The 103,134-nt window shown below is 44.9% G+C and overlaps 1 protein-coding gene across 1 annotated transcript; it reads right to left on the reverse strand.

The window, feature by feature from the left end:
• Nucleotides 1-4,783: 4,783 nt before the first annotated feature.
• On the reverse strand, nt 4,784-85,573 carry LOC110510793 (uncharacterized). Its single transcript, XM_090195103.1, has 63 exons — nt 84,905-85,573; nt 73,201-73,368; nt 72,650-72,863; nt 71,346-71,508; nt 69,010-69,132; nt 66,198-66,314; nt 64,713-64,841; nt 64,533-64,580; nt 64,396-64,437; nt 60,006-60,068; nt 59,557-59,631; nt 56,028-56,111; nt 53,535-53,591; nt 53,287-53,340; nt 52,939-52,992; nt 52,284-52,337; nt 50,222-50,275; nt 49,963-50,016; nt 49,814-49,858; nt 49,653-49,706; nt 47,214-47,258; nt 47,051-47,104; nt 44,439-44,483; nt 37,524-37,577; nt 36,952-36,996; nt 36,738-36,791; nt 36,069-36,113; nt 33,918-34,079; nt 33,275-33,328; nt 32,297-32,350; nt 28,782-28,826; nt 28,306-28,359; nt 26,022-26,066; nt 25,718-25,771; nt 25,458-25,511; nt 25,249-25,302; nt 25,058-25,165; nt 24,806-24,895; nt 24,562-24,615; nt 23,800-23,907; nt 23,469-23,576; nt 23,333-23,386; nt 22,054-22,107; nt 21,640-21,747; nt 20,958-21,011; nt 20,384-20,437; nt 20,169-20,222; nt 19,593-19,646; nt 18,558-18,665; nt 18,337-18,390; nt 18,148-18,201; nt 17,883-17,936; nt 17,617-17,778; nt 17,229-17,282; nt 15,300-15,353; nt 14,551-14,658; nt 14,254-14,307; nt 10,459-10,548; nt 9,899-10,217; nt 9,538-9,650; nt 9,345-9,413; nt 8,805-9,038; nt 4,784-6,907 (listed from the first exon to the last, which is right to left on the reverse strand). The coding sequence occupies exons 1-63, from the start codon at nt 85,008-85,010 to the stop codon at nt 6,761-6,763; spliced, it is 5,250 nt and encodes a 1,749-aa protein (XP_090051229.1). The 5' UTR covers nt 85,011-85,573; the 3' UTR covers nt 4,784-6,760.
• Between the last annotated feature and the right edge of the window lie 17,561 nt (nt 85,574-103,134).

A 103,134-nucleotide genomic window follows, 5' to 3' on the forward strand; every position in this document is an offset into this window, starting at 1 on the left:
GTTTAATCTATTACTAGCTAGTTTACTATATTACTATCTAGTTTACTATATTACTATCTAGTTTACTATATTACCATCTAGTTTACTATATTACTAGCTAGTTTACTATATTACTAGCTAGTTTAATCTATTACTATCTAGTTTAATCTATTACTATCTAGTTTAATCTATTACTAGCTAGTTTACTATATTACTAGCTAGTTTACTATATTACTATCTAGTTTAATCTATTACTATCTAGTTTAATCTATTACTAGCTAGTTTAATCTATTACTAGCTAGTTTACTATATTACTATCTAGTTTAATCTATTACTATCTAGTTTAATCTATTACTAGCTAGTTTAATCTGTTACTAGCTAGTTTAATCTATTACTAGCTAGTTTAATCTATTACTAGCTAGTTTACTCAAATCCCTTCTAGTATATTTTAGCACTATATAGTTTACTTCATTACAAGCTAGTTTACTTTATTACTAGCTAGTTTACACTATAAATGTATGCTCCACTACCATGGTCTTCTGAGCAGTAAGAGTTAAAGATATCGGAAGTAACCAAAAAACTGATCATGACCCAAGTGCAAGAATGCTTGTGTGTGTGGCTCAAAACTAATTCCTGGGATTGTTGATGAGTGCATTCAATGTGTAGCCAGTGTAATGACTACAGTGTGCTGGTTTCCTATGGGCTTGACCCACCAATGTGCTCATGTTAAAACCCCCGCTGAGAGTGAGCGAGTATCTAGAGGGAGAGAAAGGGAAGATAAGGGGACATTGTGAGGGATAGAAGCAGACGGAAGAAAGGAAGTGACAGAGAAGGGAGAAATGAGTGAAGAGAGGAAGAGTGGAGGAGGAGGAGGAGGCGGAGGAGGAGGAGGAGGCGGAGGAGGAGGAGGAGGTGGAGGAGGAGGAGGAGGAGGAGGAGGAGGAAGAGGAGAGAATGCATAAAGGGCAGAAGGCGAGGTCTTGTCATTGTATGAATGATTTATGATTTGACTCTACTGAGCTCAATGAATACAGAGTGCTTTACACACACACACACACACACACACACACACAATCACATTTTACTGCACGCAATGATCTTGCAGACACAATACAACGTGCAAGCCAACAAACAAACACACACGTCAGAACACAGACACACACGTCAGAACACAGACACACACGTCAGAACACAGACACACACGTCAGAACACAGACACACACGTCAGAACACAGACACACACGTCAGAACACAGACACACACGTCAGAACACAGACACACACGTCAGAACACAGACACACACGTCAGAACACAGACACACACGTCAGAACACAGACACACACGTCAGAACACAGACACACACGTCAGAACACAGACACACAGCACGTTTAATGATGCGTGTCCATTCTCTATCTGCAGTGTAAATTGTTTTGAGGGATTCACAAACCACTATCCTCTCTTCCTCCCCTCCCCTCTCCTCTTTTTATCCACCTCTCCTCTTCCTCCTCTCCTCTTCTCTCCTCCTATCCTTCTCCTCCTCCTATCCTCTCTTCCTCCCCTCCCCTCTCCTCTTTTTATCCACCTCTCCTCTTCCTCCTCTCCTCTCCTCTCCTCTCCCTTATCTTCTCCTCCTATCCTCTCTTCCTCCCCTCCTCTTCTCTCCTCCTCTCCTCTTCTCTCCTCCTATCCTTCTCCTCCTCCTATCCTCTCTTCCTCCCCTCCCCTCTCCTCTTTTTATCCACCTCTCCTCTTCCTCCTCTCCTCTCCTCTCCTCTCCCTTATCTTCTCCTCCTATCCTCTTCTCCTCTCTCCTCTTCTCTCCTCCTCTCCTCTTCTCTCCTCCTATCCTTCTCCTCCTCCTATCCTCTCTTCCTCCCCTCCCCTCTCCTCTTTTTATCCACCTCTCCTCTTCCTCCTCTCCTCTCCTCTCCTCTCCCTTATCTTCTCCTCCTATCCTCTTCTCCTCTCTCCTCTTCTCTCCTCCTCTCCTCTTCTCTCCTCCTATCCTTCTCCTCCTCCTATCCTCTCTTCCTCCCCTCCCCTCTCCTCTTTTTATCCACCTCTCCTCTTCCTCCTCTCCTCTCCTCTCCTCTCCCTTATCTTCTCCTCCTATCCTCTTCTCCTCTCTCCTCTTCTCTCCTCCTCTCCTCTTCTCTCCTCCTATCCTTCTCCTCCTCCTATCCTCTCTTCCTCCCCTCCCCTCTCCTCTTTTTATCCACCTCTCCTCTTCCTCCTCTCCTCTCCTCTCCTCTCCCTTATCTTCTCCTCCTATCCTCTTCTCCTCTCTCCTCTTCTCTCCTCCTCTCCTCTTCTCTCCTCCTATCCTTCTCCTCCTCCTATCCTCTCATGAGAGACTAGGAGGTTAAATGATCAACAATTGATTAAAGATGATGAGAGAGGGAGGAATGAGAATGGTGAGAGAGAGGGAGAGAGAGAGAGAGAGAGGGGGAGGAAGGGAAATAGTGAGAGACGGAGGGAGGGGAGTGGTGAGAGAGAGAGAGAGAGAGAGAGATAGGGGGGATAAAAAAGAAAAGAGAAAAGAAAAGATAACAGAATGAGTGGGGGCAGAGAGAAGTCAAGGACAAAACTGACTTAATATCACAGAGCACAGACTCATGGGAAATGAGGTCCACTCGCTTTTGTAGGAGGGGCGTGAGGTGTTTGTGTGTGTGCCATGTGAGTGTATGAGAGAGAAACAGAGAGAGACAGACAGAAAGAGAGAGAGAGAGACAGACAGAAACAGATAGAGGAAGAGAGAGAGAGAGATACTTTATATTATTTGTAACTATTTGTGAGTGTAATGTTTACTGTTCATTTTTTCATATGTTTCCCATGCCAATAAAGCCCTTACATTGAATTGAATTGACAGAGGGAGAGAGATCACGTTTACTGTTAATGTTTACTGTTAATTTTTGTTGTTTATTTCACTTTTGTATATTATCTACCTCACTTGCTTTGGCAATGTTAACACGTTTCCCATGCCAATTAAGCCCCTTGAATTGAATTGAATTGAATTGAATTGAGACAGACAGACAGACAGACAGACAGACAGACAGACAGACAGACAGACAGACAGACAGACAGACAGACAGACAGACAGACAGACAGACAGACAGACAGAGAGAGAGAGATACAGAGAGAGATACAGAGAGAGATAGAGATAAACAGATAAGAGAAGAGAGAGAGAGATAGACAGAGAGAGACAGAGAGAGAGAGAGACAGACAGAGAGATACAGAGAGAGAGATAAACAGATAAGGGAAGAGAGAGAGATAGACAGAGAGAGACAACGGGAGAGAGAGAGATAGACAGAGAGAGACAAAGGGAGAGAGAGAGAGAGACAAAGGGAGAGAGAGAGAGAGAGAGACAAAGGGAGAGATAGACAGAGAGAGATAAAGGGAGAGATAGACAGAGAGACAAAGGGAGAGAGAGATAGACAGAGACAAAGGGAGAGAGAGAGATAGACAGAGAGAGACAAAGGGAGAGAGAGAGATAGACAGACAGAGACAAAGGGAGAGAGAGATAGACAGAGAGACAAAGGGAGAGAGAGAGAGAGAGACAAAGGGAGAGAGAGAGATAGACAGAGAGATAAAGGGAGAGATAGACAGAGAGAGAGATAGACAGAGAGAGAGAGAAAGATAGACAGAGACAAAGGGAGAGAGAGAGAGAGAGACAAAGGGAGAGAGAGAGAGAGAGAGACAAAGGGAGAGAGAGAGATAGACAGAGACAAAGGGAGAGAGAGAGATAGACAGAGAGAAATAAAGGGAGAGATAGACAGAGAGAGAGAGATAGACAGAGAGAGAGAGAGATAGACAGAGACAAAGGGAGAGAGAGAGAGATAGACAGAGAGGGAGAGATGGAGAGAGAATGCATTATGCAGTAAGCAGACAGTGTAATCATCATTGTGTCTGCTTGATTGATATTCATATCAAAATTATTAATCACTGTTATATGGTTATATGTGTGTGTGTGTGTGTGTGTGTGTGTGTGTGTGTGTGTGTGTGTGTGTGTGTGTGTGTGTGTGTGTGTGTGTGATCCTGCTCTACAATATTAATGTCAACACATTTAGACTGCTGCTTCAGTAAGTCAGGGGAACAGTTGTCACCACATTTAGACTGCTGCTTCAGTAAGTCAGGGGAACAGTTGTCACCACATTTAGACTGCTGCTTCAGTAAGTCAGGGGAACAGTTGTCACCACATTTAGACTGCTGCTTCAGTAAGTCAGGGGAACAGTTGTCACCACATTGAGACTGCTGCTTCAGTAAGTCAGGGGAACAGTTGTCACCACATTGAGACTGCTGCTTCAGTAAGTCAGGGGAACAGTTGTCACCACATTTAGACTGCTGCTTCAGTAAGTCAGGGGAACAGTTGTCACCACATTTAGACTGCTGCTTCAGTAAGTCAGGGGAACAGTTGTCACCACATTTAGACTGCTGCTTCAGTAAGTCAGGGGAACAGTTGTCACCACATTGAGACTGCTGCTTCAGTAAGTCAGGGGAACAGTTGTCACCACATTGAGACTGCTGCTTCAGTAAGTCAGGGGAACAGTTGTCAACACATTGAGACTGCTGCTTCAGTAAGTCAGGGGAACAGTTGTCAACACATTGAGACTGCTGCTTCAGTAAGTCAGGGGAACAGTTGTCAACACATTGAGACTGCTGCTTCAGTAAGTCAGGGGAACAGTTGTCAACACATTTAGACTGCTGCTTCAGTAAGTCAGGGGAACAGTTGTCACCACATTGAGACTGCTGCTTCAGTAAGTCAGGTGAACAGTTGTCACCACATTTAGACTGCTGCTTCAGTAAGTCAGGGGAACAGTTGTGTACTTTTATTAAAACAGGTTATTCATTATTTAATTTTCCCACAAGTGTGAATAAAATGGCATTGTGACATCATAATCCTCTAATGTCCTGACAAGAATGTTGTTCATCATCATCATCATCATTATGTTACAAATACAAAAACAAAATGGCTGCCTTCCCTTTCCCTTTGACAAGGAAGACATACATGACATTAAACATACTCAAGTAAAAGACTGTAGCACCATGGTTGAGTATCACACAAATATACATTAGAACACAACACAAAACTGTTCATATAAAAACACACACACATCAACAACACAGAATGGGGACAACATGAGGTTGGAATACAGCATCTAATTAACGTTAGTTACACGTTGTGGAAACGTTTCCCAGATGTAGAGGTGCTTCTTTGGTATCAGGATGAATGAGTGAATATAGGAAGGAGTGAATGCAGGAATGATGGATGAATGAATGAGTGAGCAACTGTGTGAATGGACAATGTATAGATGAATGAATGAATGCATGAAGGTATGGATGAATGGATGCATGAGTGTCTGTAAGTATGAATGGATGAATGAATGAGTGTTTGTAAGTATGAATGGATGAATGTCTGTAAGTATGAATGAATGAGTGTCTAAGTATGAATGGATGTGTGTCTAAGTACGAATGGATGAATCGATCAATGGATTAATTAATTAATGAGTGTCTGTAAGAATGAATGGATGAAAGGTTGAATGAATGGATGAGTGTCTGTAAGTATTAACAGAGGAATCAATGAATGGATGAATTCATGAATGAGTGTGTGTAGTATGAATGGATGAGTGAATGAGTGTGTGCTGGAATGAATGGCTGAATGAGTGTCTGTTAGAATGAATGGATGAATGGTTGAATGAATGGATGAGTGTCTGTTAGAATGAATGGATGAATGGTTGAATGAATGGATGAGTGTCTGTAATTATGAAAAGATGAATGGGTGAATGAATGGATGAGTGTCTGTAAGTGTGAATAGATGAATCAATGAATGGATGAATTCATGAATGAGTGTCTGTAAGTATGAATGGATGTGTGAATGAGTGTCTGTAAGTATGAATGGATGTGTGAATGAGTGTCTCTAAGTATGAATGGATGAGTGTCTGTTAGTATGAATGGATGAGTGAATGAGTGTCTGCTGGTATGAATGGATGAATGAGTGTCTAAGTATGAATGAATGACAAATGGATGAGTGTCTGTTACTATGAAAAGATGAGTCCTGGTGTAAAGCTATAAACACATCAGTCTCTGATGGCATCAGTAAGTCTCTTGGTTTTCCCTGTGTAAATGTCCACCATTACCAGGCTGTTAGTATGAATGGATGAATGGATGAATGTCTAAGTACGAATGGATGAATCGATGAATTAATGAATGAATGTCTGTATGAATGGATGAGTGAATGAGTGTCTGTTAGTAGGAAAGTATGAATTGATGAGTGTCTGTTAGTAGGAATGGATGAATGGATGAATGGATGAGTGTCTGTAAGTATGAATGAATAGATGAGTGTCTGTTAGTATGAATGGATGAATGGGTGACACTAACAGTGACACTAACAGTCTGTTAGTATGAATGAATGGATGGATGAGTGTCTGTTAGTATGAATGGATGAGTGTCTGTTAGTAGGAATGGATGAATGGGTGAGTGTTTGTAAGTATGAATGAATGAATGGATGAGTGTCTGTTAGTATGAATGAATGAATGGATGAGTGTCTGTTAGTAGGAATGGATGAATGGGTGAGTGTCTGTTAGTAGGAATGAATGAATGGATGAGTGTCTGTTAGTAGGAATGGATGAGTGCTGGGGTAAAGCTATATAAATATCTCTCTGGCGGCATCAGTCAGTCTCCTGGTTTCCCTGTGTAAATGTCCGTGGATCTCAACCCTGTTACCGGGCATGTTAGCCCTGTTACCGGCCGTCTCATCCCGGTTACCGGCTGTGGAGGGCTGCCGTTAACCGTTGAAGCAGACGGGACCCAGTTGGAAGCCAAACTTCTGGTTGTTGTTTCCGAAGTCGGAGACTGAGACGTCGATGAGGGGGAGAGAGTCTGACTGAGGGGCATCAAACTCTAACACCGTCCTCTCCTGACCTGAAGCAGACTACAGGGAGAGATGGAGGAACACACCAACAGATATTACACTTCTACTACAGTGTGTGTGTAGTGTGTAGTGTGAAATGTGTAGTGTGTAGTGTGTAGTGTGTAGTGTGTGTGTCCGTTCCTGACCTGAAGCAGACTACAGGGAGAGATGGAGGAACACATGTCATCAACAGATATTACACTTCTACTACTGTGTGTAGTGTGTAGTGTGTAGTGTGTAGTGTGTGTGTCCGTTCCTGACCTGAACCAGACTACAGGGAGAGATGGAGGAACACATGCCATCAACATGTTAGGCAGTGTGTAGTGTGTAGTGTGTGGTGTGTGGTGTGTGGTGTGTGGTGTGTAATGTGTGGTGTGTGGTGTGTGGTGTGTGGTGTGTATTGTGTAGTGTGTGGTGTGTAGTGTGTGGTGTGTAGTGTGTAGTGTGTAGTGTGTGGTGTGTAGTGTGTAGTGTGTAGTGTGTGGTGTGTGGTGTGTAGTGTGTAGTGTGTAGTGTGTGGTGTGTAGTGTGTATGGTGTGTGGTGTGTGGTGTGTGGTGTGTGGTGTGTGGTGTGTATTGTGTAGTGTGTGGTGTGTGGTGTGTAGTGTGTAGTGTGTAGTGTGTGGTGTGTAGTGGCGGCTCAAAGAGTTGTAAAATAATTGTTGCATTTTTTAAATTTTATTTAATAATTTCATATTTTCAATACTATTACAATGATATTCTTTGATTATATTCTTATTTTCAATGATATTCTGATTTAAAACATTTGGTCTTTGGTGATAGTGTGATAGTGGTGGCTTTAGGACAGGTTGTATCAACAGTGTTTTGGTGATAGTGGTGGCGTTAGGACAGGTTGTATCAACAGTGTTTTAGTGATAGTGTGATAGTGGTGGCATTAGGACAGGTTGTATCAACAGTGTTTTGGTGATAGTGGTGGCGTTAGGACAGGTTGTATCAACAGTGTTTTGGTGATAGTGGTGGCATTAGGACAGGTTGTATCAACAGTGTTTTGGTGATAGTGGTGGCTTTAGGACAGGTTGTATCAACAGTGTTTTGGTGATAGTGGTGGCATTAGGACAGGTTGTATCAACAGTGTTTTGGTGATAGTGGTGGCATTAGGACAGGTTGTATCAACAGTGTTTTAGTGATAGTGTGATAGTGGTGGCATTAGGACAGGTTGTATCAACAGTGTTTTGGTGATAGTGGTGGCATTAGGACAGGTTGTATCAACAGTGTTTTGGTGATAGTGGTGGCATTAGGACAGGTTGTAGCAACAGTGTTTTGGTGATAGTGGTGGCGTTAGGACAGGTTGTGTTAACAGTGTTTTAGTGATAGTGTGATAGTGGTGGCATTAGGACAGGTTGTATCAACAGTGTTTTGGTGATAGTGGTGGCTTTAGGACAGGTTGTGTCAACAGGGTTTGGTGATAGTGATGGCTTTAGGACAGGTTGTATCAACAGTATTTTGGTGATAGTGGTGGCTTTAGGACAGGTTGTGTCAACAGTGTTTTGGTGATAGTGTGATAGTGGTGGCTTTAGGACAGGTTGTATCAACAGTGTTTTAGTGATAGTGTGATAGTGGTGGCATTAGGACAGGTTGTATCAACAGTGTTTTGGTGATAGTGGTGGCATTAGGACAGGTTGTATCAACAGTGTTTTGGTGATAGTGGTGGCATTAGGACAGGTTGTATCAACAGTGTTTTAGTGATAGTGTGATAGTGGTGGCATTAGGACAGGTTGTGTCAACAGTGTTTTGGTGATAGTGGTGGCATTAGGACAGGTTGTGTCAACAGTGTTTTGGTGATAGTGACGTCAACAGTGTGTCTGTTACCTGGCAGCCGTCGTGCAGTGCTGCGATGTAGTGTGTCTGTTACCTGGCAGCAGTGTGTCTGTTACCTGGCAGCAGTGTGTCTGTTACCTGGCAGCCGTCGTGCAGCGCTGTGATGTAGTGTGTGTTCTGGTGCGTGAGCTCCTCTCCACTGCTCCCTCTGAAGCGCAGCGCGTGCTGGTGGCTGAAGGTGGCGGTATGGAGCCAGGCGGCTGAGTTCTGACAGTGGTAGGTGAACGTCTGTCTGGATGAAGCACTCAACAGCTTAAGAAACACCAACTGGACTACATGGACCGGACTGCCATCTGAACCAGAATAGGAGAACTGGAGAGGGAGGGAGGGAGGGAGGGGAGGGAGGGAGGGAGGGAGGGAGGGGGAGGGGGGAGGGAGGGAGGGAGGGAGAGAGGGGGGGGGGGGGGGGGAGGGAGGGAGGGAGGGGGGAGAGAGGGAGGGAGGGAGGGAGGGAGGGGGGGGAGAGGGAGGGAGGGAGGGAGGGAGGGAGGGAGGGAGGGAGGGAGGGAGGGAGGAGGGAGAGGGGGGGGAGGGAGGGAGGGGCATTGAGTATGATAAAGGGATATATCATAGAGAGAGCAGGATCACAAGAAACACACACACACACACACTGCGTACCTGCTTTCCTTTCCTGAACTGGCTGTACCAGGTACCAGGTTTCTCTCCTTTCCAGGAACTCAGCTTCACCTGTAGAAGACACGTCAGTCATTACTGTACATCCAACACTTCTCACTATACTGAACCCAGCTCTACCTGTAGTGATTTGTCCCTCGCTCATATGGAGGAGAGGAGAGTGATCGTGTGGACTCACCGACTGGAACTTCATGTCAGGGTACAGACATGTCTCTCCATCGGCCGTGAAGTTACAGAACACCTTGAAGGAGTCTCTATGGCAACCCTGGTTAGGGTCTATCCAGTACTCACCTATGGGGGGGGGGGGTAGATTTTGGGTGGAGAGAGGTGGGAAAGAGAGAGGGCGTGTAAGCTCTGTTGATAATTTGATTATATAGGTTGTACATTGATGATGTAGTGACAGACAGAGGTAGATATACTGAGAGGTAGGTACCATCAGTGAACTCTGGTGATAGACAGAGAGATAGATGTATAGATTGATATCGAGATCGATAGATCGATAGATCGATAGATCGATAGATAGATAGATATATATGTACCATCAGTGTACTTTGGGAACAACAGCTGTAGCTCCTTGCAGGTTCGGGCTGGATACTGGTAGGTCCCCAGGGGGGTCCTCAGACCCTCTACCTCCGTCCTCATGGAAGAGAGAGAAGCAAACACCTCCTCCATCTCTTTCTCCTCCTCCTGCCCTGCCTGGTCTGCCTGCATCCTCTCCTCCTCTCCCTCCTCCCTTCCCTCAACCCCCTCTTGCTCGTCCTCGTCTTCCAGGGCGGCCCCGTCAAAGGAAGAGTGCTGCCTCCTCCTCCTTCCTCTCTCCTGCACCGGGAGAGACTGAAGACCCACCGCAGGGAGACCCTGAGAGGAGGAGAGGCATTTCTAAATGAGGGTTCTAAGGTTCTATGTGAAGGTTTCATGTGATCTTCTGAGGTTCTGATGGAGGTTCTATGTGAAGGTTCTAGGTGATGTTCTAAGGTTCTATGTGAAGGTTATTTGTGGAGGTTCTATGCAGTGGTTCTTGGTGTGGCTCTATGGTTTTATGTGGAGGTTCTAGGTGAAGTTTATAAGGTTCTAAGCAGATGTATTTGGTGGAACTCACAGGAGGTCCAGGAGGGCCAGCAGGACCTGTATCTCCGATAGCACCAATGGGACCCTGATTCCCTTTAGAACCCTTCTGTCCTACTCTACCCTGAGAGAGAGAGAGAGAGAGAGAGGGAGAGAGAGAGAGAGAGAGAGAGAGAGAGAGGGAGAGGGAGAGGGAGAGAGAGAGAGAATAGCATGACAGAGAGAGAGAGAGAGAGAGAAGAGAGAGAGAGAGAGAGAGAGAGAGAGAGAGAGAGAGAGAGAGAGAGAGAGGAGAGAGAGAGAGAGAGAGAGAGAGAGAGAGAAGAGAGAGAGAGAGAGAGAGAGAGAGAGAGAGAGAGAGAGAGAGAGAGAGAGAGAGAGAGATAGAAGAGAGGGAGAAAGCAAATTATTTGACAATGGTTACTGATCAAAACCTTAGAAAAACCTTGACAAAGTACAGGCTCAGTGAGCACAGCCTTGCCATTGAGAAGGGTAGACACAGGAAAACCTGGCTCCCTGTAGAGGAAAGGCTGTGCAACCACTTCACAACAGCAGAACCTGAGACAGAGCTGCATTTCCTGACAAAATGTCAAAAATATAAAACAATTAAAGTGTCATTTCCCCAAATTTGAAAACCTTATTAGTAGGCTAGCCATCCTGTTGGGGGAGGACGCAGAGAGCTGTGGGTTGGCAGCGCACTACATTGCTGCCTGCCATAAGATGAGGGACAGAGTCTGACAGACCAATCAACCTGCACATGTCCTCTACTTTATGCTTATTGTTATCGTTCAATGTAGGGTTATTTTGACCCTTGGTTATTTTTGTTACTGTTGTCCTGTTGACAATTTTGTTCTTATTATTTTCATTGTAAATATCCAAAGTCAGCTTAGGTAATAGTTATATTGTTACGTCATGCCAATAAAGCAAATTGAATTGAATTGAGAGAAAGAGAGAGAGAGAGAGAGAAAGAGAGAGAGAGAGAGAGATGGAGAGACAGACAGAGACAGAGAGAGAGAGAGAGAGAGAGAGAGAGAGATAGAAAGAAAGAGAGAGAGAGAGAGAGGAAGAGAGAGAGACAGAGAAAGAGACAGAGAGAGAGAAAGAGAGAGAGAGAGAGAGACAGAGAGAGAGAGAGAGAAAGAGACAGAGAGAGAGACAGAGAGAGAGAGAGAGAGTAATAATAATAGTAATAATAATAGTAAGTAATTGTAATTGTAATAGTAATAGTATAGTAATAATAATAGTAATAATATAGTAAGTAATAGTAATAGTATAGTAATAATAATAGTAAGTAATAGTAATAGTAATAGTAGTAATAGTAATAGTAATAATAATAGTAAGTAATAGTAATAGTAATAGTAGTAATAGTAATAGTAATAATAATAGTAAGTAATAGTAATAGTATAGTAATAATAATAGTAATAATAATAGTAAGTAATAGTAATAATAATAGTAATAATAATAGTAGATAATAGTAATAATAATAGTAGATAATAGTAATAATAATAGTAATAATAATAGTAATAATAATAGTAGATAATAGTAATAATAATAGTAATAATAATAGTAATAATAATAGTAATAATAATAATAATAGTAGATAATAGTAATAATAATAGTAATAATAATAGTAATAATAATAGTAAGTAATAGTAATAATAATAGTAAGTAATAGTAATAATAATAGTAATAATAATAGTACTAGTATAGTAATAATAATAGTAATAATAATAGTAATAATAATAGTAATAATAATAGTAATAATAATAGTAAGTAATTGTAATAGTAATAGTATAGTAATAATAATAGTAATAATAATAGTAGATAATAGTAATAATAATAGTAATAATAATAGTAAGTAATTGTAATAGTAATAGTATAGTAATAATAATAGTAATAATAATAGTAAGTAATAGTAATAATAATAGTAATAGTATAGTAATAATAATAGTAAGTAATAGTAATAATAATAGTAATAGTATAGTAATAATAATAGTAATAGTATAGTAATAATAATAGTAATAGTATAGTAATAATAATAGTAATAATACTAGTAAGTAATAGTAATAATAATAGTAATAGTATAGTAATAATAATAGTAAGTAATAGTAATAATAATAGTAATAGTATAGTAATAATAATAGTAATAGTATAGTAATAATAATAGTAATAGTATAGTAATAATAATAGTAATAGTATAGTAATAATAATAGTAAGTAATAGTAATAATAATAGTAATAGTATAGTAATAATAATAGTAATAGTATAGTAATAATAATAGTAATAGTATAGTAATAATAATAGTAATAGTATAGTAATAATAATAGTAATAGTATAGTAATAATAATAGTAATAGTATAGTAATAATAATAGTAATAGTATAGTAATAATAATAGTAATAGTATAGTAATAATAATAGTAATAGTATAGTAATAATAATAGTAATAGTATAGTAATAATAATAGTAATAGTATAGTAATAATAATAGTAATAGTATAGTAATAATAATAGTAATAGTATAGTAATAATAATAGTAATAGTATAGTAATAATAATAGTAATAGTATAGTAATAATAATAGTAATAGTATAGTAATAATAATAGTAATAGTATAGTAATAATAATAGTAATAGTATAGTAATAGTAATAATAATAATAATAATAGTAATAATAATAGTAAGTAATAGTAATAATAATAGTAAGTAATAGTAATAATAATAGTAAGTAATAGTAATAATAATAGTAATAATAATAGTAATAATAATAGTAAGTAATAGTAATAATAATAGTAATAATAATAGTAAGTAATTGTAATAATATATAGTAAGTAATAGTAATAGTAATAGTAATAATAATAGTAATAATAATAGTAAGTAATTGTAATAGTAAGTAATAGTAATAGTAAGTAATAGTAATAGTAATAATAATAGTAGATAATAGTAATAGTAATAGTAATAATAATAGTAAGTAATAGTAATAATAATAGTAAGTAATAGTAATAATAATAATAATAGTAAGTAATAGTAATAATAATAGTAAGTAATAGTAATAGTAATAGTAATAATAATAGTAATAATAATAGTAAGTAATTGTAATAGTAAGTAATAGTAATAGTAATAATAGTAATAGTAATAATAGTAAGTGATAGTAATAATAATAGTAAGTAATAGTAATAATAATAGTAATAATAATAGTAGATAATAGTAATAATAATAGTAAGTAATAGTAATAGTAATAGTAATAATAATAGTAGATAATAGTAATAGTAATAGTAATAATAATAGTAAGTAATAGTAATAATAATAGTAAGTAATAGTAATAATAATAGTAAGTAATAGTAATAATAATAATAATAGTAAGTAATAGTAATAATAATAATAATAGTAAGTAATAGTAATAATAATAGTAAGTAATAGTAATAGTAATAGTAATAATAATAGTAGATAATAGTAATAGTAATAGTAATAATAATAGTAAGTAATAGTAATAATAATAGTAAGTAATAGTAATAATAATAATAATAGTAAGTAATAGTAATAATAATAATAATAGTAAGTAATAGTAATAATAATAGTAAGTAATAGTAATAGTAATAATAATAGTAAGTAATAGTAATAGTAATAGTAATAATAATAGTAATAATAATAGTAAGTAATTGTAATAGTAAGTAATAGTAATAGTAATAATAGTAATAGTAATAATAGTAAGTGATAGTAATAATAATAGTAGATAATAGTAATAATAATAGTAAGTAATAGTAATAGTAATAGTAATAGTAATAATAATAGTAAGTAATTGTAATAGTGATAGAAATAGATAGTGATACTCACAGAGAGACCAGGTAGACCTGGAGGACCATTAGGACCTGCTAGACCAACCAGACCCTGAAACAACAAACACACCGCCAATGCAACAACAGGTAATGTAATGCAGGTGGTTTGCAACCACCATAAGTAACTTTGCGAGACACGGTCCAGGATTTAGTTGAAAGGGCAAACACAGTATGTGTCAGACCAAGAGCCTTGGATTGACGTGTGTGTGTGTGTGTGTGTGTGTGTGTGTGTGTGTGTGTGTGTGTGTGTGTGTGTGTGTGTGCGTGCGTGCGTGCGTGCGTGTGTGTGTGTCACCTCGTCTCCTTTAGGCCCCAGTAGACCCTGGTTCCCTGGAAATCCTCTGTCTCCCTTCTCTCCAAACTCTCCTGGAGGGCCTATCAGCCCAATCAGACCTCCATGACCCTACACACATAACACACACTTAGATAGCACTGAGGGGGGAGGGTTATGTGTGATGACCCTACACACATAACACACACTTAGATAGCACTGAGGGGGGAGGGTTATGTGTGATGACCCTACACACATAACACACACTTAGATAGCACTGGGGGGGAGGGTTATGTGTGATGACCCTACACACATAACACACACTTAGATAGCACTGGGGGGGAGGTTATGTGTGATGACCCTACACACATAACACACACTTAGATAGCACTGGGGGGGAGGGTTATGTGTGATGACCCTACACACATAACACACACTTAGATAGCACTGGGGGGGAGGGTTATGTGTGATGACCCTACACACATAACACACACTTAGATAGCACTGGGGGGGAGGGTTATGTGTGATGACCCTACACACATAACACACACTTAGATAGCACTGGGGGGGGGGGAGGTTATGTGTGATGACCCTACACACACATGACTTGGAAAATATATTTTTGTTGATATTCTGTCTATCACTGTTCAAATAAACCTACCATTAAAATTATAGACTGATCATTTATTTTTGTCAGTGAGCAAATGTACAAAATCAGCAGGGGATCGAATACTGGGGGGGAGGGGGGTCTGTGTGTTTGTGTGTGTTGTCACCTTGTCTCCCTTCCTGCCTTCATCTCCCTTCAACCCCGGTAGTCCTGGAGGACCCTGTGGGAAAGAGGACAGAGGGCAAAGGTGACAGAGGTCAAGCTAGAGGTCAGAGTAGAGTTCCAAGGTCACATAGGGTTCCGTCCAAAATGGTACCCTATTCCCTATATACTGCACTACTTTAGACCAGGGCACATAGGTCTTCCTATTCCCTATATAGTGCACTACTTTAGACCAGGGCACATAGGTCTTCCTATTCCCTATATAGTGCACTACTTTAGACCAGGGCACATAGGTCTTCCTATTCCCTATATAGTGCACTACTTTAGACCAGGGCACATAGGTCTTCCTGTTCCCTATATAGTGCACTACTTTAGACCAGGGCACATAGGTCTTCCTGTTCCCTATATAGTGCACTACTTTAGACCAGGGCACATAGGTCTTCCTGTTCCCTATATAGTGCACTACTTTAGACCAGGGCACATAGGTCTTCCTATTCCCTATATAGTGCATTACTTTAGATCAGGGTACATAGATCTAGGGCAATTTGGGACAGAGCCTTAGTAAACTAGCCTTAGTAAACTAGCCTTAGTAAACCAGCCATGTAAATTATCCTTAGTAAACTAGCCACAGTAAATCAGCCTTAGTAAACTAGCCTTAGTAAACTAGCCATAGTAAACTAGCCTTAGTAAACTAGCCTTAGTAAACTAGCCATAGTAAACGAGCCTTAGTAAACTAGCCTTAGTAAACCAGCCTTAGTAAACCAGCCTTAGTAAACCAGCCTTAGTAAACCAGCCTTAGTAAACCAGCCTTAGTAAACTAGCCTTAGTAAACCAGCCTTAGTAAACCAGCCTTAGTAAACTAGCCTTAGTAAACCAGCCTTAGTAAACTAGCCATAGTAAACTAGCCTTAGTAAACCAGCCTTAGTAAACCAGCCTTAGTAAACTAGCCTTAGTAAACCAGCCTTAGTAAACCAGCCTTAGTAAACCAGCCTTAGTAAACTAGCCTTAGTAAACCAGCCTTAGTAAACTAGCCTTAGTAAACTAGTCTTAGTAAACTAGCCTTAGTAAACTAGCCTTAGTAAACCAGCCTTAGTAAACCAGCCTTAGTAAACTAGCCTTAGTAAACTAGCCTTAGTAAACTAGCCTTAGTAAACCAGCCTTAGTAAACCAGCCTTAGTAAACTAGCCTTAGTAAACTAGCCTTAGTAAACCAGCCTTAGTAAACCAGCCTTAGTAAACTAGCCTTAGTAAACTAGCCTTAGTAAACTAGCCTTAGTAAACCAGCCTTAGTAAACTAGCCTTAGTAAACCAGCCTTAGTAAACTAGCCTTAGTAAACTAGCCTTAGTAAACCAGCCTTAGTAAACCAGCCTTAGTAAACCAGCCTTAGTAAACCAGCCTCAGTAAACTAGCCTTAGTAAACCAGCCTTAGTAAACCAGCCTTAGTAAACTAGCCTTAGTAAACCAGCCTTAGTAAACTTAGTAAACAATAACTTGTGTTTGTAGAGACCGATACAGGATGTATGGGTCTATAGTAGTGACTGAGATAGGGCTGTAGACTGATACAGGATGTATGGGTCTATAGTAGTGCCTGAGATAGGACTGCAGACTGATACAGGATGTATGGGTCTATAGTAGTGACTGAGATAGGGCTGTAGACTGATATAGGATGTATGGGTCTATAGTAGTGACTGAGATAGGGCTGTAGACTGATACAGGATGTATGGGTCTATAGTAGTGACTGAGATAGGGCTGTAGACTGATATAGGATGAATGGGTCTATAGTAGTGACTGAGATAGGGCTGTAGACTGATACAGGATGTATGGGTCTATAGTAGTGACTGAGATAAGGCTGTAGACTCTGGAGAAAGGGACAACGGATGGAGTGGGATGGAAGGATGGAGAGATGGATGGATAAAGGTGTAGACTGTTTTACCATGGGTCCTGGTGGTCCTGTTACGCCTGGTGGTCCATTTAAACCTTGTTCCCCCTGAGAGAGAGAGAGAGAGAGAGAGAGAGAGAGAGAGAGAGGAAGAAGAGAGAGAGAGAGGAGAGAAAGCAGGGGGAGGGAGAGAGAGAGAGAGAGAGAGAGAGAGAGACAGACAGACAGACAGACAGACAGACAGACAGACAGACAGACAGACAGACAGACAGACAGACAGACAGACAGACAGACAGACAGACATTGTTTTATTTTAACTGTATTGTCATCGATGAAGTTGGTCAGTTTTACATTCTCAGTATAAGTACATCTGGCACATGAGGTTGTGTGGTCATGAGTTGACAGGTCAGGGGTCAGGGTGTGTGTGTGTGTGTGTGCTCACCGCTGGGCCAGGGATCCCTCTGAGACCACTAGGACCTGGTTTACCAGAATGTCCCTGGGCTCCCACCGGTCCTGTCTTCCCCAGGAGACCCTCCAACCCTGGAGAGCCCTTCCCTCCTTTCATCCCTGCTTTCCCCTGCTTCCCTTCTTTACCCAGGTGACCCTAACGGGGAAATAGAGGAATATTTAAGATATTGACAATTACATATAAACTAACTAACACACAGTGACACTCTCTCTCTCTCTCTCTCTCTCTCTCTCTCTCACCCTGCGTCCCGGTGGTCCTGAGGGCCCGGGTTCCCCTGATGCTCCTGGTGGACCCTACAGAAAACAACGATGAAACCCCTCAAAACACCTGAAACGTCTGAACAACGAGACAGACAGATGCAGGGGACTCCAACAAACTCCAACTCTCTGGGAGTGGTTGGTCACAGATGGAACTGATTTAATGGATCTGTGTGGGTTGGAACGCTGTCTGAACCTGCACATATACACTTATACAGATGATATACCAGACATATGAAACACTCACTGATTTCCCTGGATCTCCACCATCTCCCTTGGATCCAGGACCTCCATCCTCCCCCTGTAGACAGAGAGAGCAGACAGAGAGAGAGAGAGAGAGAGAGAGAGAGAGAGAGAGAGAGACTTAACTTGCCCCTGTAATAGAGATGGTATGTTCAGTACCGGGGAACAGTGGGGAGAAGAATGGAACACTCACGTTGGGTCCTGCCTCCCCTGGCTGTCCTGAGTCTCCTGGGAAACCAATCGGACCCTGAGGGGAGAGAGGGGGGGGGGGAGCGAGAGAGAGAGAGAGAGAGAGAGAGAGAGAGAGAGGGGGGGGGGGGGGAGCGAGAGAGAGAGAGAAAAGGACAGAAAGGATTATTATGAAAGGGTGAGTGTGTATTATGTGAGAATGTACAGTGTTCATATGTAACTCACAGAGGTTCCCTTGGACCCATCCTCTCCTGGGGGGCCTCTGGCTCCTGGGGGCCCTGCTGCTCCAGAGAGACCTGAGTCCCCCTTCTCCCCCTGGTCACCTATATCCCCCTGGGGTGGAGAAAGGGGGGGCAGAGAGGGGGGGCAGAGAGGGGGGGATAGAGAGACGGGTGGGGGACAGAGAGAGGGGTGGGGGACAGAGAGAGGGGTGGGACACAGAGAGAGGGGTGGGGGACAGAGAGAGAGGTGGGGGACAGAGAGAGGGGTGGGGGACAGAGAGAGGGGTGGGACACAGAGAGAGGGGTGGGGGACAGAGAGAGGGGTGGGACACAGAGAGAGGGGTGGGGGACAGAGAGATGGGTGGGGGACAGAGAGAGGGGTGGGGGACAGAGAGAGGGGTGGGACACAGAGAGAGGGGTGGGACACAGAGAGAGGGGTGGGACACAGAGAGAGGGGTGGGGGACAGAGAGAGGGGTGGGGGACAGAGAGAGGGGGGGGACACAGAGAGAGGGGTGGGGGACAGAGAGAGGGGTGGGGGACAGAGAGAGGGGTGGGGGACAGAGAGAGGGGTGGGGGACAGAGAGAGGGGTGGGGGACAGAGAGAGGGGTGGGGGACAGAGAGAGGGGTGGGGGACAGAGAGAGGGGTGGGGGACAGAGAGAGGGGGGGAACAGAGAGAGGGGTGGGGGACAGAGAGAGGGGTGGGACACAGAGAGAGGGGTGGGGGATGGAGACAGGGGTGGGGGACAGATAGAGGGGTGGGGGACAGAGAGAGGGGTGGGACACAGAGAGAGGGGTGGGACACAGAGAGAGGGGTGGGGGACAGAGAGAGGGGTGGGGGACAGAGATAGGGGTGGGGGACAGAGTGATTTCACACCTCACAAGCTACAGACAACAGACAACATGGAAAGCTGCAATACGCAGCCAGGGATTATGTCTACAAATCTGACTGACCTTTAGCCACGTCTTCATGACTTTTGTGAAAGTGTGATATGTGGTGCAGTTATGTGTGTCTGATGGCAGTGTATTCCAGACTTACGTTGCCTCCTGATACACCAACGGGTCCTGGGTCTCCCGATTCTCCATCCTCCCCCTGAGAGAGAGAGAGAGAGATAACGAAAGAGAGAGAGAGAGAGATAATGAAAGAGAGAGAGAGAGAGAGATAACGAAAGAGAGAGAGAGAGAGAGATAACGAAAGAGAGAGAGAGAGATAACGAAAGAGAGAGAGAGATAACGAAAGAGAGAGTGAGAGGGAGAGAGATAGAGAAAGAGAGAGAGAGAGAGAGAGAGAGGAAGAGAGAGTGAGAGGGAGAGCGAGAGGGAGAGAGATAGAAAGAAAGAGGGAGAGAGAGGAAGAGAGAGTGAGAGGGAGAGCGAGAGGGAGAGAGATAGAAAGAAAGAGAGAGAGAGAGCGACAGAAAGAAAGAGAGAGAGAGAGAGAGAGAGAGGAAGAGAGAGTGAGAGGGAGAGCGAGAGGGAGAGAGATAGAAAGAAAGAAAGAGAGAGAGAGAGAGAGAGAGGGAGAGAGAGATGACATGAGCCCCTCTCTTCCACAGACACATAATATCCCAATGAACACGTGTCCAGAACATCACTGTAGTGTCTCTCTGCTCACCTTCTCTCCATTTACCCCTGGCTGTCCAGCCCCACCTGGTCTGCCCAGAGCACCCTGCACAACACACAGAGGACAGGCGTGTGTGTGTTTTGTGTGTGTGTGTGTGTGTGTGTGTTTGTGTAAACTCAAGTGTGTGTGTGTGCATGTGTGAACTCGCTGGTGCGCGCGCGCGTGTGTGTGTGTGTGTGTGTGTGTGTGTGTGTGTGTGTACTCACCTGTCCCCCACTAGGCCCTTGTGGCCCTCTGGGACCAAACTGACCTGGACGACCCTGATAGGAAAAGACAGTCAGTATAGTAATCAATCAACAGACCATCAAGTCAGTATAGTAATCAATCAACAGACCATCAAGTCAGTATAGTGATCAATCAATAGACCATCAAGTCAGTATAGTGATCAATCAATAGACCATCAAGTCAGTATAGTGATCAATCAATAGACCATCAAGTCATTATAGTAATCAATCAATAGACCATCAAGTCAGTATAGTAATCAATCAACAGACCATCAAGTCAGTATAGTGATCAATCAATAGACCATCAAGTCAGTATAGTGATCAATCAATAGACCATCAAGTCATTATAGTAATCAATCAATAGACCATCAAGTCAGTATAGTGATCAATCATTAGATCATTAATAGATCTAGCTTCATTATGTGAATTAATGATGTCACAATCACCAATCAATCTCCAACTCACCTATCTAGTTCCAAACCATTCTATATAGTTTCTGTATCTGAGTCAGTAGGCTGACAGGAAACAGTGCCATAAAGACAGGATGTGACCTCACCATCAAGCCGATGTGTCCGCTCTCGCCCTTCTCCCCTGGTAGACCAGGCATCCCCTAGGGAACACACAACCTCACGTTTAGAATTGTATATAAACAGTTGATTGACACACGAAAGCTGTCAGGATGGCAATTACTGCAGTCAATTACCATGACGACAGTAATACCACCCAAGACAATATCACCTGAGAATATTGAGAATATTGGAAGCCTGACACTTGAGGCCACTCACCTGTATGTGTGTGCGTGTGTGTGTGTGTGTCTCACCTGTGTGTGTGTGTGTGTGTGTCTCACCTGTATGTGTGTACGTGTGTGTGTGTGTCTCACCTCTATGTGTGTGCGTGCGTGTGTGTGTGTCTCACCTGTATGTGTGTGTGTGTGTGTGTGTGTCTCACCTGTATGTGTGTGTGTGTGTGTCTCACCTGTATGTGTGTGCGTGCGTGTGTGTCTCACCTGTATGTGTGTGCGTGCGTGTGTGTGTGTGTGTCTCACCTGTGTTTGTGTGTGTGTGTGTGTGTGTGTCTCACCTGTGTGTGTGTGTGTGTGTGTGTCTCACCTGTGTGTGTGTGTGTGTGTGTGTGTGTGTGTGTGTGCGTGTGTGTGTGTCTCACCTGTGTGTGTGTGTGTGTGTGTGTGTGTGTGTGTGTCTCACCTGTGTGTGTGTGTGTGTGTGTGTGTGTCTCACCTGTAGTCCGATGGGTCCTTTGGAGCCCTTGAAACCCCGGAGACCCTCGTCTCCCTTGGCCCCGTACATTCCCTGCTGGCCCCTGGGACCTGACTCCCCATCCACACCCTGGGAGAGAGGAGGGGGTAGGAGGGGCAGAGGGGGGAGGAGGGGCAGAGGGGGGAGCGAGAGAGAGGGTGTAGGGAGGAGGGGATGGAGAGGAGGGGAGGAAGGAGAGAGAAGAGGAGGGAAAGGGGAGGAGGGGGAGAGAGAGAGAGAAAGAGAGAGAGAGAGAGAGAGAGAGAGAGAGAGAGAGAGAGAGAGAGAGAGGGAAAATGGGGGGGGGGGGGGTAGGGAGGAGAGGATTACATTCAATCTTAAAAATGAATCCTTTAGACTAGAGAAACATTACAGGTGGATGTAGAACAGACTCACAGGAACTCCTGACTGCCCCATCGGCCCCTGGCCACCGGTTGGTCCTGAGGGGCCCTATAGAGACACAGACAATGTTACTTAGTTACTGGGGAGATGACAGGCAATAACAAGGTTCACGAGACTAAATGGTTAAATATTTGGTATTAGTGTAGTATTAGCTTAGTATTGGTGCAGTATTAGTGCAGAATTAGTGTAGTCTCCGGGCAGTCTTGTGGCAGTATTAGTGTAGTCTTGTGGCAGTATTAGTGTAGTCTTGTGGCAGTATTAGTGTAGTCTTGTGGCAGTATTAGTGCAGAATTAGTGTAGTCTCCGGGCAGTCTTGTGGCAGTATTAGTGTAGTCTTGTGGCAGTATTAGTGTAGTCTTGTGGCAGTATTAGTGTAGTCTTGTGGCAGTATTGGTTTAGTCTTGTGGCAGTATTAGTGTAGTCTTGTGGCAGTATTAGTGTAGTCTTGTGGCAGTATTGGTGTAGTCTCCGGGTAGTCTTGTGGCAGTATTAGTGTAGTCTCCGGGTAGTCATGTGGCAGTATTAGTGTAGTCTCCAGGTAGTCATGTGGCAGTATTAGTGTAGTCTCCGGGTAGTCTTGTGGCAGTATTAGTGTAGTCTAGTGGCAGTATTAGTGTAGTCTCCGGGTAGTCTTGTGCCAGTATTAGTGTAGTCTCCAGGTAGTCTTGTGGCAGTATTAGTGTAGTCTCCAGGTAGTCATGTGGCAGTATTAGTGTAGTCTCCAGGTAGTCTTGTGGCAGTATTAGTGTAGTCTCCAGGTAGTCATGTGGCAGTATTAGTGTAGTCTCCGGGTAGTCTTGTGGCAGTATTAGTGTAGTCTTGTGGCAGTATTAGTGTAGTCTCCGGGTAGTCTTGTGCCAGTATTAGTGTAGTCTCCTGGTAGTCTTGTGGCAGTATTAGTGTAGTCTCCGGGTAGTCTTGTGGCAGTATTAGTGTAGTATTGGTAGTAGTATTGGTTTGGCATTAGTATAACATCAGGGTAGTATTAGGGTAGCATTGGTTTAGTATTTGTGTAGTATTAGGGTAGTATTGGTGTAATATTAGGGTAGTATTGGTGTAGTACTGTATTAGTGTAGTATTGGTAGTAGTATTGGTTTGTCATTAGTATAATAACAGGGTAGTATTAGGGTAGTACTGTATTAGTATAATATCGGAGTAGTATTAGGGTAGTATTGGTTTAGTATTTGTGTAGTATTAGGGTAGTATTGGTGTAGTACTGTATTCGTGTAATATTGGTGTAGATTTGGTGTAGTAATTATCTCAGCAGACTCACTGATTCTCCTTTGTCTCCTTTGCTGCCCTTCTGCCCTGGTCCTCCAGTCTCTCCCTACACACACACACAATAAACGCCTTCAGATACACACAACAACAACAACAACAACAAAACACTCAGGGACAGGCCATGTTACCTTGTCCCCATCCTCTCCTGGGGGTCCTGCAGGGCCTGCAGCTCCAGGTAGTCCTAGAGGTCCCTGGTCTCCATCCTGTCCTGATGGTCCAATAGGACCCGCCCCTCCCTGGGACAACACAACACACAGACAGACAGTTACATTACCTACACACAACTCTGGAACTATAGGGACTCAGAACACAGAACTCAGAACTCACAATATGGAATGTAGAGCTCAGAATATGGAACTCAGAACTCACAATATGGAATGTAGAACTCAGAATATGGAACTCAGAACTCACAATATGGAATGTAGAACCCAGAATATGGAACACCTTTAAGGTACCTACCGGTTCCCCCTTCTCTCCCATTGGTCCAGGTCCACCCACAGCCCCTGCCCTCCCAGGCTGACCAATGGCACCGGCTGACCCTGGGGGACCCCTCTCACCACCGGCCCCCTGCAGAGAGAGAGGGGCGGGGGGGGATTTACATATGTGAATTATACATCTTCACACTGCCTGTCTGGGGTCTGTGTTGGCAGATGGAGAGAGAGGAAGTGTCTGTCTGGGGTCTGTGTTGGCAGATGGAGAGAGAGGAAGTGTCTGTCTGGGGTCTGTGTTGGCAGATGGAGAGAGAGGCAGTGTCTGTCTGGGGTCTGTGTTGGCAGATGGAGAGAGAGGAAGTGTCTGTCTGGGGTCTGTGTTGGCAGATGGAGAGAGAGGAAGTGTCTGTCTGGGGTCTGTGTTGGCAGATGGAGAGAGAGGAAGTGTCTGTCTGGGGTCTGTGTTGGCAGATGGAGAGAGAGGAAGTGTCTGTCTGGGGTCTGTGTTGACAGATGGAGAGAGAGGAAGTGTCTGTCTGGGGTCTGTGTTGGCAGATGGAGAGAGAGGAAGTGTCTGTCTGGGGTCTGTGTTGGCAGATGGAGAGAAAGGAAGTGTCTGTCTGGGGTCTGTGTTGGCAGATGGAGAGAGAGGAAGTGTCTGTCTGGGGTCTGTGTTGGCAGATGGAGAGAGAGGAAGTGTCTGTCTAGGGTCTGTGTTGGCAGATGGAGAGAGAGGAAGTGAGGAATAGAGAGAGAGGACAGATGTAGAAGGAGAGGAGAGAGGACTCACTATAGCTCCTGCTGCTCCGACTGGTCCTTCACCTCCTTTCAGACCAGCAGGACCCTGGGGAGAACACACTGCTATCATACCATCACAGGATCTGTGTCTGTGTCTGTCTCTGTGTCTGTGTATGTGTCTGTGTCTGTCTCTGTGTGTATCTCTGTGTCTCTGTGTGTGTCTCTGTGTATGTCTCTGTGTATGTCTCTGTGTATGTCTCTGTGTATGTCTCTGTGTCTGTGTGTATGTGTGTTACCATGCCCCCGGCGGCTCCTCTGCTGCCTCTGAAGCCCCTAAGTCCTGGAGGACCAGCTTTCCCAGAAGTCCCTCCTGTGCCCGGGTCGCCCTGGAAACAACAACAACAACAGCTCTGATTGGTGGAACGCTCATGAGGTCAATTGAACTTACCAATGAAGATGATTCTTGTAATGACTGGTAATGGTGATTATCGGGGTGAAAACAATGATGATTCATAATGATGATGATGATGATGATGACGAAGAATCACCTTAGCTCCCTCCTTCCCGGCGGCGCCAGGTAAGCCCTGCTCTCCCGGTACGCCAGGTGACCCGGGGTGACCTCTGTCTCCCAACGACCCGGTCTCACCTGATTTACCCTGCAGCAACCAATCAGGTTAGCGAGAACACAAACAGACCAATCAGGTTAGAGAGAACACACATAGCAACCAATCAGACTCACCTGTGGCCCCACAACACCTCCTGGACCTGGGGGTCCCGTCTTTCCTTGGAAACCCTAGAGAGAGAGAGAGAGAGAGAGAGAGAGAGAGAGAGAGAGAGAGAGAGAGAGAGAGAGAGAGAGAGAGAGAGAGAGAGAAAGAGAAGAGATAGACATTAGTGGATGGATAGGTGTAATTAGGTAACTTCTTGTGACCTCTAACCTCTACTCACCGGCTCTCCTCTCTGACCTGGATGACCCGGAAGTCCATCTTTCCCCGCTGGACCCTACACACACACACACACACAGGAAGGGACATCACAGTCACACAATTCAACATCCTGTTAAACTACAATGTGTGTGTGTGTGTGTGTGTGTGTCTGTGTGTGTGTGTGTGTGTGTGTGTGTGTGTGTGTGTGTGTGTGTGTGTGTGTGTGTGTGTGTGTGTGTGTGTGTGTGTGTGTGTGTGTGTGTGTGTGTGTGTGACACTCACGTTCGGTCCCTTGGGTCCTGATTCCCCGTTCCGTCCTTGTGGCCCTTGAGGCCCCTAGACAACACATAAATGAATCAATCAAACAGTCAATCAGTTAATTAATCAAACCCTTATCCAACCAATCAAACACATAATTCAATCAAGTCAGCAATTAGCAAGTTAGCCAATTAACAAATCAACCAATCAAACACTTACACAACCAATCAACCAGTCAACAAATATACTAATTAACAAATCAGCCAATCAACTAATTAACCAATCAATCAATAAACCGATCAATGAGGCATGACGTTCCTGTCCTTACCCTGTCTCCAGTTGGTCCATTGGGTCCATCATGTCCAGAGGAGCCCTGTGACAGACAGCACGGAAAACAGACAAATCAAATACAATTGTGTTGGTCGCATAGACATATTTAACGAGTGTTACTGCGTTTGTAACGAAATGCTTATGTTCCCAGCTCCGACAGTGCAGTAATATCTAACAATACAAAGCAATACACGCAAACCTAAAAAAGTATAAGAATGGAATCAAGAAATGTAGAAATATTAGGACGAGCAATGTCCGAGTCGGGAATATAAATCTATATGTACAGAATGTGTTCAGACCCCTGGACTCTGTCCACATTTCGTTACGTTACAGCCTTATCCTAAAATGGATATATTTTTTAAAATCCTCAGTAGTCTGCACACAACACCCCATAATACCCAATAATGACATCACAATACCCTATAATGACATCACAATACCCTATAATGACATCACAATACCCTATATTGACATCACAATACCCCATAATAATAAAGTAAATAATAAATAAATAAACAGGTTATGAGAAATGTTTGCAAAATGTATAAAAGTAAAATATAAAAATAAACGTATTTACATGTAAGGTATCTTATTTACATAAGTATTCAGACTCTTTGCTATGAGACTCGAAATTGAGCTCAGGTGCATCCTGTTTCCATTGATCATCCTTGAGATGTTTCTACAACTTGATTGGAGGAGTCCACTTGTGGTACATTTAATTGATTGGTCATGATTTAGAAAAGCATGCACCTGTCTATATAAGGTCCCACAGTTGACAGTGCATGTCAGAGCAAAAACAATGCCGTGAGGTCGAAGGAGACAGGATTGTGTTCAGATCTGGCTCAGGCTCAGATCTGGGGAAGGGTACCAAAACATTTCAGCAGCATTGAAGGTCCCCAAGAACACAGTGGCCTCCATCATTCTTAAATGGAAGAAGTTTGGAACCACCAAGACTCTTCCTAGAGCTGGCCGCCCGGCCTAACTGAGCATTCAGGGGAGAAGGGCCTTGGTCAGGGAGGTGACCAAGAACCCAATGGTCACTCTGACAGAGCTCCAGAGTTCCTCTGTGGAGATGGGCGAACCTTCCAGAAGGACAACTATCTCTGCAGCACTCCACCAATCAGGCCTTTATGGTAGAGAGGCCAGACGGAAGCCACTACTCAGTAAAAGGCACATGACAGCCCGCTTGCAGTTTGCCAAAAGGCACCTAAAGACTCTCAGACCTATGAGAAACAAGATTCTCTGGTCTGATGAAACCAAGATTGAACTCTTTGGCCTGAATGCCAAGCGTCACGTCTGGAGGAAACCTGACACCATCCCCATGGTGAAGCATGGTGGTGGTAGCATCATGTCTGGAGGAAACCTGACACCATCCCCATGGTGAAGCATGGTGGTGGTAGCATCATGTCTGGAGGAAACCTGACACCATCCCCATGGTGAAGCATGGTGGTGGTAGCATCATGTCTTGAGGAAACCTGACACCATCCCCATGGTGAAGCATGGTGGTGGCAGCATCATGCTGTGGGGATGTTTTCAGCAGCAGGGAGACTAGTCAGGATCCAGGGAAAAATGAACAGGGCAAAGTACAGAGATATCATTTTTAAAATTGGATTTTCTAAAATGTCTAAAAATCAGTTTTTGCTTTGTCATTATGGGGTATTGTGTTTAGATTGATGAGGGAGGGGAGAAAACATTTAATACATTGTAGAATTACGCTTTAACAAAATGTGGAAAAAGTTAAGGGATCTGAATACTTTCCGAATGCTCTGTATTCAATTATAGAATGCTATACAATATACTAAACTATGAATTGATAGACTACTATGCTGTATACTATACTATAATCTTATAGAATACTATACTATTAACGTATGTAACACTATACTATATACTATTAACGTATATAATACTATACTATATACTATTAACGTATATAATACTATACTATATACTATTAACGTATATAACACTATACTATAATATTAATCAGTGTGACTGAGGTTATGCTCCAAATGGCATCCTATTCTCTATGTAGTGCACTAATCAAAAGTAGTGCACTATAAAGGGAATAGGGTACCCTTACAAATGGCACCCTATTCTCTATGTAGTGCACTAATCAAAAGTAGTGCACTATAAAGGGAATAGGGTACCCTTACCAAAGGCACTCTATTCTTTGTGTAGTGCACTACTTTTTAGGGTGCCTTTTGGGATGCACACTGTGTTACTGCTGGATAGAGAGATTATGATGACCTCATAATGATTAGAATGGGTTGAACTCTGACCTTTCCCCCTGTCTTCCCCGTTGGTCCCTTGGCACCCCGGCCCCCACGCACCCCCTGCAGGAAAAACAACAGTATTACACACACAGATAAACACGCATAGGCAGAGACAAACACACACACACACACACACACACACACACGCAGATAAACACACATAGGCAGAGACAAACACACACACACACACGTACACACACAGATAAACACGCATAGGCAGAGACAAACACACACACACACACACACACGCACACAGACAGTACTCACACACGTACACACAGACAGTACTCACACACGTACACACACAGACAGTACTCACACACGTACACACACAGACAGTACTCTCTCACACACACACACACACACACGTACACACACAGACAGTACTCACACACACACACACACAGACAGTACTCTCACACACACACACACACGTACACACACAGACAGTACTCACACACACACACACAGACAGTACTCACGTTAGGACCCCTCTGTCCTGCACTGCCTGCTTCCCCCCCGGGACCCTGTGGAAGAGAAAACAGGACAGACCGTTGCCATGGGTACACCATACAGCCCGTTACCATGGATACACCACTGAGTACCTGACAATATACTGTATACTGTACCTGACAATATACTGTACCTGACAATATACTGTATACTGTACCTGACAATATCTTGTACCTGACAATATACTGTATACTGTACCTGACAATATCCTGTACCTGACAATATACTGTACCTGACAATATCCTGTACCTGACAATATACTGTACCTGACAATATCCTGTACCTGGCAATATACTGTACCTGGCAATATATTGTACCTGGCAATATATTGTACCTGGCAATATACTGTACCTGACAATATACTGTACCTGGCAATATATTGTACCTGGCAATATACTGTACCTGACAATATACTGTACCTGGCAATATACTGTACCTGGCAATATATTGTACCTGGCAATATACTGTACCTGACAATATACTGTATACTGTACCTGACAATATACTGTACCTGACAATATCCTGTACCTGACAATATACTGTACCTGACAATATCCTGTACCTGACAATATACTGTACCTGACAATATACTGTATACTGTACCTGACAATATACTGTATACTGTACCTGGCAATATACTGTATACTGTACCTGACAATATACTGTACCTGGCAATATACTGTACCTGACAATATCCTGTACCTGACAATATACTGTATACTGTACCTGACAATATACTGTACCTGACAATATACTGTACCTGACAATATCCTGTACCTGACAATATACTGTATACTGTACCTGACAATATACTGTACCTGACAATATACTGTATACTGTACCTGACAATTTACTGTACCTGACAATATACTGTATACTGTACCTGACAATATACTGTACCTGACAATATACTGTACCTGACAATATACTGTATACTGTACCTGACAATATACTGTACCTGACAATATACTGTATACTGTACCTAACAATATACTGTACCTGACAATATACTGTATACTGTACCTGACAATATACTGTACCTGACAATATACTGTATACTGTACCTAACAATATACTGTACCTGACAATATACTGTATACTGTACCTGACAATATACTGTACCTGACAATATACTGTATACTGTACCTGACAATATACTGTACCTGACAATATACTGTATACTGTACCTGGCAATATACTGTACCTGACAATATACTGTATTTGACAATATATTGTACTTGACAAAAAACTTTTTGGGTGTGTTTTCTAAAGCACCGACTTGATGAAAGTTTGTTTCAATTACATAGAAACGCAATATAAATACCATAAATATTGCCGTGTCCATGTCCAGCAGGGCCTGTTTGGCATAGAATTACATATGGGATCTCTATGTTATGAATATCTATGTGTGCGTTGGTAAATTCACTCTGGCTATCTACTCCTATTTCCGAGCACCTCGTCTAACTGTGTCAGAGCGCAGAATAACGAAAGAATTTACAAACGCTTAACACCTGTTGAATATGACAGGTGTCGGTGAACCTCTGGACCACATGACGACGGCCTAACCAGCTCTGTCACCAACGCTCTGGACCACATGACGACGGCCTAACCAGCTCTGTCACCAACGCTCTGGACCACATGACGACGGCCTAACCAGCTCTGTCACCAACGCTCTGGACCACATGACGACGGCCTAACCAGCTCTGTCACCAACGCTCTGGACCACATGACGACGGCCTAACCAGCTCTGTCACCAACGCTCTGGACCACATGACAACGACCTAACCAGCTCTGTCACCAACGCTCTGGACACATGACAGCGGCCTAACCAGCTCTGTCACCAATGCTCTGGACCACATGACAACGACCTAACCAGCTCTGTCACCAACGCTCTGGACCACATGACAACGGCCTAACCAGCTCTGTCACCAACGCTCTGGACCACATAAGTAAGCTAGCCAACGTGTTGGCCAGTTAGCTCGGGTGCTTGACTGCCGTTGTGAGGTCAGAATGCTCGGATCAACCCTACTCCTCGGCCAGAGCTGCCAGTGTTGCCGCTCTGAACCTTCCGAGAGCGAAACATTCTGAACGCTCTGAACGCTCCTAGAGCGAAACACTCTGAATGCTCTGAACGCTCCTAGAGCAAAACACTCTAAACGCTCCTAGAGCAAAACACTCTGAACGCTCCTAGAGCAAAACACTCTGAACGCTCCTAGAGCAAAACACTCTGAACGCTCCTAGAGCAAAACACTCTGAACGCTCCTAGAGCGAAACACTCTGAACGCTCCTAGAGCGAAACACTCTGAACGCTCCTAGAGCGAAACGCTCTGAACTCTCCTAGAGCGAAACACTCTGAATGCTCCTAGAGCGAAACACTCTGAATGCTCCTAGAGCGAAACACTCTGAACGCTCCTAGAGCGAAACACTCTGAACGCTCCTAGAGCGAAACACTCTGAACGCTCCTAGAGCGAAACGCTCTGAACGCTCCTAGAGCAAAACACTCTGAACGCTCCTAGAGCGAAACACTCTGAACGCTCCTAGAGCGAAACACTCTGAACGCTCCTAGAGCGAAACACTCTGAACGCTCCTAGAGCGAAACACTCTGAACGCTCCTAGAACGAAACGCTCTGAACGCTCCTAGAGCGAAACACTCTGAACGCTCCTAGAGCGAAACACTCTGAACTCTCCTAGAGCAAAACACTCTGAATGCTCTGAACGCTCCTAGAGCGAAACACTCTGAACGCTCCTAGAGCGAAACACTCTGAACGCTCCTAGAGCAAAACACTCTAAACGCTCCTAGAGCAAAACACTCTGAATGCTCCTAGAGCAAAACACTCTGAACGCTCCTAGAGCAAAACACTCTGAATGCTCTGAACGCTCCTAGAGCGAAACACTCTGAACGCTCCTAGAGCGAAACACTCTGAATGCTCCTAGAGCGAAACACTCTGAACTCTCCTAGAGCGAAACACTCTGAACGCTCCTAGAGCGAAACACTCTGAACGCTCCTAGAGCGAAACACTCTGAACGCTCCTAGAGCGAAACGCTCTGAACTCTCCTAGAGCGAAACACTCTGAATGCTCCTAGAGCGAAACACTCTGAACGCTCCGAGAGCGAAACACTCTGAACGCTCCTAGAGCGAAACACTCTGAACGCTCCTAGAGCGAAACACTCTGAACGCTCCTAGAGCGAAACACTCTGAACGCTCCTAGAGCGAAACACTCTGAACGCTCCTAGAGCGAAACACTCTGAACGCTCCTAGAGCGAAACACTCTGAACGCTCCTAGAGCGAAACACTCTGAACTCTCCTAGAGCGAAACACTCTGAACGCTCCTAGAGCGAAACACTCTGAACGCTCCTAGAGCGAAACACTCTGAATGCTCCTAGAGCATAACGCTCTGAATTTAGGAACGCCCAGAGTGCACTCTGGCACTCCAGATTGAATGTATGAACACCCTCTATGGTAAAGCCTCCCTCTACTACTCACCCTCTTCCCCTTCTCTCCCAAAACTCCAATAGATCCAGGAAAACCATCCGAACCCTGTTGGGAAACAGAAACATTACTGCTACGATCAGACACTGTGTTAGCCTTCTCTGTGTTCCTGCTACGATCAAACAATGTGTTAGCCTTCTCTGTGTTACTGCTACGATCAAACAATGTGTTAGCCTTCTCTGTGTTACTGCTACGATCAGACACTGTGTTAGCCTTCTCTGTGTTACTGCTACGATCAAACAATGTGTTAGCCTTCTCTGTGTTACTGCTACGATCAGACACTGTGTTAGCCTTCTCTGTGTTACTGCTACGATCAAACAATGTGTTAGCCTTCTCTGTGTTACTGCTACGATCAGACACTGTGTTAGCCTTCTCTGTGTTACTGCTACGATCAAACAATGTGTTAGCCTTCTCTGTGTTACTGCTACGATCAGACACTGTGTTAGCCTTCTCTGTGTTACTGCTACGATCAAACAATGTGTTAGCCTTCTCTGTGTTACTGCTACGATCAAACAATGTGTTAGCCTTCTCTGTGTTACTGCTACGATCAAACAATGTGTTAGCCTTCTCTGTGTTACTGCTACGGTCAAACAATGTGTTAGCCTTCTCTGTGTTACTGCTACGATCAGACACTGTGTTAGCCTTCTCTGTGTTACTGCTACGATCAAACAATGTGTTAGCCTTCTCTGTGTTACTGCTACGATCAAACAATGTGTTAGCCTTCTCTGTGTTACTGCTACGATCAGACACTGTGTTAGCCTTCTCTGTGTTACTGCTACGATCAAACAATGTGTTAGCCTTCTCTGTGTTACTGCTACGATCAGACAATGTGTTAGCCTTCTCTGTGTTACTGCTACGGTCAAACAATGTGTTAGCCTTCTTGGTGTTACTGCTACGATCAAACAATGTGTTAGCCTTATCTGTGTTAACTGACATGTATATTGGTTTACTTGATATATTAACTCCTCTCACCTTCGGCCCTTTTTGTCCAGGATACCCCGGTAACCCTGGAACTCCCAGTTTACCCTGAGAGAGAGAGAGAGTGAGAGAGTGAGCGAGAGAGAGACAGACAGACAGAGAGAGGAGAAAGAGAGGAGAGAAAGAGAGAGAGAGACAGAGAGAGACAGAGAGAGAGAGAGAGAAGAGGAGAGAGAGAGAGAGAGAGAGAGAGAGAGAGAGAGAGAGAGAGAGAGAGAGAGAGAGAGAGAGAGAAAGAGAGAGAGAGAGAGGAGGGAGAGAGAGAGAGAGAGAGAGAGAGAGAGGAGGAGGAGGAGGAGAAGAGAGAGGGGGAGGGAGAGAGAGAGAGAGAGAGAGAGGAGGAGGAGGAGAAGAGAGAGGGGGAGGGAGAGAGAGAGAGAGAGAGAGAGAGGAGGAGGAGGAGAAGAGAGAGGAGGAGGTGGGAGAGAGAGAGAGAGAGAGGAGGAGGAGGGAGAGAGAGAGAGAGAGAGAGAGAGAGAGCAGAGAAGATTGGGTCTTCTGGAAATGTTGACTTCGTGTAACTTTTTGTTTAGCTCAGTGGGACAGCGCAGACAACAGTGGTTCAAAATCGTGTTGAAACACGCCCCCCCAACCCCCTTCCTCCCGTATACACACACCCCATCTGTGTACCACCTACCTTTTCTCCAGCGATGCCCACGGCTCCAGCCTCCCCCAGGGGTCCAGCCTGTCCTTTAGGTCCTTCAGGACCATCCTCTCCCCTGGACCCTGGGACCCCGTTGTCACCCCCGTCACCTTTCAGCCCCATCTCTCCCTTAGAGCCGGGGAACCCATCCTCACCCTACAACCCGGAACAGGTCAGAAACACAGAGATAACTCTGGGTAGTGCTTTGTAAAAAACACAGAGCTAATTGGGGTATAGCTGGGTAAAACACAGAGATAACTCAGGGTTGAGATGTGTAAAACACAGATAACTCAGGGTAGAGCTGTGTAAAACACAGAGATAACTCAGGGTAGAGCTGTGTAAAACACAGAGATAACTCAGGGTAGAGATGTGTAAAACGCAGATAACTCAGGGTAGAGCTGTGTAAAACACAGAGATAACTCAGGGTAGAGATGTGTAAAATGCAGAGATAACTCAGGGTAGAGCTGTGTAAAACGCAGAGATAACTCAGGGTAGAACTGGGTAAAAGACAAAGATAACTCAGGGTAGAGCTGGGTAAAACACAGAGATAACTCAGGGTAGAGCTGGGTAAAACACAGAGATAACTCAGGGTAGAGCTGGGTAAAAGACAGAGATACCCCAGGGTAGATCTGGGTAGAGCTGGGTAAAACACAGAGATAACTCAGAGTAGAGCTGTGTAAAACAGAGATAACTCAGGGTAGAGCTGGGTAAAACACAGAGATAACTCAGGGTAGAGCTGGGTAAAACACAGAGATAACTCAGGGTAGAGCTGTGTAAAACACAGAGATAACTCAAGGTAGCGCTGGGTAAAAGACAGAGATAACTCAGGGTAGAGCTGGGTAAAACACAGAGATAACTCAGGGTAGAGCTGTGTAAAACACAGAGATAACTCAGGGTAGCGCTGGGTAAAAGACAGAGATAACTCAGGGTAGAGCTGGGTAAAACAGAGATAACTCAGGGTAGAGCTGGGTAAACGACATAGATAACTCAGGGTAGAGCTGGGTAAAACACAGAGATAACTCAGGGTAGAGCTGGGTAAAACACAGAGATAACTCAGGGTAGAGCTGGGTAAAACACAGAGATAACTCAGGGTAGAGATGTGTAAAACAGAGATAACTCAGGGTAGAGCTTGGTAAAACACAGAGATAACTCAGGGTAGAGCTGGGTAAAACACAGAGATAACTCAGGGTAGAGCTGTGTAAAACACAGAGATAACTCAAGGTAGCGCTGGGTAAAAGACAGAGATAACTCAGGGTAGAGCTGGGTAAAACACAGAGATAACTCAGGGTAGAGCTGTGTAAAACACAGAGATAACTCAGGGTAGAGCTGGGTAAAAGACAGAGATAACCCAGGGTAGATCTGGGTAGAGCTGGGTAAAACACAGAAATAACTCAGAGTAGAGCTGTGTAAAACATAGATAACTCAGGGTAGAGCTGGGTAAAACACAGAGATAACTCAGGGTAGAGCTGGGTAAAACACAGAGATAACTCAGGGTAGAGCTGTGTAAAACACAGAGATAACTCAAGGTAGCGCTGGGTAAAAGACAGAGATAACTCAGGGTAGAGCTGGGTAAAACACAGAGATAACTCAGGGTAGAGCTGTGTAAAACACAGAGATAACTCAGGGTAGCGCTGGGTAAAAGACAGAGATAACTCAGGGTAGAGCTGGGTAAAACAGAGATAACTCAGGGTAGAGCTGGGTAAAACACAGAGATAACTCAGGGTAGAGCTGGGTAAAACACAGAGATAACTCAGGGTAGAGCTGGGTAAAAGACAGAGATAACCCAGGGTAGATCTGGGTAGAGCTGGGTAAAACACAGATATAACTCAGAGTAGAGCTGTGTAAAACAGAGATAACTCAGGGTAGATCTGGGTAAAAGACAGAGATAACTAAGGGTAGAGCTGGGTAAAACACAGAGATAAGTCAGGGTAGAGCTGGGTAAAAGACAGAGATAACTCAGGGTAGAGCTGGGTAAAAGACAGAGATAACTCAGGGTAGAGCTGGGTAAAACACAGAGATAACTCAGAGTAGAGCTGTGTAAAACAGAGATAACTCATGGTAGATCTGGGTAAAAGACATAGATAACTCAGGGTAGAGCTGGGTAAAACACAGAGATAACTCAGGGTAGAGCTGTGTCTCTCTCACCTTCTCCCCTTTGCTTCCCTTCATTCCTCTAATTCCGTCCGCTCCCTGTGGATGAGACAGAGAATACACACTTACAATGGAACCCAGAGACAGAGAATACACACTTAGAATGGAACCCAGAGACAGAGAATACACACTTAGAATGGAACCCAGAGACAGAGAATACACACTTAGAATGGAACCCAGAGACAGAGAATACACACTTAGAATGGAACCCAGAGACAGAGAATACACACTTAGAATGGAACCCAGAGACAGAGGAATACACACTTAGAATGGAACCCAGAGACAGAGAATACACACTTAGAATGGAACCCAGAGACAGAGGAATACACACTTATAATGGAACCCAGAGACAGAGGAATACACACTTATAATGGAACCCAGAGAGAGAGAATACACACTTAGAATGGAACCCAGAGACAGAGGAATACACACTTAGAATGGAACCCAGAGACAGAGAATACACACTTAGAATGGAACCCAGAGACAGAGGAATACACACTTATAATGGAACCCAGAGACAGAGGAATACACACTTATAATGGAACCCAGAGAGAGAGAATACACACTTAGAATGGAACCCAGAGAGAGAGAATACACACTTAGAATGGAACACAGAGACAGAGAATCAGAACAAACAGAACAGAACACAGATTTAGAATGTACCTTCACTCCTCTTGATCCTGGATATCCTATAGGCCCCTGGACTCCTGGTGGGCCCTATACACACACACAGAGACACATCAGTAACATCACACACACACACACACACACACACACACACACACACACACACACACACACACACACACACACACACACACACACACACACACACATGCACACACGCACGCACACACACACACACACACAGGCTTACCGGTAGTCCCTTCTCTCCTGGAGTCCCCTCTCTCCCTGGGTGACCCTGTAGACACGAGGACAAGATCATATGGATGAGAGCGAATATGTGTGGGTGTGTGTTAGCGTGTGTGAGTTTGTTAGCGTGTGTGTTAGCATATGTGTGTGTGTGTTAGTGTGTGTATTAGCGTGTGTGAGTTTGTTAGCATGTGTGTTAGCATATGTGTGTGTGTTAGCATGTATGTTAGTGTGTGCGTGTGTTAGCATGTGTGTTAGTGTGTGTGTGTGTGTGTGTGTGTGTGTGTGTGTGTGTGTGTGTGTGTGTGTGTGTGTTAGCGTGTGTGAGTTTGTTAGCGTGTGTGTTAGCATACGTGTGTGTGTGTTAGTTTGTGTGTTAGCGTGTGTGAGTTTGTTAGCGTGTGTGTTGGCATATGTGTGTGTGTTAGCGTGTATGTTAGTGTGTGCGTGTGTGTGTGTTAGCATGTGTGTTAGCGTGTGTCTGTGTGTGTGTTAGCGTGTGTGTGTGTGTGTGTTAGCGTGTGTGTGTGTTAGCGTGCGTGTGTGTGTGTTAGTGTGTGTGTATGCAGTACTCACGGTAGGTCCATCATTCCCAGGTAGTCCCTGCAACCCTTTCTTCCCTTGGGGCCCCTGAGAGACAAAGCCATTTTAATTACAACCTACACCTTTAATTTATCTCATCATATCATATGGCATGTAAAGTATATGTTGTCATACATTAATTACAACCTACACCTTTAATTTATCTCATCATATCATATGGCATGTAAAGTATATGTTGTCATACATTAATTACAACCTACACCTTTAATTTATCTCATCATATCATATGGCATGTAAAGTATATGTTGTCATACATTAATTACAACCTACACCTTTAATTTATCTCATCATATCATACGTCATGTAAAGTATATGTTGTCATACATTAATTACAACCTACACCTTTAATTTATCTCATCATATCATACGTCATGTAAAGTATATGTTGTCATACATTAATTACAACCTACACCTTTAATTTATCTCATCATATCATACGTCATGTAAAGTATATGTTGTCATACATTAATTACAACCTACACCTTTAATTTATCTCATCATATCATACGTCATGTAAAGTATATGTTGTCATACATTAATTACAACCTACACCTTTAATTTATCTCATCATATCATATGTCATGTAAAGTATATGTTGTCATACATTCCTGTGTTTTGGCATGTTCCATATACAGTTGAAGTCGGAAGTTTACATACACCTTAGCCAAATACATTTAAACTCAGTTTTTCACAATTCCTGACATTTAATCCTATTAAAAGTTCCCTGTTTTAGGTCAGTTAGGATCACCACTTAATTTTAAGAATGTGAAATGTCAGAATAATAGTAGAGAGAATGACTTATTTCAGCTTTTATTTATTTCATTTACATTCCCAGTGGGTCAGAAGTTTACATACATTCAATTAGTATTTGGTAGAATTGCCTTTAAATTGTTTAACTTGGGTCAAACGTTTCAGGTAGCCTTCCACAAGCTTTGCACATTAAGTTGGGTGAATTTTGGCCCATTCCTCCTGACAGAGCTGGTGTAACTGAGTCAGGTTTGTAGGCCTCTTTGCTCGCACGCGCTTTTTCAGTACTGCCCACACATTTTCTATAGGATTGAGGTCAGGGCTTTGTGATGGCCACTCCAATACCTTGACTTTGTTGTCCTTAACCCATTTTGCCACAACATTGGAAGTATGCTTGGGGTCATTGTCCATTTGGAAGACCCATTTGCGACCAAGCTTTAACTTCCTGACTGATGTCTTGTTGCTTCAATATATCCACATAATTTTCCTCCCTCATGATGCCATCTATTTTGTGAAGTGCACCAGTCCCTCCTGCAGCAAAGCACCCCCACAACATGATGCTGATTCACGGTTGGGATGGTGTTCTTCGGCTTGCAAGCCCCCCCCCCCCTCCCCCTTTTCCTCCAAACATAACGATGGTCATTATGACCAAACAGTTCTATTTTTGTTTCATCAGACCAGAGGACATTTCTCCAAAAAGTACGATCTTTGTCCCCATGTGCAGTTGCAAACTGTAGTCTGGCTTTTTTATGGCGGTTTTGGAGCAGTGGCTTCTTCCTTGCTGAGCGTCCTTTCAGGTTCTGTCGATATAAGACTTACTTTACTGTGGATATAGATACTTTTGTACCTGTTTCCTCCAGCATCTTCACAAGGTCCTTTGCTGCTGTTCTGGGATTGATTTGCACTTTTCGCACCAAAGTCTGTTCATCTCAAGGAGATGCATCTCCTTCCTGAGTGGTATGACGGCTGCATGGTCCCATGGTGTTTATACTTGTCACGTTCTGACCTTTATTTCCTTTGTTTTGTATTTATTTAGTATGGTCAGGGCGTGAGTTGGGTGGGCAGTCTATGTTTGTTTTTCTATGTTTTGGGGCATTTCTATGTTTTCGGCCTAGTATGGTTCTCAATCAGAGGCAGGTGTCATTAGTTGTCTCTGATTGAGAATCATACTTAGGTAGCCTGGGTTGCACTGTTTGTTTGTGGGTGATTGTCTATGTTAGTGGCTTGTGTCAGCACAGGTCTCATTTTGTAGCTTCACGGTCGTATTTGGTTTATTGTTTTCGTTACTCTTTTGCATAGTGTTCAGTCTTTCTTTATTAAAGATTCACCATGGACACTTACCACGCTGCGTATTGGTCCTCAGATCCATCTCGCCTCTCCTCTTCAGATGAAGAGGAGGACGGCCGTGACAGAATCACCCACCAACCAAGGACCAAGCGGCGTGGTAGAAAACAGCGACGAAAGCAGCAGCAGCAGCAGCAACAACAGCGGCCGGTATCACAGGACTCCTGGACATGGGAGGAGATACTGAACGGAGAGGGACCCTGGGCACAGGCTGGGGAATATCGCCGCCCCAAAGCAGAGCTGGAGGCAGCGAAAGCTGAGCGGCGGCGATATGAGGAGGCAGCACGGCAGTGCGACAGGTACGAGAGACAGCCCCAAATTTTTTTGGGGGGGGGCACACGAGGGGTGGAGCTAAGCCAGGTAGCAGACCTGCGCTCACTCCTCGTGCTTATTATAAGCAGCGCGATACTGGGCAGGCGCCGTGTTATGCGGTTAAGCGCACGGTGTCGCCAGTACGTGGCCATAGCCCGGTGCGCTATAGGACAGCCCCCCGAGAGTGTCATGCGAGTGCGGGCATCGAGCCAGGGCGTATGGTGCCTGCTCAGCGGGTCTGGTCGCCGGTACGCAGTTTTGGTCCAGGGTATCCTGCGCCGGCTCTGCGTGCTGTGTCTCCGGGGCGCTGGGAGGGTGCAGTGCGTCCTCTGCCTGCGCTCCGCTCGTGCCGGGCGAATGTGGGAATGGAGCCTAAGGGAGAGGTGCGTGTAGTAAGCACTAGATCTCCCGTGCTTACCCACAGCCCGGTTCAACCTGTGCCTGCACTCTGGAGGGTCCGGGCTAGAGTGGTTATCCAGCCTGGGGAGGTGGTGCCAAGGTTGCGCACCAGAGCTCCAGTGCTCCCCCACAGCCCGGTCCTTCAGGTGCCTCCTCCTAACCCCAAGCCTCCTGAAGGGCTCCCCAGCCTGGTGGTACCTGTGGCAGCCCCACGCACCAGGCTGTCTCTCTGTCTCCTCCCTGCAGGTGGTCCTGTCTGTCCGGCGCCGCTGCCGGAGTCTCCCGCCTGTCCGGCGCCGCTGCCGGAGTCTCCCGCCTGTCCGGCGCCGCTGCCGGAGTCTCCCGCCTGTCCGGCGCCGCTGCCGGAGTCTCCCGCCTGTCCGGCGCCGCTGCCGGAGTCTCCCGCCTGTCCGGCGCCGCTGCCGGAGTCTCCCGCCTGTCCGGCGCCGCTGCCGGAGTCTCCCACCTGTCCGGCGCCGCTGCCGGAGCCTCCCGCCTGTCCGGCGCCGCTTCCGGAGCCTCCCGCCTGTCCGGCGCCTCTGCCGGAGCCTCCCGCCTGTCCGGCGCCTCTGCCGGAGCCTCCCGCCTGTCCGGCGCCTCTGCCGGAGCCTCCCGCCTGTCCGGCGCCTCTGCCGGAGCCTCCCGCCTGTCCGGCGCCGCTGCCGGAGCCCCTCTGCCCAGAGCAGCTGTCTCTCTGTCCCGAGCAGCTGTCTCTCTGTCCCGAGCAGCTGTCTCTCTGTCCCGAGCAGCTGTCTCTCTGTCCCGAGCAGCTGTCTCTCTGTCCCGAGCAGCTGTCTCTCTGTCCCGAGCAGCTGTCCCTCTGTCCCGAGCAGCTGTCCCTCTGTCCCGAGCAGCTGTCCCTCTGTCCCGAGCAGCTGTCCCTCTGTCCCGAGCAGCTGTCCCTCTGTCCCGAGCTGCCCCTCTGTCCAGTGGGGTCATTGAGAGGGGTGGTCATGCTGAGAAAGCCACGGAGGCGGACAATAAGGCGGACTAAGACAATGATGAGGTGGGGTCCGCGTCCCGCGCCAGAGCCGCCACCGCGGACAGACGCCCACCCAGACCCTCCCCTATAGGTCAAGGTTTTGCGGCCGGAGTCCGCACCTTTGGGGGGGGGTACTGTCACGTTCTGACCTTTATTTCCGTTGTTTTGTATTTATTTAGTATGGTCAGGGCGTGAGTTGGGTGGGCAGTCTATGTTTGTTTTTCTATGTTTTGGGGCATTTCTATGTTTCGGCCTAGTATGGTTCTCAATCAGAGGCAGGTGTCATTAGTTGTATCTGATTGAGAATCATACTTAGGTAGCCTGGGTTGCACTGTTTGTTTGTGGGTGATTGTCTATGTTAGTGGCTTGTGTCAGCACAGGTCTCATTTTGTAGCTTCACGGTCGTATTTGGTTTATTGTTTTCGTTACTCTTTTGCATAGTGTTCAGTCTTTCTTTATTAAAGATTCACCATGGACACTTACCACGCTGCGTATTGGTCCTCAGATCCATCTCGCCTCTCCTCTTCAGATGAAGAGGAGGACGGCCGTGACAATACTATTGTTTGTACAGATGAACGTGGTACCTTCAGGTGTTTGGAAATTGCTCCCAAGGATGAACCAGACATGTGGAGGTCTACAATTTTTTCTTCTGAGGTCTTGGCTGATTTCTTTTGATATTCCCATGATGTCAAGCAAAGAGGAACTGAGTTTGAAGGTAGGCCTTGAAATACATCCACAGGTACACCTCCAATTGACTCAAATGATGTCAATTAGCCTATCAGAAGCTTCTAAAGCCATGACATAATTTTCTAGAATATTCCAAGCTGTTTAAAGGCACAGTCATCTTAATGTATTTCAACTTCTGACCCACTGGAATTGTGATACAGTGAATTATAAGATAAATAATCTGTCTGTAAACAATTGTTGGAAAAATTACTTCATGCACAAAGTAGATGTCCTAACCGACTTGCAAAAACTATAGTTTGTTAACAAGAAATTTGTGGAGTGGTTGAAAAACTTCTGACTTCAACTGTACGTTGACATACAGTATCACATACATTCTGTGTTGGCATGTTCACAACCTACCCCTTGACTTTATCATGTTGTATATGGTAGGACAGTCCTACCTTTGACATGTTTAATATAGTAGGACAGTCCTACCTTAACTTTAACATGTTGAATATGGTAGGACAGTCCTGCCTTAACTTTATCATGTTGAATATGGTAGGACAGTCCTACCTTAACTTTCACATGTATAATATGGTAGGACAGTCCTACCTTAACTTTAACATATATAATAAGGTAGGACAGTCCTACCTTAACTTTGACATGTATAATATGGTAGGACAGTCCTACCTTTGACATGTTGAATATGGTAGGACAGTCCTACCTTAACATGTTTAATATGGTAGGACAGTCCTACCTTAACTTTATCATGTTTAATATGGTAGGACAGTCCTACCTTAACTTTAACATGTTGAATATGGTAGGACAGTCCTACCTTAACTTTATCATGTTTAATATGGTAGGACAGTCCTACCTTAACTTTATCATGTTGAATAGGGTAGGACAGTCCTACCTTAACTTTATCATGTTGAATATGGTAGGACAGTCCTACCTTAACTTTATCATGTTTAATATGGTAGGACAGTCCTACCTTAACTTTAACATATATAATAAGGTAGGACAGTCATACCTTAACTTTGACATGTTTAATATGGTAGGACAGTCCTACCTTAACTTTAACATGTGTAATATGGTAGGACAGTCCTACCTGACATGTTTAATATGGTAGGACAGTCCTACCTTTAACATGTTTAACATGGTAGGACAGTCCTACCTTAACTTTGACATGTTGAATATGGTAGGACAGTCCTACCTTAACTTTAACATGTGTAATATGGTAGGACAGTCCTACCTTAACTTTACCATGTTTAATATGGTAGGACAGTCCTACCTTAACTTTATCATGTTGAATATGGTAGGACAGTCCTACCTGACATGTTTAATATGGTAGGACAGTCCTACCTTAACTTTATCATGTTGAATATGGTAGGACAGTCCTACCTTAACTTTAACATGTTTAATATGGTAGGACAGTCCTACCTTTGACATGTTTAATATGGTAGGACAGTCCTACCTGACATGTTTAATATGGTAGGACAGTCCTACCTTAACTTTATCATGTTGAATATGGTAGGACAGTCCTACCTTAACTTCAACATGTTTAACATGGTAGGACAGTCCTACCTTAACTTTAACATGTTTAATATGGTAGGACAGTCCTACCTTAACTTTGACATGTTGAATATGGTAGGACAGTCCTACCTGACATGTTTAATATGGTAGGACAGTCCTACCTTTGACATGTTTAATATGGTAGGACAGTCCTACCTGACATGTTTAATATGGTAGGACAGTCCTACCTTAACTTTAACATGTTTAAAATGGTAGGACAGTCCTACCTTAACTTTGACATGTGTAATATGGTAGGACAGTCCTACCTGACATGTTTAATATGGTAGGACAGTCCTACCTTAACTTTATCATGTTGAATATGGTAGGACAGTCCTACCTTAACTTTAACATGTTTAATATGGTAGGACAGTCCTACCTTTGACATGTTTAATATGGTAGGACAGTCCTACCTGACATGTTTAATATGGTAGGACAGTCCTACCTTAACTTCAACATGTTTAACATGGTAGGACAGTCCTACCTTAACTTTAACAGGTTTAATATGGTAGGACAGTCCTACCTTAACTTTGACATGTTGAATATGGTAGGACAGTCCTACCTGACATGTTTAATATGGTAGGACAGTCCTACCTTTGACATGTTTAATATGGTAGGACAGTCCTACCTGACATGTTTAATATGGTAGGACAGTCCTACCTTAACTTTAACATGTTTAAAATGGTAGGACAGTCCTACCTTAACTTTGACATGTGTAATATGGTAGGACAGTCCTACCTGACATGTTTAATATGGTAGGACAGTCCTACCTTAACTTTGACATGTTGAATATGGTAGGACAGTCCTACCTTAACATTGACATGTTTAATATGCAGTATATGTTGACAACATATTTAGGACGGTCCTACCTTAAGTCCTGGCAAGCCTACCAGGCCCTGAGGACCAGGAAACCCCTGTTAGAGACAGACAGAGAGAGGGAATTAAGAGTGTGTCGGCGTGTGTGATACTGAAGGTCAGATGCTGTTTGTTCACCCGCCCGCTAATTACCCATTGGCCAAAGCCTGACTACATGTGACAAAGCGAACCTGACCCTAACCTGACCCTAACCTGACCCTAACCTAACACTAACCTGACCCTAACCTGACCCTAACCTGACCCTAACCTGACCCTAACCTAACCCTAACCTGACCCTAACCTGACCCTAACCTGACCCTAACCTAACACTAACCTGACCCTAACCTGACCCTAACCTGACCCTAACCTAACCCTAACCTGACCCTAACCTAACCCTAACCTGACCCTAACCTGACCCTAACCTGACCCTAACCTAACACTAACCTGACCCTAACCTGACCCTAACCTGACCCTAACCTGACCTTAACCTGACCCTAACCAAACACTAACCTGACCCTAACCTGACCCTAACCTGACCCTAACCTGACCCTAACCTGACCCTAACCTGACCATAACCTGACCCTAACCTAACACTAACCTGACCCTAACCTGACCCTAACCTGACCCTAACCTGACCCTAACCTAACCCTAACCTGACCCTAACCTAACCCTAACCTGACCCTAACCTAACCCTAACCTGACCCTAACCTGACCCTAACCTAACCCTAACCTGACCCTAACCTAACCCTAACCTGACCCTAACCTGACCCTAACCTGACCCTAACCTGCTAATATAGAAAATGCACTGTACAGTCAGAGATGGTGTCAAACAATGTTGACAGACCTTTTTAGACAGGCCTCTGTTTCTGCTTATCATTTACGACATTTTGGAAGGCTCTTTGTAAGTCAACTTGGGTCTATACTTAGATACATGCAGCTTCTCTTCTGCCATTAGTTGTTGTCCTAGACCAGTGGTTCCCAAACTGTATATAGTCCCGTACCCCTTCAAACATTCAAACCTCCAGCTGTACCCCCTCTAAAACTATATAGTCCCGTACCCCTTCAAACATTCAAACCTCCATCTGTACCCCCTCTAAATCTATACAGTCCCGTACCCCTTCAAACATTCAAACCTCCAGCTGTACCCCCTCTAAAACTATATAGTCCCGTACCCCTTCAAACATTCAAACCTCCAGCTGTACCCCCTCTAAAACTATATAGTCCCGTACCCCTTCAAACATTCAAACCTCCAGATGTACCCCCTCTAAAACTATATAGTCCTGTACCCCTTCAAACATTAAAACCTCCAGATGTACCCCCTCTAGCACCAGGGTCAGCGCACTCTCAAATGTTGTTGTTTTTGCCATCATTGTAAGCCTGCCAAACACACACTATACGATACATTTATTAAACATAAGAATGAGTGAGAGTTGTCGTCACAACCCGGCTCGTGGGAAGTGACAAAGAGCTCCTATAGGACCAGGACACAAATAATAATATATAATAATACAAATAATAATAATCAATAATTTAGCTCTTTATTTAACCATCTTACATATAAAACCTTATTTGTTCTATGTGAAAGGCTATAGACTATGTGAGAGGTTATAGACTATGTGTGAGGTTATAGACTATGTGAGAGGTTATAGACTATGTGAGAGGCTATAGACTATGTGATAGGTTATAGACTATGTGAGAGGTCACAGACCTACAGTTAATATGATATTAGACTATGTGAGAGGTTATAGACTATGTGAGAGGTTATAGACTATGTGAGAGGTTATAGACTATGTGAGAGGTTATAGACTATGTGAGAGGTTATAGACTATGTGAGAGGTTACAGACCTGCAATTAATATGATATTAGACTATGTGAGAGGTTATAGACTATGTGAGAGGTTATAGACTACGTGAGAGGTTATAGACTATGTGAGAGGTTATAGACTATGTGAGAGGTTATAGACTATGTGAGAGGTCATAGACTATGTGAGAGGTTACAGACCTGCAATTAATATGATATTAGACTATGTGAGAGGTTATAGACTATGTGAGAGGTTATAGACTACGTGAGAGGTTATAGACTATGTGAGAGGTTATAGACTATGTGAGAGGTTATAGACTATGTGAGAGGTTATAGACTATGTGAGAGGTCATAGACTATGTGAGAGGTTACAGACCTACAGTCGGTATCCAGATGTCAGTCAGGCTCCTGTTCCATTGAACCCATCTGAACAGTACAGCTCCCTTGACGTGCCATCGTCCTCTTTTAACCACTTCACCAAGTCTTTCCCAAACATTACACTACTGTTCTGGTCCTCCGTTATATTTATTTTCAACTATCCACTTCACAGCTTTGCTCTTATTGAATTCAAGTCTGTCGTGGTCCTTTCTGTCTCAGTGGTGTGTATCTGGGCCATTACAGTTATTATATTATTATATAGTTATTAGCTATAGCTGAGGCTGAGGCTCCGGCACTAACAACAGATAGAAAATGATGACAGAAAAACCTTCACTGTAGCCTATAGATATGAATTGTTTTCTAACCCGCGGGGGACATAACCGCTGGGGACTGTCGGTTACGAGTCAACCAGCGCATCACTAGTGTGTGTGTGTGTGTGTGTGTGTACCTGCAACCCAGGGTTTCCTTGCTGCCCGGATGCTCCCATCTCCCCCGGAGGTCCCTGTAGACAGAGGAAATTACATCATAGACACCACTCTTCCAGTTGATGTAAACACAGGGTTCTAGAATGAACAGTTGGGGTTCTAGAACGTCTCAGTCGTCACACTCACCAAGTTTCCCTTAGAACCTTGGATTCCATCCACTCCTCGGATTCCCTGAAGAGGGGGAGACAGGCCAGAGAGGGGGGAAGAGGGGGAGACAGGCCAGAGAGGGGGGAAGAGGGGGAGACAGGCCAGAGAGGGGGAGACAGGTCAGAGAGGGGGAGGGAGGAAAGAGAAGGGGAGAAAAAGGAGAGAGGGGATAGGGGAAACAGGGGAAAGAGGAGAGAGGGACAACTGTCAATCAACCAAAAAAGTTGGAAGAAGAGATACTGAAGAGAGATAGATTGTCATTAGTGTTGTCTGTCCAGTAAACATTCAGGTATCAGACCAGGCAGTGAGGCTGTAGCTAACTGAGGGAGCTGGCAGGGCTTCCTTCCACCAGGAAACAACAGCTTTATAGATGCAGTAAACATTCAGGTATCAGACCAGGCTGTGAGGCCTTCAGGCATTGAAGTTGTTCTGCTAGGTGTGTGTGTGTGTGTGTGTGTGTGTGTGTGTGTGTGTGTGTGTGTGTGTGTGTGTGTGTGTGTGTGTGTGTGTGTGTGTGTGTGTGTGTGTGTGTGTGTGTGTGTGTGTGTGGTTAGAACAGGTGTAACCAACATGTAACACCCGCAGGTCACAGACTACATGTTGAAAGGTGTTATATTGGCAGACAGACAGAAGCATACCTAACGTCTTCTAATCTGATAAACATGTTAACATGTTTAATGTGATGTTAATGTAACGTCAACATATGTATCATTACCATGACACAGTTTGTTAGCAGCAAGTGGAGACAGGTTGGAGTTGAGGTCAGGGTTCATGTTTTAATGAGAACTGGAGCAACAACCACAAAGCCTTTAGGTCTACAGTATAGTAAGGATGAGGTCTTTAGGTCTACAGTATAGTAAGGATGACGTCTTTAGGTCTACAGTATAGTAAGGATGAAGTCTTCAGGTCTACAGTATAGTAAGGATGAGGTCTTTAGGTCTACAGTATACAGTATAGTAAGGATGAGGTCTGTAGGTCTACATTATAGTAAGGATGAGGTCTTTAGGTCTACAGTACAGTAAGGATGAAGTCTGTAGGTCTACATTATAGTAAGGATGAGGTCTTTAGGTCTACAGTATAGTAAGGATGAGGTCTTTAGGTCTACAGTATACAGTATAGTAAGGATGAGGTCTGTAGGTCTACAGTATAGTAAGGATGAGGTCTGTAGGTCTACAGTATAGTAAGGATGAAGTCTGTAGGTCTACAGTATAGTAAGGATGAAGTATTTAGGTCTACAGTATAGTAAGGATGAAGTCTTTAGGTCTACAGTATAGTAAGGACGAAGTCTTTAGGTCTACAGTATAGTAAGGATGAGGTCTGTAGGTCTACAGTATAGTAAGGATGGAGTCTGTAGGTCTACAGTACAGTAAGGATGAAGTCTTTAGGTCTACAATATACAGTATAGTAAGGATGACGTCTTCAGGTCTACAGTATAGTAAGGATGAGGTCTTCAGGTCTACAGTATAGTAAGGATGAGGTCTTCAGGTCTACAGTATAGTAAGGATGAGGTCTTCAGTTCTACAGTATAGTAAGGATGAGGTCTTCAGGTTTACAGTATAGTAAGGATGAGGTCTTCAGGTCTACAGTATAGTAAGGATGAGGTCTTCAGGTCTACAGTATAGTAAGGATGAGGTCTTCAGGTCTACAGTATAGTAAGGATGAGGTCTTCAGGTCTACAGTATAGTAAGGATGAGGTCTTCAGGTCTACAGTATAGTAAGGATGAGGTCTTCAGGTCTACAGTATAGTAAGGATGAGGTCTTCAGGTCTACAGTATAGTAAGGATGAAGTCTTCAGGTCTACAGTATAGTAAGGATGAGGTCTACAGTATAGTAAGGATGAGGTCTTCAGGTCTACAGTATAGTAAGGATGAGGTCTTCAGGTCTACAGTATAGTAAGGATGAGGTCTTCAGGTCTACAGTATAGTAAGGATGAGGTCTTCAGGTCTACAGTATAGTAAGGATGAGGTCTTCAGGTCTACAGTATAGTAAGGATGAGGTCTTCAGGTCAACAGTATAGTAAGGATGAGGTCTTCAGGTCTACAGTATAGTAAGGATGAAGTCTTCAGGTCTACAGTATAGTAAGGATGAGGTCTACAGTATAGTAAGGATGAGGTCTTCAGGTCTACAGTATAGTAAGGATGAGGTCTTCAGGTCTACAGTATAGTAAGGATGAGGTCTTCAGGTCTACAGTATAGTAAGGATGAGGTCTTCTCATCCTCATTCTCCTCATTCTTCTTCTTCTGCATCCCAAACTGCAGAGTGCATTCAGAAGGCACCAAATAGGGAATTGGGTGCCATTTGGGACGATGTCTACTTTCTCAGGCTTGGATGAGGACTAGGATGAGGGGGAAATGCTGTAGATAGGGTCAGACTGGTTACGGGTCAGAGATAGGGTCAAAGGTGAAAGGTCATACTCACAGGCTGACCTGTAGGGCCAGTGTGACCTCTGGGTCCGGTCAACCCTCTGGAACCCTGGAGGTCAAAGATCAAAGGTTTTACGATCACACAGCAATCAATTATAAACCAATCAATAGTCAATTTTCCAGTGTGTGCGTCTGCGAGCGTGTGTGAACACTCACAGCATCACCTGGCTGTCCTCTTGGTCCTGGTTGTCCTTCAGAACCCTAAAACACACATACAGTAAATTAGCACATGCAACACACACGTTAATATGTAGAACACACACACATGTTAATATGTAGAACACACACACACACAAATGTCTTACCCTCTCTCCTGACAGCCCAAGAGTACCGTGGGGGCCTGGTTTTCCTATCTCCCCCTGAGAGGCAGAGAGAGAGAGAGAGTGAGAGAGAGAGAGAGAGAGAGAGAGAGAGAGAGAGAGAGAGAGAGAGAGAGAGAGAGAGAGAGAGAGAGAGAGAGAGAGAGAGAGAGAGAGAACACATTACATACACAGGACAGGTTAAGAGAATAATCATGACAGTCACGTTATCAAAGATCGAAAGTTGAAACAGACAGTTACTCACCCTGTGTCCCTTGTGTCCTGGAAGACCTGGCAAGCCATCAAAACCCCTGTCACCCTGAGAGAGAGAGAGAGAGAGAGAGAGAGAGGGAGGGGAGAGAGAAAAGAGAGAGAACAGAGAGAGAAAACAAAGAGAGAGAACAGAGAGAACAGAGAGAGAGAGAACAGAGAGATAGAACAGAGAACAGATAGAGAACAGAGAGAACAGAGAGAGAAAACAAAGAGAGAGAACAGAGAGAACAGAGAGATAGAACAGAGAACAGATAGAGAACAGAGAGAACAGAGAGAGAGAACAGAGAGAGAGAGAACAGAGAGAACAGAGAGAACAGAGAGAGAACAGAGAGAACAGAGAGAGAGAGAGAACAGAGAGAACAGAGAGAACAGAGGGAACAGGGAGAAATAGAGAAAGGAGGGTTATTCCCTCAGACTATCCCGTTCATAGGACCAGTTGCAGAAGTTAGTGAGTTTGAAGGAGAGCTGGATAGGGTTTATAAACACTGCTCAAAAAACTAAAGGGAACACTAAAATAACACATCCTAGATCAGAATGAATGAAATATTCTTATTAAATACTTTTTTCTTTACATAGTTGAATGTGCTGACAACAAAATCACAATGGAAATCAAATTGATCAACCCATGGAGGTCTGGATTTGGAGTCACACTCAAAATTAAAGTGGAAAACCACACTACAGGCTGATCCAACTTTGATGTAATGTCCTTAAAGCAAGTCAAAATGAGGCTCAGTAGTGTGTGTGGCCTCCACGTGCCTGTATGACCTCCCTACAACGCCTGCTCCTGATGAGGTGGCGGATGGTCTCCTGAGGGATCTCCTCCCAGACCTGGACTAAAGCATCTGCCAACTCCTGGACAGTCTGTGGTGCAATGTGGCGTTGGTGGATGGAGCGAGACATGATGTCCCAGATGTGCTCAATTGGATTCAGGTCTGGGGAACGGGAGGGCCAGTCCATAGCATCAATGCCTTCCTCTTGCAGGAACTGCTGACACACTCCAGCCACATGAGGTCTAGCATTATCTTGCATTAGGAGGAACCCAGGGCCAACCGCACCAGCATATGGTCTCACAATAGGTCTGAGGATCTCATCTCGGTACCTAATGGCAGTCAGGCTACCTCTAGCGAGCACATGGAGGGCTGTGCGGCCCCCCAAAGAAATGCCACCCCACACCATGACTGACCCACCGCCAAACTGGTCATGCTGGAGGATGTTGCAGGCAGCAGAACGTTCTCCACGGCGTCTCCAGACTCTGTCACGTCTGTCACATGTGCTCAGTGTGAACCTGCTTTCATCTGTGAAGAGCACAGGGCGCCAGTGGCGAATTTGCCAATCTTGGTGTTCTCTGGCAAATGCCAAACGTCCTGCACGGTGTTGGGCTGTAAGCACAACCCCCACCTGTGGACGTCGGGCCCTCATACCACCCTCATGGAGTCTGTTTCTGACCGTTTGAGCAGACACATGCACATTTGTGGCCTGCTGGAGGTCATTTTGCAGGGCTCTGGCAGTGCTCCTCCTGCTCGTCCTTGCACAAAGGCGGAGGTAGTGGTCCTGCTGCTGTACTGGCCTGTCTCCTGGTAGCGCCTCCATGCTCTGGACACTACGCTGACAGACACAGCAAACCTTCTTGCCACAGCTCGCATTGATGTTCCATCCTGGATGAGCTGTGTGGGTTGTAGACTCCGTCTCATGCTACCACTAGAGTGAAAGCACCGCCAGCATTCAAAAATGACCAAAACATCAGCCAGGAAGCATAGGAACTGAGAAGTGGTCTGTGGTCACCACCTGCAGAACCACTCCTTTATTGGGGGTGTCTTGCTAATTGCCTATAATTTCCACCTGTTGTCTATTCCATTTGCATAACAGCATTTATTGAAATGTATTGTCAATCAGTGTCGCTTCCTAAGTGGACAGTTTGATTTCACAGAAGTGTGATTGACTTGGAGTTACATTGGGTTGTTTAAGTGTTCCCTTTATTTTTTTGAGATACTGTACAGTCAGCATAGAGAATAAGATACAGTAAGCCAATCAGAGTAGGTTCTATCCTCTCTCACCTTCCCACCGGTCTCACCCGGAGCACCTCTGTTCCCATCCGTCCCAGCTCGACCCTGGAACACACACACAGACACAGACACAGACACAGACACAGACACAGACACAGACACACACACACACACACACACACACACACACACACACACACAGACACAGACACAGACACAGACACAGACACACACACACACACACACACACACACACACACACACACACAGACACAGACACAGACACAGACACAGACACAGACACAGACACACACACAGACACAGACACAGACACAGACACAGACACAGACACACACAGACACACACACACACACACACACACACACACAGACACAGACACAGACACAGACACAGACACAGACACACACACACACACACACAGACACAGACACAGACACAGACACAGACACAGACACAGACACAGACACAGACACACACACAGACACACACACACACACACACACAGACACAGACACAGACACACACACACACACACACACACACACACACACAGACACACACACACACACACACACACACACACACACGTTGTGGTGTTGTTTGCATACGAATGTAACGTACTGAAATAGTATTTGAAATGTCCATCTGTACACTGAACAGTCTTATTAGACAGACAGAGTCTCACCCTCTTCCCTGACTTTCCATTCATCCCTGCTTGGCCCATAATACCTCTAGAACCCTGTGGAGGGAGAGAGAGAGGGGGGCGAGAGGGAGAGAGAGAGAGAGAGAGAGTGGGGGGGAGAGGGAGAGAGGGAGAGAGAGGGAGAGGGGGGGGGCGAGAGATAGTGAGACTTAAGGGAGAGATGGATTGATCATCAGATAAGATGTCATCCAATCAGACAGGTAGCTAGCTGTGCGTTGTAATGACTCTAATCAGACATGCCATGTGTTGTCATGACTCTAATCAGACATGCCATGTGTTGTCATGACTCTAATCAGACATGCCATGTGTCGTCATGGCAATATGACTTACCGCTGGTCCCATCTCCCCGGCTACTCCCTTCAGCCCCGACGGACCCGGGTTACCCTGGAAACAGAGAGGTCAGAGGTTAAATCAGGAAGCTCTTGCAAGCTTTTTCTCCACCCTTAGTTCACCAGAACCTTGATTAAGGCTAAACAGAAACTCTTAGAAGACAGTGGACTGTTAGCATTTCCTATAGGAAAACATGTCACAGTTAGCCACCATGCTAACACCAGCTGGACATGAACATGTATCCTCACCAGCGGTCCAGGACGTCCCATAAGGCCTAGTGGTCCAGGTGGTCCCTTCATAGACAACTATAGAGAGAGAGAGAGAGAGAGAGAGAGAGAGAGAGAGATGTTAAGAGAGATGTTAGAGAACTGGGAACTCCTCAAAGGTAGTGAAGTCTAACACATTGGTTGTTCCTTACAGTATAACAGTACCAGTGGTCACATTCATGTCAGATATGGTCATCAGAGTGGTCTGCTGTAGCAGTATGGTTAAACTATGGTTATATTATGGTTATATATGGTTATATATGGTTATATATGGTTATATTATGGTTATTCATGGTTATATATGGTTATATTATGGTTATATTATGGTTATATATGGTTATATTATGGTTATATTATGGTTATATATGGTTATATATGGTTATATTATGGTTATACTATGGTAATACTATGGTAATACTATGGTTATATATGGTTATATATGGTTATATATGGTTATACTATGGTTATATATGGTTATATTATGGTTATATTATGGTTATATTATGGTTATATTATGGTTATATTATGGTTATATATGGTCATATTATGGTTATATATGGTTATTTATGGTTATATATGGTTATATTATGGTTATATATGGTTGTATATGGTTATATTATGGTTATATATGGTTATATAATGGTTATATTATGGTTATACTATGGTTATATTATGGTTATATTATGGTTATATATGGTTATATTATGGTTATACTATGGTTATATATGGTTATATTATGGTTATACTATGGTTATATATGGTTATATATGGTTATATAATGGTTATATTATGGTTATACTATGGTTATATTATGGTTATATTATGGCTATTTTATGGTTATTTATGGTTATATATGGTTATATTATGGTTATATTATGGTTATATTATGGTTATATATGGTTATATATGGTTATATATGGTTATATATGGTTATATTATGGTTATACTATGGTTATATATGGTTATATTATGGTTATACTATGGTTATATATGGTTATATTATGGTTATATTATGGTTATATTATGGTTATATATGGTTATATTATGGTTATATATGGTTATATTATGGTTATATTATGGTTATATTATGGTTATATATGGTTATATTATGGTTATATTATGGTTATATATGGTTATATATGGTTATATATGTTATATATGGTTATATTATGGTTATACTATGGTTATATATGGTTATATTATGGTTATACTATGGTTATATATGGTTATATTATGGTTATATTATGGTTATATATGGTTATATATGGTTATATTATGGTTATATATGGTTATATTATGGTTATACTATGGTTATATATGGTTATATTATGGTTATATTATGGTTATATTATGGTTATATTATGGTTATATATGGTTATATTATGGTTATATTATGGTTATATTATGGTTATATTATGGTTATATATGGTTATATATGGTTATATATGGTTATATATGGTTATATTATGGTTATACTATGGTTATATATGGTTATATTATGGTTATACTATGGTTATATATGGTTATATTATGGTTATATTATGGTTATATTATGGTTATATATGGTTATATTATGGTTATATTATGGTTATATATGGTTATATATGGTTATATATGGTTATATATGGTTATATTATGGTTATATATGGTTATATTATGGTTATATTATGGTTATATATGGTTATATATGGTTATATTATGGTTATATATGGTTATATTATGGTTATATTATGGTTATATATGGTTATACTATGGTTATATTATGGTTATATTATGGTTATATTATGGTTATATATGGTTATATATGGTTATATTATGGTTATATTATGGTTATATTATGGTTATATATGGTTATATATGGTTATATATGGTTATATTATGGTTATATTATGGTTATATTATGGTTATATTATGGTTATATTATGGTTATATATGGTTATACTATGGTTATATATGGTTATATTATGGTTATACTATGGTTATATATGGTTATATATGGTTATATATGGTTATATATGGTTATATTATGGTTATATTATGGTTATTTATGGTTATAATATGGTTATATTATGGTTATACTATGGTTATATTATGGTTATATATGGTTATATTATGGTTATATTATGGTTATATTATGGTCATATTATGGTTATATATGGTTATATTATGGTTATACTATGGTTATATTATGGTTATATTATGGTTATTTTATGGTTATTTATGGTTATATATGGTTATATATGGTTATATTATGTTATTTATGGTTATATGGTTATATATGGTTATATTATGGTTATACTATGGTTATATTATGGTTATACTATGGTTATATTATGGTTATATATGGTTATATATGGTTATATTATGGTTATATTATGGTTATATATGGTTATATATGGTTATATTATGGTCATCACTGTGGTCTGCTGTAACAGTATATTATGGTCAAATATAAGGTGATGTTACTGTCTTTACCTTGGTCTGTTGTAGGATGGCCTGGGCTTGAGCCTCCTGGGCTGATATCACTGGTCCTGTTAGTTGGACTCCACCTGCCTGGAACTACACACACACACACACACACACACACACACACACACACACACACACACACACACACACACACACACACACACACAGCCTAGTGGTTAGAGTGTAGGGGTGCCAGGTAGCCTAGTGGTTAGAGGAAGGTAGCCTAGTGGTTAGAGGCAGGTAGCCTAGTGGTTAGAGTGTAGGGAAGGCAGGTAGCCTAGTGGTTAGAGTGTAGGGGCGGCAGGTAGCCTAGTGGTTAGAGTGTAGGGGGGGCAGGTAGCCTAGTGGTTAGAGAGTAGGGGGGGCAAGTAGCCTAGTGGTTAGAGTGTAGGGGTGGCAGGTAACCTAGTGGTTAGAGTGTAGGGGGGGCAGGTAGCCTATTGGTTAGAGTGTAGGGGGGGCAGGTAGCCTAGTGGTTAGAGTGTAGGGGCGGCAGGTAGCCAATAGGTTAGAGTGTAGGGGGGGGCAGGTAGCCTAGTGGTTAGAGGCAGGTAGCCTAGTGGTTAGAGTGTAGGGGCGGCAGGTAGCCAATAGGTTAGAGTGTAGGGGTGGCAGGTAGCCAATAGGTTAGAGTGTAGGGGGGGGCAGGTAGCCTAGTGGTTAGAGTGTAGGGGTGGCAGGTAGCCTGGTGGTTAGAGTGTAGGGGTGGCAGGTAGCCAATAGGTTAGAGGCAGGTAGCCTAGTGGTTAGAGTGTAGGGGCGGCAGGTAGCCAATAGGTTAGAGTGTAGGGGTGGCAGGTAGCCTAGTGGTTAGAGGCAGGTAGCCTAGTAGTTAGAGGCAGGTAGCCTAGTGGTTAGAGTGTTGGGGTGGCAGGTAGCCTAGTGGTTAGAGGCAGGTAGCCTAGTGGTTAGAGTGTAGGGGAGGCAGGTAGCCTAGTGGTTAGAGGCAGGTAGCCTAGTGGTTAGAGTGTAGGGGTGGCAGTTAGCCTAGTGGTTAGAGTGTAGGGGTGGCAGGTAGCCTAGTGGTTAAAGGCAGGTAGCCTAGTGGTTAGAGTGTAGGGGCGGCAGTTAGCCTAGTGGTTAGAGTGCAAGTAGCCTAGTGGTTAGAGTGTAGGGGCGGCAGGTAGCCAATAGGTTAGAGTGTAGGGGCGGCAGGTAGCCTAGTGGTTAGAGTGTAGGGGCGGCAGGTAGCCTAGTGGTTAGAGGAAGGTAGCCTAGTGGTTAGAGTTCAGGTAGCCTAGTGGTTAGAGTGTAGGGGTGCCAGGTAGCCTAGTGGTTAGAGGAAGGTAGCCTAGTGGTTAGAGGCAGGTAGCCTAGTGGTTAGAGTGTAGGGAAGGCAGGTAGCCTAGTGGTTAGAGTGTAGGGGTGGCAGGTAGCCTAGTGGTTAGAGTGTAGGGGCGGCAGGTAGCCTAATGGTTAGAGTGTAGGGGTGGCAGGTAGCCTAGTGGTTAGAGTGTAGGGGTGGCAGGTAGCCTACTGGTTAGAGTGTAGGGGTGGCAGGTAGTCTAGTGGTTAGAGTGTAGGGGTGGCAGGTAGTCTAGTGGTTAGAGTGTAGGGGTGGCAGGTAGCCTAGTGGTTAGAGTGTAGGGGTGGCAGGTAACTTAGTGGTTAGAGTGTAGGGGGCGGCAGGTAGCCTAGTGGTTAGAGAGTAGGGGTGGCAGGTAGTCTAGTGGTTAGAGTGTAGGGGCGGCAGGTAGCCTAGTGGTTAGAGTGTAGGGGGGCAGGTAGCCTAGTGGTTAGAGTGTAGGGTGGCAGGTAGACTAGTGGTTAGAATGTAGGGGTGGCAGGTAGCCTAGTGGTTAGAGTGTAGGGGCGGCAGGTAACCTAGTGGTTAGAGTGTTGGGGTGGCAGGTAGCCTAGTGGTTAGAGTGTAGGGGTGGCAGGTAGTCTAGTGGTTAGAGTGTAGGGGTGGCAGGTAGCCTAGTGGTTAGAGTGTAGGGGCGGCAGGTAGCCTAGTGGTTAGAGTGTAGGGGCGGCAGGTAGCCTAGTGGTTAGAGGCAGGTAGCCTAGTGGTTAGAGTGTAGGGGCGGCAGGTAGCCTAGTGGTTAGAGGCAGGTAGCCTAGTGGTTAGAGTGTAGGGGAGGCAGGTAGCCTAGTGGTTAGAGGCAGGTAGCCTAGTGGTTAGAGTGTAGGGGTGGCAGGTAGCCTAGTGGTTAAAGTGTAGGGGTGGCAGGTAGCCTAGTGGTTAGAGTGTAGGGGCGGCAGGTAGCCTAGTGGTTAGAATGTAGTGGTAGCAGGTAGCCTAGTGGGTAGAGTGTAGGGTGGCAGGTAGCCTAGTGGTTAGAGTGTAGGAGTGGAAGGTAGCCTAGTGGTTAGAGGCAGGTAGCCTAGTGGTTAGAGTGTAGGGGCGGCAGGTAGCCTAGTGGTTAGAGTGTAGGGGTGGCAGGTAGCCTAGTGGTTAGAGTGTAGGGGCGGCAGGTAGCCTAGTGGTTAGAATGTAGGGGTAGCAGGTAGCCTAGTGGTTAGAGTGTAGGGTGGCAGGTAGCCTAGTGGTTAGAGTGTAGGAGTGGCAGGTAGCCTAGTGGTTAGAGTGTAGGGGTGGCAGTTAGTCTAGTGGTTAGAGTGTAGGGGTGGCAGGTAGCCTAGTGGTTAGAGTGTAGGGGCGGCAGTTAGTCTAGTGGTTAGAGTGTAGGGGTGGCAGCTAGCCTAGTGGTTAGAGCGTTGGACCAGTAACCGAAAGTAACCATGCCAGTTAACCCACTGCTCCCTGTTAGGCTGTCATTGTAAATAAGAATTAGTTCTTAACTGACTTGCCTGGTTAAATAAAGGATAAAAAAGATATAAATATTGGTCACAGTAGTCCCCCCCGGTGGCAGGAAGAGGTTACTGCAGGCTACTGACCCGGCTCCTGGAGGTCCAGAGAGCTGCTGGGTTACTGCAGGCTACTGACCCGGCTCCTGGAGGTCCAGAGAGCTGCTGGGTTACTGCAGGCTACTGACCCGGCTCCTGGAGGTCCAGAGAGCTGCTGGGTTACTGCAGGCTACTGACCCGGCTCCTGGAGGTCCAGAGAGCTGCTGGGCTTCAGTCTTATTTAGAAACCAGGTGTGTATTCAACAAGGGTGGTGTTTGTGGCGAACATGTTAGTAACAACAACAAGGGTTGTGTTTGTGGTGAACATGTTAGTAACAACAACAAGGGTTGTGTTTGTGGTGAACATGTTAGTAACAACAACAAGGGTTGTGTTTGTGGTGAACATGTTAGTAACAACAACAAGGGTTGTGTTTGTGGCGAACATGTTAGTAACAACAACAAGGGTGGTGTTTGTGGTGAACATGTTAGTAACAACAACAAGGGTGGTGTTTGTGGTGAACATGTTAGTAACAACAACAAGGGTTGTGTTTGTGGCGAACATGTTAGTAACAACAACAAGGGTTGTGTTTGTGGCGAACATGTTAGTAACAACAACAAGGGTGGTGTTTGTGGCGAACATGTTAGTAACAACAACAAGGGTGGTGTTTGTGGCAAACATGTTAGTAACAATTTCAGTTGAACGATTTGAGTAAACATCCCAAAACATTACGGTGTGTGTTCTGACCTGAACAACGAGGATGTTCCCTGGAGGACCTGGTATCCCATCAGCCCCGTTGAGACCCGGCCGGCCTGGAGGACCCTGAGGAAGGGGGATGGAGATCATTATGATGATAAAGAACCACATTTACTTCCTGAATTGGAAGTCCCAGGCAGAGAGAGAGAGAGAGAGAGAGAGAGAGAGAGAGAGGGGGAGAGAGAGGGAGAGAGAGAGAGAGAGAGAGAGAGAGAGAGAGAGAGAGAGAGAGAGAGAGAGAGAGAGAGAGAGAGAGAGAGAGAGAGAGAGAGAGAGAGAGAGAGAGAGAGAGAGAGAGACTGATACAATGTAAGGTGTGCTTTATGTATTAATCTGAAAGTGTGTGTTGTGAGAGATAGATGGTGAAAATGCATGAGAGAGACAGAAGGTGTGTGTGTTAATATGTGTTCGAGACAGAGAGATGTTAGTTTGTAACTCACCAGTTCTCCTAGGTCTCCTTGAGGTCCTACCAGTCCTGTGGGCCCCTGGGGTCCTTGTTCTCCCTGGAGAGAGGACACAGTACAGTGTAGGGTTTCTTAATCCTGGTCCGGGGGACCGAAAAAGGTGCATATTTGAGTTTTTGCCCCATCACTATACAGCTGATTCCACTAGTCAACACATCATCAAACCTTTGGTTAGTGGAATCAGGTGTGTTATTGGCAAAAACATTCATGTCCACCCCTTCACATCCCCAGGATCAGGATTAAGAAACACTGAAACTGGACCAATGAAACACAACAGGTGGAGTGGAGAGAGAAACTGAACCAATGTAACACAACAGGTGTAGTGGAGAGAGAAACTGAACCAATGTAACACAACAGGTGGAGTGGAGAGAGAAACTGAACCAATGTAACACAACAGGTGTAGTGGAGAGAGAAACTGAACCAATGTAACACAACAGGTGGAGTGGAGAGAGAAACTGAACCAATGAAACACAACAGGTGTAGTGGAGAGAGAAACTGAACCAATGAAACACAACAGGTGTAGTGGAGAGAGAAACTGAACCAATGTAACACAACAGGTGTAGTGGAGAGAGAAACTGAACCAATGAAACACAACAGGTGTAGTGGAGAGAGAAACTGAACCAATGTAACACAACAGGTGGAGTGGAGAGAGAAACTGAACCAATGAAACACAACAGGTGGAGTGGAGAGAGAAACTGAACCAATGAAACACAACAGGTGTAGTGGAGAGAGAAACTGAACCAATGTAACACAACAGGTGGAGTGGAGAGAGAAACTGAACCAATGTAACACAACAGGTGTAGTGGAGAGAGAAACTGAACCAATGAAACACAACAGGTGGAGTGGAGAGAGAAACTGAACCAATGAAACACAACAGGTGTAGTGGAGAGAGAAACTGAACCAATGTAACACAACAGGTGGAGTGGAGAGAGAAACTGAACCAATGAAACACAACAGGTGTAGTGGAGAGAGAAACTGAACCAATGAAACACAACAGGTGTAGTGGAGAGAGAAACTGAACCAATGTAACACAACAGGTGTAGTGGAGAGAGAAACTGAACCAATGAAACACAACAGGTGTAGTGGAGAGAGAAACTGAACCAATGAAACACAACAGGTGTAGTGGAGAGAGAAACTGAACCAATGAAACACAACAGGTGGAGTGGAGAGAGAAACTGAACCAATGAAACACAACAGGTGGAGTGGAGAGAGAAACTGAACCAATGTAACACAACAGGTGGAGTGGAGAGAGAAACTGAACCAATGTAACACAACAGGTGTAGTGGAGAGAGAAACTGAACCAATGAAACACAACAGGTGGAGTGGAGAGAGAAACTGAACCAATGAAACACAACAGGTGTAGTGGAGAGAGAAACTGAACCAATGTAACACAACAGGTGGAGTGGAGAGAGAAACTGAACCAATGTAACACAACAGGTGTAGTGGAGAGAGAAACTGAACCAATGAAACACAACAGGTGGAGTGGAGAGAGAAACTGAACCAATGAAACACAACAGGTGTAGTGGAGAGAGAAACTGAACCAATGTAACACAACAGGTGTAGTGGAGAGAGAAACTGAACCAATGAAACACAACAGGTGTAGTGGAGAGAGAAACTGAACCAATGTAACACAACAGGTGGAGTGGAGAGAGAAACTGAACCAATGAAACACAACTGGTGTAGTGGAGAGAGAAACTGAACCAATGAAACACAACAGGTGTAGTGGAGAGAGAAACTGAACCAATGAAACACAACAGGTGTAGTGGAGAGAGAAACTGAACCAATGAAACACAACAGGTGTAGTGGAGAGAGAAACTGAACCAATGAAACACAACAGGTGGAGTGGAGAGAGAAACTGAACCAATGAAACACAACAGGTGTAGTGGAGAGAGAAACTGAACCAATGTAACACAACAGGTGGAGTGGAGAGAGAAACTGAACCAATGTAACACAACAGGTGGAGTGGAGAGAGAAACTGAACCAATGTAACACAACAGGTGGAGTGGAGAGAGAAACTGAACCAATGTAACACAACAGGTGGAGTGGAGAGAGAAACTGAACCAATGTAACACAACAGGTGGAGTGGAGAGAGAAACTGAACCAATGTAACACAACAGGTGGAGTGGAGAGAGAAACTGAACCAATGAAACACAACAGGTGGAGTGGAGAGAGAAACTGAACCAATGTAACACAACAGGTGGAGTGGAGAGAGAAACTGAACCAATGTAACACAACAGGTGGAGTGGAGAGAGAAACTGAACCAATGTAACACAACAGGTGGAGTGGAGAGAGAAACTGAACCAATGTAACACAACAGGTGTAGTGGAGAGAGAAACTGAACCAATGTAACACAACAGGTGGAGTGGAGAGAGAAACTGAACCAATGAAACACAACAGGTGTAGTGGAGAGAGAAACTGAACCAATGAAACACAACAGGTGTAGTGGAGAGAGAAACTGAACCAATGAAACACAACAGGTGTAGTGGAGAGAGAAACTGAACCAATGTAACACAACAGGTGTAGTGGAGAGAGAAACTGAACCAATGAAACACAACAGGTGTAGTGGAGAGAGAAACTGAACCAATGAAACACAACAGGTGTAGTGGAGAGAGAAACTGAACCAATGTAACACAACAGGTGTAGTGGAGAGAGAAACTGAACCAATGTAACACAACAGGTGTAGTGGAGAGAGAAACTGAACCAATGAAACACAACAGGTGTAGTGGAGAGAGAAACTGAACCAATGAAACACAACAGGTGTAGTGGCGAGAGAAACTGAACCAATGTAACACAACAGGTGTAGTGGAGAGAGAAACTGAACCAATGTAACACAACAGGGTGACAGAGACAGTATAGAGCAGGGGCTCGAGGGCCACATCGAGATTTTGAAATTCAACGGAGGGACGCATCTTTTGGGGGAACAATTGTTGGTTAAAATCCATTTGTGGGGGCCTCCCGAGTGGTGAAGCGGACTAAAGCACTGCATCGAGAGGGTTCGGCAGGCCGAGGTTTCCGTGGCCCATCGCGCTCTAGCAGCACCTGTGGCGGGCCGTACGCAGTGCACACTGACACGGTCGCCAGGTTTCCTCCGACACACTGGTGCGGCTGGCTTCCGGGTTAAGCGGGCATGGTGTCAAGAAGCAGTGCGGCTTGACTGGGTCGTGTTTCGGAGGACGCACGGCTCTCGACTTTCGCCTCTCCTGAGTCCTTAGTGGAGTTGCAGCGAAGGGACAAGACTGTAACTACCAATTGGATACCACGAAAAATGGGTAAAAAAATGTATATCTTTTTCTCTTGTCTCGCGAGCCGGATAGAAGTGCCCGAGGGGCCGGATTGAAGTGCCAGGCGAGACAGACTGAAGTGCCCGGGGGGCCAGACTGAAGTGCCCGAGGGGCCAGATTGAAGTGCCAGGCGAGACAGACTGAAGTGCCGGGGGGGCCAGATTGAAGTGCCCGGGGGGCCAGATTGAAGTGCCCGTGGGGCCAGATTGAAGTGCCCGGGGGGCCAGATTGAAGTGCCCGGGGGGCCAGATTGAAGTGCCCGAGGGGCCAGATTGAAGTGCCAGGCGAGACAGACTGTAGTGCCGGGGGGGCCAGATTGAAGTGCCCGGGGGGCCAGATTGAAGTGCCCGTGGGGCCAGATTGAAGTGCCCGGGGGGCCAGATTGAAGTGCCCGGGGGGCCAGATTGAAGTGCCCGGGGGGCCAGATTGAAGTGCCCGGGGGGCCGGATTGAAGTGCCCGAGGGGCCGGATTGAAGTGCCGGAGAGGCCGGATTGAAGTGCCCAAGGGGCCGGATTGAAGTGCCTGGGGGGTCCGACTGAAGTGCCCGAGGGGCCAGATTGAAGTGCCAGGCGAGACAGACTGAAGTGCCGGGGGGGCCAGATTGAAGTGCCCGGGGGGCCAGATTGAAGTGCCCGTGGGGCCAGATTGAAGTGCCCGGGGGGCCAGATTGAAGTGCCCGGGGGGCCAGATTGAAGTGCCCGGGGGGCCAGATTGAAGTGCCCGGGGGGCCGGATTGAAGTGCCCGAGGGGCCGGATTGAAGTGCTCGAGAGGCCGGATTGAAGTGCCCAAGGGGCCGGATTGAAGTGCCTGGGGGGTCCGACTGAAGTGCCCGAGGGGCCAGATTGAAGTGCCAGGCGAGACAGACTGAAGTGCCGGGGGGGCCAGATTGAAGTGCCCGGGGGGCCAGATTGAAGTGCCCGGGGGGCCGGATTGAAGTGCCCGAGGGGCCGGATTGAAGTGCCCGAGAGGCCGGATTGAAGTGCCCAAGGGGCCGGATTGAAGTGCCTGGGGGGTCATACTTTGCCCCCCCCCCCCCCCCCCCCTTGGTATAAAGGAATACGCTAAACAACACCACTGACTCACCTCTGGTCCTGGAAGACCCCCGGGGCCTGTGATTAAGGTGCTCTGCAAGATGCCAGAGAAAACATGAAATTATTACTAGTGGCTATTTGAAGTGTGTGTGTGTGTGTGTGTGTGTGTGTGTGTGTGTGTGTACTTACTGCTCCAAAGTAGGATGGTTCTCCTTTCTCTCCTTTCTCTATTCTTTCCTGGTAGAGAGGAACACACACACACACACACACACACACACACAAGCACACAAGCACACATCTCTATTTAGAGTACAAAAGAGTAGTTGTTTAGTGTTGAGTTGCTGACAGACATTGCATTGTGAGATGTACCTGTCCGTTCCAGGACTCCGCCCTCTCCCTCTCGGCCAATCCGTATCGATCTTCAAATTCCTCCTCGTATTCATACTCTCTGACCTCGTACTCATCTGTTTCGTTGTCGTAGTCTTCGTACTCTACAATCTGTCACACACACACACACACACACACACACACACACACACACAGGACAACCGATCATCATCATCATATCCACAGTCAACAGTAGCACAAGACATTTCAGAATGTAATCTTGAGCTGAACCACTAGAACTAGAATACTGGTTATAATTGGAACCACAGAACCACAATGACATTCAAGTTCTCTGATTAGAACCACAGAACACAATGACATTCTAGTTCTCTAATTAGAACCACAGAACCACAATGACATTCTAGTTCTCTGATTAGAACCACAGAACCACAATGACATTCTAGATCTCTGTTTAGAACCACAGAACCACAATTACATTGTAGTTCTCTGATTAGAACCACAGAACCACAATGACATTCTAGTTCTCTGATTAGAACCACAGAATCATAATGACATTCTAGTTCTCTGATTAGAACCACAGAACCTCAATGACATTCTAGTTCTCTGATTAGAACCACAGAACTACAATGACATTCTAGTTATCTGATTAGAACCACAGAACCACAATGACATTCTAGTTCTCTGATTAGAACCACAGAACCACAATGACATTCAGGTTCTCTGATTAGAACCACAGAACGACAATGACATTCTAGTTCTCTGATTTTAACTACAGAACCACAATGACATTCTAGTTCTCTGATTATAACTACAGAACCACAATGACATTCTAGTTCTCTGATTAGAACCACAGAACCACAATGACATTCTAGTTATCTGATTAGAACCACAGAACCAAAATTACATTCTGGTTCTCTGATTAGAACCACAGAATCACAATGACATTGTAGTTCTCTGATTAGAACCACAGAACCACAATGACATTGTAGTTCTCTGATTAGAACCACAGAACCACAATGACATTCTAGTTCTCTGATTAGAACCACAGAATCACAATGACATTGTAGTTCTCTGATTAGAACCACAGAATCACAATGACATTGTAGTTCTCTGATTAGAACCACAGAACCACAATGACATTCTAGTTCTCTGATTAGAACCACAGAATCACAATGACATTGTAGTTCTCTGATTAGAACCACAGAACCACAATGACATTCTAGTTCTCTGATTAGAACCACAGAATCACAATGACATTGTAGTTCTCTGATTAGAACCACAGAATCACAATGACATTGTAGTTCTCTGATTAGAACCACAGAACCACAATGACATTCTAGTTCTCTGATTAGAACCACAGAACAGTCCCAATCCTGAGAGAATGAATGGATGGTTGAAATGGAATGCTCAGAGAGAGCAACATTAGACATGGTGTCCAGATCATATTTTTTTATTGTTTATCCATCTTTCTGTGTCTGGTCAGGTACTGTGGAGGTCACCTCTCACCTCATACTCTGTGATGTTAGGTCTCACGGTAACCGTGGAGACAGAGAGGTCATCGTAAAGGTCACTGTAGTCAAACTCATCAAACTCCTCCACCTTCACTCTCCTGGGCTTTGTCTCCTACACACACACACACACAAACACACACACACACACACACACACACACACACACACACACACCGCTGTGTTCAGAGGCCATGGAGTGAGGCAGGAGTTAAATCGAACAGGGGACAGAGGAAGAGAGGTGGGCACACACTGGCACACAGAACACTGGCACACAGAAGACTGGCACACGGAACACTGGAACACAGAACACTGGCACACGGAACACTGGAACACAGAACACTGGCACACGGAAAACTGGAACACGGAACACTGCCACACAGAACACTGGAACATGGAACTTTAGCACACGGAACACTGGCACACAGAACTTTAGCACACGGAACACTGCCACATGGAACACTGCCACACAGAACTCTAGCACACGGAACACTGCCACACGGAACACTGGCACACGGAACACTGGCACACGGAACACTGGCACACGGAACTTTAGCACACGGAACACTGGCACACGGAACACTGGCACACGGAACACTGGCACACGGAACTTTAGCACACGGAACACTGGCACACGGAACTTTAGCACACGGAACACTGGCACACGGAACTTTAGCACACGGAACACTGGCACACAGAACACTGGCACACGGAACACTTCAACACAGAACTCTAGCACATGGAACACTGGCACACGGAACACTTGCACACGGAACACTGCCACACGGAAGTTTAGCACATGGAACACTGGCGTACAGAATTTTAAGACACGGAACACTGGCAAATGGAACACTGGCAAACAAACACTGTCTGACTAAATATCTCAATGGAGAGAGATAGAGAGGGGAGGGAGGGAGAGAGAGATAGAGAGGGGAGGGAGGGAGAGATGGAGAGGGGAGGGAGAGAGAGATAGAGAGGGGAGGGAGGGAGAGATGGAGAGGGGAGGGAGGGAGAGATAGAGAGGGGAGGGAGGGAGAGAGAGACAGAGAGGGGAGGGAGAGAGAGATGGAGAGGGGAGGGAGAGAGCGATAGAGAGGGGAGGGAGGGAGAGAGAGATAGAGAGGGGAGGGAGAGAGAGATGGAGAGGGGAGGGAGAGAGAGATAGAGAGGGGAGGGAGGGAGAGATAGAGAGGGGAGGGAGGGAGAGAGAGACAGAGAGGGGAGGGAGAGAGAGATGGAGAGGGGAGGGAGAGAGAGATAGAGAGGGGAGGGAGGGAGAGAGAGATAGAGAGGGGAGGGAGAGAGAAATGGAGAGGGGAGGGAGAGAGAGATAGAGAGGGGAGGGAGAGAGAGATGGAGAGGGGAGGGAGAGAGAGATAGAGAGGGGAGGGAGGGAGAGAGAGATAGAGAGGGGAGGGAGAGAGAGATGGAGAGGGGAGGGAGAGAGAGATAGAGAGGGGAGGGAGGGAGAGATAGAGAAGGGAGGGAGGGAGAGAGAGACAGAGAGGGGAGGGAGAGAGAGATGGAGAGGGGAGGGAGAGAGAGATAGAGAGGGGAGGGAGGGAGAGAGAGATAGAGAGGGGAGGGAGAGAGAAATGGAGAGGGGAGGGAGAGAGAGATAGAGAGGGGAGGGAGAGAGAGATGGAGAGGGGAGGGAGAGAGAGATAGAGAGGGGAGGGAGGGAGAGAGATAGAGAGGGGAGGGAGGGAGAGAGAGATAGAGAGGGGAGGGAGAGAGAGATGGAGAGGGGAGGGAGAGAGAGATATAGAGGGGAGGGAGGGAGAGATAGAGAGGGGAGGGAGGGAGAGAGAGATAGAGAGGGAGGGAGAGAGAAATAGAGAGGGGAGGGAGAGAGAGATAAGAGAGGGGAGGGAGAGAGAGATAGAGAGGGGAGGGAGGGAGAGATAGAGAGGGGAGGGAGAGAGAGATAGAGAGGGGAGGGAGGGAGAGAGATAGAGAGGGGAGGGAGGGAGAGAGAGATAGAGAGGGGAGGGAGAGAGAGATGGAGAGGGGAGGGAGAGAGAGATGGAGAGGGGAGGGAGAGAGAGATGGAGAGGGGAGGGAGAGAGAGATAGAGAGGGGAGGGAGAGAGAGAAGGAGAGAGGAGGGAGAGAGAGATGGAGAGGGGAGGGAGAGAGAGATGGAGAGGGGAGGGAAAGAGAGATAGAGAGGGGAGGGAGGGAGAGATAGAGAGGGGAGGGAGGGAGAGAGAGATAGAGAGGGAGAGAGAGAAATAGAGAGGGGAGGGAGAGAGAGATAAGAGAGGGGGAGGGAGAGAGAGATAGAGAGGGGAGGGAGGGAGAGATAGAGAGGGGAGGGAGGGAGATAGAGAGGGGAGGGAGAGAGAGATAGAGAGGGGAGGGAGAGAGAGATAGAGAGGGGAGGGAGGTGGAGAGAGAGGGGAGGGGAGGGAGAGAGATAGAGAGAGGGGAGGGAGAGAGAGATAGAGAGGGGAGGGAGGTGGAGAGAGAGGGGAGGGGAGGGAGAGAGAGATAGAGAGGGGAGGGAGAGAGATATAGAGAGGGGAGGGAGAGAGATAGAGAGAGGGGAGAGAGAGAGAGATAGAGAGGGGAGGGAGAGAGAGATAGAGGGGAGAGAGAGAGATAGAGAGGGGACGGAGACAGAGAGAGGGAGGAGAGGGAGAGAGATACTGCAATGAATGGAAAGAAAGAGATAAAGATAGGAAGAGAGAGATGAGACATTTAAACATTGGCTAGTCACCTAAATAACTCTGTCATAGAATAGACTGTCTAATGGGACTCTCATCATCACCTCCCTGTCTCTTGATAGGTTGCCTAAAGGGAACTCACCTCCTCAGTCTCTTGTGATAGGCTGTCGTAGGGTAAAGGGGCGTGGCAGTCGGGAATGTAGTCTTGACAGTAGGTCTCTGCAGCTCTGGGGTCGGCTACGATCAACAATTGTTGGATTTCTCCCTGTGGACACACACACACATTAATCAAACACACACACCATGTTTCTTTGTATTCATGTTTGTTTGTATTATGAACTGTGACTGAATGAATGTGATTACCTATCAGTGACTGAATGAATGTGCCTACCTATCGGTGACTGAATGAATGTGCCTACCTATCAGTGACTGAATGAATGTGATTACCTATCAGTGACTGAATGAATGTGCCTACCTATCGGTGACTGAATGAATGTGCCTACCTATCAGTGACTGAATGAATGTGCCTACCTATCGGTGACTGAATGAATGTGCCTACCTATCGGTGACTGAATGAATGTGCCTACCTATCGGTGACTGAATGAATGTGCCTACCTATCGGTGACTGAATGAATGTGATTACCTATCGGTGACTGAATGAATGTGCCTACCTATCGGTGACTGAATGAATGTGCCTACCTATCGGTGACTGAATGAATGTGCCTACCTATCGGTGACTGAATGAATGTGCCTACCTATCGGTGACTGAATGAATGTGCCTACCTATCGGTGACTGAATGAATGTGATTACCTATCGGTGACTGAATGAATGTGCCTACCTATCGGTGACTGAATGAATGTGATTACCTATCGGTGACTGAATGAATGTGCCTACCTATCGGTGACTGAATGAATGTGCCTACCTATCGGTGACTGAATGAATGTGCCTACCTATCGGTGACTGAATGAATGTGCCTACCTATCGGTGACTGAATGAATGTGCCTACCTATCGGTGACTGAATGAATGTGCACACACACACACACACAAGCACACACACACACACACACACACACACACAGACACACACACAAACACATACACATACACACACGCACACACACACACACACACACACACACACACACACACACACACACACACACACACACATACACACACACACACACACACATCTGAATCCAGCCCAAACACAGTTTGAGGGTTGAATCAGAGCCAGACCACCTGAGACTACAGTCATTCTACTAAATGCCCCCAGACACACTGGGGTTAAAGGTCATTCTGCTGTATGACTGGGTTCCACAACACAGGCAGGTAGTTTTAAACCAAACTGGAGATCCCAGACAGAATTTATCCAGTAACCAGAGATGGTCTTCTGAGTCAAGGACAAAAACATATATCGATATAACAATGACATAACATCTTTATTTATGAATGAAATATTCTGTCATGTTAGATGGGATATGCCAGGGGACAGGGTGAAGTACATACACATGACCACAAGAGGGGGCTGTAGAGAGAGATAGAGTTAGTGCTCTGTGTTTGTCTCTGTGTGCCCGGGTGTGTGTGTGTGTGTGTGTGTGTGTGTGTGTGTGTGTGTGTGTGTGTGTGTGTGTGTGTGTGTGTGCCTGCGGGCGAGCGGGTGGGCGTGTGCGTGTGGGTGTGTGTGTGGGTGGGCGTGTGTGGGAGGTTCCTCTTCCTTTTGTGCACGTAGGTACGCGTGTGTGTGTGCGGGTGTGCGTGCGGGTGTGGGAGGTTCCTCTTCCTTTTCTCTTTGACAGAGGGTCAGAGGGTCAGAGGGTCAGAGGGTCAGAAGGTCAGAGGGTCAGAAGCCACAGCAAGCAAGGAGTCAGTCCATTCTATAACTAATAAATCTATCAAAACCCAGAATCCAACCCCACACACAGAGAATCCAACCCCACACACAGAGAATCCAACCCCACACACAGAGAATCCAACCCCACACACAGAGAATCCAACCCCACACACACTCTTACTTCCTCCAACACAGTCCTACCCCCAACACAGTCCTACCCCCAACACAGTGCTACCTCCAACACAGTCCTACCTCCAACACAGTGCTACCTCCAACACAGTCCTACCCCCAACACAGTCCTACCTCCAACACAGTCCTACCCCCAACACAGTCCTACCTCCAACACAGTCCTACCTCCAACACAGTCCTACCCCCAACACAGTCCTACCCCAACACAGTCCTACCTCCAACGCAGTCCTACCCCCAACACAGTCCTACCCCCAACACAGTGCTACCTCCAACACAGTCCTACCTCCAACACAGTGCTACCTCCAACACAGTCCTACCCCCAACACAGTCCTACCCCCAACACAGTCCTACCCCAAACACAGTCCTACCCCCAACACAGTCCTACCTCCAACACAGTCCTACCTCCAACACAGTCCTACCTCCAACACAGTCCTACCTCCAACACAGTCCTACCTCGAAGACCTGGTCATCCAGTAGCCGTGTCCCGAACACAGTGACCCCTTCAGTGCTGACCTCTGGGTTCAGACCTCTCTGGAGCTCCAGACTCTCCACCTTCTCACAGTCCAGATACAGAGTCACTGACTGACCCTCCACACTGTACGCTACCCTGTGCCATCTGGGTAGAGGGAGAGAGACAGAGTTATTCTAGGGTGTTGTCACACTAGATCAAGTCAGTGACTGACAGTCTAAACTACTCTGTGACAGAGGGAGAGAGAGGGAGTTATTCTAGGGTGTTGTCATACTAGATCCAGTCAGTGACTGACAGTCTAAACTACTCTGTGACAGAGGGAGAGAGACAAAGTTATTCTAGGGTGTTGTCACACTAGATCCAGTCAGTGACTGACAGTCTAAACTATTCTGTGACAGAGGGAGAGACACAGAGTCATTCTAGGGTGTTGTCATACTAGATCCAGTCACTGACTGACAGTCTAAACTACTCTGTGACAGAGGGAGAGAGACAGAGTCATTCTAGGGTGTTGTCATACTAGATCCAGTCAGTGACTGACAGTCTAAACTACTCTGTGACAGAGGGAGAGAGAGGGAGTCATTCTAGGGTGTTGTCACACTAGATCCAGTCACTGACTGACAGTCTAAACTACTCTGTGACAGAGGGAGAGAGAGGGAGTTATTCTAGGGTGTTGTCATACTAGATCCAGTCACTGACTGACAGTCTAAACTACTCTGTGACAGAGGGAGAGAGAGGGAGTTATTCTAGGGTGTTGTCACACTAGATCCAGTCAGTGACTGACAGTCTAAACTACTCTGTGACAGAGGGAGAGAGAGGGAGTTATTCTAGGGTGTTGTCATACTAGATCCAGTCACTGACTGACAGTCTAAACTACTCTGTGACAGAGGGAGAGAGACAGAGTCATTCTAGGGTGTTGTCATACTAGATCCAGTCAGTGACTGACAGTCTAAACTACTCTGTGACAGAGGGAGAGAGAGGGAGTCATTCTAGGGTGTTGTCACACTAGATCCAGTCACTGACTGACAGTCTAAACTACTCTGTGACAGAGGGAGAGAGAGGGAGCACAATGGTAATAAATATGGCACTTTATTGTGATTTCCTGGTTCCGTTTTAACATGTATCTAGTGAGTAAATGTCTTGTTCTACCTGTCAAATGAAATCAACAAATCCAAACATCTAAAGAAATGAGAAAGTGATGAATGTGTATTTTGGAGGGGTTATATTGAATGGGTGAAACATAGGGTCTGTGTTCCTGTTGACGTCCAGTATGAGTGTGTGTTACACCTACTTGCCGTCAGCCAGGTTGATCTTCCTGAAGGTCGGGTATAGTTCAGGAGGAGGCAGGCCTTGCTGGTCTTCATACAGGAAGACAGGGGACCTCCCGACCTCTAACCCCAGCTGCTGGGTACCCTGAGGGTCGTACAGGGACAACAAGAACACCTGGGCACCCCGCCGGGCACGTACCGTAGCCAGGACAGAGAAGTCCACTGGGAACCCCCCTTCTGGAGAGGCAGAGAGAGAGACAGAGAGACAGAGAGACGGAGAGAGAGAGAGAGAGAGGGAGAGAGAGAGAGAGAGAGAGAGAGAGAGAGAGAGAGAGAGAGAGAGAGAGAGAGAGAGAGAGAGAGACAGAGAGATTATTGCTACTATCATCATCGTCGTCGTCATCATCATCATCCCTACAATCGTCTACTGGGAACACTAGATAGAGACGGATCAGTATCAATTTCATCATATTGTTGTTCATCATCAATGTGTGTGTGTGTGTGTGTGTGTGTGTGTGTGTGTGTGTGTGTGTGTGTGTGTGTGTGTGTGTGTGTGTGTGTGTGTGTAGTGTACCTGGGAACAGCTGTTTTGTAGGGACACTGAGTTGGATCTTCTTGTTGATCTTGAAGGAGATGTCTGTCTCTTCTCTTCCCTCTCTACTGGTGCAGAGCCCCGCCTCCAGAGACACACCCTCCATGTCCTCTGATAGGTCCAGGATCCTCAGCACGTCCACCGGATTGGCTGTAGAGGGGGAGGGAGGAGTTAGGAGACAAAGTCAGGGAAAGCGACCAGAGCACTGAGAGAGAGAGAGAGAGAGAGAGAGAGAGAGAGAGAGAGAGAGAGAGAGAGAGAGACGAGTGAGAGGAGAGAGAGAAGAGAGGAGAGAGAGAGAGAGGAGTGAGAGAGAGAGACAGAGAGACACACACACACACACACACCTGATCAAACCACACACACACACACACACACACACACACACCACTGATCAAACCTCCACACACACACACACACAGAGAGAGAGAGAGAGAGAGACAGAGAGTGAGCGAAAGAAAGAGAGGCAAAAAAAACACACATTTCTTCCCACAGGGCCGTGGGGTGAAACAGGGATGCAGCTTAAGCCCCACCCTCTTCAACATAAATATCTACGAATTGGCGAGGGCACTAGAAAATTCTACAGCACCTTGCCTCAACCTACTAGAACCTGAAGTCAAATGTCTGCTGTTTGCTGATGATCTGGTGCTTCTGTCACCAACCAAGTAGGGCCTACAGCAGCACCTAGATATTCTGCACAGATTCTGTCAGACCTGGGCCCTGACAGACCTGGGCCCTGTCAGACCTGGGCCCTGACAGACCTGGGCCCTGACAGTAAATCTCAGTAAGACCAAAATAATGGTGTTCCAAAAAAGGTCCAGTCACCAGGACCACAAATACAAATTCCATCTAGACACTGTTGCCCTAGAGCACACAAAAAACTATACATACCTTGGCCTAAACATCAGCGCCACAGGTAACTTCCACAAAGCTGTGAACGATCTGAGAGACAAGGCAAGGCAAGAAGGACATTCTATGCCATCAAAAGGAGCATAAAATTCAACATACCAATTAGGATCTGGCTAAAATTACTTGAATGAGTTATAGAATCAGTTATAGAGGTCTGGGGTCAAATCACTAACCAAGAATTCACAAAATGGGACAAACACCAAATTGAGACTCTGCATGCAGAATTCTGCAAAAATATCCTCCGTGTACAACGTAGAACACCAAATGCATGCAGAGAGAGGCCGCTAATAATCAAAATCCAGAAAAGATCTGTAAAATTCTACAACCACCTAAAAGGAAACGATTCCCAAACCTTCCATAACAAAGCCATCACCTACAGAGAGATTAACCTGGAGAAGAGTCCCCTAAGCAAGCTGGTCCTGGGGCTCTGTTCACAAACACAAACAGACCCCACAGAGCCCCAGGACAGCAACACAATTTGACCCAACCACTTGACACATTGGAAAGAATTAACAAAAAAACAGAGCAAACTAGAATGCTATTTGGCCCTAAACAGAGAATACACAGTGGCAGAATACCTGACCACTGTGACTGACCCAAAAATAAGGAAAGCTTTGACTATGTACAGACTCAGTGAGCATAGCCTTGCTATTGAGAAAGGCCGCCGTAGGCAGACGTGGCTCTCAAGAGAAGACAGGCTATGTGCTCACTGCCTACAAAACGAGGTGGAAACTGAGCTGCACTTCCTAACCTCCTGCCCAATGTATGACCATATTAGAGAGACATATTTCCCTCAGATTACACAGATCCACAAAGAATTTGAAAACAAACCCAATTTTACAACACTGTATATATGTAATATGTAATATATGTAATATATGTAATATATGTAATATATGTAATATATGTAATATGTATATATGTATATATGTAATATATGTAATATATGTAATATATGTAATATGTATATATGTAATATGTATATATGTAATATGTATATATGTAATATGTATATATGTATATATGTAATATGTATATATGTAATATATGTATATATGTAATATGTATATATGTAATATATGTAATATGTATATATGTAATATGTATATATGTAATATGTATATATGTAATATATGTAATATATGTAATATATGTAATATATGTAATATGTATATATGTAATATGGCATTTGAAATGTCTTTATTCTTTTGAAACCTCTGTATGTTAAATGTTTACTGTTCATTTTTATTTTTTATTTCACTTTTATCTACCTCACTTGCTTTGGCAATGTTAACATATGTTTCCCATGCCAATAAATCCCCTTGAATTGAATTGAGAAAGAGAGAGAGAGAGAGAGAGAGAGGGAGGGGGGGCGCGGTATGGATGGCAATGTGAAGGAATGAGGAGAGAGGTCACAGGGCGATGAAAAGGGGAGGGAGAGGAAAGGGGGAGGACAGGAGCAGAGAAAAGAGAGGGGGATTACAGTAGAAGAGAAGAGTAAGAGTGTGAGGTGGAGGAGAGAGGGCATGCCTCTACTGGTGTGGCTCCTTAACACACGATTCCTTCAGCTGACGTAACCCATCTGCCCTGCACCTTTCAACACATCTGGACAGTTTTATTGGAGTGATCCCTAGCTGTCTGTCTGTCTGTCTGTCTGTCTGTCTGTCTGTCTGTCTGTCTGTCTGTCTGTCTGTCTGTCTGTCTGCCTGCCTGCCTGCCTGTCAGTCTGTCTGCCTGCCTGTCTGTCTGCTTGTCTGTCTGTCTGTCTGCCTGTCTGTCTGTCTGTCTGTCTGTCTGCCAGTATGTCTGTCTGTCTGTCTGTCTGTCTGTCTGCCAGTATGTCTGTCTGTCTGTCAATATGTCAGTCTGCCTGTCATCTGTCATCTGTCTGTCTGTCTGTCTGTCTGTCAATATGTCCGTCTGTCTGTCTGCTAATATGTCTGTCTGTCTGTCTGTCTGTCTGTCTGTCTGTCTGTCTTTCTGTCTGCCAGTATGACTGTCTGTCTGTCAATATGTCAGTCTGCCTGTCATCTGTCTGTCTGTCTGTCTGGCTGTCTGTCTGTCTGTCTGTCTGTCTGTCTGCCAATATGTCTGTCTGTCTGTCTGTCTGCCAATATGGCTGTTTGCCTGTCTGTCTATACGTCTGTCTGGTTATCAGTCTGTATGCCAGCCTGTCTGTCTGTCTATCTGTCAATATGTCAGTCTGCCTGTCATCTGTCTGTCTGTCTGTCTGTCTGCCTGTCTGTCTGTCTGTCTGTCTGCCTGTCTGTCTGTCTGCCAGTCTGCCAGTCTGCCTGTCTGCCTGTCTGTCTGTCTGTCTTCATTTGAATACACCAACATGGCCAGACGAGCCTCATTAACATCTCAAATGGCACCCTATTCCCTGTATAGTGCACTACTGTTGACCAGCATGGCACCCTATTCCCTGTATAGCGCACTACTGTTGACCAGCATGGCACCCTATTCCCTGTATAGTGCACTACTGTTGACCAGCATGGCACCCTATTCCCTGTATAGCGCACTACTGTTGACCAGCATGGCACCCTATTCCCTGTATAGTGCACTACTGTTGACCAGCATGGCACCCTATTCCCTGTATAGCGCACTACTGTTGACCAGCATGGCACCCTATTCCCTGTATAGTGCACTACTGTTGACCAGCATGGCACCCTATTCCCTGTATAGTGCACTACTGTTGACCAGCATGGCACCCTATTCCCTGTATAGCGCACTACTGTTGACCAGCATGGCACCCTATTCCCTGTATAGCGCACTACTGTTGACCAGCATGGCACCCTATTCCCTGTATAGTGCACTACTGTTGACCAGCATGGCACCCTATTCCCTGTATAGTGCACTACTGTTGACCAGCATGGCACCCTATTCCCTGTGTATAGTGCACTACTGTTGACCAGCATGGCACCCTATTCCCTGTATAGTGCACTACTGTTGACCAGCATGGCACCCTATTCCCTGTATAGTGCACTACTGTTGACCAGCATGGCACCCTATTCCCTGTATAGTGCACTACTGTTGACCAGCATGGCACCCTATTCCCTGTATAGTGCACTACTGTTGACCAGCATGGCACCCTATTCCCTGTATAGTGCACTACTGTTGACCAGCATGGCACCCTATTCCCTGTATAGTGCACTACTGTTGACCAGCATGGCACCCTATTCCCTGTATAGTGCACTACTGTTGACCAGCATGGCACCCTATTCCCTGTATAGTGCACTACTGTTGACCAGCATGGCACCCTATTCCCTGTATAGTGCACTACTGTTGACCAGCATGGCACCCTATTCCCTGTATAGTGCACTACTGTTGACCAGCATGGCACCCTATTCTCTGTATAGTGTACTACTGTTGACCAGCATGGCACCCTATTCCTTGTATAGTGCACTACTGTTGACCAGCATGGCACCCTATACTATGTGGCCTTTACTGTGGCCACAGACTAGCTGTTACACACAGTGATATCACCAGGACTTTACTGTGGCCACAGACTAGCTGTTACACACAGTGATATCACCAGGACTTAACTGTGGCCACAGACTAGCTGTTACACACAGTGATATCACCAGCCCTTTACTGTGGCCACAGACTAGCTGTTACACACAGTGATATCACCAGGCCTTTACTGTGGCCACAGACTAGCTGTTACACACAGTGATATCACCAGGCCTTTACTGTGGCCACAGACTAGCTGTTACACACAGTGATATCACCAGGCCTTTACTGTGGCCACAGACTAGCTGTTACACACAGTGATATCACCAGGCCTTTACTGTGGCCACAGACTAGCTGTTACACACAGTGATATCACCAGGCCTTTACTGTGGCCACAGACTAGCTGTTACACACAGTGATATCACCAGGACTTTACTGTGGCCACAGACTAGCTGTTACACACAGTGATATCACCAGGACTTAACTGTGGCCACAGACTAGCTGTTACACACAGTGATATCACCAGGACTTTACTGTGGCCACAGACTAGCTGTTACACACAGTGATATCACCAGGACTTTACTGTGGCCACAGACTAGCTGTTACACACAGTGATATCACCAGGCCTTTACTGTGGCCACAGACTAGCTGTTACACACAGTGATATCACCAGGACTTTACTGTGGCCACAGACTAGCTGTTACACACAGTGATATCACCAGGCCTTTACTGTGGCCACAGACTAGCTGTTACACACTGCGTTCCTATCACCTGGTAACAATCAGTCTCCCACTTCCTCGGGGCTCTGATCTATGGCGGATGGAGAGTCATGGTATATGCACACAGAGAGAAAGAGAAAGAGAGGGAGAGAGAGAGAGAGAGAGAGAGAGAGAGAGAGAGAGAGAGAGAGAGAGAGAGAGAGAGAGAGGGGGAGAGAGGGAGAGAGAGAGAGAGAGAGAGGAGGGATAGAAGGAGAGAGGAGAGAGAGACAGAGAGAGAGACAGAGAGAGAGAGAGAGAGAGAGAGGAGGGAGAGAAGGAGAGAGGAGAGCTACAGTAGATATATGATCAACTACAGTAGATATATGATGAACTACAGTAGATATATGAAGAACTACAGTAGATATATGATGAACTACAGTAGATATATGAACTACAGTAGATATATGAACTACAGTAGATATATGAACTACAGTAGATATATGAACTACAGTAGATATATGAACTACAGTAGATATATGATGAACTACAGTAAATATATGAACTACAGTAGATATATGAACTATAGTAGATATATGATGAACTATAGTAGATATATGAACTACAGTAGATATATGATCAACTACAGTAGATATATGATGAACTACAGTAGATATATGATGAACTACAGTAGATATATGATGAACTACAGTAGATATATGAACTATAGTAGATATATGATGAACTATAGTAGATATATGATGAACTACAGTAGATATATGAAGAACTACAGTAGATATATGATAAACTACAGTAGATATATGATAAACTACAGTAGATATATGATAAACTACAGTAGATATATGAAGAACTACAGTAGATATATGAACTACAGTAGATATATGAACTATAGTAGATATATGATGAACTATAGTAGATATATGATGAACTACAGTAGATATATGATAAACTACAGTAGATATATGATAAACTACAGTAGATATATGATAAACTACAGTAGATATATGAAGAACTACAGTAGATATATGAACTACAGTAGATATATGATGAACTACAGTAGATATATGATAAACTACAGTAGATATATGATAAACTACAGTAGATATATGATAAACTACAGTAGATATATGAAGAACTACAGTAGATATATGAACTACAGTAGATATATGAACTACAGTAGATATATGATGAACTACAGTAGATATATGATGAACTACAGTAGATATATGATAAACTACAGTAGATATATGATGAACTACAGTAGATATATGATAAACTACAGTAGATATATGATAAACTACAGTAGATATATGATAAACTACAGTAGATATATGATAAACTACAGTAGATATATGAAGAACTACAGTAGATATATGAACTACAGTAGATATATGAACTACAGTAGATATATGATGAACTACAGTAGATATATGATGAACTACAGTAGATATATGAAGAACTACAGTAGATATATGATAAACTACAGTAGATATATGATAAACTACAGTAGATATATGAAGAACTACAGTAGATATATGAAGAACTACAGTAGATATATGAAGAACTACAGTAGATATATGAACTACAGTAGATATATGAACTACAGTAGATATATGAACTACAGTAGATATATGATAAACTACAGTAGATATATGAAGAACTACAGTAGATATATGAAGAACTACAGTAGATATATGAACTACAGTAGATATATGAACTACAGTAGATATATGATAAACTACAGTAGATATATGAAGAACTACAGTAGATATATGATGAACTACAGTAGATATATGAACTACAGTAGATATATGAACTACAGTAGATATATGAAGAACTACAGTAGATATATGAACTACAGTAGATATATGAACTACAGTAGATATATGAACTACAGTAGATATATGATAAACTACAGTAGATATATGAAGAACTACAGTAGATATATGAACTACAGTAGATATATGATGAACTACAGTAGATATATGTTGAACTATAATGTCTATATGATGACTACAGTATCTATAACATAAGAGGCTTCAGGGACTACAGTATCTATAACATAAGAGGCTTCAGAGACTACAGTATCTATAACATAGGAGGCTTCAGAGACTACAGTATCTATAACATAAGAGGCTTCAGAGACTACAGTATCTATAACATATGAGGTTTCAGAGACTACAGTATCTATAACATAAGAGGCTTCAGAGACTACAGTATCTATAACATAATAGGAGTCAGCTTCAGGGACTACAGTATCTATAACATAAGAGGCTTCAGAGACTACAGTATCTATAACATAATAGGAGTCAGAGACTACAGTATCTATAACATAAGAGGCTTCAGAGACTACAGTATAGATTACAGGGTCTGTTCCCACATATACACACTTCGTGCTTGTGTGCATGTGTGTGTGTACTTATGTGTGTGTGATATTATGTTTGTGTGTTTCTGGGTAATGTAGGGGACAGAGTTAGGAAACCTTGTTTTGTTGTTTCTCTAAAAGACATGTTATTGCATTCTTTAGAATAAAGACACACCCCCCCAGCAGGAAGTACGGCCCCTGATCTGGAACCTGTTATTACCAGCCTACACCTCCTCTCTCTCTTTTTACCATTCCCTTTCTCTGTCCTTTGTTCTCTCTCTCTCTCTCTCTCTCTCTCTCTCTCTCTCTCTCTCTCTCTCTCTCTCTCTCTCTCTCTCTCTCTCTCTCTCTCTCTCTCTCTCTGTCTCTGTCTCTGTCTCTGTCTCTGTCTCTCTCTCTCTCTCTCTCTCTCTCTCTGTCTCTGTCTCTGTCTCTGTCTCTCTCTCTCTGTCTCTCTCTCTCTCTCCCTCTCTCTCTCTCTCTCTCTCTCTGTCTCTCTCTCTCTCTCTCTCCCCCTCTCTCTCTCTCTCTCTCTCTCTCTCTCTCTCTCTGTCTCTCTTTCTCTCTCTCTCTCCCTCTCTCTCTCTCTCTGTGTCTGTCTCTCCTCTCTCTCTCTGTCTCTCTCTCTGTCCCTCTCATTTCCTCTCTCTCTGTCTCTCTCTCTCTGTTCCTCTCTCTCTGTCCCACTCTTTTTCTCTCTCTCTCTCTGTATCTCTCTCTCTCTCCTCTCTCTTTCTCCACTCTCTCTCTCTCTCAGTTCAATCTCCCATTCTCCTCGGAGACGAGAAGCTCAGCTGATGGATAGAGTGATGTGGGGGAGTGGAATAGAGGGATGAATTGAAAGGAAAGAGAAGGGAGGAGTAATTGGATGGAGGGATGTGAGCCACATGTTGCCGTTCCTCTGACATCAGCTGGCTCTGATCAGAAAACACACTCTGGGTCGTCTCACATTCTCTCTCTCACACACATGCACTCCCTCACAGGTATGATCTTCAATGTCATGCTCAGGTGATATACCCGTTATTCCACAGGGATATGAGGAGAGGTGGAGGAGGAAGAGGAGAAGGAGGAGGAGGAGGAGAGAAGAAGAGGGGGGTGGAGAAAAGAGAAAAGAGAAGAAAGAACAGGAGGAAAGAGGGGGATGGAGAGAAGAGGAGAAGAGGGGGATGGAGAGAAGAAAGAAGAGAAGGAAAGAGGGGAATGGAGAGAAGAGGGGAAGAGGGGGATGGAGAGAAGAGGGGAAGAGGGGGATGGAGAGAAGAGGGGAAGAGGGGGATGGAGAGAAGAGGGGAAGAGGGGGATGGAGAGAAGAGGGGAAGAGGGGGATGGAGAGAAGAAAGAAGAGAAGGAAAGAGGGGGATGGAGAGAAGAGGAATGATTCAGACACAGGAACCTATCTAGGTAGCTTCAAGCATGTTCTACTAACTCACACACACACACACACACACACACACACACACACACACACACACACACACACACACACTGTCTATCTTTCCTCTCTGTCTACATCTAGAATACCACAGCCAGCCAGACATATAAATCTCAACCTATCAGCAGCCAGCTGGTACAGGTGGCCCTGACCAATCCCAGGACAGAACCGGTCCAGGAAGCTGCTGCTCGCCAAGACAATATCCCCTGGGTCAATCAGGACGGAAAATATTTGCATTACTTGTATTATTTCTCTTGTTCGAGGGGATATGTCTCAATAAAGTTACGTGGTTAATTTGGGTCTCAATAAAGGTGATGTCACTGAACAGAAAGGTTTTTCATCTGTTCTAGATGCTTCTATAAACTGTATATGTGGAGGTTTATGGGATTTCTCCTTTATCTGTGGGCTCCGGTTTTTATGATTGTTTTAATTGTATTTTTCCTTTATTTATTCTTCACAGTTTTGGCCCCAGGAAGTATCATTAAACATGGGACTCGGCAATATGACATCATTTTCATCAGACCAATCAATGGCATCCTCAAGACGAGTGATACTATTGGCTCTCCCCAGCCAAATAGATGAAAGGGAGGAGCCAATAGTGACACTCTCAGCCATCTAGAATAGCCAACTACGTCCTTCGTTCAACCCACCAGATGTACACATGGAATGTCTATAAACTGTTCAAATGTAGATCATGTGTAATCAGTTAGGCTCTCGAAGCAAAGTTTGTATACCTCCCTGTTTCAACAAACGTGTTGTTGATGTCTCAAATCCAAATGGACCTCCTAGCCCAGAGGTGGACCCCCTAACCCAGAGGTGGACCCCCTAACCCAGAGGTGGACCCCCTAGCCCAGAGGTGGACCTCCTAACCCAGAGGTGGACCCCCTAACCCAGAGGTGGACCCCCTAGCCCAGAGGTGGACCCCCTAGCCCAGAGGTGGACCCCTAGCCCAGAGGTGAACCCCCTAGCCCAGAGGTGGACCCCCTAGCCCAGAGGTGGACCCCTAGCCCAGAGGTGGACCCCCTAACCCAGAGGTGGACCCCCTAGCCCAGAGGTGGACCCCCTAGCCCAGAGGTGGGTTAATCAGTTAGACAGAAATAGAGTGACGGAGATGTAAACACATGTTTCCCATGCCAATAAAGCCCCTTGAATTGAATTGATTTGATTTGAATTGAGAGGGAGAGACATGAGAGAGACATCAGTCAGTCAACAGACAGACAGACAGACAGACAGACAGACAGACAGACAGACAGAGGAGACAGAGAGACAGAGAGAGAGGAGACTGAGAGAGAGGAGACTGAGAGACTGAGAGAGAGGAGACAGAGAGAGAGACAGAGAGAGGAGACAGAGAGAGAGAGACAGAGAGAGAGGAGACAGAAAGAGAGGAGACAGAGAGAGAGAGACAGAGAGAGAGAGGAGACAGAGAGAGACAGAGAGAGAGGAGACAGAGAGAGAGACAGAGAGAGAGAGAAAGTGGAGAAAGAGAAAGAGGAGACAGAGAGAGAGACAGAGAGAGAGGAGACAGAGAGAGACAGAGAGAGAGGAGACAGAGAGAGAGGAGACAGAGAGAGACAGAGAGAGAGGAGACAGAGACAGATGAGACTAAGAGAGAAACATAAAGAGATCAGTCAGTCATAAAGAGCAACTCAACCACTTCAGGTAAAACCATAACTCAGACACACTTGACCTTCACTTGAGGATGACCATGAGCATAACTCACAGGGTCGTGCTCTGACAACCAGGTGTGTGGGGGGTTTGGGGAGGGGGGGGGGTTGTGGAAGTGTGTGTGTGCGAGTGTGTGCGTGTGTGTCAGCCCCAGGTGTGAGAGAGACACTCCAGGGTTCACCCTCTGACCTGAGTTGACCGAAGAAGACCGTGGTTAGAGTTCACATGTCACAGGCTGATAGCCTTCATCTGTCACAATGTGCTTTACAGAAACCAACCAAAAACCCCAGAGAGAAGAAGCAATGTAGAGGCAGAAACACAGTAGTAGGACAAAAACCTAGAAAACCTAGATCTGACTCTTGTACAGTAGCACACACACACACACACACGCACACACACATGCACATGCACTCACACACGCAGTACAGCAGCAGTATGTTGAGAGTACAGTTACAGGTATGGAAGACAAGTTGAGGCAAGGGGTCTGTTAACTCACACCAAATGAATCCTGCAGAGAGAGAAAGAGAGAGAGAGGGAGCGAGAGAGAGAGGGGGGGGTGAGAGAGAGACACAGAGAGAGGGGGGGTGAGAGAGAGAGACACAGAGAGAGAGAGAGAGAGAGAGAGAGAGAGAGAGAGAGAGGAGACAGACAGACAGACAGACAGACAGACAGACAGACAGACAGACAGAGAGAGAGAGAGCGAGGCCTGTTGTGTCCTATTTTCCTCACGAAACTGAGTTATAGGTACATTATAAACCTACAGCAGTATTTGTGCTCTTGGATGACAATAACACCAGGTTATAGTAGACCTACAGGCTCCGGGTTGGTTGGCAAATACCAGTAATGTCATGGTGACGCCCCAGGGATTTGAGCAGGATAGTTGGTTGGAATGGAGCACGTGCCTACCCCAGGGGCATGCCCTGCAACTGAACAAGCCCAAACCAGGTGTGTGTGTGTGTGTGTGTGTGTGTGTGTGTGTGTGTGTGTATGTGTGTGTGTGTGTGTGTGTGTGTGTGTTATACAAAAGTAAAAGTGTCAGTAGCCCTACTCTATGGGACCTTCGATAGAGCTCGTGCTGTTACTAAGTCTATGTGGGATGTATTTGTTAATAAAGGTAATAAACACGCTGATGAGATCACCTACCTGCCTGTGCCGCTGTCGCCTCGTGAAAAACAGTGATGGAGAGGAGGGAGAGGAGAAGGAGGAGGAGAGGCGATGCCCCGGGCGTTGAGCTCCATATTCGGTCCATCTCGTTGCTCAAAGTCTTTCTCGGTAAACCGGGAACTGTCCAGTGCGGTTGGCTCCGATACCTCCCGTCCCGGCTCCACCGTTTAGCTCCACGGGGCTCACACACACCCGTGCTTAGGGGGCTCGAGACTGCGCGGGTACAGCGCGTGTGCTTATCCGCTGCTGGGAGGACCTGCGTCCATGTCTGGGAGCGCGCAGTGACCCGGTTGATGGGGTAATGATATCATGCGCGCACACGGTAGAGACTGGAACTGGTTTGTCCCGATAACTGTTATCCGGTTCGAAGTCAACTTCTGTTAAGAAATAGGTGCAGTTTGACCTAAGGGAAACAAGTCCAAATCCATCAAAACGTTTAAACTTTATTTCCCTCTCTTTCTTTTTCGTTCTCTTTCTTATCTGGTTATATGATATCCTTCTGATGGAGAAAGAAATAACAAGCAATTCCTTATATTAATTTCCTCCTGAAAAAAAACTATATTCGTTCACCCACTGCAACCAGCCAACTTCAAACTTTCCTCTCTCTCTCTCTCTCTCTCTCTCTCTCTCTCTCTCTCTCTCTCTCTCTCTGTCTCTCTTTCTCTCTCTCTCTCTCTCTGTCTCTCTCTCTCTCTTCTGATCCCTCCCTTCCCGAAGATTGTCTCGCGCAGGGAACGGAGCTGTTGCGGTTAACAAACGGTTGTCTCGTGCCTGTTGAAGATAAGGCTCATAGTGTGTGTTAGGAACGAGCTCTTGCAAACTATTTATTTCAACTAATTATTATTAAGTTTATAATTTTCAGTCCAAGTGTTAGGTGGTGAACTAAACATGTGTTTGCCCAAACTTATCTCCAACTTCAGAACATTCAGTCAACTTAAAATGATGTGTTTGGTCAAATTGTCTGATATGTTCACTCAACTATAAATTATTATTTGGGCGTCTTCACTTAAAGAAGGCTGTGGAACTAGTTACACACACCGCGGTTTAACCATCTATGTTTTCTACGTACAGATTTAACACACGTTGACGAACATGAAAACAGGAGCCTGCACTATTCCAGCACCTCTTCAACATCACCACATCCCCTCTGCTTCGTCCGACACAGTGACAACTAAAAGATACCAACAAAACATTTAGTCCAATCAACAAAAGCTTAATATGATGTGGCTGTCCATGGTTCTGATTTCAGTGTGAGTGTGAGTGTGAGTGTGCATGCGTTCATGCAAGTAGAGAAAAAACACCAATGCCATCCTCCCATTGTCATGTTGACTCACCCTACCTGAAGAGAAACGCCAACGCCATCCTCCCATTGTCATGGTGACTCACCCTACCTGAAGAGAAACGCCAACGCCATCCTCCCGTTGTCATGGCGACTCACCCTACCTGAAGAGAAACGCCAACGCCATCCTCCCGTTGTCATGGTGACTCACCCTACCTGAAGAGGAACGCCAATGCCATCCTCCCGTTGTCATGGTGACTCACCCTACCTGAAGAGAAACGCCAACGCCATCCTCCCGTTGTCATGGCGACTCACCCTACCTGAAGAGAAACGCCAATGCCATCCTCCCGTTGTCATGGTGACTCACCCTACCTGAAGAGAAACGCCAACGCCATCCTCCCATTGTCATGTTGACTCACCCTACCTGAAGAGGAACACCAACGCCATCCTCCCATTGTCATGGTGACTCACCCTACCTGAAGAGAAACGCCAACGCCATCCTCCCATTGTCATGGTGACTCACCCTACCTGAAGAGGAACGCCAATGCCATCCTCCCGTTGTCATGGTGACTCACCCTACCTGAAGAGAAACGCCAACTTGGCTAAAATGCTTGCTCGCTATTCTAACTTCCTTTCCTGGGTAACAATTAGCTAGTTAACATTAGCCTTCTACATCTAGCTCCATATTCAACTTCCATCCTCTCAGGCCAGAGGCACAATGTATGAATCTATAGTTGGGTCAGAATCGCCATGATAGTCATTGGCCAGTATGGAGAATGACGTAAAACCACAAGTCCAAATCCCTAATTTAGGAAAGGGCCAATGTTAGCTAGCTAGCTAGACACCGGAAGACAACAACACAACGAGATGCAACAATTCAAGTTGTTGTGATAAAATTCAAGCTGGTTTTCCTTCACACTTTTTTGGGTGGGCCACGACTAGCCACAGTTGAGCTTAGTTTAGCTCAGCGCTGATTGGCCATTATTTCATACTCTTTTATCAAGGGAAGCCAAATGATCGCTGGCTTCCCTTGCATTCAACGCTAAGGGCGACAACAATGTTGTACTCTTCTATCAAGGGAAGCCAAATGCTAGCTGGCTTCCCCTTGCATTCAACGCTAAGGGCGACAACAATGTTGTACTCTTCTATCAAGAGAAGCCAAATGCTAGCTGGCTTCCCTTGCATTCAACGCTAAGGGCGACAACAATGTTGTACTCTTCTATCAAGGGAAGCCAAATGCTAGCTGGCTTCCCTTGCATTCAAAGCTAAGGGGGGGGCAACAATGTTGTACTCTTCTATCAAGGGAAGCCAAATGCTAGCTGGCTTCCCCTTGCATTCAAAGCTAATGGGGGGCAACAATGTTGTACTCTTCTATCAAGGGAAGCCAAATGCTAGCTGGCTTCCCCTTGCATTCAAAGCTAAGGGGGGGCAACAATGTTGTACTCGTTCTGACCAGACAGCATCAGATAGATGTCCTACACATACAGAGAGAGAGGGCCGCTGTTCCGCTCGTTCGAATGCTTTCTCCGGTGAGAATCAATCAGCCCCTTGTGAATTGAAGGAAAATTATGAAACAGAGAGAGACAAAATATATTTTTTAAATGTCTTGGTGAAGTTTTGGAGTGAAAGCGGGACATAGTGCTGAAACAGACATGATGCTGACACAGACATGGTGCTGTCTGACACAGACATGGTGCTGTCTGACACAGACATGATGCTGAAACAGACATGATGCTGACACAGACATGGTGCTGTCTGACACAGACATGGTGCTGTCTGACACAGACATGGTGCTGACACAGACATGATGCTGTCTGACACAGACATGATGCTGTCTGACACAGACATGGTGCTGACACAGACATGGTGCTGACACAGACATGGTGCTGTCTGACACAGACATGATGCTGACACAGACATGGTGCTGACACAGACATGGTGCTGACACAGACATGGTGCTGTCTGACACAGACATGATGCTGACACAGACATGATGCTGACACAGACATGGTGCTGACACAGACATGGTGCTGACTGACACAGACATTGTGCTGACACAGACATGGTGCTGACTGACACAGACATGGTGCTGACACAGACATGGTGCTGACACAGACATTATTAGAAAGCAAATTACGGACTCCTCCTTAAATCTGCGTATTCCTTCAAAGCTCAGTTGTCCTGAGTCTGCACAACTCTGCCAGGACCTAGGATCAAGAGAGACGCTCAAGTGTTTTAGTGCTATATCTCTTGACACAATGATGAAAATAATCATGGCCTCTAAACCATCAAGCTGCATACTGGACCCTATTCCAACTAAACTACTGAAAGAGCTGCTTCCTGTGCTCGGCCCTCCTATGTTGAACATAATAAACGGCTCTCTATCCACCGGATGTGTACCAAACTCACTACAAGTGGCAGTAATAAAGCCTCTCTTGAAAAAGCCAAACCTTGACCCAGAAAATATGAAAAACTATCGGCCTATATCGAATCTTCCATTCCTCTCAAAAATGTTAGGAAAGGCTGTTGCGCAGCAACTCACTGCCTTCCTGAAGACAAACAATGTATACGAAATGCTTCAGTCTGGTTTTAGACCCCATAATAGCACTGAGACTGCACTTGTGAAGGTGGTAAATGACCTTTTAATGGCATCAGACCGAGGCTCTGCATCTGTCCTCGTGCTCCTAGACCTTAGTGCTGCTTTTGATACCATCGATCACCACATTCTTTTGGAGAGATTGGAAACCCAAATTGGTCTACACGGACAAGTTCTGGCCTGGTTTATGTCTGTCGGAAAGATATCAGTTTGTCTCTGTGAATGGTTTGTCCTCTGACAAATCAACTGTAAATTTCGGTGTTCCTCAAGGTTCCGTTTTAGGACCACTATTGTTTTCACTATGTATTTTACCTCTTGGGGATGTCATTCGAAAACATAATGCTAACTTTCACTGCTATGCGGATGACACACAGCTGTACATTTCAATGAAACATGGTGAAGCCCCAAAATGGACCTCGTTAGAAGCATGTGTTTCAGACATAAGGAAGTGGATGGCTGCAAACTTTCTACTTTTAAACTCGGACAAAACAGAGATGCTTGTTCTAGGTCCCAAGAAACAAAGAGATCTTCTGTTGAATCTGACAATTAATCTTAATGGTTGTACATTCGTCTCAAATAAAACTGTGAAGTACCTTGGCGTTACTCTGGACCCTGATCTCTCTTTTGAAGAACATATCAAGACCATTTCAAGGACAGCTTTTTTCCATCTACGTAACATTGCAAAAATTAGAAACGTTCTGTCCAAAAATGATGCAGAAAAATGTATCCATACTTTTGTCACTTCTAGGTTAGACTACTGGATAAAGCACTAAATAAACTTCAGTTAGTGCTAAATATGGCTGGTAGAATCCTGACTAGAACCAAAAAAATGGATCATATTACTCCAGTGCTAGCCTCCCTACACTGGCTTCCTGTCAAAGCAAGGGCTGATTTCAAGGTTTTACTGCTAACCTACAAAGCATTACATGGGCTTGCTCCTACCTATCTCTCTGATTTGGTCCTGCCGTACATACCTACACGTACGCTACGGTCACAAGACGCAGGCCTCCTAATTGTCCCTAGAATTTCTAAGCAAACAGCTGGAGGCAGGGCTTTCTCCTATAGAGCTCCATTTTTATGGAACGGTCTGCCTACCTATGTCAGAGACGCAAACTCGGTCTCAACCTTTAAGTCTTTACTGAAGACTCATCTCTTCAGTGGGTCATATGATTGAGTATAGTCTGGCCCAGTAAGGTGTGAAGGTGAACGGAAAGGTTCTGGAGCAACCAACCGCTCTTGCTGTCTCTGCCTGGCCGGTTCCCCTCTTTCCACTGGGATTCTCTGCCTCTAACCCTATTACAGGGGCTGAGTCACTGGCTTACTGGGGCTATTTCATACCGTCCCTGGGAGGGGTGCGTCACCTGAGTGGGTTGAGTCACTGATGTGATCTTCCTGTCTGGGTTGGCGCCCCCCCTTGGGTTGTGCCGTGGAGGAGATCTTTCTGGGCTATACTCAGCCTTGCCTCAGGATGGTAAGTTGGTGGTTGAAGATATCCCTCTAGTGGTGTGGGGGCTGTGCTTTGGCAAAGTGGGTGGGGTTATATTCTTCCTGTTTGGCCCTGTCCGGGGGTTTCCTCGGATGGGGCCACAGTGTCTCCTGACCCCTCCTGTCTCAGCCTCCAGTATTTATGCTGCAGTAGTTTATGTGTCGGGGGGCTAGGGTCAGTTTGTTATATCTGGAGTACTTCTCCTGTCCTATTCGGTGTCCTGTGTGAATTTAAGTGTGCTCTCTCTAATTCTCTCTTTCTCTCTTTCTTTCTCTCTCTCGGAGGACCTGAGCCCTAGGACCATGCCTCAGGACTACCTGAAATGATGACTCCTTGCTGTCCCCAGTCCACCTGGCTGTGCTGCTGCTCCAGCTTCAACTGTTCTGCCTTATTATTATTGGACAATGCTGGTCATTTATGAACATTTGAACATCTTGGCCATGTTCTGTTATAATCTCCACCAGGCACAGCCAGAAGAGGACTGGCCACCCCACATAACCTGGTTCCTCTCTAAGTTTCTTCCTAGGTTTTGGCCTTTCTAGGGAGGTTTTCCTAGCCACCGTGCTTCTACACCTGCATTGCTTGCTGTTTGGGGATTTAGGCTGGGTTTCTGTACAGCACTTTGAGATATCAGCTGATGTACGAAGGGCAATATAAATACATTTGATTTGATTTGATTTGATGGTGCTGTCTGACACAGACATGGTGCTGACACAGACATGGTGCTGACTGACACAGACATGGTGCTGACACAGACATGGTGCTGTCTGACACAGACATGGTGCTGACTGACACAGACATGGTGCTGACTGACACAGACATGGTGCTGACTGACACAGACATGGTGCTGACACAGACATGGTGCTGTGAGACACAGACATGATGCTGTCTGACACAGACATGGTGCTGACTGACACAGACATGGTGCTGACTGACACAGACATGGTGCTGACACAGACATGGTGCTGTCTGACACAGACATGGTGCTGACACAGACATGGTGCTGACTGACACAGACATGATGCTGTCTGACACAGACATGGTGCTGACTGACACAGACATGGTGCTGTCTGACACAGACATGGTGCTGACTGACACAGACATGGTGCTGTCTGACACAGACATGGTGCTGACTGACACAGACATGGTGCTGTCTGACACAGACATGGTGCTGACACAGACATGGTGCTGTCTGACACAGACATGGTGCTGTCTGACACAGACATGGTGCTGACTGACACAGACATGGTGCTGACACAGACATGGTGCTGTCAGACACAGACATGATGCTGTCTGACACAGACATGGTGCTGTCTGACACAGACATGGTGCTGACACAGACATGGTGCTGACACAGACATGGTGCTGACACAGACATGGTGCTGACACAGACATGGTGCTGACTGACACAGACATGGTGCTGACACAGACATGGTGCTGACACAGACATGGTGCTGACTGACACAGACATGGTGCTGACTGACACAGACATGGTGCTGACACAGACATGGTGCTGTCTGACACAGACATGGTGCTGACACAGACATGGTGCTGACACAGACATGGTGCTGTCTGACACAGACATGGTGCTGACTGACACAGACATGGTGCTGACTGACACAGACATGGTGCTGACTGACACAGACATGGTGCTGACACAGACATGGTGCTGACACAGACATGGTGCTGACTGACACAGACATGGTGCTGACACAGACATGGTGCTGACACAGACATGGTGCTGACTGACACAGACATGGTGCTGACTGACACAGACATGGTGCTGACACAGACATGGTGCTGACTGACACAGACATGGTGCTGACTGACACAGACATGGTGCTGACACAGACATGGTGCTGTGAGACACAGACATGGTGCTGACTGACACAGACATGGTGCTGACACAGACATGGTGCTGACACAGACATGGTGCTGTGAGACACAGACATGGTGCTGACTGACACAGACATGGTGCTGTCTGACACAGACATGGTGCTGACACAGACATGGTGCTGACTGACACAGACATGGTGCTGACTGACACAGACATGGTGCTGACACAGACATGGTGCTGTGAGACACAGACATGGTGCTGACTGACACAGACATGGTGCTGACACAGACATGGTGCTGTGAGACACAGACATGGTGCTGTCTGACACAGACATGGTGCTGACTGACACAGACATGGTGCTGACTGACACAGACATGATGCTGTCTGACACAGACATGGTGCTGACTGACACAGACATGGTGCTGTCTGACACAGACATGGTGCTGACTGACACAGACATGGTGCTGTCTGACACAGACATGGTGCTGACTGACACAGACATGGTGCTGTCTGACACAGACATGGTGCTGACACAGACATGGTGCTGTCTGACACAGACATGGTGCTGTCTGACACAGACATGGTGCTGACTGACACAGACATGGTGCTGTCTGACACAGACATGGTGCTGACACAGACATGGTGCTGACACAGACATGGTGCTGACACAGACATGGTGCTGTCTGACACAGACATGGTGCTGTCTGACACAGACATGGTGCTGACTGACACAGACATGGTGCTGACTGACACAGACATGGTGCTGACACAGACATGGTGCTGACTGACACAGACATGGTGCTGACTGACACAGACATGGTGCTGACACAGACATGGTGCTGTGAGACACAGACATGGTGCTGACTGACACAGACATGGTGCTGACACAGACATGGTGCTGACACAGACATGGTGCTGTGAGACACAGACATGGTGCTGACTGACACAGACATGGTGCTGTCTGACACAGACATGGTGCTGACACAGACATGGTGCTGACTGACACAGACATGGTGCTGACTGACACAGACATGGTGCTGACACAGACATGGTGCTGTGAGACACAGACATGGTGCTGACTGACACAGACATGGTGCTGACACAGACATGGTGCTGTGAGACACAGACATGGTGCTGTCTGACACAGACATGGTGCTGACTGACACAGACATGGTGCTGACTGACACAGACATGATGCTGTCTGACACAGACATGGTGCTGACTGACACAGACATGGTGCTGTCTGACACAGACATGGTGCTGACTGACACAGACATGGTGCTGTCTGACACAGACATGGTGCTGACTGACACAGACATGGTGCTGTCTGACACAGACATGGTGCTGACACAGACATGGTGCTGTCTGACACAGACATGGTGCTGTCTGACACAGACATGGTGCTGACTGACACAGACATGGTGCTGTCTGACACAGACATGGTGCTGACACAGACATGGTGCTGACACAGACATGGTGCTGACACAGACATGGTGCTGTCTGACACAGACATGGTGCTGTCTGACACAGACATGGTGCTGACTGACACAGACATGGTGCTGTCTGACACAGACATGGTGCTGACACAGACATGGTGCTGTCTGACACAGACATGGTGCTGACTGACACAGACATGGTGCTGTCTGATACAGACATGGTGCTGACTGACACAGACATGATGCTGTCTGACACAGACATGTTGCTGTCTGACACAGACATGGTGCTGACTGACACAGACATGGTGCTGTCTGACACAGACATGGTGCTGACACAGACATGGTGCTGACACAGACATGGTGCTGTCTGACACAGACATGGTGCTGACTGACACAGACATGGTGCTGTCTGACACAGACATGGTGCTGTCTGACACAGACATGGTGCTGTCTGACACAGACATGGTGCTGTCTGACACAGACATGGTGCTGTCACAGACATGGTGCTGTCTGACACAGACATGGTGCTGTCTGACACAGACATGGTGCTGACACAGACATGATGCTGACACAGACATGGTGCTGAAGATCATAATGCCGTGATCCAGGAGAGGACATGTTAAATGATAGCTAAATGAACATGCACAATATCAACATGTGTTATGTATGTAAATTGAAAACATTGTATGTTAAAAGCACTGTGTGTAGTATGTCACCATTTGAAAGGACATGTTTATGTTAAAATCCCCAAATGTATAATTTAAAGTTGAATGAACATATGACTCAAGTTGAGTAAACACATCATTTTTAAAAATGCCAGTTTTCTCAAGTTGGAGCCAAGCACTTTTTTTTTAGCTCGAAAAGTTGAATCAACTATAAAAAGATGTGGAACCAGTGACGTAATCATGATTAGTTGAAATGTGTAAAAAATATTTTTTTACAGTGTTCCATTACTGCACACAAAAAGAGAGAGAGACACAAGCAAGCTAGGACAGGACATCTGGGCTTCCCTGCTAATACAAATATGCTCCTTCAGATTCCAAATTCCACTGCCTGTCTCTGCCCAACCCGCTCCTTACACACACACACACACACACACACACACACACACACACACACACACACACACACACACACACACACACACACACACACACACACACACACACACACACAGCCTGAGGATCACTATTTCAGAGGAGGATTCTGCTTCCAGTAAGGGCTGTAATCAGGCTTCATGTTTCATCACTTTAATGTGGAAAAACAATGAGCCAGTTGATTGGAGTGTTTGTGGAAGTGTGTGTGTGTGTGTGTGTGTGTGTGTGTGTGTGTGTGTGTGTGTGTGTGTGTGTGTGTGTGTGTGTGTGTGTGTGTGTGTGTGTGTGCGTGCGTGCGTGTGCGTTTGTGTGTGTGTGTTTGTTGTGTGTGTTTGTGTGTGTGTTTGTTGTGCTCTCGATGGTGCAGCTGTAGAACCTTTTAAGGATCTGAGGACCCATGCCAAATCTTTCTAGTCTCCTGAGGAGGACTGGCCTTTGCCGTGCCCTCTTCACGACTGTCTTGGTGTGCTTGGACCATGTTAGTTTGTTTGTGATGTGGACACCAATTAACTTGAAGCTCTCAACATGCTCTACAGCAGCCCCGTCGATGAGAATGGGGGCGTGCTCGGTCCTCCTTGTCCTGTAGTCCACAATCAACTCCTTTGTCTTGAAGGAGAGGTTGTTGTCCTGGCACCACATGTACAGGTCTCTGCCCTCCTCCCAGTTGGCTGTCACATCGTTGTCGGTGATCAGGCCTACCACTGTTGTGTTATCGGCAAACTTAATGATGGAGTTGGAGTCGTGCCTGGCCGTGCAGTCATTTATGAGTGAACAGGGAGTACAGGAGGGGATTGATCACGCACCCCTGAGGGGCTCCTGTGTTGAGGATCAGCGTGGCGGATGTGTTGTTATCTACCCTTACCACCTGGGGGCGGCCCATCAGGAAGTCCAGGAACCAGTTGCAGAGGGAGGTGTTTAGTTCCAAGGTCCTAAGCTTAGTGATGAGCTTTGAGGGCACTGTGGTGCTGAACGTTGAGCTGTAGTCAATGAATAGCATTCTCACATAGGTGTTCCTTTTGTCCAGGTGGGAAAGGGCAGTGTGGAGTGCAATAGAGATTGCATCACCTGTGGATCTGTTGGGGCGGTATGTAAATTGGAGTGGGCTTAGGGTTTCTGGGATAATGGTTTTGATGTGAGCCATGTCCAGCCTTTCAAAGCACTTCATGGCTACAGACGTGAGTGCTACGGGTTGGTAGTCATTTAGGCAGGTTACCTCAGTGTTCTTGGGCACAGGGACTTTGGTGGTCTGCTTGAAATATGTTGGTCTTACAGACTCGGCCAGGGACAGGTTGAAAATGTCAGTGAGGACACTTGCCAGTTGGTCAGCGCATGCTTGGAGAACACGTCCTGGTAATCCGTCTGGCCCTGCGGATTTGTGAATGTTGATCTGTTTAAGGCAGTGTTCAGAATTTCAGATGACTGACGTGCCCAAAATTAACTGCCTGTTACCCAGAAGCTCTGATATGCATATAATTGGTAGCATTGGATAGAAAACACTCTGAAGTTTTTCCAAAACTGTTTAAATAATGTCTGTGAGTGTCACGTCCTGACCTTAGTTCCTTTTTTATGTCTCTGTTTTAGTTTGGTCAGGGAGTGAGTTGGGGTGGGCATTCTAGGTTTTTGTTCTAGGTTTTGTATTTCTGTGTTTGGCCTGGTATGGTTCCCAATCAGAGGCAGCTGTCGATCGTTGTCTCTGATTGGGAAGCATACTTAGGTAGCCTGTTTTCCCACTATGACCTCGGCCGTCTTTCTCCTTCCTCTTGTAATGGAACTAGTGAATAGCATGAATAACCACACGTTAGATACCTAAAGATTTGAGCTAGTCAATGCCTTGGCTTAAACTCTGTGAACTGAGTCTTCTAACGCCTAGGGCTTTAACTCTGTGTGCTTCTATAGTCATATGGATTACAGGAGACTTGGGTTCCCTTATATGGGAACAAGATAACCTCTCTAATGTGGCACATCTGTTCTTAACTCAGGATTCACTTCCAAGCTGGTAAACTGGCTAAAGCTGACATTGAGACCTGTGAGTTGGTTTTGATTGTTTCTCAATGCTTTAGTAAATGTACACTGATTATTTTTTGGAGTTCAAATCATCAAATGTTATACTCTCTCTTTCTCTTCCTCCTCTGCAGATGTCTGTCCGTCTGTCTGTCTGTCTGTCTGTCTGTCTGTCTGTCTGTCTGTCTGTCTGTCTGTGTATGTCTAACTCTCTAGATATTTCTCTCCCTCCTTCTTTCCCTCTCACTCACACTTTAACACCCACATGCTTCTGTCCCAAATGGCGCCCTATCCCTCATTGGGTTCTGGTCTAAAGTAGTGCACTACACTATATTATAGGGTGCATTGGGTCCTGGTCTAAAGTAGTGCACTACACTGTATTATAGGGTGCATTGGGTCCTGGTCTAAAGTAGTGCACTACACTGTATTATAGGGTGCATTGGGTCCTGGTCTAAAGTAGGGCACTACACAGGGAATAGGGTGCCATTTTGGACGCAAGCACATAAACATGTTGAGATGTGAGGACCCAGCAGGTATCCAGTACCCAGCAGGTATCCAGGAAGGACTCAGCAGGTATCCAGGACCCAGCAGGTATACAGGACCCAGCAGGTATCAGGACCCAGCAGGTATCCAGGACCCAGCAGGTATCCAGGAAGGACTCAGCAGGTATCCAGGACCCAGCAGGTATCCAGGACCCAGCAGGTACCCAGGACCCAGCAGATATCCAGGACCCAGCAGGTACCCAGGACCCAGCAGGTACCCAGGACCCAGCAGGTATCCAGGACCCAGCAGATATCCAGGACCCAGCAGGTATCCAGGACCCAGCAGGTATCCAGGAACCAGCAGGTATCCATGAACCAGCAGGTATCCAGGACCCAGAAGGTATCCAGGTGACACACACTTTACCCCTTTCCCTGCTGTAGATATAGTTCCAAGGTGCCCTGCCCTCCTCCCTCAGGTAGGACGTTTTCAGTGTGTGTGTGTGTGTGTGTGTGTGTGTGTGTGCGTGTGTGTGTGTGTGTGTGTGTGTGCGTGTGTGTGTGTGTGTGTGTGTGTGTGTGTGTGTGTGTGTGTGTGTGTGCTTATTTGTCTTGTCAATGAAATATGTATAAAAAATAAAATACATTTCAATCGATTGAATCCAAATCAATGGTGGACATGCAAGATGGCCGCCTCCATGCACTTATGTCTCGTTTGCTAAATTTGTCGTATCTTGTTATAAGCTACTATCTGCATAAGCACAGTTTAGGCCTACATGATCCCAAGACGCTGGAAATATTTTTAAAAAATGGGATAAAGTTGATTGTGTTGATTGGTTGTTTTGAAAACTGTGGTCCCGCGGGCCTAGTTCTAAAATGACGTCATATCTGTAGTTCTGACATCTCTCTAGACATAAACAGAGAGGAAGAGGCAAAGCGAGAGGGTTTACTCTCGTCAAAATCTATCCATGATAAGCAGATCGCCTGCCTTCCCGCCTTTGGGACAACAACTCCCATTGTTAGGACAGAGACAAGACCATCTAGTCATTATTGAGTGTCTTACTTTGACTTTCTGTTTTCCTCTGTAATGAGATACCTAGGCCACAAGGTGGCGCCAAACATCAATCCTTTCACCTCAGCTTCACTACAAGGATCAACTGGAGATACTGTAAGAGGTGTCTGAGCAGTTTTCGTCTAATATAAAGATCTGAAAGTGATTAATAAAAGTGGTCTGAAAAAGTACCAGGTTCAAATTCATTAAAAACACAATATACATTCAGGTTTAAAAAAAAACAGCCAGAAAAGCAATGCCTAAATGTTCAACCTAGGCCAACATATTAATATATTACATCATTAAACAGTAACCCAGGGGCGCAACTTTGGTTTTATAAGTGGGGGGGGGGGGGACATAATTATTATTATTATTATTTATCCAGTCGGATAAACACTCCAAACAGCCTGCCCGAATGCTCGGAGGCAGTATCACATTCCAATGATAAAACTGGGGAGGACAAAAATACAATGTATTAGTGCAGGCAGCATTCTGTTCTGTAAACTCAGGGTGTTTCATAGTGTAGACAGCATACGGTTCTGTAAACTCAGTGTGTTTCATAGTGTAGACAGCATACGGTTCTGTAAACTCAGGGTGTTTCATAGTGTAGGCAGCATACTGTTCTGTAAACTCAGGGTGTTTCATAGTGTAGGCAGCATACTGTTCTGTAAACTCAGGGTGTTTCATAGTGTAGGCAGCATACTGTTCTGTAAACTCAGGGTGTTTCATAGTGTAGGCAGCATACTGTTCTGTAAACTCAGTGTGTTTCATAGTGTAGGCAGCATACGGTTCTGTAAACTCAGGGTGTTTCATAGTGTAGGCAGCATACTGTTCTGTAAACTCAGTGTGTTTCATAGTGTAGGCAGCATACTGTTCTGTAAACTCAGGGTGTTTCATAGTGTAGGCAGCATACTGTTCTGTAAACTCAGTGTGTTTCATAGTGTAGGCAGCATACTGTTCTGTAAACTCAGTGTGTTTCATAGTGTAGGCAGCATACTGTTCTGTAAACTCAGTGTGTTTCATAGTGTAGGCAGCATACTGTTCTGTAAACTCAGTGTGTTTCATAGTGTAGGGAGCATACTGTTCTGTAAACTCAGGGTGTTTCATAGTGTAGGCAGCATACTGTTCTGTAAACTCAGGGTGTTTCATAGTGTAGACAGCATACGGTTCTGTAAACTCAGGGTGTTTCATAGTGTAGGGAGCATACTGTTCTGTAAACTCAGGGTGTTTCATAGTGTAGACAGCATACGGTTCTGTAAATTCAGTGTGTTTCATAGTGTAGGGAGCATACTGTTCTGTAAACTAACTCAGGGTGTTTCATAGTGTAGGGAGCATACTGTTCTGTAAACTAACTCAGGGTGTTTCATAGTGTAGGGAGCATACTGTTCTGTAAACTCAGGGTGTTTCATAGTGTAGACAGCATACGGTTCTGTAAACTCAGGGTGTTTCATCGTGTAGACAGCATACTGTTCTGTAAACTCAGTGTGTTTCATAGTGTAGACAGCATACTGTTCTGTAAACTCAGGGTGTTTCATAGTGTAGGCAGCATACTGTTCTGTAAACTCAGGGTGTTTCATAGTGTAGGCAGCATACTGTTCTGTAAACTCAGTGTGTTTCATAGTGTAGGCAGCATACTGTTCTGTAAACTCAGGGTGTTTCATAGTGTAGACAGCATACTGTTCTGTAAACTCAGGGTGTTTCATAGTGTAGGCAGCATACTGTTCTGTAAACTCAGGGTGTTTCATAGTGTAGACAGCATACTGTTCTGTAAACTCAGGGTGTTTCATAGTGTAGGCAGCATACTGTTCTGTAAACTCAGGGTGTTTCATAATGTAGGCAGCATACTGTTCTGTAAACTCAGGGTGTTTCATAGTGTAGGCAGCATACTGCTCTGTAAACTCAGGGTGTTTCATAGTGTAGGCAGCATACTGTTCTGTAAACTCAGGGTGTTTCTCAATATGCATACTACCGTACTTCACACTCTCATGCTACAGTATGTGTGCATTCGCCGATCACATTCTCTTGAGTACGTTCTTGTGAGGACGAGAGTGTGGGGAATGCATAAAGCAAAACATTTGAGAAGTACTCGCACCTCCCCTACTGTATTACCTTGTTCTTCTCCTCCTTATTCACTGAAACCACCAGCCAGAACAACGGCAGCAAAGCAAACATTTTACTTCATAATTATCAGCTAGATGTGTGAATCGTAATAATCTAGCTAGCCAGCTAGTTAAACAGGCTACAATTACCTAAAACAAATATTATACTAGATATATTTCAATTCTTTGTGGGTAGCTAGCTAACAATTCTTTGTGGCTATCTGGCTAGCTAACAGTACTAGTAGCTAGCTAACAATTCTTTGTGGCTATCTGGCTAGCTAGTACAGTACTAGTAGCTAGCCAATTAGCCCCATTGACTTACAGTGGTAGAAAAAGTACTCAATTGTCATACTTGAGTAAAAGTAAAGATACCTTAATAGAAAATGACTCAAGTAAAAGTCACCCAGTAAAATACTACTGGAGTAAAAGTTAAACAATTATTTGTTTTTAAATAGACTTAAGTATCAAAAGTAAAAGTAAAAATCATTTAAAATTCCTTATATTAAGAAAACCAGAAGGCACATTTCAAATCAAATTGTATTTGTCACGTGCGCCGAATACAACAAGTGTAGTAGACCTTACAGTGAAATGCCGAATACAACAAGTGTAGTAGACCTTACAGTGAAATGCCGAATACAACAAGTGTAGTAGACCTTACAGTGAAATGCTGAATACAACAGGTGTAGTAGACCTTACAGTGAAATGCCGAATACAACAAGTGTAGTAGACCTTACAGTGAAATGCTGAATACAACAGGTATTACAGTGAAATGCTGAATACAACAGGTGTAGTAGACCTTACAGTGAAATGCCGAATACAACAGGTGTAGTAGACCTTACAGTGAAATGCCGAATACAACAGGTGTAGTAGACCTTACCGTGAAATGCTGAATACAACAGGTGTAGTAGACCTTACCGTGAAATGCTGAATACAACAGGTGTAGTAGACCTTACCGTGAAATGCTGAATACAACAGGTGTAGTAAACCTCACAGTGAAATGCTGAATACAACAGGTGTAGTAGACCTTACAGTGAAATGCTGAATACAACAGGTGTAGTAGACCTTACAGTGAAATGCCGAATACAACAGGTGTAGTAGACCTTACCGTGAAATGCTGAATACAACAGGTGTAGTAGACCTTACCGTGAAATGCTGAATACAACAGGTGTAGTAGACCTTACCGTGAAATGCTGAATACAACAGGTGTAGTAGCCCTTACAGTGAAATGCTGAATACAACAGGTGTAGTAGACCTTACAGTGAAATGCCGAATACAACAGGTGTAGTAGACCTTACCGTGAAATGCTGAATACAACAGGTGTAGTAGACCTTACCGTGAAATGCTGAATACAACAGGTGTAGTAGACCTTACCGTGAAATGCTGAATACAACAGGTGTAGTAAACCTCACAGTGAAATGCTGAATACAACAGGTGTAGTAGACCTTACAGTGAAATGCTGAATACAACAGGTGTAGTAGACCTTACAGTGAAATGCCGAATACAACAAGTGTAGTAGACCTTACCGTGAAATGCTGAATACAACAGGTGTAGTAGACCTTACCGTGAAATGCTGAATACAACAGGTGTAGTAGACCTTACCGTGAAATGCTGAATACAACAGGTGTAGTAGACCTTACCGTGAAATGCTGAATACAACAGGTGTAGTAGACCTTACCGTGAAATGCTGAATACAACAGGTGTAGTAGCCCTTACAGTGAAATGCTGAATACAACAGGTGTAGTAGACCTTACAGTGAAATGCTGACTTACAAGCCCATAAACCAACCATTTATTTGAGATGTTTTGTTTTTATTGACGGATAACCAACGGCACACTCCAACACTCAGACATAATTTACAAACAAAGCATTTGTGTTTAGTGAGTCTGCCAGATCAGAGGCAGTAGGGATGACCACAGATCTTCTCATGATAAGTGAGTGAATTGGACCATTTTCCTGTCAAAATGTAACAAGTACTTTTGGATGTCAGTGAAAATGTATGGAGTAAAAAGTACATTATTTTCTTTAGGAATGTAGTGAAGTAAAAGTCAAAGTTGGCAATAATATAAATAGTAAAGTAACGTACAGATACACAAAAAAATGACTTATTAAGTAGTACTTTAAAGTATTTTTTTACCTAAAAGTACTTCACATCACTGTTGACTTATTATGGGCTATCTACAGTACATATGCAGGTAAACATGCCAAAATTAACACAGACTTGACTTGTTGACTTATCAAGATAACAAGGTAACTAACTTATGAGATGTGACGAGGCAACATTTCATTCTGAAGTCGGAGTGTATTTCACTTGCTTCAGCTCACATAATGGCCGCAATTGATTTCATGAAATTTTTCATATTTTTTTTTACATGGTTGCGTCATACTTTCCGTTAAAACTTGCATCATGCATGAGAAACACCCGTTATTTATCCACCAGAGTAGCACATGTTGTTAGTTTTCCCTTACCGTTAGTTTTCCCTTACCAATGATACGTAGCCTAGTCCAGACATGGACAACTATGATGAGGCTGGCCTCAAATAATCTGAACTCATCATGAGGGCCCGCCATTAACCCCCACCCGTCCCCCAAGTTATTTTGTTGTAATTCTACACATTTTGCAATGTGGTGAAAAGAAAATGCTGTGAGTTTAAAGCAAGTTTGCTGAAATTCGAAACATGTTGCCATAGGGTGGAGAGAGATGTTTACAGTTGTTACTGTAATATCTGAGTGAAATTGACTAACAAAATCAATGGGGGAGCCCCCAGGTGGTAATTTGGCCATGATTACTACAAGTTTAAATAGCTGGCTACTAGACTAATTTACCAAGCTAAAACATGTTCGCTGACAT

The sequence above is a fragment of the Oncorhynchus mykiss genome, chromosome 13, assembly GCF_057628025.1.
Source record: "Oncorhynchus mykiss isolate SJ-2025 chromosome 13, ASM5762802v1, whole genome shotgun sequence".
Classification (NCBI taxonomy): domain Eukaryota; kingdom Metazoa; phylum Chordata; class Actinopteri; order Salmoniformes; family Salmonidae; genus Oncorhynchus; species Oncorhynchus mykiss.

Coding starts and splice junctions, on each gene's coding strand:
- LOC110510793 (XM_090195103.1), bottom strand. CDS start 85,010: ATGGACCGAATATGGAGCTCAACGCCCGGGGCATCGCCTCTCCTCCTC. Junction 52,993..53,286: donor CCGGGGAGATGGGACCAGCG/GTAAGTCATATT, acceptor CTCCCTCCACAG/GGTTCTAGAGGTATTATGGG. Junction 28,827..32,296: donor TGGGAGAGAAGGGGAAGAGG/GTGAGTAGTAGA, acceptor TCTCTTCCACAG/GGTCCCGGGGGGGAAGCAGG.